This window comes from Emys orbicularis, chromosome 5 (assembly GCF_028017835.1).
Source record: "Emys orbicularis isolate rEmyOrb1 chromosome 5, rEmyOrb1.hap1, whole genome shotgun sequence".
NCBI lineage: Eukaryota > Metazoa > Chordata > Testudines > Emydidae > Emys > Emys orbicularis.
In genome coordinates, this window is record NC_088687.1 from 18262913 (window position 1) to 18380027 (window position 117115).

The following is a 117115-nucleotide window of genomic DNA, read 5'->3' on the forward strand; positions in this document are numbered from 1 at the left end:
ACCCTAGCAGGCCAGGCTGGTTTGTTTACCTTCCGCATCTGCAGGTTTGGCGGATCGCGGCTCCCACTGGCCGCGGTTCGCCGCTCCAGGCCAATGGGGGCTGCGGGAAGTGGCCGCCAGCACATCCCTCGGCCCGCGCCGCTTCCCGCAGCCCCCATTGGCCCAGAGCGGCGATCCATGGCCAATGGGAGCCGCGATCGGCCGAACCTGCAGACGCGGCAGATAAACAAACCGGCCCGGCCTGCCAAGGTGCTTACCCTGGTGAGCCGTGTGCCAAAGGTTGCCAATCCCTGTTATAGACTTATAGAGAGAGACCTTCTAAAAACATTGAAATGTATTACTGGCACACGAAACCTTAAATTAGAGTGAATGAATGAAGACTCAGCACACCACTTCTGAAAGGTTGCCGACCCCTGCCCTATGCCGTACAGAGTTCAGCTCTGACTGGTTGTTAGTAGAAAATGACATTTGACATCATAACTAAAGAGATCAGATCGAAAGGGAGGATCCCACGGGGAAGCCAGATTTTGAGAAATAAAATAATTTTTCAGTTTGTGAAAAGATCAAGAGAGTAAACAATGTCAGGATTCCTCTAACAACATCCATTAGACTTGTATTGACGAAAACCAGCACTACTTATACAGAACAGGTTTTCAAAGAGCTCAGTACGTCAAGGGCTGGATTTATTTTTAACACACAAAACCACACAGCCTGGCCACAAGCATCTCACTGGGAACAACTGGATGCTGAGCTTTTGAAAATCTGGCCCTTGGTCCAATAAAATATTAGTGGCAGCACAACACTCAGTTCCTGTTTGTGGAGGGACCAGAGGCTGCTTGGGAAGCATATGATTTGCTCCCGGCTGCTGAATTTCTAGTGCTTACCTTTAATACTAAACACCTAGTTTGGGGGAATGAGTGGCTCAGGGGACTGGTAATGGGTAAATATATATCTGAATTGGTAAAACAGGTGTGAGAGGTTCTAGGAGTGGCCTGAATTTCGGAGGAGCTGAGCACCAGTAGTTCCCACTTATATCAATGGAAATGGAGGTCAGTCATCGCCTGTGAAAATCAGGCCAAAGAATAACGGGAGGCTCAGGAGCTGACAAAAAGGGAAGCACAGATACAATATGAACGTGCAGCCAACATATGTTCTTTGAGAGCTACACAGTTTGGACCATTTTTTCTGTTGTTGGGTTTAGTGTGCGATGCCGGGTGGGCTTGGGGCCCATGTTATACCGGAGGTCAGACTACATGATCTGGTAGTTCTGCTTGGCCTTAAGCTATCTGACTCCTTGACTCCAATTCTATATGCACTTAAAATATTGTTATTCCTGCCTTGTCTTACAGCTTGATCCTACAAACACTTAGTACTAAATGTACCACTTATTGCCAGAAGTAGCCCCCTTGTCTTCAAGAGAATTGTTCACACTATTAAGTACTACACCCAGTATCACATTTTTGCAGGATCGAACCCTTAGACTACAAACTTTTCAAGGCACGTCTAGGAGCCTGTCTAATTAATAAATAACAACAAACAGCAGAGCCTTTATCGCCAGGTTGCTACAGCAGAAGTGCCCAAAGGTTGTTGCCCTCAGATGTCTGGTCTATGAAATCTCAATGGTCTTAGTCTAGTTCCAGCAAACAGGTATCCGCACCATAACAGACACCAGCACCGTATACTCCTGAGGGGATTCTCACCAAAAAATTAAAAATTCTGTGCACAATATTTTAAAATTGTGCAAATTTTATTTGTCAAATAAATGTGGAGGCTCCAGCATGGCATTGAGGAGCACAGGCCACTGACTGCACGGAGGTGGGAGATCACTGTGCAGCTTCTCCTCTCCCACCCCGCCCCTACCCCGGGACATGGATTCAGCAGTGAGGCTGCACCCAACCCTGACACAGCGCAAGGACCGGGCCTGCCCCACAAACACCCCAGGACCCTGCCCCTCCATGCCAGATGCACCAGGTGTGGGCAGGCAGGCTCAGCCAGGCAGGATCCAAGTGTGGAAGAACTTAGTGTGGGGGGGATCCAGGTGTGGGCTGAGAGGGTTCTGTGTTAGGCAATCTGGGTGCGGGCGACTCAATAGGGGATCTGGGTGTGTGCGTGGGGATCTTGATGCACAGGGGCTTGTTGGGAGGGTTCTGGGTGCAACGGTAATGGGACTCTGCAGGGGGGGTCCAGATGAAGGTGGTTGGGGCTCAGTGGGGGGTTCCAGATGCTGGAGGAGTGGGGCTCAGTGGGGTGGGGATCCAAGTGCAGCTGGTTGGGGCTCAGTAGGGTGGGGATCCAGGTGGCTCACTGGGGTGGTCTAGGTGCCAGGGGAGTGGGGCTCATCTGAGGGGCTCTGGGTGCGGGGGGGTGGTGAGGCTCGGCGTGAGGGTCTGGGTATGAGGTCTGGATGCACGAGGGTTGGGTGGATGGGGGAGCAGCTCCCTGTACAGTGATCCCTCCCCCTGCAGCTGAGAAGCGATGGTGCAGGAAGTGTGTTGGGGGGGGGAGGGGGAATTTTCAGAGCTTCCTACAACCAGGGGAGAAATCTGGGGGTGGGTCTGATACAGCCCCGGATGCCGTGCATGGAAAGAAGAAGTCCCGTCCTCCCCAGCCCAACTGGGACTCGCAGCTGAGCTCGGCCCAGGGTAGGAGCCACCAGCTGGGTCTTCCCCAGTCCCACCCCCTGCTCCACAGTGATTTACCTCTGCGCTGGCTGCCTTGGGCACCCAAAACTTCCAAAGGGAAGCCACATGACCGCTCTTGTGGCTTCCCTTTGCTTTCCCATCAGAAAGTCATTTTTCTACGGGGAAGCAAAGAAATCGGCGGGCGGGGAGGGATAAATTCTGCACATGCGCAGTGGCGTAGAATTCCCCCAGGAGTGACCGTACCTGGCATCCCATCAGAAAAGTTAAAGGTTGACTATGGATGGAGACAGCCCCCTATCCTAACCATAGAGACACTCCCTCTGACTCAGGCTTTGAGGCACATCTGCAGGGCAGTGTGTAGAAGCCTGTACTGCTTCTGTCTGTGTTGCTCCCATTCTGTGGCTAGACAGAGGACTGTGCTCTCTGGAGCTGTCCACCAGCACCATAGACTGTCTGTCTCTCTCTCTCGCACACACAGGGTTATTTTGCATCTGAAAGATGAAACAGTGGAGGTGGGAAGGAAAAAAGTTTCCTTCACCCACGTCACCGTGACACCCAGAAAGATACTTTGACTGATATGGAGAGGGGGAAAGTGTTTAAAATGTATTACATTCAGACTGCTTATTTCCATCTCTTCTTTTGATGAGATGCCCGCATGCCACCATCTTCTAGCGGGTTTCTGTCAGCACCTCCAACGTACTCAGTCAATCACTGCCTCAGTCATTATAAAACATTTGTATAATTTACATGGCAATTTACATTTTTGTGCCTCCTCTCCTCTGGAGATATTTTCCCCTATTTTCCCTCGGCCACTCCAAACTAACAAAGACAGACAAAGGGTGAGAGGGGAGACTGGCACAGATAAAAGATGTGAACTACCCAAGGTCACACAGCAGAGCAGTGGGAAAACGAGAAACAGAACTCAGGTCTTGTGACTCCTAATCTAGTGCCCTCTCCACAAGACCGTACCAGAAATTCAGCTTCTCTTTTTAATCTTCCCAGTTTAATAACCCTCCTCCTCTTCCTCCTCCATCTCCATCAGCTGGAACCTCTGGTCAAGAAGGGGCTCGGGCAAACAGGGTGAAGCGAAGTAAATGCCAAAGCAGCTGTTAGATTATTAGCTACAGCTGGGCTCAAGTAAAAATCCCAGGTGTGACCATCCCAAACTTCAGCGGGGTTCAAAGTCAGGATTCAGATCTGAATTTCATAGCTCTGTGCATTTCTAATTCACTAATCACTTTATTAGCTAGGTGCCAGATGCAAAATTCAGAGCTCATATCCTTCCAAAGAAAGGACTGCATCCTCCAACTCTTCCTAGCTTTGTGCCACTTTCCTAAGGTCATCATCCCTGGTGCTTGCCTTCGAGGGCAGCCTCCATTACTGAGGGAACAAGCACACAGTGAGAAGAGTCTTTCATCACGCCCTGCAGGTGACAAGGCATAAGCTCACCCTGGGACCTGCAGTGGTGGGGAACGGCACCGCTTGAGGCCTGCCATTAATAACATCCTGTCCCTGGACCTCAAGGGTGAAATCAGGGGGAGTTCTGTCAAGAGCTGACAAGGTATTGCATCCTCCCTGGCTTTTACCATCCACTGTGGGGCAAAGCTCCATGCTGCTTGTGCTGGCATAGGGAAGTTCTGAAATCACTGAAAGCATGTCTAAGGCTCCCACCTAAAGCCCACTGAGAAAAACAAAGACTTTCACTGAGTTCATTGGGCTTTGGGTCAGGCGCTGTGTGCCATTGGGACAGCTTCTCAACTAAGGTGGCAGGTTTGCCGTCCTCTGCACTGAGTCCCTCCTCAGCTTCAGACATTTTTTGTCAGGCAAAGAGGATGAAAGGTCATTGTCCTGATCTTACTTTACAGTGTGTGTTGTTATTTGTCATAAATGTAACCAACCCTTTAAAAAAATCCAGCTACAATATTTGGCTCTTTTCAGTTCAGGATTTTTCTTTTCAACAGTGTAGATCCAGTATGTAACACTTAACTGCTTTCAAAACACTACTTTTATCTCCCCACACCTCCTTTTCAGGGCAAGTTGAAAAATTTCTATCAAAACTGTTTTTCAATGGAAAATTGGGTTTTCGCAGAACAAAAATTTCCCCAAATAAGTGTCTGCTTTCCAGGGAATTTTTTGATTTTTCGTCAAAAACATGCCCAAAACATTGTCGCCAAAACCTAAGATATTTTTATTTGGAAACGCTGCCGCAGTGCCTCAGAGGAGTTGTAGTTCAATTCCCTATTCCCCTCTAGGGGCCAGGCTTCATCGCCTTTCATACACCATGGCCAGGGGCTCCCATGATACACTCCTCCTCTCTCCCTCTCCAAGAGGGGAGACCATGGTGTATGATGGAAGATGTAGTTCCACATAAGAATGGCCACTGTAGCTCAGACCAATGGTCCATCTTACCCAGTATCTTGTCTTCCAACAGCACTCAGGGCCAAAGGAAGCTTCAGAAGGAATGACCAGAACAGGGCAATTTTTCAGTGATCCATCCCCTATCATCCAGTCCCAAATTCTGGCAATCAGAGGCATGGGGTTGCATCCTTCACCATCCTGGCTACTAGTTATTGATGGATCTACCCTCCATGAACTTATATAATTCTTTTTGGATCCAGAATCCCGGCCTACAGAGGAGAATGGGAGCACAAAGCACCCAAACTACAACTCTCTTGAAGGACCATGGCAACATTTCCAGAGAAAAATATTTTGGTAATCAGCCAAAAATAATTGAAATTTTCCATGGAAAAACTTAGAAAAAAATTGTTTTTGGTTTGTTTTCGGTGATATTTGCCGCCAGGGAAAAAAACCCTTTTCTGAGCAGCTCTACTTCCTTTTCTCTGTATCGTGACCTTGACTAGTGATACTGGACCAGAAGCATGGACTTTGATTCGTGAGAAAGATTACCCTAGTGTGCACACATTTTTTTACCTGTATCCTAAATCAAATATTTATGTTACATTTAGTACATAGTTGGGTGTGTGTGCTCACTGCTTTGTTACCTTGTTTTCCTATCAGCTACCATATGGCACATAGATGCGGTTGGATTCGATGCAGAGGAGCAACTACCATGTCACAACACAGTACAGGATTCAAGCATAATCATTTCCTGATTTTTTTCTCCTAAACAGCACTATAACATCATATGGATGCAGACACCCTTTGTGCAGATGCTATAATGACATTCTCCTGTGTTCACCAGCTCATCCATTTCTAGCTTCAGTCCTTCTTTGTCCATTAGTTGGAAGCACATCCTGTCGGCTCCATTCTCCACTGCCTCTGCCCCTGTATAAAGGTGAGCAGCAAACCGCACTACTCGACTGCCCCCGTTCTACACTTTGGAGGTAATTTGCTCCATCTCCAAAGCAGATGTGATTGAAGTTATACTGGCTGGCTCTGTGTGCAGAAGCAGAAACACCACATAGTCAGGAGTGGGGAAATGTCATTTTGCAGGCTAGTGCAAATTTAGGGGCACTGTGGCATGAGAAGCAGTGCTTTTTTAGAGGGACAATTTTCCTCTGCAGATTTATTCAGCATTTTCCTCAGGAATGGCTTGTGCTTCCTTCCACGTGCAGCCAACTGAGATCTTCTTCACCCCTGTGCTACTCTCCAAATTCCTAGAGCAGCACTGATGAGACCAGTTCAAGGATTACCACAATCCAACTGCTGCAGACTAGGGAATGAATCCGGGGGAATGGGAATACGGTTGCAAGGCCCACCCCTCTTGGGAGCTTCTTTGAGTAATGGAGGAGCCATCTGTACCCATAACCATCTAGTGCAGAACTACTAGCAAATTAGGATGGCATAATTTACTTACCCCAGGATTACATGCAGGAGTGCATCTGCAGAGCTCACTGGACATATGCAACCCAAAAATCAAGCCCTACATTTCCTCACCCTCAGTATATCAATATGCCATATATATTCTGAATGGCATGTTTATATGAGGGAGTGCAAATACCGTGAGAATTAACCATTTACACACTTCTGGGAATAAAGATGAGAGAAAAGGAGTCAAAAGACCAGTGTTCCTAACTCCGCTCAGGCTTCCTGGGTGACCGTACGCCAGTCACTTAACTCCTCTTTGTCATTAAATAATCATTAGTTGTAAGCATTTCTGTGGTGCTCATCACAATAGTATTAGCCTTATTAATGGGGATTAGATGTATTTATCAGGCTCACAGGGGTACTGTAAGGCTAAATTTATTAATGTCTATATAGTGCTTTCCGATCTTCAGATGGAAGGTGTGACAACTATATGCAGCCTCAGCAGCCTTGTATGAGAGCACACGTGAGATCAATGGCGAAGTGTCAAGAACAGCTGTGAGAATGGAACACCCTCTCTCTCCTTTCATTAACAGAGGCCTGCTGTAAACCTTCCCATTCAGCTACTTCCAGAGAGCTTAGAGCATTTGTTCCCTTAAAACATATTAAAGAGATGATAGTTTCCACTACAGATTGGCCCACAGTGAGCCACCGGATCTGGAATCTCCCAGGAGCTTGGTCAAAATTTCCTCATTGACTCAGTAATATTGTTTCCTCTTCTAAACTCACCCATCCTTTGTGTTACAAAAAACAATGGGCCTGTCCTCCCCTCACTCATGCTAAATCAGGAGTTACTCATGTGTAACACAAGAGGAGAATCAGGCCTCACCTTCGGAGACTTGCCCAGATACGCTGATCAGAATTAACCCATGTAATGCAGAGAAAATAACTAGTATGGAAGTGATCTGGATCTGTTCGGTGGAATCTCCCATTCTCCCAACATACAGAAGAAGCCACAGAAAAAGGGGGAAAGTCCCTAAAAGCCTTGGACTACTGTAAGATAAAACCAATACTCACTGCACTTCATCTTTATGTCTTCTTTCATACTTTTTTATAGTATATAGTAGAAGTTGCTAAATAGCCAGTGTCAAATTCATAGCTTTTAACCCCCTGTAAAATGACACTTAGTCCCGTGGCTCTAAATGTGTCTCCATTAAGGTAGATTTAAGCAAGCCCTCTCAGTTCCCATAAACATAGAGAGGACTTGAAAAGGACTCAGCACCTCACAGTACTAGCCCATTAGAAAGGCCATGTAGCCACAGTGAAGACCCAGTGGACAGCTCCCTTCCGGGAGGAGACATTCCCTTCCCTCCAAGAATGGTCCATCACCAACTCAGGAAATCTGAGACAGGAGCAACACCCCCTCTCCACCATTGTTGTGGCAAGGGCAGGAGTCTCCCATGCTTCTGCTCCTTTCACAGCACCTCTCCTGCTACAGGCCAGACCATCTGATTATTTCAGAGCAGTACCGGCCAAGGAGTGGGTCTGTCTCTATTTCTCCAATCATAGTTGCATTGAGGAGGTGTTACAGCCTTATCACTGGTGTAATGCTGTCCCCAGAATAGGGAGCAGTGCTGCCCAGGAGACGACCCTCATTTACAAGCATTCCTGCTTCCCAAGCAACTCCACGCCTGCAGACAGCACAGCTTACACACTGGATCAGCCTGTCAGTGGAATGGGTCTGCGAGGACTCTCCAATCATTTCCAGGGTGATCTGCTCCTTAATAGAGAGGGAGTCTCATCATGGACAACTCCCCTCACATCCGCAGTTGTATCAGCCCTGTGGCAGCCACAGCAATGGGAAGGTGATAGTAGGGGCCTCAGTGCCTTCTATCTGTGTTTAATACTGTAAATAAGTGGGAGGGGGGTAATTATATTGCAATCTTCTGCTCTTCATTTCATTCTGTTCTTCTCTCTCCATCTTCCACTTGTTCTCTCCCTTCTACTCTCTCGCTGCACATTCTTTCCTGCTACTAGGTTGTCCTCTTCTAATTAGCATTTGTAGCATCCAAGGTGCTAGGCATTGTACATATGGAGTAAGAGACAGTCTCACTGCCGTGCCCCCCCCCAAATTTCCAGTCTAAATAGAAGCAATATTATCACCCCCATTTTATAGAACTGAGGCACAGAGATTAAGTGATTTGCCCAAGCTTCACTCAGAAAGGCTATGGCAGAGCGAGGAATTGAACCCACATCGAGTCCCAATCCAAGCCTTAGCCATAAACCCGTCCTTCCTTCTCACCTGCTAGCCATGCTTTTCAGTCACCTCATCTTCTTCTCCCCCTGCTCCCCTGGACTTACTATCTAACTGCATCAGTTTCTTTTCCTCCAGTCTTTTCTCTTCTGCTAGGAGTTGGCAGCTTTAGTTCCATTAGTAGCTCTGGTCCCTAGCGGTGGCTCCTGGTTCAAATCTGATTACAGGAGTTGGGCCTTAAGGAGTCACTGTTCACTTACATCTTGGCCAAACTTTAACTGCTACAAAAGTCAAGCTGCTTATGAAACCTAATGCCGAAAGGGATTATGTCATAACATATGTTTCTTCCAAGGGGGGAAAACAAGTCAACTGAAAACAGTTGTGTTTCCACAAGTACACATTCCCATGCAGTGTCCGAAACAAAAACATTGCAGCACTAGAGGACCTTAAAGTGAAACTGATGTCATTGATTTTCACTGTCCCAACTGAGCAACACTAAAAATAAACACAGAATATAAACAACGAGCTTTCAAAAATTCTTTCGCTTCTAATAATCTAGAGGTTAACAAGAACATAACTAATATTTGTTCACAAAATATAAGGCCTCATTATCTAATCTGTTACACCAGTATAAAAATAAGTTGCTACCGTCCCTTTAAATAAATTGTTATAGGCATTCTCATAAATATGTATTTTAAGCTTCTTATATACATTTTCTCCAAAAACAAGCAGTTATTAAAAATTTCCTATATACCTATATTGTTGTAACAATATGATGGCACAAATGCTAGTTAGATAATGCTTTCAAATCTCTTGCAATAGAACCTTTTGTTAATCAAAATCAAAACCAAACAGAAGGAACCATATGCATGGAAAAGCTTAACATTGATAACTTGAGGATTCTGAATGCATGATGAGATGTAAACTCTGGGCTATGAGCAAGAGCTAAAAGTTATGTCATACCTTTGGATGATAAGGTCATCCACATCAGCGACCTCTACTGAGGTAAATTTATCAGTCTGGCTCTTTTCTATGGTTTCAAGGCCAGATCCCACCCTGCCCTGAGAAACCAAAAGGAGTGGGTTCAAGGGATAATGGGATTGCTCGATGTGGTTCACCTCATGGAATTCTCTGAAAGCCATCCCCTCAAAAGTATGGGGGTAGAGAAAAACAAATGATAGTTTGCAAGGGGAAAGGGTGAGTGTCAAGCATCCAAACCCCACATCCCTGTGGGAAAAGGACATTCCCCCCCAAATCTGGAAGGAAGTGATAAAATCATCAATGTATCTAGATACTTATTCACATCCAGATCTTGGGGGAAAAGCGGGAGGCAGTTCACTGAATACACTACCTCCAAGCACAGCTACTTCTGAGCTCCTAGCCCTGCCCCAACAAATCCTTCCCCTTCCCACTCCTTTCAAATAAAGCCTAGCAGAGAGGCTTCCACAGGGGAGCGAGTGTGAGGGCCTGGAAACTGCACTTCCACCTTTTTATAGAGAAGGACAATTCATTATATGGAGATAAACATCTAGATCCCTGGAGAAAAAACTCTGGGTCCACTTTTTATACTGAATGCCATACATCTTCTTTGTCAGGTAGCTCCAACAGCATGATAGAACAGGATTAATCAAATTAGCATCTGTCTTAATGTAGAGAGTGCCAAGAAATGCAATGTCAACTCACCTTGATGTGTACAAATATTGCAGCATATATGGTGCTGTATGTAGGATCACCTCTTGCTCTCAGCCTCCTTGATAGAGGACCATATATCAGTTGCAACACCTAAGCACATCACAGCAAATTAATGCAGGATGAGATATGGTAAGATAATGGCATAAGCAGGTGGTTTCCTAGACCCTGATCCTGGAATCTGTTCCCCACAGGCAGGTTTCAGCACCCATACAAAACCTCAGTAAGATTTTGCATGAGTCTCACATGGAACAACTTGCAGGATTGGGGCTTTAATGACTCATCTCTCTCTCTCTTCTCCACTAATTTAACTAAAATTGGACACTGAAGCCTCCAAACTGTATGTTCTGCTACTAACACATGCAGACTTGTGTGCCAAATCACCCTGCCACCTCTCCTCTTGCATCTTGTCCTTGTTTTCATTGTAAGCTTTTGGACTGTGTGTGTGTTTGCACAGCACAATGAAACTAAGAGTCTTCAGATGTTACTGTGATAAAAATCAACCAAATGTCCATGGGAAATCTACATCCCCAATGTTTCCCCTGGAAATCTACATCCCCATGGTTTCCCCTCCCAGTTTAATGAAGATCCCTAGGCTTAACCAGCCGGTGGGCAAGTAAGACTCTTTGATGAGTCGATATTGCCACACCAGAGTGCCTATTTCCCATTTAACCTTTTAAAGAGATGGGGATGCAAGGGATGAGGGTGGACTATTACAACTGATCCCCCAAAACCTATCACTGTAACAGTGTGGGAACAGAACAAGACACATCCTCCAGGCATTGGCCAATGTCCTGGTCAGTAACAATTTTACACAACCCACATTTTTAAATGTAAAACCCAGGGGCTAAAGGATGGGAGGAGAAAGCCCCTGGTTGAAATCCTAGTCGCTTGTAGCGTTGCAATGTCTGCCTTGGCAGCTGCTCTGCCAGAAGCAGGGGGGGGAGGAGATGTCCCTGTTCCCACCCTAGACACCCATCTCCTTCTCCCCACAGCCAGGAGACCCACCCCGCCACAGGCAGCCCCCAAACCCGCGGCGGCGAGGGGGAAGAGGGATCAGAGGAGGGAACATGGCTGATGGCGGGCCAGGCGCTGCGGCAGCGGGCAGGAGGGCGCGCTGGGGCTGCACATGAGGAGCACAGGGGCGGGGGGGGGGACACACCGAGATCCCGGCGGGGGCTGGCAGAGGGGAAGCGGCTGGGCCGCCTCTGTGCAGCGCTCACGAGACAATAGCAGCAGGAAGGGCAGGGCGGGGAAGGGGAGCAGCATCTTTTAAGCCCCCAAAGAGGCCGCCCGCGCGTGGCACCAGCCCGGCCGCCGGGCTCCCCTCCCGGGCACAGCCGCGCCGCAGAGCCCGGGGAGCAGCCACTCACCTACCTGCTGCCAGCTCCGGGCGCGGGCGCCAGCACCTGCAGGAGGCGGCTGTGGCAGCGGCGGGCGAGGCTGGGCAGCAGGGGGCGGGTTTCTGTCAGGAAGGGGCGGGGTTTGCCTCTGCCTCGGCGGCCCCCAGACAAAGGGAGCGGGCTCCCCCCCCCCCCCCCCAGTCGAGCCGGAGCCCGCCCCGAGCCGGGCTGGGGGAGCCTTCACCTCGGCCGGCCCCCGCCTGCTGCCGTCCCGGGGTGCCTTTGCAAGCAGCAGCGGGTTTTGCCTGCGCGGTTCTTTCTCGAGAGCAGTTAGGGGCACGGGGCTGTTAACGACACTCATTGACTTCCCGTATTTCCAGGAGGCTTGTTTGCCTGGGGCAGAGATGGCAGAAAGAGCAGGTCAACACCCAGCTAATTCCACTGTACGGCCAGGAAGGACGCCAGGGCATCCACCCAGCTCCCTCTCTGTCCTGCCCGCAGCCCACTCCTGAGCCCTCGGACTTAGGGCTGCAGTGGCTTGTGCCAGCCCTTTATGGGCTGTCAGGTTGGTGCAGAACAGCCGCAGCGCAGCATGGGCTGGCCCCTTCCTTCCAGAAACAGGCCTGAAATGTTGGAATTGATCAAATGAGAAATTTAAAAGTTAGTATCTTACATACAGCCAGACAAAGAGAAAGGACAGGAGGTTGAGAGAAGGGCCTTGTTTTCTTCAGCTAATTAAAAAAAAAAAAAAGCAGTCGGTACTTTTGTATGCCTAGGGAATTGCCCACACTATCTTGAGATAAAATTTCCCTCACCGCTGTTGTGTAATTTATGGTTCTGTTTTCTGTGTGTGCGGTGCTTTTAAAATGCTACAAGTCCCTGGTGTTCAACTGCCCTTTTACATTCAGGTCAGCTGTTCCAGAGGAGGAAGAATGTTCTTCGCTCTCATGGAGGAGACTTGGTTATTGCTCTTTGTATTCCTTTAACCTAAAGATAATCGTTTAGACTGGAAATACACTAGGTCTAGAGAAAGATAGCACATGCACTACATAGTTACTGCTATAATTGGTTGCCCCCTTCCCCCTGAGAGTAGGCTGGATTTCACTTGTGTAGAGCATTTTGGAATGGAAAGGTCCTACACTACAAATTAAGGTGTAATCCTAGCACCGGTAGGCATACCTGTGCTAGCTTTAATCTGGCTAGCACAGGTAACAGTAGCAGTGAAGACATGGCAACACAGGCATCAGTGTGAGCTAGCCAACTCGGTACAGCTCTGTGAGGAACCCTGGGGTATTTGCTCAGGCGTCTAGTCGGCGCCAGGGTCCAGGACATCACACCTTCACTGCTACCGTTGCCCACACGCGCTAGATTAAAGTTAGCATGTGTAGCCATACCTGCATAACAATTTCACCTTAATTTGTGATGTAGACATACCCCTGGAAGAGGAAAGCCCTTTGGGCAGTGTTGATTATTCTTTGTGTGGGTTCCACCACATTTGTTCACCAGATATTGTGATCCTGTGGCAGGCCAGCATGGCAACTACTTAAACTTGGGGAAAACCTGCACAGTTTAATCCCAACCTAAAATATATTCACCCGGGTTCAAACAGAAACACAGACAGCTTGCAGCCAATAGGATGTTTCCGGCAGCTCCTTTTAAGCAGCCCCACCTTGAGCTTCTAGCAGAAGGAACCAGTCCTCTCACTAATGGACTTGAAGCTTTACGTACCCAGCTGCCAGTTGTGGCAGCAGGAGGTTCCTGAGATGCAGGGCTGTCCTTAGGCATATGCAGCATACATGACGGTCTGCATAGGGCACCTGAAAATTTGGGGCACCACTGGGACAGGAGGTAAGAGCGGGTTGGTTACCGCACACCCAGCGTGTGCTGCAGTCTCCTTCGGCAGGGGCCATATTCACAGAGCCGAACGTGCCAGCACAGCGCATTCTGCATGAGGGAGAGTGTACGGGGGTCTCTGCGGGGAACTATGGCTCTCCGCTGCCATGAGGCCGGCTGGGCGGCTCAGTATCCTCTGCTGCCTCGTCCCTCCCCCTCTGGGCTGTGAGCCCGGACTGCTGCAGCATCTGCTGCATATGAAGCTTGGTGTGTGTCAGCAATGGGGGGCTTGGGGTGTTTTCCTGGGGGTCCATGGGCAGGGGTGGTGGCTGTGCCCCCTTGACACACTGGGGTCAGCGGTGCCAGCTGGGGACCACCTTCGTGGAGCCCCCGCTTTCTCCTCCCCCGTCCCTCAATATCCCCCCTCAGATAAGTTGGGGGTATACAAGACAAATCAGACTCCTGAAAGGGGTACAGTAGTCTGGAAAGGTTGAGAGCCCCTGCTGTAAATAGATCAATGGCATTATCCAGTTTAATAAGCTGGGTTTTCAAGGAGCAGAATAGATATTCTCTGGAAGAAGGATAAAGGAGTTTGAGGCGCAAGTGGTGTTCTCGTCCATCCTCCCTGTGCAAGGAAAAGGCCTGGGTAGAGACCGTCGAATCGTGGAAGTCAACGAATGGCTACGCAGGTGGTGTCGGAGAGAAGGCTTTGCATTCTTCGACCATGGGATGGTGTTCCAAGAAGGAGGAGTGCGAGGCAGAGACAGGCTCCACCTAACGAAGAGAGGGAAGAGCATCTTCGCCAGCAGGCTGGCTAACCTAGTGAGGAGGGCTTTAAACTAGGTTCACCGGGGGAAGGAGACCAAAGCCCTGAGGTAAGTGGGGAAATGGGATCCTGGGAGGAAGCACAAGCAGGAGAGCGCAAGAGGGGAGGACTCCTGTCTCATACTAAGAAAGAGGGACGATCGATGAGTTATCTTAAGTGCCTATACACAAATGCAAGAAGCCTGGGAAACAAGCAGGGAGAACTGGAAGTCCTGGCACAGTCAGGGAACTATGATGCGATTGGAATAACAGAGACTTGGTGGGGTAACTCACATGACTGGAGTACTGTCATGGACGGATATAAACTGTTCAGGAAGGACAGGCAGGGCAGAAAAGGTGGGGGAGTTGCATTGTATGTAAGAGAGGAGTATGACTGCTCAGAGCTCCGGTATGAAACTGCAGAAAAACCTGAGAGTCTCTGGATAAAGTTGAGAAGTGTGAGCAACAAGGGTGATGTCGTGGTCGGAGTCTGCTATAGACCACCAGACCAGGGGGATGAGGTGGACGAGGCTTTCTTCTGGCAACTAGCAGAAGTTGCTAGATCGCAGGCCCTGGTTCTCATGGGAGACTTTAATCACCCTGATATCTGCTGGGAGAGCAATACAGCGGTGCACAGACAATCCAGGAAGTTTTTGGAAAGTGTAGGGGACAATTTCCTGGTACAAGTGCTGGAGGAACCAACTAGGGGCAGAGCTTTTCTTGACCTGCTGCTCACAAACAGGGAAGAATTAGTAGGGGAAGCAAAAGTGGATGGGAACCTGGGAGGCAGTGACCATGAGATGGTCGAGTTCAGGATCCTGACACAAGGAAGAAAGGAGAGCAGCAGAATACGGACCCTGGACTTCAGAAAAGCAGACTTTGACTCCCTCAGGGAACAGATGGGCAGGATCCCCTGGGAGAATAACATGAAGGGCAAAGGGGTCCAGGAGAGCTGGCTGTATTTTAAAGAATCCTTATTGCGGTTGCAGGAACAAACCATCCCGATGTGTAGAAAGAATAGTAAATATGGCAGGTGACCAGCTTGGCTAAACAGTGAAATCCTTGCTGATCTTAAACGCAAAAAAGAAGCTTACAAGAAGTGGAAGATTGGACAAATGACCAGGGAGGAGTATAAAAATATTGCTCAGGCATGCAGGAGTGAAATCAGGAAGGCCAAATCACACTTGGAGTTGCAGCTAGCAAGAGATGTTAAGAGTAACAAGAAGGGTTTCTTCAGGTATGTTAGCAACAAGAAGAAAGTCAAGGAAAGTGTGGGCCCCTTACTGAATGAGGGAGGCAACCTAGTGACCGAGGATGTGGAAAAAGCTAATGTACTCAATGCTTTTTTTGCCTCTGTCTTCACGAACAAGGTCAGCTCCCAGACTGCTGCACTGGGCAGCACAGTATGGGGAGAAGGTGACCAGCCCTCTGTGGAGAAAGAAGTGGTTCGGGACTATTTAGAAAAACTGGACGTGCACAAGTCCATGGGGCCAGATGCACTGCATCCGAGGGTGCTAAAGGAGTTGGCGGATGAGATTGCAGAGCTATTAGCCATTATTTTTGAAAACTCATGGCGATCGGGGGAGGTCCCGGATGACTGGAAAAAGGCTAATGTAGTGCCCATCTTTAAAAAAGGGAAGAAGGAGGATCCGGGGAACTACAGGCCAGTCAGCCTCACCTCAGTCCCTGGAAAAATCATGGAGCAGGTCCTCAAGGAATCAATTATGAAACACTTAGAGGAGAGGAAAGTGATCAGGAACAGTCAGCATGGATTCACCAAGGGGAAGTCGTGCCTGACTAACTTAATTGCCTTCTATGATGAGATAACTGCCTCTGTGGATGAGGGGAAAGCAGTGGATCTGTCATTCCTTGACTTTAGCAAAGCTTTTGATACGGTCTCCCATAGTATTCTTGCCGCCAAGTTAAAGAAGTATGGGCTGGATGAATGGACTGTAAGGTGGATAGAAAGCTGGCTAGATCGTCGGGCTCAACGGGTAGTGATCAATGGCTCCATGTCTAGTTGGCAGCCGGTTTCAAGCGGAGTGCCCCAAGGGTCGGTCCTCGGGCCGGTTTTGTTTAATATCTTTATTAATGATCTGGAGGATGGTGTGGACTGCACTCTCAGCAAGTTTGCAGATGACACTAAACTGGGAGGCGTGGTAGATACACTAGAGGGTAGGGATCGGATACAGAGGGACCTAGACAAATTAGAGGATTGGGCCAAAAAAAACCTGATGAGGTTCAACAAGGACAAGTGCAGAGTCCTGCACTTAGGACGGAAAAATCCCATGCACTGCTACAGACTAGGGACCGAATGGCTAGGTAGCAGTTCTGCACAAAAGGACCTAGGGGTCACAGTGGACGAGAAGCTGGATATGAGTCAACAGTGTGCTCTTGTTGCCAAGAAGGCTAACGGCATTTTGGGCTGTATAAATAGGGGCATTGCCAGCAGATCGAGGAACGTGATCGTTCCCCTTTATTCGACATTGGTGAGGCCTCATCTGGAGTACTGTGTCCAGTTTTGGGCCCCACATTACAAGAAGGATGTGGAAATATTGGAAAGAATCCAGCGGAGGGCAACAAAAATGATTAGGGGTCTGGAGCACATGACTTATGAGGAGAGGCTGAGGGAACTGGGATTGTTTAGTCTCCAGAAGAGAAGAATGAGGGGGGATTTGATAGCTGCTTTCAACTACCTGAGGGGGGGTTCCAAAGAGGATGGAGCTCGGCTGTTCTCAGTGGTGGCAGATGACAGAACAAGGAGCAATGGTCTCAAGTTGCAGTGGGGGAGGTCTAGGTTGGATATTAGGAAACACTATTTCACTAGGAGGGTGGTGAAGCACTGGAATGCGTTACCTAGGGAGGTGGTGGAGTCTCCTTCCTTGGAGGTTTTTAAGGCCCGGCTTGACAAAGCCCTGGCTGGGAGCATTTAGTTGGGAATTGGTCCTGCTTTGAGCAGGGGGTTGGACTAGATGACCTCCTGAGGTCCCTTCCAGCCCTGATATTCTATGATTCTATGATATTGGTGAAGAAGGAAAAAAAGTCTGTGAAAAAGGATGCTGATGTTGAAGTTTTGGAGACTTTGTGGGATTTCATGGATGGTTCATGCACAGCTCTAGAGAAGAAGGAAAAAACCCCAACCCTACTTCTAGGAAGTCTTTCTTCACCATTGGACAGTCATTGTAATGGCTAGCCAAACCTGGCATTACAAGAAGAATGTCATCTGCAAAAATTATTGTTAGGCAAGCAGATTAATCAGTTCATATGCAGTCAAGATTGCAAGTGATCAAAAGTTATCCGCTGATTACTCAGTTGTCTATGTAAAATGAACTGGTGATGGAAGTTCAGCGTCATAATTGACCTTGTTTATCAGAAAGGATGAGTGACAAAACCTGGAGAGGGCCCTTCTGTAACAAGGACACATTAGGTTGGAAAAAGAAATTAGCTTGTCTCTGCCCATGCTGCACTAATTTTAGTGGATAGGACTTCTGTAACATTTCTGTCCTACCTTAATCTAGATGAGATGATTCTGTGCTGGCTTCATTATGGTCACTTTGTGCTTTACCTAGGAATAAAACTAGGATCCTATTTTCCCGCTGCTTGGAAACCCAACTTATTAAACTGGATAATGCCATTGATCTATTTACAGTACAAGGTTGATAAAGAGTTGTAACTAACATTAAGACTGACGCCCACTACACATTTAAAACTAAAAAGTGACTTTGTAAAAATGATATGGGTTTCCAGTTCTCTTGTGTCTCAGTCAGGATGGAGTGCCTTGTGAGGGGTGTCTACACTAGCTCAAGGTCACAGACTCACGGCTATCCTATGTTAGCTATTTTAAATAATATTTCTGATAACCTGACAATAATTTAAACAGTTCTTTCTTTAAAAAAAACATCCTTATAAGTTATGTTGAATCGAAAACAACTTTCTGGGTCACAAAAAAGAAAATGAAAAGATGAAATAGAATTAGCTATACAAGCACAGAAGGGTTCTGTACTTAAGTTTGTATGTCATGAATACAACAAAGTTGCTCAAGATCATGAAGTAACTGCCAAAGAAAAAAATTTATGCAGATGAAGTTCAAGAAACTCAACAAAACATGGATCATTTGAAACAGATGCAGACACAAAACAAGAAATTACAACAGTTGAAACTGTACTAGCAGGGGATATAGATGACATTGGCACATGGCCACAATCTTTAAACAACAAATTACATGACATTATACTTGAGAAAGGCCCTGGGGGCATAGAAGGTCTCAAATATCCTAAAGACATTAGAGGTAGGAAATTCACAGACAATTACTACAAAAGACTTTCTAATGGTGAAATTGTCAACAGACGGTGGCTTGTGTACTCTAAATGCAAGGATGCTGTATTTTGTTTCCCATGCAAGATTTTCAACAGTTGCAATTTTAACATAGCAACCATGGGTATTAATGATTGGCAAAATCTTAGTCACACATTACTGCAATGTGAAAAGGCACAACACCACATTGAAAGTATGCACAAATGGCGTGAGCTGATTGTAAGGTTAAAAAAAATCAGACAACTCTTGATTCCCAAAAATCAAAGGTTGCTGGAGTCAGAGAAGCACCATTGGCGTCGTGTTCTTGAACGTCTATTATCTATTGTTGAATATCTATTGACAAACAATCTTGCTTTTAGAGGAAGCATTGACAAATTATACCAGGCCAAAAATGGCAAATTTTTTGGGCCTTGTACAACTGCTGGGAAATTTTGACACAGTGATGAATGAACATCTCCGAAGAATAACTGAAAATGAAATACTTGACCACTATTTGGGACCAAGAATTCAAAATGAACTGATCATGCTAATGAGTGGTAAAGTGAGAGATAAAATTGTTTCATTGGTTTCTTTGGCAAAATATTTTGCCGTAATTCTAGATTGCACTCCGGACATAAGTCATTAAGAACAAATGTTAGTAGTGAGATTTGTCGACATTAGTGATTCAGCACAGATTCCAGTTAAGGAATCATTTATCACATTTTTAGAAGTAGAGGACACTACAGATTTTGGACTTCTTCAAGCTCTCCATGATGAACTAAAATGAATGGTATTGTCCGTAATGAACATTAGAGGACAAGACTACGATAATGGCGCCAATATGAGAGGACGTATTTCTGGTGTGAAAGCTAGATTGCTGGTGGAAAATCCATGAGCTTTTTTTGTTCCGTGTGCATGCCACAGCCTTAATTTGATTTTGATATGGCCAAGTCTTCTGTAGAAGCTATTTCTTTTTTTGGTTTGCTGCAACGCATTTACCTGCTCTTTTCAGCTTCCACTCAACTATAGCAAATATTCAAAGCATATGTCAGTGGTATTACCGTTAAGCCCCTATCCGAGACACACTGGGAAAGCAGAATAGAAAGTGTAAAAACATTGAGATATCAATCTGAGGAAGTTTCTGAAGCCAGAGATCTAAAAGCTAAAAGTGAAGCCTCTGAAATATCCAGCTTCCAGTTTCTAACATCTGTCATAATCTGGCATGACATTCTTGTTAAAATCTCAAATGTAAGCAAAATAATGCAGAGTCCAACGATGCAGCTTGACTCAACACTTACCTTACTAAACAACACACAAGACTTTAGTGAAATACAGAGAAACTGGATTCAAAGAAGCACAGGTTACAGCAAGAGAGTTTGCAGAGGCACTCTGCAACCAAAATTTCCATATCCAAACGTGACAAGAGTTTTGAGGAAAAAATGGCAAGCGGAATATGAAGGAGCAGATAGAAGATCCTGAAAAGAAATTTGAGGTTGAATTTTTTAACATTGTGGTGGATAAAGCAATATCTGCCGTTGATGAGAGGTTTAATACCTTACGAGCACATCATGAACAGTTTGGATTTTTGTATGACATAACTAAATTCAACAAAATAGGAAAACAAGATCAGCTAATGACAAAGTGCAAAACACTAGAGAGCCTCTTGAAGCACGGTGATAGTTTTGATTTAAATGGACTTGAAATGTATGAAGAATTGAGTACATTGTCATCAATGTTGCCACATACAAATTCAGCGGTGGACATTTTTTCAGTTTATTCATACCAGCAAACTTGTTGACATATATCCTAATGTGTACATTGCCACTCATATTCTACTGACAATTCCTGTAACAGTAGCATCAGGAGAATGGAGTTTCTCAAAACTGAAGCTCATTAAAAACTATCTCCACTCTACAAGGAGTCAGGAACGCTTGCCTGGTCTTGCTATTCTTGCAATCGAACAAGACATCACTTCGTATTTGTCATACGATGACATTATTACTGATTTTGCAGCCAAAAAAGCCAGAAAGATTGCTTTTAATTAAAAACAAATCCTTGTTTCAATACCTCTTCAAAGTAATTTCCAATAAATGTTGACAAATTTAAAAAATTATATTGTTTACATCATTCTGTCAATAAATCAGAATTTTTTCTATAGCGCTACTTCTTTACTGCAAATATAGTCCATCAGCATTATAGTGTGCTTAATTTGTTTAAACTGTTTTTAATAAAGTGCATGTGGCAAGTTTTCCAATACTGTAAGCTTACGTTTGTGTTGCTAAGAGCAAGTCGGGCATAGGGGCACCAGTTTAATAATGCTGCGTAGAGCCCCATAAATCCTAAGGACGGCCTTGCTGAGATGCCTACGTTTCGGTAGTTGTGGGACCAGCTGCCTGAGCTAGCGTTTTCTGTCAAGCTAGGACGTATTTGGGGACCCTAACATCACTGGCAGACGTGGCTTGATTTTTTGGAAAGAGGTACTATACAGATCAAGCTCAGTTACAAGAAAATCAGTTCATTAGTGTAGAAGGTACTCTAAAGCAGTGGTTCTCAAACTCGGGCCGCTGCTTGTTCAGGGAAAGCCCCTGGCGGGCTGGGCCGGTTTGTTTACCTGCTGCGTCCACAGGTTCAGCCGATCGCGGCTTCCACTGGCCGCGGTTTGCCGCTCCAGGTCAATGGGGGCTGCAGGAAGCGGCGCGGGCCGAGGGATGTGCTGGCTGCCCTTCCTGCAGCCCCCATTGGCCTGGAGCGGCGAACCGTGGCCATTGGGAGCCACGATCGGCCAAACCTGCGGACGCGGCAGGTAAACAAACCGGCCCGGCCCACCAGCGGCTTTCCCTGAACAAGCGGCAGCCCTAGTTTGAGAACCACTGCTCTAAAGTCAGCAAATGTAAGACCAGTGTCATCCCAGAAAAAAGGAAGTACATGAGGAATTCAGCGAAATGGTGACGAGTGGAAAAATGATTCACTTTTTCCACACAAAGGAATTGAAGTAGGTGGCTAATTATTAGAATTATACAAATAATGGATATTTTGGTTTGCTGGAAGTGCCAAAAAACCCTACATTGTTTCAGGTCCAACTGAAAACAATTTTTTAAAAATTTCCAGCAAATCAGAATCCAGAAAAATTGGTTTTGGGTCAAACAAAAGGTTTTGTTTCAACAAAACAAACATTTCATTTCGATTTCAATAATTTTACAATGTTTTTGATTTTTTTTTTAAATAAAATAGAGGAAATTTTGAAGTGAAAATAATTTTGAATTTAAAAATCAAAGCTTTTTGTTTCAGAAGTGTCCAAATAATCAAAACATTTCTTCTCTGAACTTTTTATTTTTAAGTCTTCTTTTAAACTCACACAGTTTGGCAAAACCAACACAAATTTGTGAAATGTTATTGCAACTTGTTATATGGAAGGGCCAATGAGTTCCATGTAGGTACAACTCATAGTAGGATTAGGACCTCAGGCTGTATAAGAAATTTCATATTGTATGATTATAACTCATGTAAATTCATTAAATATATCATTTCAAATTAACCATATTTTAAAAGCTTCAACATGGGAGTAGAGTTCAGCCTTAATTCTGCATATCCTGACTCATGAGTGCTTGATTTCCTAACCTTAAAAGCTAAAGAAACAGAAAATAGGGTTTTTTTGTGCTTCTTTGTGGTATATGTAAGAGGCCTAAAAGTCTGCCTCCCCTCCCCCAAAAAACAAACCCAAAGACACTTTATTCTGCTTGTTTTTTAACATTAGAAATTTAGATCTTGTCCACACGTTTTTTTTCCTGGAAGACTATACAGATAGCTAGAAAATTAGTAGTAGGTTTATGATAAAATAGATACCATGGATGTGAAACCTGATTAATTGCAGGCAAATGATTTTTACTGAGGCTGTTCAAAATTGTGTTTGTTTTAATTAACATTTATTTAATTCAAATGTCTAAGAACAGTTGGGAGAAAAGCGCTCTTGTTTAAAATTTAACACATCAGCCCATTCAGTTAAGTACTGAGTGAGCACCCATTCCATATAGCTGGGTCCTCTGCTGAAGTCCTCCAACTAGGCAGAGAGGGAACGAGGACTGAGGGCCTGATTATCCATTACCTTGCACACGGTGCACTTATTTTACAGCAGTGCAAAGTAGGTATAAAATGAAGCCATTCAGATTTGGTAGTGTTTTATGTTCACTTTGCACTGATGTGAATGGCTGTACATCAGGGGTTCTCAAACTGGGGGTCAGGACCGCTCAGGGCGTCGCAAGGTTATTACATGAGGGGTTGCAAGCTGTCAGCCTCCACCCCAAACCCCGTTTTGCCTCCAGCATTTATAATGGTGTTAAATATATTTAAAAGTGTTTTTAATTTATAAGGGGGGGGGTCTCACTCAGAGGCTTGCTATGTGAAAGGGGTCACAAAAGTACAAACGTTTGAGAACCACTGCTGTACATGGTGCAGGCCAGCAAAGGATCAGTCCCTTGATATTTCTAAGGAAAGGACAAGCAAAATAAAACAAGAAAGCTTGTAGGCCTTCCGCATACACGATAAAGCAGAGAGGGCACATGGCTATTTTATTTTACATCCTCTCCAGATCATCTCTGCCATTGTGTCAATTTTACTTTCATTCCTGTGGAATATATTTATTAAAAGATAGCTTTAACCACCTGACTTTTATGTCGGGCTCCCTCCTCTCCAAAAACACAGCCAAGTCTGGAAAAAAATTGGCCAGCCAGCAACTCTAAAATAATAAAATCCCGGTGTGTGTTACATCCTCATATGGCTGCCAGTAAAGCCTATCGTTTAGGGTCCAGTGCAACTCCTGCTGAAGTTTGTGGAAATCAACTTCAATGGATGTTGGATCAGGCCTTTAGATTGTATGCTATACAGGGCAGGCCTCCTATGTACTGTGTGTGAAGAGCCTCGCTCTATCGTGCGTGTGAAGGAGAGAGAAAATTGCATTTGATTTCTTCCCTCCCCTCTTATTTATTGGCTTTTCTATGGCACTTAGGACCATAGAGTCTGAGGTGCTCAGTCATTAATTAATTTATCCTCATAACTCCCCTGTGAAAAAGGTGAGATTATTCCATTTTACAGATGGGCAAACTAAACTGCAGGGATATTAAGGCCTACTACAGGAGTGGGTGGGCAAGGATCTGTGACCTGCAATCTGCAGGAGGTCAGACTAGATGATCATGATGGTCCCTTCTGACCTTAAAGCCTGTGAGTCTATAAGATCTTGAAAGGTATTGGTGTGTAACTCCAACTGAATTCAGTGGGAGTTAGGCACCTAAATGCCTTTGGGGATCTGGGTCTAAGGAACTCATCCAAGGTCACAAACGAAGTTTGTGGCAGAGCTGGGAACTGAGTCCAACTCTCCTGAGTCTTAATGCAGGGCTTTCATCACAAGACCATCCTTATTCTTTTACAGTTCTTTTCTAAGGGCAGGTCTTCACTACGGGGGGGGGGTCGATTTAAGATACGCAAATTCAGCTACGCGAATAGCGTAGCTGAATTCGACGAATCGCAGCCGACTTACCCCGCTGTAAGGACGGCGTCAAAATCGACCTCCGCGGCTTCCCGTCGACGGCGCTTACTCCCACCTCCGCTGGTGGAGTAAGAGCGTCGATTCGGGGATCGATTGTCGCGTCCCGACGAGACGCGATAATTCGATCCCCGAGAGGTCAATTTCTACCCGCCGATTCAGGCGGGTAGTGTAGACCTAGCCTAAGCTTTTAAGATTTTGTTGTGCTGTAATGTCTTTTCTGTAAGCCTCCTCCTGTTTTCACACAGGCTTTTTTCCTTCATATCTAAATCTTTCCCCAGAGATGCTCTCTCTGCAAATGAGGAGAAAAGGTCTCACATGAGAATAGTTGCCAACCGTCTCTCAGAGAGTTCAGTTGAATTTGGATGACCGCTCAACTTCTATATTAGTTTCCTGATGTGTGTCCTATTTGCCATCATCTCTTCCATAACACGTTTGCTATTATCAGAAACAGACTGTTGATCAAATACATTAAGACTGTTTACAGTTCGACACTTTTTTTTTAACCTGTCACATAAATCTTAAACCTTGATTTCTGTGGGACAATTATATCTCAGAAATGAGCAAAACACATGACATTTTATAAGGTCATTTGGCATATGCTTTTCTAATCCTTTACTGATATAGTTTTCCAGAAGGTGGGGCATTGTTAAAGCAAAACAAACCCAACCCAACTACTCTAAAATAGTCTTAGCTAGGAATTTTACTTGGGCGAAGTCTCATGCAAATTTTTCCAATCTTCCTATAGCTAGAAGTATTAATCTCAGTGGTCTTTTTATGATTCCTTCTTTTGAGATCAGGTTCTATGGGAACAGTTGTCAAGGAAACCCACACCACGTGACTTTTCTAGTAACTAGTTCATTCTGTTAGTCCCCAATATAGACAGCACCACTCTTCTGTTTTTATCTTTGTCGCTTATTACAGTTTTTTCCCTTTGTCTAATATAGCAAGAGTATAGAGGCTACTTGGCAAAAAGAAATATCCCTGTTTTGACGGTGCTTTAAAAAGCACATCTACCTGTTATTTTTCTGTGACTGCATTTTAACAGATGCATCATCTAACCATTATTTTCATAATCATTGTTTCTCTGTTATAAAGCATTCCTTTGTAAAATTGTGTTTCACTGTAATAATGAAATCCAAGACAAGACCGTGAGAAATTAAACAGGATTGCAAATACGTAGCACTAAGATAGGACACCATTTTCAATAGTGGCCATTTGCTTTCACTGGTAGGTAGCTCAGAACTGGGGTGCCCTGTCCAGTTAGAGACATGTTCGGCCTAATTGTCAGAGCTGTAACCCCTGCAACCCAACTCCCATTGGCTCCACTTGGCATTTGGGCTCTCCACACTTCTGAAAGTAAGTCCTAAGGCTAAGACCCTGAGATCCTCAAAGGTATTTTGGTGCCTAAATCCCATTAAACTCCATGGAAGTTAGATGCCTAAATACCTTTGAGAATCTGGAGCTAAGTGTCTCAAAAAACCAAAACCAGTGATTTCTTGAAATCATTGACATTTTCAGTGCATTCAGCTCCTAAAGGATGATCCTGCATCACTGAATTCATTGGGTGCAGATTTGAGCTCCTACTGAGGGTGCTGGGAGTTCAGGGCATTAAGCCCATTGGGGACCCAGACCTGCAGGATGCTGGACAGAGATTGGCGCAATTCCTAAATGTATTTACTCATGTGAATAATAACAATCCTGTCTATAGGGGGAGGTCCTAATTTGTAAAAACAGCGGGCCAAGGCACCTTGTTTTAGAATATTATTACAGCAGAACCCGGAGGACTCCACTGACATAGGTGCTCCACTATGCTCGGTGCTGTACAGACACAAACATAAGAGGCAGACCACCCCAAAGAATTTACTGTCTCAACAGACAAAAGGCTGGAGGGGATACAATTACAGGTGAAGTGCCTTGTCCAAGCTCACACAGATGAGCAGAAGTAGAGCAGGATAACATAAGAACGGCCATACTGGGTCAGACTAGTGGTCCATCTAGCAGTCTCCTGTTATGAGAGAATGTACCCGTGTTCACACGCTATGGTACAAAGTACACTTTGTAAGGTATCATTTGAAAACTCAATTTACTGGTCGTTATTGTCCTGGTAAAATGTGTATGGCAACACTGTATGTTCAGTTATAAAATTCCACTGTATGGTGTTATTAACACATGTTCCAAACCACACAGCCCTGCCCAAACGGAGGTTTGCAAACAGGTCTGTCCTAAACAAAGGAATGTGTGCTCTGCTTAATTTGCATTTAATCAGTAAACAGAGTCATCAAGCAGGGAGGGAAACAACAGAAGTTCAAACAGGTGAGAAAAAAGAGCAGGGGACATCCTTCCACATAGATTCTGTCTCCTGATGCCCAGTTAGAAATATTTTTCAAGAGGGGGACTAAAACTATACAAGGAGGGACAAACACCCCAAGTGAACCCTATGTATAGTTGGGATTATGTTTTCCAATGTGCATTACTTTGCATTTATCAACATTGAAATTCATCTGCCATTTTGTTGCCCAATCACCCAGTTTTGCCAGATCCCTTTGTAACTCTTCGCAGTCTGCCTGGGACTTAACTATCTTGAGTAGTTTTGTATCATCTGCAAATTCTGCCACCTCACTTTTCACCCCTTTTTCCAGATCATTCATTTATTAGAACCAAGATTTGGATTCCCAGTCCTGCGCTTTATCCACTAAACCACACTGCCTTTCCTATTGGTATTTGCCAAATAGCCAACAGTTAGCCTTGATGCTCAGAGACTACTGAACAAGTACTTGATCCTACAACATGGACCCTATACCCAAATGGAATCCCATTGACTTTAATCCTTTTGCAGCGCTGGAGCCTATGGCCACAGAATAAGTTATGAAGAGCAGAAGAATTTGAGGAAGATAGAGAGACTGCTAAAACCAGGCATGGGTAGCATATGTTAAGAAGGGATCTCTGGCCATTAGAAAGGTAGGTAGCAGCATGGAGCTAGTGTAGTGGGAGAAATTAAATGCCCAATCCCGCAAACTTTTCTGTATGGGGTTATTTATGAGAATAAAGGTTTGCAGGATCACACCCGGAGAAAGGCTGGTAGATGTGAACTGGGCTAGGGAGATCTGGTGATGAGTATCTCCTGGACGGGGTGAGGGATAATGCAAGGGGCTTCTGAGACTGGTAACACTGCACAATCCTGTGCTATTAACACTGGAGAGCACACCTGGCTTCTGACATGCTGTACTATGGGGGCTATTTTAGCTATTTCATATTTGTAGCAAGCTTTAATGCATTTGAATCCACAAATACTGGTGGTTTGCTAGTTTGTGTATGAAACAGATCTAACACACAGTTCCCATGCTATTTCGATAAGGATAATGTTCTTGCTGTTATCTGTCCATATTGCTTTATGTCCCTGCCATAAGGCACACAATATTCGGTTACCTTTGTCTGGTGAGATCCAAGAATATACTGTATTTGCAACATCTCTGTACACAGTTATGCTCTGGAGCACCCTTTTTCATTAGACTTTTTTAAATATAAATCTTACAATTTAAAATGCTAGAAGAAATGAGCACATGTGACCCCATTAGCCTGATACTGGGAAGTACTGAAATTAAAACGGAAATGAATCAGAAAGACTGGAGAACCAGCAGTTTACAGGAATTACTAAAACATGTCCTAACTCCTTCCAGGATTCCTCTTGAGACCTGCGAAACATTATTACGTACATACACATACTCCCCTCTAAACTATCCATTCCCTAGCTTTAAACTTTGAATTCCCAGCCCTGGAATGGCTATAGAAGACCATTCCCTCTCTTCTATATATTTGTTTGCCATATCTTTTCTTAACTATATAATGAAGTGCTGATCTCAGCTTTGAGAATTTGGAGAAATGCTATACCACTTCTTATTTCTGGGAATTTCACAAATAGTTCATTGTTTGCAGAAGGCAAAGCTAGTCATAGTTCCAACAAAAATCATATCATAAGTGAAAGTGTCAAACGTAGCTGTTTAGACTTCTCTCTCTCTGCCCCAGCAGCTGGGAAGCTTCTGCAGTACTGTTTGCCTCACATGGCTTCCCCCGCACACACACTTCTGCACCATTCAAGGAGATATTAACAGCTCTAATTTAGCCCCGAGTTTAGGCTTCAGGAAAACAAAATAGTTGCATAACCAGTAAAAATGCTGCTATGGACTTTTAAAGCCTTCAGTGAAAGCTTTGTAAACTAACATACTTTCAGATCACACTTTATAACATTGCAGGACTGAGAACCTGAAAATAAACCCCACTAAAATATGAAAACGACTTGATTGATTTTCCTCTCACCAGCTATTTAAACAAACATACTATCGAATTGAAACTTCACACACTGACTGACGTGATTCGTCTTATTAGAGTCAGCCAGGCTGTCAACTGGTGTAAAGGCTGACAGGATCAAGCTCTTTGATTACAAAATAGGAGTTAAAAGGGACGCTGTTCTCTTCAATGACTCCGAGAAGTGCTAGAAGTCAGAGCCTACATCTTTCATGCTGAAACCACACCCCGGTTTTTTAAAGGTTTTTCTAATTCATCTACTGTTGCATCTGTCACATTTCCCTTCTATTGATGATATTTGATCTGTTATCCCATGACTAGTGTCTTCCCTTTCCAACTCTTACTTCTCTCTCTCTAATTTTCTTTGTAGCCAGGGGATTGAGTATCAGGGTGGATGAGTTCAGCAGCTAGGGAGTGGATAACACTATGAAAATGGCTTTCAGGGCAGGCCATTAAGATAACATTTTTAACACTGCACGGAAGAGCCAGCTAAGAGCCTCTAAAATCAGCAAGGCAAAGCTGGAATAGCAGCCACAGAGGCCGGAACCCGATTTCCCATTCGTAGGTGCTGGAACCACAGGTGCTACTGCAACCCCTGGCTTGAAGTGATTTCCATTATGTACAGGGTTTACAGTTTAGCTGAATGTCTCTCAGCACCCTCACTATAAAAATTGTTCCAGCTCCCCTGTTCCCATGATTTGAGGCAGGTCCGCTCAGAGGATTCAGGGGGCCTGGGGCAAAGCAATTTCGGGGGCCCCTTCCATAAAAAAAAAGTTGCAATACCATAGAATACTATATTCTCGTGGGGGCCCCTGTGGGGCCCGGGGCAAATTGCCCCACTTGCCCCCCCGCAGCCCTGATTTGAGGAGGCTGAGACATTTCGAAATGCTGAGGCCACAATTTGCAGTGCCATATGCACCGCACATGCTGTTTTTCTTGATAAAACCATGGAAACCCATGCTTTAGGGGTTTTTAAACAAACGAACCAACCAACCAACTCGTACCGGAGGATCAGAGCCCAAAACAAGGAAGAATGCACCCCCTTTGAGTTGCTCATTATTACTGTTTTATTAGCTGCAGTGTAGTTGTAGCCAGGTCAGTCCCTGGCTAGTAGCAAGACAAGGTGCGTGAGGCAATATATCTTAGTGGATCAAACGTCTGTTGGTGAGAAAGACAAGCGTTCAAGCCACACAGCAAGTGCTCTTCTTCAGGTCTGGGGAAAGTACAGCTAAGTGCACAGTGGAACAGATTGTTTAGCATCAGTAGCTGGCACATTTCAATACTTTCCCAGACCTGAAACAGAAATTGCCTCACTCACCTTGCCTCTCTCTTTTATTAATTTGGTTGGTTTCAGTTTCTCTCAGCATCGCATACAGTGGGTGAAATCCTGGGCCCAGTGAAGTCAATGGGAGATCTTTCTTTTGATCAGGAGGTCTGTGGACCTGGTACAGCCCTTAGTGTGTTTGTATTTTTATTAATCAGTATTTGTATCCATACATCTACTCAGAAGTTTTCTCACTAGATTTTATAAGACTTTTAGGTGCAGTTCTGTACCCTCACTCCTATGGTATAATCTGTCCTTCTTGTGTACTTTAGTACCAGGATTTTCAGTATACTATAAACTATAAGAAAGTTTAGTGTCAAGTACAGATTAAGAGTGATTCCATTAAGAATATGCCCCCAGAGAATGCTGCACAAGTGGGTCAGGCCACTGCAAATTAGTTTAGTGCCAGAGTACTCCCTGTGACCATGAGAGTAATGCTACTAGTCTTGCAAAAAAACCTCCATCTTCCATTGTCCAATAGCCCCGAACTTCCAAGCCTTCAAAATATCATGTTGGCAAACTTTGGGTATTTGTGACTCTCACCTATGTCCCATTTATTCCTTTGTGACAGATTTACAGCTTGGTGTTTATTTAATGATAATCTAGCCAAGCCAATATCCTGTAGCATTTCTCAGGCAGCTATATTGTGTTGAAGGATCTGTTCACACTATGCCAAACAACAATACTTACCCAGCTGAAATAGCAGGGGAATTTTCATAGGGAGAATGGAATTTGGCCTGAATAGCATTCCTACATCCGCAAGTTGTTTAATGAGATTTGTGTTCACCACAGTGGCCAGGATCTCATCTTTCAAAACACAACACCACAATGTCGCTCCAGCAGCACAATGCCCTATGACATGTTGGAGCATTGTCTTAGTACAAACCGAAGGAAGAGCACCACTTACTGCATCACCGTACTACTTCTTGCAATACCCTACGTTACCCCTAGAGGTCTTGTCTCTACCGTGAGGCCTGATCTGGTCACAACACTCTCTTGCTTTGGAGCATCCACCCACTTACGGCTCAAATTTCTTAGCTGTGGGTTCAGATTTGTGTGCTTGTGTGACTGGCGTTCCTGAGAACCACTAAGAAACCCTGAGACAATGTCCTCAGTCCTTTCATGACATTAAAAATAAGGCTTTGCTAATACGCTCTTAAAGCTATGACTTTTTTTGGCAGTTCTCCTGTCAAATAAATTCTCTTCCACTCCGGAATGAAAACTCAAGTCCATCTGACACCACTTAGACTTGAATTCATCCAGGCAACAAAGTAAGAAAGATATTAGTTTAATCGGCTGGCAGAAGGCTCAGCTCAGTCAGTAGTCCTTCTCTCTGACATTCATCAGAGCTATTTAAACTAGTCGTCTACAAAGGGGCGGGGACTGTGTTACTGGAATACATATTAAACAATGCAAACTAGGACCCGTAGGGATTATTCATCGATTAGACAATTTCCAAGAGAAATTTGCGCTGTTTCAAGGCTGCATCATAGAAGAAATCAAAAACTAGTTTAAGTGATGGTCAAGTAGTCAGTCATATAAGGTCAACTACCTTCCTTCAGGAGACCTCCCAGAGATTCATCATTTGTGAAGTACAAATGTTTATTAATATTACTAGGTCCTGGTGATATTAGTGCTAGAAGCAGGTATCTAGGTACCCATAGGTTTATTAGTGGTTGAATTTTAGACATTTATATTTGAATATTGGCCTGATATTATTAGAGAGGCATGTTCTAGTGGGGTGAATGTAGGACTGGCAGCCAGGAACTCTCTACTTCTAATAGCAGGTCTAACACAGACTCCCTCTTGACCTTGGACAGGTCACTTAGACCCAGATCCTCAAAGATATTTAGGCACATCACTTCCAATGAAATCAGTGGAGTACCTTGAAGATCTGGGCCTTAGGGCCTTTAAAATAAACCATGTTGAAGGGACTGGTTCCAGGATGATTGTCCCCCAGCACACTTAATGCACCGTTCCATGCTGCAGTATAGATAAGACCTGTGTTTCCCTGCAGCCTTGAACCTTGCTACAGAGCTGTATGTGTGTGGAGATATAGGTCCCAATTAAACTGCCAGACAGAGCCGTACTTTAACTCTGTTAGGTTACAAAGGAGGTGGAAGAATATCAGGTGGAAGAATTGAGGACAGGAATTTTCAGAATTGCTGGAAAAACAGAGGACAAAAGAAGCTCTACAAGCTGCAGTTGTTCCCAGAGGTCCAGCCAGAGAACTAGAAACAAAACAAGCAGTTTTATCTGCAGGATAGCTGGTCAGTGACTGATCTGTTAACTACCTCCACCACAGAAACAGGCTGCCCTGTAGGTTGGATACTACTTATTAAGAAAGCTTTGCCTCATGCTCATGTGTGTCCGTATGACATGGTCAGGGGCGGCTCCAGGCACCAGCGCAGCAAGCGCGTGCCTGGGGCGGCAAGCCGCGGGGGGGGGAGGCGGTGGCCTGCCGGTCGCTGTGAGGGCAGCAGGCAGGTGGTTTTCGGCGGCACGCCTGCAGGAGGTCTGCCGGTCCCGCGGCTTCGGCGGCAATTCGGCGGCGGGGACGCCGAAGGCGCGGCACCGGCAGACCTCCCGTAGGCATGCCTCTGAATCGGCGTGACCAGCGGACCGCCCGCAGGCGCACCGCCGAAAGCTACCTGATTGTCATGCTTGGGGCGGCAAAAAACATAGAGCCGCTCCTGGACATGGTAGCATTTACTTAGAAATGGTAAGAAAAAAAGCTGCCTTCTAAACTGTTCCTTGTAAGAGATTTAACTCCCCTTTTAAAACTGGGTGCTGAATCTTATTTATTAAGCATTATCTAATCTGGATCCATAAAGTGTGGTCTTGTAGGTCTTTCACAAATGACAGGGTCTATACCACCAACCGAGGAAGATAGTGACTGCACTGAAGCACCTAGACTATGACCAAACTGGCAGTTTTCCAGAGCACTAAAAAAATAAAAATAAAAAAAATTGTAAGTTCAGAGCAAGCTGCAACCAGCAATTCACCTCACAGGTACTTCCCAGAACTAGCCACACCTTGCTGGTGCTAGTCAGTCTTTGTTGTTTTTGAACATCAGAGCTGTGCCCTTGAACCGTGACTGTTTTAAATTAAGAGAAGACATTTTTAATCAGGTACTTTCCAAGCTCAACTATAGTTTTACAGTATATTGAAACTTTTCCTTCCTTTTCTCCAGGATGTTTAAAGTCATTAGTCCACACCAGCTTCTCTCAGTCCTGCTAGAGAAGGATAAGGAAAGACATGAGTGAAAAAGTCTTTGAGTTATATATTCTACATGTTCTTGGTCAAAAAAACAACCCACAAACTTTTGATCATAATAAAGTATGAAGTTTTCTTCATAAAGCTGAAAGAGTGTGAGGGAGTGGGAGTCCTGAGGGAACCCTGGAAACAAAAATATCACTCTGTACAATTTCCTTCCTATAATAAAAAGGAAGTCTCAGAATTCTTTGCTTGAAGCGCAGCTATGCCTTTGTTCAGTACATCCTCTCTGCTCTAACACCGGGAATTTTTTTTTAATATTATCTTAGTGACAGCAGTAGTATGTGACTCAAGCCACATTAGAAAGGAGCCCTATGATTGCCTCTACAAATGTATCTATATTGCCCGCACAGGAATTATACAAATAAGGACCTATCTTGCAGTGATAATAATCAAGCTCTCAAATGCAGGTTTTGAGGTCTGTTCCGGGTTCAGGCACATGCATGAGGTGCTGATTGCCTTCAAACGAAGCGCTTACTGTCATATCCAAATCCAGAGGACTCAGGATATACCCTGGATCTAAACTTTGGCTGTGGGTCCAGATGTGAACTTGAATGTGGGTCCATCTCGGTATTATACAAAAGACTGTGTTCTAGTCTCTTTGCACTAATTGGAGGGAGGGATAGCTCAGTGGTTTGAGCATTGGCCTGCTAAACCCAGGGTTGTGAGTTCAATCCTTGGGGGGGGGCACTTAGGGATCTGGGGCAAAATCAGTACTTGGTCCTGCTAGTGAAGGCAAGGGGCTGGACTTGATGACCTTTCAAGGTCCCTTCCAGTTCTAGGAGATAGGATATCTCCATTAGCTGATACTGTGGTTGAAGACAACCTAAGCCTTGTCCACACTATAGTATCTGCTACTACTAGCACCCAAGGGGTGGCACCAGAGGTCAACTTTGCTAGAGCACATAAACCCAGATTGGTGGAGTTCTCATCCCCTCCAAAGCTTAACTATGGAGAAAACTGGTCCTTCGTTTTCCCCATGACTGACTTTTTAGATATTGCACATCTCATCTGAACTGTTCTCTCTCACTCATTAAAATTCTCCCATACACACAAGTTCTTTTAGATCAGATATTAGTTAAGGGAAAGGACATGGATATTCCAATACAATACCTACAGATTGAACTGAAGCAAAACTTGTTAGTATTACTTTGAAAAAGCAGTGTCACAAATTGCAGATTACTTGGTTTAAAAAGCAATCAATACTGCAGAAGCCAGAGGTGATGGATTCAGTTTGCATTGTTCTTGCTAGCTGCACAGGGAGATTCTGGATGTAGGTATCACCACTCATATTTAAGACAGCAATGACAGGACTGTTGAAATGAATAGGAACTGGAGGTAATCTGCAGTGTACTTTTACCTACCAAATAACTGATTGCTCTTCAGGGCAGTTTCCACAAAGTAATTCATCTCTCAGAGGGGTTGCCGTGTTAGTCTGAATATTGCGTCTGATGAAGTGGGCATTCACCCACGAAAGCTTAAAGCTTATGCTCCAATACTTGTTAGTCTTAAAGGTGCCACAGAACCCTCTGTTGCTAATTCATCACTGTGATCCATTACTTTAAAATATCTCCGAACAACATTAATCACAATGGGACTGATCCTGCATCCTTTGCACCTATAGGTGCCACCGGAGTCAGGGGGAGCTTTGGGTGCAGAGGGAGTGCAGGCTAAAACCCCATATCTAATTGCAAAGAAGAGTAAATCACTAAAAAGCATTTGGGAGCCTTGGCTATATGTAACAGACAGGAAGCCTTCACCTTGAAAACCCTAATTATGGAAAGTAGCACTGAAAGGGGTGGCTTTCCTGTTACAAAGCATGGGAAGTCAACTCATCCAAGTTGTAATTCAAGTGCTGCAATTTAGTTTTTGGTGTGTCTGTCACTTAATAGCCATTAAACTAATTGTTCAATTAACCCAACAGTTTTAAATTCCAGAGTTTGCTTTAAAGAGTTTCTAATTCCTGCTATTTTTGAATTGCAAGTCTATTCCATTTATTTATTATTTGTATTCCAGTGTTGCCCAGAGATCTCAGTGAAGAATGTACATATGGTCGGAAGCCAGCTCTGCCCCAAGGAGTTTACAATTCAGGGTCCTGACCCTGCAAATGCTAGTAATCCCATTGAAGTTAAGACCATGCATAATCCCTTGCACAGTCAGGGTCTAAAGTGACTGATAGTGGGTGGGAGAAAGGAAGTATTATTCCCATTTTATACATTGGAAACTGAAGTAAGAAGCTAAGTAACTTGCCCACAGGGATTGTCACCAAGCCAGGAAGTGAACCAAAATATCCTGAGTTCCAGTCCAGTGCCTTAGCCACAGGGTCAACCTTCCTCTCATTCAGTTCTATTTTATACTGTCAACAGAGGCATCTACTGGAAAGCATCATCGCTAAGGTGATTGTCCCAATAAAAGGCAGCTCCCCTATTCGCTGAATGAGCTGCTGAAACACTGCTGGGAAGGTTTGTGGGGTTTCTTAATGAGTACATTGATACAGCGGGCACAGCAGCACTCATGCTGGCTACGTGTTTCCATTCCACCCCTTTGGTTTCTTTCAGTCAACTTCTTGAAGACTTTCAAAATTGGGTCTGAAATTTTCCAGGTTTGGTCCTGTGACGATGCACTGTATATGATTTTATGAAAGTATGCTGATGAGTGTGAATATAATGTAACTAAAAGATGCTTCATGCAAAAGGTCTCTTGTAAGTTATCATTACAAAGCTTATAATCTACTGAGTGTGGTCATCCTATTTGTATAAATGTATCACTTGTATCTGAAACTAGAAATATGAAATATAACTCTGAGGTCCTAGAGTTATGCTAAGTGTGGGCCATCAATGGTGATTTGGAATCTTAATGGCTCCCATTAACCAGGACAATTGACTGTAGATGGCTATGTTTTACTTGTAAGTCTTCCTGTATACGTGTGTGCTGGCAAGTGGATAATGAAGTCGTACAGTGACATGTGATCATGTCACCTGAACTGGAATCCATCTTTAACCTGGTGTCTTTCCATTGAGAAGGAGGGGTGGGAACCCAGAGGGACAAAGGATTCCCACCTTATGCAAAAGATATGTAAGTGGGTGGAACAGAACAAAAGGGGCAGCCATCATGAGAAATCCCCTAGCTACCACCTGAGCTGGAACAAGGGCTGTACCAGGGGAAAGGACTGTGCCCAGACTAGGAAAGTGTCCAGTCTGTGAAAGAAGCTTATTGAAACATCGCTGAGGGTGAGATTTTATCTGTATTCAGTTTTATTACTGTACTAAGCTTAGACTTGCATGTTTTATTTTATTTTGCTTGGTAATTCACTTTGTTCTATCTGTCATTACTTGGAACCACTTAAATCCTAATTTCTGTATTTAATAAAATCACTTTTTACTTATTAACCCAGAGTATGTATTAATACCCGGGGGGGGGGGGCAAACAGCTGTGCATCTCTCTCTATCAGTGTTATAGAGGGTGAACAATTTATGCGTTTACCCTGTATAAGCTTTATCCAGAGTAAAACGGATTTATTTGGGGTTTGGATCCCATTGGGAGTTGGGCATCTGAGTGTTAAAGACAGGAACACTTCTCAAGTTGCTTTCAGTTAAGTCTGCAGCTTTGGGGCACGTAGTTCAGACCCTGGGTCTGTGTTGGAGCAGACTAGCATGTCTTGCTCAGTAAGACAGGGTGCTGGAGTCCCAAGCTGGCAGGGAAAGCAAGGGCAGAAGTAGTCTTGGCACATCAGTTGGCAGCCCCAAGGGGGTTTCTGTGATCCACCCCGCCACAGGTCCCACCCAGAGATACGTTATAGATCAGCTCAAAAATAGGTTCACAGTTTGAGATGGGGGGGAAGTCACATATGCTTTTCCATTGAGAGATTCTTGCAACCTTTCTTGAAGTACTCTGTAGCCCAAACAGCTAAAATTAGATAGCTCAAGTGTAATAGAGAAACAAGTCGGTGAGGAGAAGTGCTTTTGAACACCTTGGGGAAGAGTTGGGTTTAATTCAACTGAAGGTATGTCTACACGGCAAAAAGTGTGATCTTAACTCCACTTAGCTAATCCACATTAGTTAACTTGGGTTAGTACAGCAGTGAAGACACAGCAATTAATCTCAACTCAGGGTAGCAGCTGGAGTAAAGGCCGATAGGGATCTTGGGGTTGAACTTGAGCTGCTAACCCAAGTTACCACGTTTTCACTGCCATTAGAACTCAAGTTAGCTAACCAAAGTGAAAAACACACACTTTTATTTATTTATTCAGCGCAGTGGAGGCATATGCAGAGTTATGAGCTTTTGGGAAAATAGGTCACATTTGATATGTGACCAATGCAACCTTTTAGCCTTGTCTGGAGTGCAGACAGGAGAGTCTTTAATGCTGCAGCTAAATTAGCCAGGTGTGAACAGACTCCTTCCAACAACCACCACTCTCAGCCAGTTCCCATCTCTTGAAGAAAGGCACCAAGCCTTCATTGGGGGTTCACAGGTAGAAGCTTCAGTCTCACCTTGTCATCTGCAAGTGCTTCACCCACATCCATCTTCCTCCTTTGTTCCAATTAAAGGGGCATCTACTGGGGTCTGCAGCCCATTGTAACAAAAGCCAAAAGGACAAGGGGCCACTTACATCAGGTTGCCATGAATAGAAGAGTCAGTAAACAAGCTCACCAATGCTACGTGCCACCTACTCCACTCCATCAGTTCATATACCGTACCTTGAAACCCCTCACATACAACTCCCCAGCAGAGCCCAGCCAACTCCCCAGCCCACCCCAGTGCTTTGGGAGCAAAGCCCATTTGTAAGTACAGGAGCTATACATGAGCCCAGCTGGTCCATCTCCTACCACTCCTTGGGCTTGCATTAACCCCTTCCTTACCCTCAGGGAGCATGGGGTCATACAGCCCCTCCTGGGCACACTGCAATGTTTAGTCCAGATGCAGAGTGAATAAACCAGGGCTCTGCCTCATTCAGTGCATATTTATTTTGTAGGACAGTTAGCAAAGGGCTCACTGCTGTGGCAGGAGCAGGGATAGAGCGTTCCAATGGTGTTTATCCAAATCTGTCAATAGCATAGAATTGCTGATTCCTTTAAAACAAAAACCTACCAAGCCCACCTCCATAAAACTACACTACGAGAATGCGAGGGCGGATAGCAAGCAACTCCAGAGCAAGGAAATGACAAGGCCTTCAACATGTCTACATACATGCATCATACTAAGCATTGGCTTAAGCCTTGACACGATCAAGACCAAAGCAAGGCCTATCACACTAGGGTGGTCCCCTGAGAATCCTTTCCAGCCTCAGTCACTCACCACAACAACTCCAGATCACTGTCACCACCATCACCTTTTATTGGATTCTTCCAGCAGGCCACAGCCTGTAGCATTAGTAATATATATTTACCCACTTGCTGCTAGGAAAGGGAATCATACTAGCAGTATCTAAGCCTGTCTATGCCAGGCTTCCTTCCTGTCTGTTTACATAATCCCAGCTGCTACAAGGGGGGGGGGTGTTCTTCCCCCTCAATTAGCCCTTCAGCTGTAGCTCTACTCAGTTAATTGACACCCCCTGTCAACTATCTGTCTTTGAATTAGGTCCTAATTACTATAGCCTGGTGGGTATTAGAGAGGACAGGGTGCTGATTTAGCACCTCTGTAGCAAGGACCCAATCCTGCCAGGAGCTCATGCAGAGCTAATTGCAGGCTGAGACAGGGCCTATATTTGCATTAGACCTGAACAAAAATTGGATGTTTTTGGTTTGGGGGCCGAACCAAAATGTCTGAAAAATAAAAAATTGGTTCTGCTCAAACCAAAAGTGGGGTAGGTTTTTTCCAGTTTTTCTCAGCAAAACAAAACCATTTGGTTTTGGATCAAACAAAATATTTTGTTTGACCCCCAAACAATTTTTTTTTTCAGTTTTTTTGTTTAGTTTTGGGACATTTTTAGATTTTTTTTCCCTTTTAAAAAATAGCTACATTTCAAAATGAAACACTATTTCTGAACTAAAAGTTGAAACAAAACATTTCAAAATGGCTGGGATGAATCATTTCAACCTTTTCAAAAAACAAATTCTTCCATTTTTTTCAGCCTAAACTATTGACCGAATTTCATCTGAATTCATGAGTCATGTCAGTGCCTGTCAAAATGAATATTTTGACAAATTTACTGTTCCCTGAAAAAACTTCCTCAGCTCTACTTTGCATGTGCAACAGTGCACATTGGCCCATTGTTTGTGTGCATTATGATTTGGGCCCTGATCCTGCACTGAGTGCTAGATGGGTAGACCCCCTGTGCCCATGCACAGCCCCATGACTTCAATGGGACACTGCGTACATCCAGAGTCTGTCCTTGCAGAACTCATTGCAGGATCAGGGCCAAAGCAATACAATATGACATCATTTGTTTCCCTTACAAACTTAAGTGCAACTCTCTAGCATCTTGAAACATGGGCTCCATATGCCAGACAAATACAGCCATGAAAGTCAAGCACACAGTAGACTGTGCTAATACAACGTGTAACACAGACGAAGCAGAACAACATAGGCCTTAGCTACACAAGGACAGTTTTTAAAAGTGTTCCTACTCTTGTTTGCAGGTGAACCAGAATTAGCAATGGTGGGCAACTGCTCCAGTATTTCCCTAGTATAGCCAAGGCCCCAGGGTGATGGAGAAAATGTGCAGATAACTAATCGGCAAATTAACATGGATTTTGACTATCTGCATACTTAACTGGTTCATCTCCTGCGTGGCCGCTAAAGAAGGCTTTGCGGCTGGTTGATAAGAGAACGTGTAGTACACAGGTCCCAATGCTGCAGTGAGCTCCAGCTGGGGGACCTTATTACAAGACCAGGCCAAAGTTACGGAATAAAACAGAGATTAGAAAAGTTATCAGAGAACAACTCTGTCTAGAAACCTAGTGTGGAACACTGCGACAATAGAATAGGGTAACCCCAACAGGATGCAAAAATATGTCAACCTGTTGCTCCTGTATTTAGGGTGGTAGAAAAATCCTGTCTCATAGTGCATTATCTAATAGGCCTAAACTTGCAACAGTGATTGATTTGGGATGCTCAACCCGAGACACCTGAAGGGGCCCTAAACACTGAGCAGCTGCCCTCTGAAAATCAGCCCCCTTTCAAATGTCTGAGGTTGGACAACCTGAAGTTGAAGTACCAAAATCATTAGCCAGTTTTGCAAATGCAGGCCGCAGTGTGTAATCATGTAATGAAATGATTTGTTACTGTATGCAGAGCCCTATTTTGGTGTTGAGTTATTACAGACAGTATGAATTATTTCAATTAAACCTGCCTCACCAGCTAACCAGCCCCTCTGCCCGAACAGCCCAGAAGAGCTTAGCCCTTCCAGATTAATTGCATCCTGCAATGCAGCCAATTATATGGTCAAAATAACTGCAATGGCTGTTTTCCACTGTTAGACTTAAGTGGCGAATGCAGTTGGGCCTATGAAGCTCCATTCGCCGTGGTATACTTCTGGTCAGCGCAAAGTGGGTGTATCTGACCACCCCAGTATGAGGCGATGGCCACTTGGGCCCATGGGTCTTCTCTTTAAAGTATTTTATTTCCCTATGCTTGCCTGTCACATGCTTCAGCACCCTTTCCTCTCCCAGTGTGTCGCTCTGTTAATAAATTGTAATATGTATGACATATGTCATAGCAGAGGTGTGTGTACAATCTGTCTGTCAAGCATAAGGTATTAGAAGCGTCATCCTGTCTACCTGCAGATCTGAGAAAACAGAGCAAGCTGCTTACTGAGAGAGCTGGGAGTTGAACTGCAGACCCAGAGAGTGCTCTCCTGCTGGGGTAAGTTGGCATAGCTCCACTGAAGTGGCTAAGGATCTGGCCTGCAGTTTGTGAGCTTGTGAAGAAGTCTGGCTGCCCAAACAGCATCTGGCATAGAGAGGAGACTGTCAGAAAGGATATTGTAACAGGGCAGGCTGTTAACGTGACCTCAGGTCAGACTGTGCTCTTAGCCACTTGGCTGTATAACAGGCATAACTCACGTGAAATCCAGGGAGTTCCTCTGGGTTGCTGATGGTGTAATTGAGAGCAGAATCTGGCCCTGTGGCTCTGAACTACATGTGGGGCCAGATTCTCAGCTTGTGCCAATCAGCATCACTCCAATGAACTCCACCGAAGGAGGAGGAAGGGACTAGGTCTTTCGGAAATCAGGCACTCAGCACGAACATAGTGTGAATACCAGGGGGTAGTGGGCTGAATGAAGTCTGTGGGAGGTCTCGGGAAAATAAGAGTTTAGGGATATGATTTGGGTGACTATATTTTAAAACAGAAAGCCCCATTGCAATTCCCTCCTAGGTTCTGCCCACCAGCGTATTTTTCACCCTGTTGGTGTCACTAGGCATAGCTACCAGGTAACTCGGGGGAGTGGAAGGCCATAAGTGCCGATGAAACTCCTTTGCTCTGGGTCTAAGTGAGCCACAGTGACTCCATCTTGTGAACTTTCACCTACTTCTATGCTAACTGCTTACATGCTGAAGCAGGCTGAAGCAGAAATGTAATGGTCAGCTTTTTTCTAGCAGACAGCTGCTGTTTTGCTCGCACTAACAGAAACTTAGTGATAAGACGGGGGAAGACTGCTGCACAGGCCTTGCAAGGCCAAAAGATAAGCAGGCGAAGGGAAAACTTTTCTAACATGCACAATGTGTACCTGCTTTAACTGCTATTGGGTAGGGAGGGGTATAAGGGAGAAACCAAACAAAAGGCTTACTGAACACAGCTTGGAATATAAAAGAGAAAACTTGCTTGTATGTGCTGTGCTTGATTTGAGACGTGCCTGTCTCCCTGCACCACTTTGAGATCTCAAATAAACTTGGTTTACTTCTCCACACCTGGTGTGTCTATTAGTGCGGCGCACACCGGGCAACGAACCCTGCTGCTGCCTCCTCAGGCGCTTTGGGCTGGCAACAACCCTGTTCTCCCATACTCCTTTTTTGCTCTTCATCTCACCTCAAGTCAAGTCCTACCTTCCTCCTTGCTTCTCCGCTCCATTCTTCTGCCTCAGAAGCTCAGCCCTAGCGGGCTGCATCACTGTTTCCACAATGGCTCAGTAAGTCTAGTATGATGAATATTACAGGCCCCAGTTGAGGAATAAGGAATCTGCCACCAGGGGAGGGGATTTCCGTCTGGTATGATACGTGTCGATAAAGCTTGCTTCTACTCCGAATGAGATCAAAGGGAGCTGTGGCAGTAGCACCTGTGAAAATCAGGCTGTTTTTATTCAGGTGCCCAAATATCAGAGCCAACTGAAATTTTTTCACAGAAATATTTCTGTGACCCAAAAATGGGTCTTCTGATCAAACTGAATTTTTGTCTTAGAAATGCCTTAGTGTGGTGGAAATTTTCTGGGCTTCTGATGAAAAATTGGAAACTGAAAATGTTAACAGAAAAAAATATATATATTTTACCAAAAGCAGTTTGCAAAAATAGCATTTTCTATTTCTGGTTTAAGATTTTTGTTAAAAAAAAAAAAAGTTCCTGGGAAATTTTGCATGCAGATTTAGGTGCTTATCTTTAGCCACCTAAATACAAAGTAAAGAAGAAAGTAAAGCATAAAGAAGTACAATGTACATTGTTTTGATGTCGTAGCCTTAATAATTTTTTTTTTCTTTTACAAACTCGTGTTTCTTTGCTTACTCTCTAATTCACAAAAAGCATCTGTCATTTGCAACGGGTTCCCTAGTCTTAGGTCCCAGTACTGCTGAAATGTGAGCTAGTGGGGATCTCTTACACTGAATTCAATGGTATTTTGCACTGTGTAACTCCATGCAGTCATAAAGATTCACACCAATACATCTATTTGCAGGATTGGGTCCATAATAGGAAGTAGTGAAGTTTTGCTCTATAGATGTGCCTGGTGAGAAATGAACTCAATACAGTCCAGGGGTAGTACTGGTATAATTTTGAGATCTTTTATTCCAAAGTTTAACTGAAAGCTAGAAACCCAGGTTTAGCTCTCCATTGCATTCATGTTATTTCCCCAACTGGTAAACGGCAATAACAGTACTTTTTATAAAGGGACGAATCATTTATGAGAGGCATATATATCTCTCCCTTGCCACACTCCCTCACATACACATCACCTCCAAACCCATTGGCCAGCTACATTTTGGACATGTGGGTTCCTGCTCATCTTAGCCACTCTTTGGCCTGGTCTACACTACGTGTTTAGGTCGACTTTAGCAGCGTTAAGTCGAATTAAGCCTGGACACGTTCACACGACGAAGCCCTTTCTTTCGACTTAAAGGGCCCTTTAAACCGGTTTCTTTACTCCACCTCCGACGAGGGGATTAGCGATAAAATCGGCCTTAGGGGGTCGGAATTGGGGTAGTGTGGACGGAATTCGACATTATTGGCCTCCGGGAGCTATCCCACAGTGCTTCATTGTGACCGCTCTGGACAGCACTCTCAACTCAGATGCACTGGCCAGGTAGACAGGAAAAGTCCCGCGAACGTTTGAATTTCATTTCCTGTTTGCTCAGCGTGGAGAGCACAGGTGACCACGCAGAGCTCATCAGCACAGGTAACCGTGATGGAGTCCCAGGATCGCAAAAGAGCTCCAGCATGGACAGAACGGGAGGTACGGGATCTGCTCACCATATGGGGAGACGAATCACTGCTAGCTGAACTCCGAAGCAGTAAACGAAATGGCAAAATATTAGAAAAGGTCTCCAAGGCCATGAAGGACAGAGGCCATAACAGGGACGCACAGCAGTGCCGCGTGAAAATTAAGGAGCTAAGGCAAGCCTACCACAAAGCCAGAGAAGCAAACGGAAGGTCCGGGGCAGAGCCGCAAACATGCCGCTTCTACGCGGAGCTGCATGCCATTCTAGGGGGTGCAGCCACCACTACCCCAACCGTGTGCTATGAGTCCCTCACTGGAGAAAGACACAGGGAAGCGGGTTCGGGGTACGAGGAAGATGAGGATGGAGATAATGTAGATAGCTCACAGCCGCAAGGAAGCGGAGAAACCGGTTTCCCCAACAGCCAGGATATGTTTATCACCCTGGACCTGGAACCAGTAACCCCAGAACTCACCCAAGGCGTGCTCCCAGACCCTGAGGGCACACAGGGGACCTCTGGTGAGTGTACCTTTGTAAATATTACACATGGTTTAAAAGCAAGCGTGTTTAATGATTAATGATTAATTTGCCCTTGCAATCGCGGCCAGTACAGCTACTGGAAAAGTCTGTTAACGTGTATGGGGATGGAGCGGAAGTCCTCCAGGGACATCTCCAGAAAACTCTCCTGGATGTACTCCCAAAGCCTTTGCAAAAGGTTTGTGGGGAGGGCTGCCGTATCCCGTCCGCCATGGTAGGACACTTTACCACGCCAGGCCAATAGCACGTAGTCTGGAATCATTGCATAACAAAGCATGGCAGCGTATGGTCCCGGTGTTTGCTGGCATGCAGACAACATCCATTCCTTATTGCTCTTTGTTATCCTCAGGAGAGTGATATCATTCACGGTCACCTGGTTGAAATGGGGCAATTTTATTAAGGGGACATTCAGAGGTGCCCGTTCCTGCTCTGCTGAACAGAAATATTCCCCGCTGTTAGCCACGCGGTGGGGGGGGGGAGGGGTGAAGTGATCATCCCAGAGAATTGGGTGTGTGTGGGGGAGGGGAGTTAGATGGGTTTGTGCTGCATGTTAACCCTGAAACTGCAGCCCCTCCTTTTACATTGCAAATCCATTTTAAATGGCCAACCCAACGGGTGCTTGGTATGGGAAATGAGAGCACTACTGTTTGAAACCATTCCCACATGTTAAGAAGGTTAAAAAAGCCAAAAGACTGTGTCTTACCATGGCTGCCTGCAAGCTGAAATCTGTGGCCTGGCACTGCGTGAGTGATCTCTCACACCAAACCGGCAGGCCCTCAATATAAGAGGAAAAATGCGACCTTGTAACGAAAGCACATGTGCTGTGTAATGTGAACAGCAAAATTTAACGTGAAAGAGTGTACCCATTGTTCTCTAAAATGTGTCTTTTTTAACCACCTCTCCCTTCTCCTCCACCAGCTGCAAATGTTTCTCCTTCACAGAGGCTAGTGAAGATTAGAAAGAGAAAACGTAGGACGTGGGATGACATGTTCACAGAGCTCCAGATGTCCTCCCACGCTGACAGAGCACAGCAGAATGCGTGGAGGCAGTCAATGACTGATTACAGAAAAGCACAATATGAACGAGAGGAGAGGTGGCGTGCTGAATCGCGGGATGAACAGAGCAAGTTGCGGGCTGAAGATGATAGGTGGCGTCAGCTTGCAGACAGAAGGCAAGAGTTGATGCTCCGGCTGCTGGAGCTTCAAACTGATATGCTCCAGCGTATTGTTGAGCTGCAGGAAAGGCAGCAGGAGCAGAGACCGCCGCTACAGCCCCTGTGTAACCAACAGCCCTCCTCCCCAAGTTCCATAGCCTCCTCACCCAGACGCCCAAGAACACGGTGGGGGGGCCTCCGGCCACCCAGTCACTCCACCCCAGATGATTGCCCTAGCATCAGAAGGCTGGCCTTCAATAAGAGTTAAAGTTTTAAACTGCAGTGTGTCCTTTTCCTTCCCTCCTCCCCCACCCATCCCGGGCTACCTTTGCAATTATCCCCCTAGTTGTGTGATGAATTAATAAAGAATGCATGAATGTGAAGTAACAATGACTTTATTGCCTCTGCAAGCGGTGCTCGAAGGGGGGAGGAGAGGGTGGGGTGGTTGGCTTACAGGGAAGTAGAGTGAACCGGGTGGGGGGGGGTGGAGGGTTCATCAAGGAGAAACAAACAGAAGTTTCACACCGTAGCCTGGCCAGTCACAAAACTCGTTTTCAAAGCTTCTCTGATGCGCACCGCGCCCTGCTGTGCTCCTCTAACCGCCCTTGTGTCTGGCTGCGCGTAATCAGCGGCCAGGCGATTTGCCTCAACCTCCCACCCCACCATAAATGTCTCCCCCTTACTCTCACAGATATTGTGGAGCGCACAGCAAGCAGCAATAACAATGGGGATATTCTTTTCGCTAAGGTCTGAGCGAGTCAGTAAGCTGCGCCAGCGCGCTTTTAAACGTCCAAATGCTCATTCCACCACCATTCGGCACTTGCTCAGCCTGCAGTTGAACAGGTCCTGACTCCTGTCCAGGCTGCCTGTGTACGGCTTCATGAGCCATGGCATTAAGGGGTAGGCTGGGTCCCCAAGGATCATGATAGGCATTTCAACATCCCCAACGGTTATTTTCTGGTCCGGGAAGAAAGTCCCTTCCTCCAGCTTTCGAAACAGAGCAGAGTGCCTGAAGACGCGAGCATCATGTACCTTTCCCGGCCATCCCACGTTGATGTTGGTGAAACGTCCCTTGTGATCCACCAGGGCTTGCCGCAGCATTGAAAAGTACCCCTTGCGGTTTATGTACTCGGTGGCTTGGTGCTCCGATGCCAAGATAGGGATATGGGTTCCGTCTATGGCCCCACCACAGTTTGGGAATCCCATTGCAGCAAAGCCATCCACTATGGCCTGCATGTTTCCTAGAGTCACTACCCTTGATATCACCAGGTCTTTCATTGCCCTGGCAACTTGGATCACAGCAGCCCCCACAGTAGATTTGCCCACTCCAAATTGATTCCCGACTGACCGGTAGCTGTCTGGTGTTGCAAGCTTCCACAGGGCTATTGCCACTCGCTTCTCAACTGTGAGGGCTGCTCTCATCCTGGTATTCTGGCGCTTCAGGGCAGGGGAAAGCAAGTCACAAAGTTCCATGAAAGTGCCCTTACGCATGCGAAAGTTTCGCAGCCACTGGGAATCGTCCCACACCTGCAGCACGATGCGGTCCCACCAGTCTGTGCTTGTTTCCCGGGCCCAGAATCGGCGTTCCACGGCATGAACCTGCCCCAGTAACACCATGATTTCCACATTGCTGGGGCCTGTGCCTTGTGAGAGGTCTATGTCCATGTCAATTTCCTCATCACTCTCGTCGCCGCGCTGCAATCGCCTCCTCGGCTGGTCCTGGTTTAGCTTTGGCATGTTCTGGCTCTGCATATACTCCAGGACAATGCGCGTGGTGTTCATAGTGCTCATAATTGCCGCGGTGATCTGAGCGGGCTCCATGATCCCAGTGCTAGCTATGGCGTCTGGTCTGAAAAAAGGCGCGAAACTAGTATCTGACGGACCAGGGGAAGGAGGGAGGGAGGGGTGAGTGACGACATGGAGTACAGGTACAGGGAATTAAAATCAACAAAGGTGGCTGTGCATCAGGGAGAAACACAAACAACTGTCACACAGAATGGCCCCCCCCAAAGATTGAACTCAAAAGCCTGGGTTTAGCAGGCCGTTGATTTGACGGAGGGAGGGGGAAGCAAATGAATACAGAACAAATCTATTTTTTACATCTTAAGACGACGGTGCAGCATGACTGATAGCCCTCGGCATCTTCTGGGTGCTTGGCAGCAAATACTGGGCGCTTGGCAGTTAGTGTACTAAGACTGATAGCCACTGCAGTATGACGACGATGGATACCAGTCATAATATACTATCTACTGCCAAAAGGCAAGGGGCTGCTGCTGTGTAGCAATGCACCCCCACGTCTGCCAGCACCCAGATCGCCCTCGGCCTCTTCTGGGTGCTTAGCAGAAAATACTGGGCGCTTGGCAGAAAATAGCATACTACGACTGATAGCCATCATTGTCAAGACAGTTCGATAGGACTGAGCATGTCTGCCCAGGTGCCCATGATTGACAGCCACTGCAGTACGATGACGACGGTTACCAGTCGTAATAAACCATCTACTGCCAAAAGGCAAAAGGCAAGGGCTGGTGCAATGCAGCCCTACGGCTGCCAGCCCCACGGCTGCCAGCACCCAGATCGCCGATGAAGGCTACCAGTCATGCTGCACCGTCTACCGCCAAAAGGCAGTTAGCTGCTGCTGCTGTGTAGCAATGCAGTCCCACGTCTGCCGGCACCCAGATGACATATGGTGACGGTGAGCTGAGCTGAGCGGGCTCCATGCTTGCCGTGGTATGTTGTCTGCACAGGTAACCCAGGTAAAAAGGCGCGAATCTATTGTCTGCCGTTGCTCTGACGGAGGGGGAGGGGCCTGACGACATGTACCCAGAACCCCCCGCGACACTGTTTTGCATCATTCGGGCATTGGGATCTCAACCCAGAATTCCAATGGGCGGCGGAGACTGCGGGAACTGTGGAATAGCTACCCATAGCGCAATGCTCCAGAAGTCGACGCTAGCCTCGGTACTGTGGACGCGGTTCGCCGAATAGAGCACTTAGAGCATTTTATGTGGGGACACACACAATCGGCTGTATACAACCGATTTCTATAAAACCGGCTTCTATTAATTCGACCTAATTTCGTAGTGTAGACATACCCTTTGTTGGGCCTAACTCAAGGCAGCAAGAAAGCAGGTGATGATCTTGTAGTTAAGACCCTGGACTAGGACTCAGGAGATTTGGGTTTTGTTCCTGGCTCTGATACTAATGTCCTGTGCGAACTTGAACAAGTCACTTCCCATAGCTGTGCCTCAGTTTCCCCACCTGTCAAATAGGGATCATGTGAGGATGAATTCATTAATATTTTGAGGTGGTAGATATTATGGTAATGGGTGGAGCCATGTTCAGACCTAGATGAGACTTCACAAAGGATTGGAGTAACCATTGGCCACAGAGCAGGACTGTAATATTTTTGATCATTCATTCATAAAACCACCATTTAATGAAAGATCTTCAAATAAGAACCAGGCCACAGGCTAATTCATAGCTGTTTATTGTAAATCACTCATGAGTTTACATGTCATTAATGGCAAATTAACACTGTTAAACGCCTGCTGGATGAAGTACAGAATAAGGACAATTCTTTTATATTGGCATCATTTAAAAAACAAAACTAAAGAAAACCCGAACAAACCCAAAAGAACTGAGTTTGGTTTTAAAATTGTACATCTTTCCTGAAAATAACTAGGCCTGATTCTCATTTATATTAAGGCCATCTTTCCCCTCCTCCCTTTGCAGTGTAAATGGGACTGAAAGTGGGCATATGCACACTGCCAGAACAGGGCAAAGGGAATCTCAGGCCTGGGCTACACTAGAAAATTAGACTGGTTTAACTATGTGAAAAATCCACACACCCCCAAGAGCATAGTTAAGCTGACCAAAGCTCTCGTGTAGACAACACTAGGTTGATAGAAGAATTCTTCCACTGAGCTAGCTACTGCCTCTCGGGGAGGTGGAGTACAGTACCTAACCCCTCCCATCAGCATAGGCAGTGTCTACACTGAAGCGGTGCAGCTGTAGCATTTTAAGTGTAGACAAACCCTTAGTGTAAATGAGAATCAGGCCCTCTGTCTTCAAAAGTGCTCCAGTGCAGACAACGTAAAGCCTTTCTCCTGCACTGGCTACCATCTAACACAAAGGGCTGTAGGTCCCAAGACATGCTGCTTTTAAAAGGCAACTGTTAAATCCAGAAGCTACATAACTTTTTTAATATATATATATTGCTCTGAAACCAATAGAGGCTACATGCAGTTGTAACATTAGGAAAAACTGTGATCTAGATAAAGGCCAGGTTTTAAAGACCTGATAGTGAAAGCTGGGGAAAAAATGAAGACACCTATTGTGCAGTAGTAGCTAAAATATGCATGCAGCAGTGGCTGTGACCTGTTAGAATATAAATTAGGTCTCCAAACATTTAAATCGAAGCTTTTTTTGGTTTAAGACATAGTTGAGCAGTATATCTTTACAAGTTACAACGTTTATGTGACAATGAATGAATCAGCTAAGCATGGCATCAGTTTATATTTTGGCTTGTATAATGTGTAGCTTTTAACACAAAAGCCTGCTTAGCAATAAATTAATTTTATATAAACAAAGACAGTGGAGCAAGGGTCTTGCAAACAGAAATAAGAAAACAGATTTTCAGACAAACATCTTTTTAAAAACGGATTTTTCCCCAGTATAGGGGATTTTTTAAACATTCTTTTCTGTTTGTTTTTGTAACAGCATATCAGGCCCTATCCCCAACCCCCAAAAAATTATGTCTCAAAGCATGTTTGGTTGTCTAGTAAAAACAAAAACAAACATTCACCTGAACCGCACTTTGAAAGGATAGTTAATTCCTCCATCTTGCTAGGGTTAACATGAACAAGCATATTACAGTGTACACTGGACTTAAACTAGAATGACTAAAATCAAAGATCTAGGATGTTTAACACTAATATTAAATAATATCCAATATTTTTTACACTTAATAGTCTGGGATTTGGACATAAGACAGCTAATAGGAAAAAAATTGGGACTAAATTCACCCCTGACATAAAGCCACTAAAGTCAGAGTTATCCCAGGGATTAATTTAGCCCATTTTATCTGAAACAAACAAACAAACAAACTACTTTTCTCAAAGAAAAAATACACGCACACACACACACACACACACACACACACACACACACACACACACACACACACACACACACGACAGCATAGATTTACACAGAAATGTTACATTTTCAAGCACTGCCATCACCAGTCCTCTCTTTGCGGGCTAAGATCATCTCTTTGGGAGCCTGTTTTCGGTCAGTAACCAGCCCCAACCAAAACATGAAGTCAATGAACCATGTGGTTGGGTTGAATTTCAAGCCAAGCTCGCTGGCTGAATAATCAAATGGAAAGGTGTGATGGTAATTGTGGAAGCCTTCACCTGGAAAAACAAACAGAGATTTTTAAGTGCAGTGGCCAACATATGTCTTATGATTAGATAGATAGAAGATATTCTACCCTGGTGTAACCCTGTACCTGTAACATGTTCTACCCTGGTGTAACCCCACCAGGTGCATCATTGATTTAAAATGCAGAGAGAGAAAAAGTTGCAGGATCATGGCCTCATCTATCTAACTATGGCTTCCCTATATGCAAAAGTTGCATCAGTTTCACAAATACTGGCTTTTACATTGATTTAGTTAAACTGGGCAAACTGCAGTGTGGATACTCGTCTCAATTTACAACTGGTTTACACTGATGTAGTTTAGTTCAGTTTACATGAAGCTACAGCTATATCTATGCGAGATTTCTGTAGCAAACTTGGTCCTCACATCAATAAAGTACATTGTGGTTTTGCTTCCCCCATTGAGAGGGGGCAGCAAAGACATTTGACAAACAATCCCCTATTGCTAAACCACATGACGGAAAACAAGAAGGGAATGGGGTGCCTACTTCACACAAGGTCTGAGGAGAGAGGAAGGGGCAATTAACCCTAAGACAGGCTGCACAGGGAGGCGGGGGGAGAAGAGTCAGGGCTGAAACTTTTAGTTGATGATGAAGCCCATCTGAGCAAGAGGCAGGCTAAACTGCTCTAAATCCAGGAATTAGAAAATAAGAAGGGGGCTGCAGTAACTTTCTGGGCTTAGAGAGGGAAAGGAACAAATGGGAGGGGAGATTAGAAGCCCTGGGATCTTAGCCCTGAGGGAAGGGAGTACCTAGATGAGGGTGGAGAAGGAGCCGGATAGAGGTGAAGTAGGATGCAGCTCAGGGAAACAGCAGCAAGGTCTGGGACAGTGCAAACCTTGCCCGCTGGTTGTAGAGTCCCTGGGTTGGAACCCGGAGTAGGGGGTGGGCCTGGGTTCCCCTACCAGCCACTGGGGAAGTGGCAAAGACTTGGCAGTGGAGCAGAAGACTGCTTAAGACAGTTTGTCCAGTAGGACTTTGAGACCCCGGAAGGGGAGGACTACAGTGACCTGGCCAGAGGACCCAGCCATGAAGAGAGAGCACCCTGAGGGATGGAGGGGCAGTAACCTGACTCCAGAGAGAGAGAGCGAGACCATGGGGTGAGAAACTGAAGGAAGGGGCGTCAGACTGGTCATGAGCTAATCCCCAGTTGTGGCCACAGGGAGGTGCCCCCGCAAACCCCGTGGCAGGAGTGATCCAACGCGATTTTACAAGGATGCCCCCAGATGAGAATGACTGAAGAAGTTCCCTTTCGGCCCTATCACACCGGAGAATTGGCCTATTCCAAGGCTGTCACAAATGAACCAGAAGGACCCACTGTTGAAAACAGCTTGACTGCTAGTGTAGGCAAAACAAATCTCTTTTCAGCTCAACTGAGACTTGAGGCTCAATCATACCTCTGTAACAGGGCGGTGCAAGGTTTTTGTCTCACACACGCTATAAGCTAAACTGGTTTCAATACTGGTTCCAGTCTCCCATTCCTTACACCCTTTGGCAGCATCCAGCCCAGCTATTAGACGGGACATGCTGCCGTCAGCCAGAGCCCCACACATGTATCTGAAACAGAGCATTGGGGGTTGGACTAGATGACCTCCTGAGGTCTCTTCCAACCCTAATCTTCTATGATTCTATGAGCCCAAAAGAGTAAGTTTAGCATTCCGAGGGCAATAGCTCAAGTTCCCCATCAAATATCTCGCTGCTGAATGGATGTTTCAGTTAAGGTAACAGAGAGGAGTGTAGCGCTTCTTCCCTAGCAGGGCTTGAGTCATACGCTGGTAGAACTCTTAAGACAGTTATAAGAGAGAGTGTTAAAAACTGTGCAGCAGCAGGGAACTGAGAGTGGAGGAGTAAGGCTGAGGTGAGAGCAGCAGAGATAAGCTCCCTGACTTCCTTTCTATTACAGAAAAAATTGTACATCCCCTGTGGCAGCTAATAACCCTTCCTATCCATTTCATTGCAGCACTTGTTCAAGAGGAATATGGACAGGCCCTGACATTTGCACTCATGGGTGTCTGACATTCATGCGGTATTTACGTGTGGCAACGGCGCGACTGACTGTCAAAATAGCCACTACGTCTATTCAAATAATAAGAGAAGAGGATAATCGTATGGCGTGAGGCTTCAATTAATGCTGGGTTAGCCCTGGGAAGTGGGAAATATCCATTTTTATTTTAGAGTAGCAGGTCAGAGCTTTAGTTTTGGGACACAGATGTGTGCTGTCCAGTAGGCAAAATTATTGTGATTAAAAGGGAAGGAGGAGGAGGAGATAGATGATCACAAGCTCAGCAGCACTGATAGTGGGAAGAGCAGAAGCCAGGTTCAATTATGTATGATGAATACAGAAGCTAAGATGGTCCGAAGTAGGTACCTCATAGGAACCTAAATCCATACTTGGAATCTAAAGGTGGAATTTTTAATGACTTCCCAACCTGTGGCAACCTCTACATCATCACCTATTACTGTTCTCATTGGGAGGAACTGTCCAAGGAAACGGAAAAAAGAAACCTGATTTCAGACACTTAACGCCTATACACTGTACAGGACCCCTACCTAGGCGGGGACCAGAAGCAGGCAACACAAACTAAAGTTGAGGATGATCAACGCAAGATTTGCCGCTAACAAACAACAATATACAACCTCATTAGTGACAAAGCACACAATATAGCCTGCATCCCCAAGGCCTGGCTGGATGATATTGCAGCAAGCCCCGTGCTAGCGCACCTTGTTCCCCCAGGATACTCGGTACATCACAGACCTAGACAGGACAAGAAGGCAGATGGCCCTGCCTTCATCTTCTCAGCAAACATCCAATGCAAGAGATGTGCCTCACGTAAGACAATTTCATTTGAATTGATGCGTCTGGCAGTCGAAACCAGACCCAAAACTAACATAGGTTTTATGCTCATTTACAAACCACCACAGATTAAATGATCCATAAAGGAGCTCACCGACCCCTTGTCAGTGATGGGGGTGAAATGCCGCTGACTTGTCATCCTGGGAGATTTCAACACACATATTCAACAAGGCCACTGATGCCAAAGCCCCCAAACTCATCTTCTCACTTGCCACCCTAGGACGTAAACAGGTCACCTCTGATCCAACCCACGTGACTGGTCACACCTTGGACCTGTTTTTTGGCCTACATGTCAAAATGGAGGACATCACAACCCAGCCACTATCTTAGACAGATGATCACCTCACAAAGGCAGTGGTCAGAGACCTTCCAGCACCCAGGCAACAAGAAGGTCCAGTGATCCTGATTCAACCACGAAGACTCATGGACTCCAACCAGTTCCAAAGCCTGCCAAAGGACAATAGCACTCCATCCACAGGACGAGGGGTTGAGAATCTAGTTACCATTCTACAGTCAGCCACTGACACACTGGCTCCCACACGGCCCCTTCCTCCACACTGCTCACACATCTCCGTGGCTACTGGCGCCTTACGCTGGGTGAACAGAGAGGGATGGAAATTTGAGTACTGATAGAAGCAAACAAAGGCTGATTCAGAGAGGATGAAACATAACAAATTCCTCAAAGTCTAGGCCGAGGCTATATTACAGGCCAAGAGAACCTTCCTATCAGCCTCCACTGTGGCTGCCAAATCCCTCCCCAAGCAGTTATCCAGGATGGTAGACAGCTTCATTAATCCTGAATGACGACGACCTGCTGTGGAGCTGAGCGCCAAGTGCTGTGAAGATCTATCGTCCTACTTCACTGAAAACATCACGCACCGTTAGGAAGCCTTCTCAAACGGCTGGGATCCACTCCACCTCCACCCGCCAACCAAACAGCCCACCTGCATTCCCAGCGTTCATTCGTCAAGAAGTTCTCGACACCTTAAAGGAGTCTTAACCCAAGAGCTGTGAATCCGACCCATGCCCTTCCTGACTTGTGAAAGAGTCTTGAACAACTGGTGCCACTCCTGACTGAAATGATCAGTGCCTCATTCACAGAAGGAAACTTCCCTTCCTCCTTCAAACACACACTAGCCTAACCAATGCTGACGTAACCCACCCTGGATGCTTCGGGCCTAGCCAACTACCATCCACTGTCAGACCTCTCATTCCAAGCTCATAGACAAGCTAGCAAAAGGTGAACTACAAGCTCATGTAACTGAAGCCAACATCCTAGACCGTCTCATTCTGGATTCAGGCCAGGACAAAACCAAAACTGCCCTACTGGCACTTTTGGATGATCTTCTCCTGCCAGCGGAGAGAGGAGAGAGATCCATTCTCATCCTCCTGGATTTCTTGGCAGGATTCCACAATGTTGACTGAGATTCTGTTGTCTCACCTGAGAGAGATGGCAGGGATCCAGGGTAACGTGCTAAAATGTCTTAAGCTCTTTCTGGAGGGATGCATCCAACAAGTAGTGCAGGGAAACTGCACCTCTACTACCAGACTACTCACATGTGGAATTCCACAAGGATCAGTTCTCTCTCCAATCCTTTTCAACATCTACATGCAACCATATTCACACATATGACCACAGCACTACCACCAAGAGGGCCTAGTGCTTGGATAAGATCACCTCACGGGTGAAGAACAGCTAGCTGAAGCTGACCCCGAGCAAGACAGAGGTGGTGCTAATGGGCAGAGGAAAGTATCTTGAAGAGCTTTCAGCTATGGTGCAGTCTTCATTGGTTGAAGATACACACCCACTCCCTCCAAGACTAATAATTGTTTCATAACTGAGTGCCATGGGAGTGCCTGGCCAGTTGGTGAAATGGATTTAGTTTAGTGTCCCTTGTGAGAGGAGAGAGAGAGAGGGCTCAGGTGTAACAAACACACAAGGAATCTTTACGTAGACAATCAGGGCCTGCTGTCTGGCTCAGAGACTGTGCTGCACAGGATTACTGCAGACAGACTGCCTAACTCCTCGCCAGGATTAAGCACTCAAGGACTGGATTGCTGACTATCCTTTGCGCATGGTTCTAGTGGCTGCTCTGTTTGCAGTGAAAGGAAATCCCACTGCTAGCTAGAGCTCAGCAAGGCGCAAAGTAACCCAGGTTAAAGCTTCAGAGAGACATTTTGCCTGGTACTCACCAATTGCTCCTAAAGTGACAAATGCATTCTGCCGGGGGCTGATGTACTTGTCGTAGGGTCGATTGCCGTACATGTGAGCCGCGCTGTTGACCAGCCAGGTGACGTTGAGAGAGACGGTGTAACGAAGGATGGAAGCAAGGAAGTAGGAATTCCACAGACTCTCCCCCCAGATGTACCAGGGCACCAGGGTGGGGATCACAAAGCACATTAGCACTACCGAACTCTTATAGTACCTACAGGGAGAGAAAGGGACAGGAATAACAACATTACTGTGACAGGAGGGGGAGCTGCATGGTTACTGAACTGGACTAGGATTCATGATACTTGAGTTCAATTTCTGTCTCTGCTACAGACTCCCTGTGTGGCTCCCTGTGTAGCAGGTCATTTCATCTCTGTGTCTGGATTCCTCATCTGTAAAATGGGAATAATTGTACTTCATTTGGCCTAGCAGTCTATTTAGATAGTAAGCTTTTGGGGCAGGGGCTGTCTCTTGCTATGTATGTGTACAGTGGCTAGCATGATGGGACCCTGAGCTCACTCAAGGTCTCTCGGTGTTACTGTAATATAAATAATAATAATAATATTATATGAAAAATATATTTTAAATGAAAATCTGGCATGCAGTTCCTGTAACCCCTCCTTTTCTCTAAGCCTTGTACAGAGCTATTTGACAGATTTATTTTCTTTAATAGAGAAGAACATCTGTATATTTCACTGGCTATTGGGCAGTTTACTCACTTGGTGCTGAACCATGACGTTTTAACTCATTTCTGATAGCCATATGTGCTAGTGTTGCCTAGTGGACAGAGCACGGGAGTAGCATTAAGGAGGTCTTGGGTTAGTCCCAGCTTTGCCACTGGCTTTCTGCATGACCTTGGGCAAGTCACTTCACCACTCCATGCCTCAGTTTCCCCATGTGTAAAGTGGAGGTAAGATGATCTATGGATGAGAAGCCTTATGTAAAAGAAAGGTATTATCATTATTATGCCAAAGAAAGTTCACTGGAACAGAACTGCAGCAGATGAGGAGCCCTGCAGATTATCAACTCACTCCAGCAGGGGAAAAACAGTCTAAAATCTGGCTGGTTTTCCAAACTGAAACAAATAGCATCAGAGCAGATATTAGCTGCATTCAGCCATTTGGACCTTAATTTGTTTTTGCACAAAAAAACGGTGCTGACTTAAAGTAAAGTAAATGCAATCTGCCCTCAATTTTACCTTCAAGTGCAGATTTCTGCTTTATTAACACAGAGGACATTTTCAAACCATTATTCAGAATACTCAGAAACAGTTGCCAGCAACAATCATGCATTAGGAAGGTAACAAACAATTTTGCATTCTTAAAAGCTTGTTTCCTCCCTCCCTTTCTCCCTGCCTTTGTGGTTATGTTTCCAACAGCCCACTCCAAAAAAAAGTGTGAAGATTAATTACTTATGAGCGGTAAGGTCAATACACCGCTTGTTAAATGTCAGGAGCTTTTCTGTTCCTCCACAAGAATGTTAGTAGTGGAGCGTTCGGTAGTTTTGTTTCAGTTCTCTCCTTGCCTATTTGTCAGCTGCTGTCAAATGGCTACATGGAAGATGTGTCAGCTTTTAATGGTAAATTGCGCAGGCTGACTAAAAGAGGAATAATTAAAATTCTTTGCTGAAGGGAAAAAAATTACCATAAAATTGCAGCTGTTTTCTGTCAGAGTGAAAATTGCATTCAACATTAATCTGTCTACGGGGAAAAGACAGGTAATGTCGGCTAAGCCGGGGGAAGGCTGAACGCAGCAGGGGAAGCTCCAGATATGCATAACTCGCTTGTTTTGTGTTTCAAGGGGAAAAGGACTGTGATTCAAGGTTCTGTGACAGTCAGAGTATTTAAAGCCATAAATTACAATTGATCAAAATACTGGAGATCAAACTGTACAGCGCAACCCCCCCGTCGGAACACCCTGGAACTTTGCGAAAGTTCCGCTTTGGCTGCAGACTTTGCAACTGGGGCCCGTCTCTATGAAATGCACCAAAGACCATTTGCCCTATGTCCCAGAATGGCAATTAAGGTATATCAGCTGTGCTGGACTGCCCAACTACATTTGTGTCAAATGCACTATTATCCTACAGCTAGTGAAGATTCTTCTTGAGCGCCATCTGTAGGAAACACTGGTTTTGGAGCAGGGATATTGGCGTTCTCTCCCCACTCCTGCATAAAGCACCAAACAACTGCAGCAGCAGAGTGAAAACAGCCGTGAATAAAAGTCTTAAGAGGCTACAGGTCTGTTACAATACATATGAAAGTTCTGTCTAGGCACATTGAGCCCTGATTAATTTCCCTAGCAAATCACAACTTGCACTGGCAGTGGTCCCATGCCCTTAGGTCTGCTAATCACTTGAGATTAGCAATAGGATAGACCGAGAACTTTGATGCTAAGCAAATAGCACAGATTCAATGAGAGGAGAATTATTATGCAGGTTCATGTTTGTCGATATTTTGGTATTGAAGCACGTTGAGCATGTTGGCCATTGGCACGGTTTTTATTTTCACTTCCACTACTCAGATCACAAAGGCACAAACTCCTCCATAAAGGAAGAAGAAAATTAGAAGATCTGCTCTAGCTCAAGCAGAAGTGAAGGGCAAGAATTATTGGGAGAGGTTCTATGGCCTACATTAGAAGTCAGACCAGACCATAATGGTTCCTTCTGGCTTCAAAATCTGACTGAAAATTCTGTCATTTAAGTGGGTAACACAGGTGTAACTGCAAGAAGATTTTAGCCTTTTATTTTTGTTTTTTAAAATCTTCTGGCAGCGAGGCTGATTTGATTGGGCACCAAGTCCCTATCACAGAACAAACCGCACTGGGCCTGAATTTGTCTACCTGGCTATAAAAGTAGGGCCTTAGCCAGCACCCACTGAAGTCAGTGGGAGGCCTTCCATTGACTTCAATAGGCAATGTATCATCATCAAAATCTTTTACTTGATTTGTGGTAGCACCTAGGGTCCCCAGCACAGACCACGGCTCCACTGTGCAAGGCCTTGTACAAACACAGACCAAAAAGACAATCCATGCCCCGAGAAACTTACAATCCAAGTCATGTCTGCGGTCCCCCCACTTCTTTATTTTTAAAGTATTTGTATTCTCACATAATGCAAAAATAGAGGAGGGATTTTCCTCAAACTTTCCAGTGAAAAATCACCCCTTTGCTGAGACTGCATAGAAGATTTCAGTCCCCCCCGGGACATTTTGGAGACAGTTATAGGCAAATGTAAAGAAGAGATTATAAAACAGAGGCAGATACAGACCAGGTGTATGAAGGTGCAACTCCAATGAAGGCCAGGGGTTCGCACCCGTTTACTTTCAATCAAGCCCCCAAATCTATAAGCAGCTGTAACTCTGACTGATCTATTTCTTCCTCAGAATTTCATGAGGGAAAGTAGTTTTCAAAGCCCTGCAATGTGCCAACTTGCTCCAACAGTTCAGCCAAGTTTGTATGATCAAATGTGGGGGCTGGGGAAGGGGAACAAGACACACACATACACAAAGGCATGGAGGAAATAAAGCTGAATAGTGCAAGAGGCAAAAAGAAAGGGAGAGCAGGATGATAAGTGAAGCAGAATGCTAAACTAAGCCAGGAGGGAGGCTAAAAGGGCGGGGGGGGGGGGGTGAGAGAAAGGAATAGGGTTCCCAACTTTCTGATTGCCGAAAACCAAGCATCCTTGCCCTGCCCCTTCCCCCAAGGCCCTGCCCCTGCCCTGCCCCTTCTCCGAGGCCCCACCCCTGCCCAGCCCCTTCTCCCTCCGTCGCTTGCTCCCCCCCACTCTTGCTCAGGCGCTCATTTTCACCAGGCTGGGGCAGGCGGTTGGGGTGCAGAAGTGGGTGAGGGCTCCAGCTGGGAGTGCGGGCTCTGGGATGTGGCCGGGGATGAGGGGTTTGGGGTGCAGGACGGGGCTCCGGGGTTCAGAGTGTGGGAGGAGGTGCGGGCTATGGGAGGGAGTTTGTGTGTGGGAAGGGGTTCTGAGCTGGGTCAGGGGGTTGGGGCGCGGGAGGGGGTGAGGGATGCAGGCTCCGGGCAGCGCTTATTGCAGGCGGCTCCCGGAAGCAGCCACTATGTCCAGCTCCTAGGCGGAGGTGTGGCCATGGGGTCTCCATGTGCTACCCCCGTACTCAGGTGCTGCCCTCGCAGCTCCCATTGGCCATGGTTCCTGGCCAATGGGAGCTGCAGAGCCGGCACCTGGGGCAGGGGCAGCGTGCAGAGCTCCCGTGGCTGCCCCCCAGTTGGAGGGACACGTTGCCGTTTCCAGGAGCCATGCGGAACCGGGTAGGGATGGGAACCTGCCTGTCCTGCTGCGCGACCGACCGGACATTTAACGGCCTGGTCGGCGGTGCTGACTGGAGCCACCAGGATCCCTTTTCAACCGGGGGTGTTCCAGTCAAAAACCAGACACCTGGCAACCCTAGAAAGAAGGGTGAATGGCAGAAAGAGTATAATGTGACAAAGGAGCCGGCAAGCCATGTGGAATGATTCAACAGAGAGAGGAGCAGCAAAGAGGCACAAGAGGTGGGGAGACGAAGAGAGACAGATAGAAGATAATGCGCAATAAGTTGGAGAACAGGCCAAGAATAGCTGAATAGTCTGAAGACAAAACAAAATCAGGGGCTGGCAAGAGAATGTAAAGGTGCCACAGGCAAGCCTGCATAGCAGTGTAATGCGCTGTGTCGCACAAGGGCTCGGCACTGGAGAATGAGAGGCAATTTATCCTCAGACTGACAGGCAAAGGGAGCCCTGGCTCAGCGTCCCTCGGTGCTTAAAATTGTGGGGGGAGGGTTGCAAGGGGTCACACACAGACCTGGCAAAAACCAGAATTTTAAAAAACAAGATGGGTCATTGAGGGGAACTCTTTACAGTCTTACCAAAGTTGCTGCCCCCAGATTATGACAGACACACACACACACACACACACAGACTTTTTTCAGGCCACTTTAAGCACTAGTATCCCTCTGAACTGGGCCTCATCAGACAGGGCACCTCTTATTTTTAACCCAAATTTACCCCCCGTCCATGCTGATCTCACAATATCTTGCTTTCATTACTGTAAAACAGTAGCACCAGAAATGCAGCTGTCACTGAGGCAACATTATTGTTAGACCTGGTCCAAAATTAAAATAAAGAAAAACATTTCAAAGTTGTTTTTATTTTGCCAGGATCAAAATGGATCCATTTTTATTTTTGTGGGGTTTTTTGTTTGTTTATCAAGATGGTTATCAAAATGTTGATAGAAGCTTTTTATTGATCAACAATTTAGGTTTCAGCAAATGGAATGTGCCACTACACATTTCAACAAAAAATGCAATTCAAATTTCAGTTTAAAACAACCCACAAACGTTTTAGCAAAAAGTTAAATGGTGTCAGTAATGGTGACATTTTTTTTGCAAAAAAATGTGGTTTAAAAAGTCAGCCATTTTACAAGGAAAAAAAGTTCTTACTTGAAATCTTTCAGCCAGCTCTAATGATTACTTGTGCAAGATAAGTGACCCTCCCTTTTCTGCAAACGCCGAGCATGTGTGTGTGTGTGTGTGTGTGTGTGGGTGTGGGTGTACGTCCTTCATTCTGAGCTTTTGTCCCATGTTGTGCAGTTAAGGGCCAGAGATTGTTGTACCTTTACTCACAGAGAATTGTACCTTACACCAGGCGTTCTCAATCTTTTTCTTTCTGAGGCCCCCCAACAGGCTATAAAATCTCCACTGCCCACCTGTGCCACAACTGTTTTTTTGCATATAAAAGCCAGGGCCAGCGTTAAAGGGTAGCAAGCAGGGGAATTGCTCGGGACACCACGCCACTGGGGGCACCGTGAAGCTAAGTTGCTCAGGCTTCGGCTTCAGCCCCGGGTGGTGGGGCCCGGGACCCTGGGCTGCAGTCCTGTGCAGCGGGGCTTTGGCTTCCTGCACTGGGCCCAAGTGAGTCTAACACCAGCCATGCTTGGTGGACACCCTGAAACCTGCTTCAGCTCCCCAGGGGGCCCTGGACCTCTGGTTGAGAACCACGGAGTAGTTTGATTGCAGTTAATGGAGTAGATTATTCATGGACTAAGGCACTACTCAGTGGGCCAAGTTCTGCTCTCTGTTACACCAGTGTAAACGTAGAATAGCACCATTGAAATTAACGGTTTTACTCCAGATTTACGTTAATGTAACTGACAATGGAATTGGACCCAGAGTGAGTAAGGATGTCACCTAATCTGGTCCTAAGAAATCCACTAGAGGTGTACAATTCAATATTATTATGACTGTCATAACTATAAAGGGAAGGGTAACAGCTCTCCTGTGTACAGTACTATAAAATCCCTCCTGGCCAGAGACTCCAAAATCCTTTTACCTGTAATGGGTTAAGAAGCTCGGGTAACCTGGCTGACACCTGACCCAAAGGACCAATAAGGGGACAAGATACTTTCAAATCTTGGGGGGGGGGAAGGCTTTTGTTTGTGCTCTTTGTTTTGGTTGTTGTTCGCTCTTGGGACTGAGAGGGACCAGACATCAATCCAGGTTCTCCCCATCTTTCTAAACAAGTCTCTCATATTTCAAACTTGTAAGTAAACAGCCAGGCAAGGCGTCTTAGTTTTCCTTTGTTTTCTCAACTTGTAAATGTACCTTTTACTAGAGTGTTTATCTCTGTTTGCTGTACTTTGAACCTGAGGCTAGAGGGGAATCCCCTGAGCTCTTTAAGTTTGATTACCCTGTAAAGCTATTTTCCATCCTGATTTTACAGAGATGATTTTTACCATTTTCTTTAATTAAAAGCCTTCTTTTTAAGAACCTGATTGATTTTTCCTTGTTTTTAGATCCAAGGGGGTTGGATCTGTATTCACCAGGAGTTGGTGAAAGGAAGGAGGGGGGATGGTTAATTTCTCCTTGTTTTAAGATCCCAGGGGGGTTGGAACTGTATTCACCAGGAGTTGGTGGAAGGAAGGAGGGGGGATGGTTAATTTCTCCTTGTTTTAAGATCCCAGGGGGTTTGGATCTGTATTCACCAGGGAATTGGTGGAAGGAAGGAGGGGGGATGGTTAATTTCTCCTTGTCTTAAGATCCAAGGGGTTTGGATCTGTATTCACCAGGGAATTGGTGAAAGGTTTCTCAAGGCTGCCCAGGGAAGGGAATTAGCTTTGGGAATGGTGGCAGCGGACCAGTTCTAAGCTGGTAGTTAAGCTTAGAAGTCTTCATGCAGGCCCCCACATTTGTACCCTAAAGTTCAAAGTGGGGAATTAGCCTTGACAATGACCAATCAGACTTCTTTGTTTTTCCAGGAAGTAAGTAATAAGCTTCTGTTCTTACAACAATGTGGTGTTGACATAAACAGGTGCATGTTCCTGAGAAAGAGAAAATGTAAACTCTAAATTCACTAGACTAAATAGTCCAAAGCTCAACTGTCAAATCCAGAGCAATATCACTTGCTAAGACAATCTTCCCTGCACAGAACTGTACCTTATGCCACAGTTATATAAGCACTACAGAAATGCCTGTCTGAGACGGGACATGATTCACTCATGCAAAGGTGAGAAGACAATGATGGAAGCTCAAACACACTGCAAAGGAGACTTTGCAAAGTCCTGGGGAATTCTCCACTGCTCTCCAAAAAGCAACTAAAACAACTAGACCAACGCATTGCATCAGTTTCATCCCTGGTCCAGGCCCACTGACCAGCGATTCGTTCAGCCTTTCCTGGGCGTTTTTGCAATGCGAAGACAGGCATGACTGCCCTCTCTTCCCAGTAGTGTCAAAAAATAACACTCTGGTTACCAAACAGAATTGATCCAATCTGCCTTTTAGAACTCAATGCTGGGAATAGTGCCTACATCCTAGGCAGTAACTACTCATCATAGAAAATACTATAATTTCAATATAGGCGGAAACATCCAGATCAGTATCCGCTACCATAGTGATGATAATGGACTGGGGAAGGCTGCAGTCTGGTTTGTACGAACCCAGCGGGCCAAGCTGATGACATCTCATTTTATAAAGGAATTAAGGTACTGGGAGAGACAGCAGGTCAGCTCGACAGGGTCCCGTGGGCCGGGTTGGTGATCATTGGATAATTCCGACAGAGGGATATGTTTTATTCCCCACTGAGGCGGTTAATGATGATCATGTTTATTGCATTCATTAATAGAATCCAATTAAAGCTCCAGATGCAGACTTTTCTTTTTTTTCCCCTGGTGTTTTTGGAAGAGGGGAAGGTAAGAAAGGGGCAGTTTGCTCCGGCAAGGGGGTCTGGGAGTAAGAGCTTGCAGGACTGATCTCCTGGTACTCAACAGGTTACCACTGCGTGGGGTGGGGTCTACTATTTCCAGACAAGTTTAGGGAAGGGCATGTTGGGGAGGAAAGAAAAGGGAAGTATAAAATAATGCATCAGAAATAGACTAAGCGGAAACACCCCCACCCACCCAAACCTCTGCTCAGATCCCCACATGGGAGCAGTTCCAGAGCTTTCACTTACTTTCTTTGAAACCGCACAACAGGGTCATCCAGCAGGTCAGTGAAATCCAGCTTCCTGCCTTTTTCTATGACATCGCGATGCTTGCGGACAAAGAGCCAGCCGATGTGGGAGAAGAAGAAGCCACGACATGCATTGTGGGGGTCAGCATCCGTCTCCGAGTACTTGTGATGCACCCGGTGGTCTCGACACCACTCAAAAATGTCATTCTGTGGAGACACCCAGGGAGGGGTGAGAGATACAGACTTGGCATAATGACTTTGGTAACACCTTATCTCACCCCCTCCACCCTCCAACCACACCCTAATATATTTGAACCGCAGAATGATTCTCTGAATTGGCTAAGAAAAATAAATCACGTCAGATTAAATCAGGGATTGAAACCACTAGGGGAAATGTGTGTTTATATACACAGAGGGTTGGCACTCGTATAGCCAGACCCTGCTGTTTCCTAGAATCATAAAAGATTAGGGTTGAAAGAGACCTCAGGAGATCATCTAGTCCAACCCCCTACTCAAAGCAGGACCAACCCCAACTAAATCATCCCAGCCAGGGCTTTGTCAAGCTGGGCCTTAAAAACCTCCAAGGATGGAGATTCCACCACCTCCCTAGGTAACCCATTCCAGTGCTTCACCACCCTCCTAGTGAAATAGTTTTTCCTAATATCTAACCTAGACCTCCCCCACTGCAACTTGAGACCATTGCTTCTTGTTCTGTCATCTGCCACCACTGAGAACAGCCTAGCTAAATCCTCTTCGGAATCCCCCTTCAGGTAGTTGAAGGCTGCTATCAAATTCCCCCTCATTCTTCTCTTCTGCAGACTAAACAAGCCCAGTTCCCTCAGCCTCTCCTCATAAGTCATGTGCTTGAGCCCCCTAATAATTTTTGTTGCCCTCTGCTGGGCTCTCTCCAATTTGTCCACATCCTTTCTGTAGTGGGGGGCCCAAAACTGGACGCAGTACTCCAGATGTGGCCTCACCAGTGCCGAATAGAGGGGAATAATCACTTCCCTCAATCTGCTGGCAATGCTCCTACTAATACAGCCCAATATGCCATTAGCCTTCTTGGCAACTAGCACACTGCTGACTCATATCCAGCTTCTCGTCCACTGTAATCCCCAGGTCCATTTCTGCATGACTGCCGCTTAGCCAGTTGGTCCCCAGCCTGTAGCAGTGCATGGGATTCTTCCGTCCTAAGTGCAGGACTCTGCACTTGTCCTTGTTGAACCTCATCAGATTTCTTTTGGCCCAATCCTCCAATTTGTCTAGGTCACTCTGGACCCTATGCCTACTCTCCAGCATATCTACCTCTCCCCCCACGCTTAGTGTCATCCACGAACTTGCTGAGGGTACAGTCCATCCCATCATCCAGATCATTAATGAAGATATTGAACAAAACCAGGACCAACCCCTGGGGCACTCCGCTTGATACCGGCTGCCAACTAGACATCGAGCCGTTGATCACTACCTGTTGAGCCCGACGATCTAGCCAGCTTTCTATCTACCTTATAGTCCATTCATCCAATCCATACTTTTGCAACTTGCTGGCAATAATACTGTGGGAGACCATATCAAAAGCGTTGCTAAAGTCAAGATATATCATCATGTCCACCGCTTTCCCCATATCCACAGAACCAGTTATCTCATCATAGAAGGCAATCAAGTTGGTCCGGCATGACTTGCCCTTGGTGAATCCATGTTGACTGTTCCTGATCACCTTCCTCTCCTCCAAGTGCTTCAAAATGGATTCCTTGAGGACCTGATCCATGATTTTTCCAGGGACTGAGGTGAGGCTGACCGGTCTGTAGTTCCCCAGATTTTCCTTCTTCCCTTTTTTAAAGATGGGCACTACATTAGCCTTTTTCCAGTCATCCGGGACCTCCCCTGATCACCACAAGTTTTCAAAGATAACGGCCAATGGCTCTGCAATCACATCCGCCAACTCCCTCATCACCCTCAGATGCATTAGACCCAGACCCAGGGACTTGTGCATGTCCAGCTTTTCTAAATAGTGGTGAAAGAGCAGGTTAAGGACTGAGCTGCTCACCTCCTCCCCATGCTGTGCTGCCCATGCAGCAGTCTGGGCGCTGACCTTGTTTGTGAAGACCAAGGCAAAAAAAGCATTGAGAACTTCAGCTTTTTCAACATCACCTGTCACTAGGTTGCCTCCCCCATTCAGTAAGGGGCCCACACTTTCCCTGACCTTCTTCTTGTTGCTAACATACTTGTAGAAACCCTTCTTGTTACCCTTCACATCCCTTGCTAGCTGCAACTCCAATTGTGCTTTTGCCTTCCTGATTACATCCCTGCATGCTCGAGCAATACTTTTATACTTCTCCCTAGTCGTCTGTCCAAGTTTCCACTTCTTATAAGCTTCCTTTTTGTGTTTAAGCTCACCGAAGATTTCTCTGTTAAGCCAAGCTGGTCGCCTGCCATATTTGCTATTCTTTCTGCACATCGGGATGGTTTGTTCCTGCCTAAATAAAAAAAAAAGCCTTGGTAAAGGCTTTTAAAAATACAGCCAGCTCTCCTGGACTCCTTTCCCCCTCATATTAGCCTCCCAGGGGATCCTGCCCATCAGTTCCCTGAGGGAGTCAGTCTGCTTTTCTGAAGTCCAGGCTCCATATTCTGCTGCTCTCCTTTCTTCCTTTTGTCAGGATCCTGAACTCAACCATCTCATGGTCACTGCTGCCCAGGTTGCCACCCACTTCTACTTCCCCTACCAATTCTTTCCAGTTTGTAAGCAGCAGGTCAAGAGAAGCACAGCCCCTAGTTGGTTCCTCCAGCACTTGCACCAGGACGTTGTCCCCAACACTCTCAAAAAACTTCCTGGATTGTCTGTGCACTGCTGTATTGCTCTCCCAGCAGATGTCAGGGTGATTGAAGTCCCCCATGAGAACCAGGACCTGTGATCTGGAAATTTCTGTTAGTTGTCTGAAGAAAGCCTCGTCTACCTGCTCCACCTGGTCTGGGGGTCTATAGCAGTTGCCCATCACTACTTCACCCTTGTTGTTCTTGCCTCTAAACTTAACCCAAAGACTCTCAACAGGCTTTACTCCAGTTTCATACTGGAGCTCTGAGCAATCATACTGCTCCCTTATATACAGAGCAACTCCTCCACCTTTTCTCCCCCGCCTGTCCTTCCTGAACAGTTTATACCCATCCATGACAGCGCTCCACTCATATGAGCTACCCCACCATGTCTCTGTTATTCCAATCACATCATAGTTCCTTGACTGAGCCAGGACTTCCAATTCTTCCTGCTTGTTTCCCAGGCCTCTTGCGTTCGTGTACAGGCACCTAACATAACTAGCCGATTGCCCTGGTTTCTTAGTATGAATCAGGAGGCCTCCCCTGTTGCACCCTCCTCCTTGTGTTTCCTCCCGGTATCCCACTTCCCCACTTACCTCTGGGCTTAGGTCACCATCCCCCAGCGAACCTAGTTTAAAGCCTTCCTCACTAGGTTAGCAAGTTTCCTTACCCAGAGGAACCAGCTCTGCAGTGGAAAGGAGGTGACCCTGCAGAAAGGATTTTACGACTGCATTCCTGGACCACTGTGGAGCTCAAGGGGTCCATTTCTCTTTCACCCTTGATATAAAATTGGCCCAAACCACAAAATTCAGAGATGGATTCAGCCTCTCCTAAAGTTGCTGGACTCCAGAGAGTTTTCATAGAGCCCATTATAGAGATGGGGCTTGTTGTGAAGTGTAGATCTGGATTCAAGCTTCCCCAATAGTTGGTTTATTCCAATTTGGGGGGTTGATTCAGGCCCATCTCCAATCCTAGTAAAAAGGACACCAAGGAATTTGTTCAGTGTCAGAAAATAACCACCCATAGTGGCTGGTGCATCAAATGTATCCAGATAAAGGCAACAGACACTGGTGGTGCTGAAAGCCAGACAGTGTCCATCTTACTGAGTTGAATGAGACACTCAACAAATCTGCTCTAATCTTGTCCTTCTTAGTGATTTCCAATAAGCCATACTGGAAAGTCACAACTGCTGTAGGCCCACAATAATACATCTCTTTCATCATGGACATTTTTCTTTCCCAGGATGCAGATTCACTGCCCTAGGAAGAAACGAGTGTTTGCAAGACCCAGAGCTGAAAGAAATCCGATTCACCTCCACCGTGGTTACTGCAGACCAGTGGCCTAACTGGAGCTCATATCCATGAGAGAGCTCAGAGGATATTTTTTGAAGTTGGTTTTTCCTGCAGGTCTCTAAGTCAGCAGCATCTGGCCTGGAAACTCTCACTCTAAAAAACCATACTGCTGTTCTACTGCTGGAGGAGATGCAGTTGGGAGGATGGCTTATTGCTGAGTTCTGGTTTAGTTTGCTTCGCAATGGAGACAATGTCACTGTACTGTCCACAAACCAAACGATGGTACCTATTCATTACCATCGCACACATTATCCACTGCCTACAGCTCATCATCATCATCATCATCATCAACTTCTCTAGGGACGAACGCAGCACAGAAAATGGGTCAGATCTTTTGAGGTGCCAACTACCTTCTTCTCCCATTGAACTTACCAGTTCAGCACCCTACAAGAGTTGGCCCAATATGTGACAACGGGCCAAAAAGACCTGGGAGAAGGAATAAACAGCAGTAGCCTATCCCTAGGCCAAAACAAAGCTTCAACAGAATTTTAAACTTCTTAGCTACCCGTAGCTTCAGCACCAACAAAAAACTGTCCACAGATATGCTGGAAAATTAAGGCTCAGAAAAGCCAAAGATGATTTTCACTCACTGGACTTTTGTCACTAGTTTTATTTTTATCTTGAGGTCTTTGTGAGAGTGACTTGGGAAGTCAGCTGTAATGATGGTTGTTGGAGGGAGAAGGTAGGAAGTGGACCTGATTTAGGTATTAGAGTGCCTTTGTTATAGGACCTGGTTCCTTCATGTGCAAATGGGCTGGGACAAAAACCTTAGACCCAAAACTCCCCTGAACATTGGATCTCAGGTCAGGATACAAATTACAGCTCAGGTTCATGTCTGCTCAAGCGGTCATGAGATATGAAGGTCAGTTAAAAGTCTGATGGCAAAGAATGGCTGTTAACAAGGTTACCTGTCCCATGGTCAAGCATAAATTCTAGAGCCACCGTTTTCAAGAGTGGGTATTTAAAGTGAGGCACTTGAAGGGACTGAAATACCATAAGTGGTCTGATTTTCATTGGTCCTGAGCATCCATTGTCTGAACATCTCTGAAAATCAGGCCACTTATTAGGTGCCTAACTATAAATTTGGGCTCCTAACTTTGGGCCCCCACGTTTGAAGAGATTAGTCTGTGCTCTCATCTATAGCAGTGTGTTAAGCAAAAACCTTTCAGCAGAGCAGCCTCTTCTTTCTTCCCACTCTTGGCACGACATGGAAGGCAATACAGCATACGCCATCCAAAGCAGCAAGTGTTTCAGGAAGGGCAATAGGATCATCACTGTCAGCTGCAGCAGCTTTCTTTTCAGCAGAAGAAGAGAGCAGACAGACAGCTGGGGGTTTCTGTGAAACATCCAGAATGAGGCAATAACAAAGAGAGTGTACTTTTCACCATTATTGATGAAGAATGCAGTAAGTCCAAGAAGACAACTACGTAGGTCCACATTTTGTGAACTGAGAAGCTTTTGTGGCCAGAGTTGGTAGACATCCACTGCCCTGTAGATCAGCTGCCAACTTCTGAGAGACTGTATGGTGTGAATAAGTAGTACTGCTGAGGGAGACTGGGCCACAGAACCAAAGAACCTGCCTCAAATCTGTAAATGAAGAAAATTTCATCATCCTAAACTTGTATCTGGAGACTTCCAGGACTGCACATAAATAACTCCTTTCGACCTTCGTTCCAGCAGAGAATTAAAGAACAAAGAGACACTGGAAAAACTCAGCTAGACTATTGTCCCCAGACTATAGTAAAGTGAGACTAAGTGACATTTGTATGGGAATGTTAATGTAACAGTAACCACTGGAGTCCTGATTCCTGTCATGTGACAAGGGTATTAGTTTTTTATAACATTAACCCATATCAGGTGACTGGGACCAGGAAATACAGACAAGTCTCGTTCCAGCATTCCTGTCTGTCACACCTTTATTACATAATATCAGAAGAAAACTAAAGCTTTGGTGAAAATGAAGCATATGAAGTCACCTGAACCTCAGTCTGGCTGAGAACTAGTGGAGATAGTTGCAGTGCTTCCAAACCTGTCAGGAAGCAAATAGCATTGCAGAGAAACCGCAGAGGCTGAAATCCTCCATAATGCTAAAAGGGGCAGGTCCAGAGGCACTGGAATTTTACATTACACTCCAGTGGGAGCAGGACGAGGCCTGAGGAGTGCTAGACAAAGTCATTTACAAACGACAAGAATGTCACTTGGGAAAGGCACATATTCTTTACCAAATGAAACTATCGATCACGATGTTAGAGGCCTACATAATAAAGCTAGTTGTGGGTTAGCCAACAACCAGCTCAAAGCAATGTTAGTGCAAGAAATTAACTTGGCTTTTCATAGACCAGTGGATATTTGCAGGGCTAGTGAAAAATGTGCTTCCCCAAATGAAAGTGTTAGTGAGCTGCGAAGGAGCTGAAGTGCATCTAATTAAAAAATGCATAATGACAGAATAGAAGGGCAAATAAAACAGCAGAGACCAGAACTGTTTGTAACAAATACAGAGGCAATCACAACGTGATATGTAAACGTGTCAGACACGAGGAGTGTGGCGTCATACATGTAATAGCAGGAAACATTAGCACACATTTGAAGTAAATACAAGAGTAAAATACATACACGAACATACAGCTAGAAGACAAAGCCCTGAGGAAGATGCAGACCAGATGTCTTTGTTGGGTCTCTTAAAAAGCTTGCAAAGCAAGGTTTTCTAACAGGTTGGTTTGTGACATAGGAAATAAATGAACTAAATTGAAATTCCAGACAGATAGATGCAGCTGAGTGCAAGGTAATCAGAGCAAAAGATTAGTGACTGCCTGATGTTAAGTTCAAAACCAGCTTGTTTCATACAGTAGGCACAAAATAAACCCATGCGGAGTCACAATGGCACAGCTCAGTAAGAATGGATATCACTCAGGAGGATTTGACATAGTGAAAGAAAGGAGCTGAGGAACAGGCGTGTGAAGTAAATAGGACTCAGCTATTGCCCCATTTCTGAAGCAAAAAAGCGATTCAACCTTACAAGAGCTTGAGAAAGTAACTCTAGCGGGATGGGCAAGGTCAAGAGAAACAGCTCAGGTACCTCCAAGCATAAAAGTCTACTGGGACTATAGAGATAAAATTGCTGCATCTGATAGGATTTGTGCAAGAGACATCATGCCACAATAGCACACAGCGTGAAGTAGAATCCACAGGGCCCGTGGAGATGTGTTTATACTGAGATATTAGACATGGTGGGATGCTGTAGCTCCTCCGATGCTACCTGCTGTCCCTGAAGCCAACATAGGGCAATGGCCAGCAGTCATGGCAACCACGATAATAGTCCTGTCACTGGCTTGCTGGCTCTTTAAGGAGAGTAGGGCTCAGCATGGCCTGTGACTGATCAGCTATCCCTCCACCCCAGACATTTGATCCTGATTGGATAGGGATCAAAAGGCCCTGTCCAGTTATCAGTCCCAGCTGGAAAGTGGTCATGCAATGCCTACAAAGGGTTGAGAGAGCTCAGCTGGATGGCAGGGAGTTGTAGAAGGGTGGCTGGTTCCTCTGGGTAGGCCCTGGAGAAGGGACTCCCAAGCATGCCTGGGGAAAGACTAAGGAGGGCTGCATGAGGGAGGCTGGCTCCTGTGACGGGCTCTGGAAGAAGGGAAATTCCCCGAGTGGGGAGAAGCCCTGAGTCACTGCTCTGTAGGAGAATGGGGAAGAGCTGAGAGCTGAGCCAGGAGGAGAAGTAGACCCTTCTGTTTATGTTGCACATGGGGCTAGTGTCTACGTTTGTTACCAGCGCCTCACCAGTGGTGCTGAGGGAGACCACTGCCGGGGGTGTGTGTGGCTGAGGCAGGGTGAGTAGTGCAGTGGCAAGTAGGGTGACCGGATGTCCCGATTTTATAGGGACAGTCCTGATTTTTGGGTCTTTTTCTTATATAGGCTTCTATTACCCCCCACCCCCGTCCCGATTTTTCACACTTGCTTGTCTGGTCACCCTAGTGGCAAGCCACATGTGGGTGCTGTGGAGGCTGACCCTGCCACAGGCCCCTACAGCTGAAGTGAATTAGAACAGCCCTCAAGGTAGTATAACTTACACTGGGTGACCTGGATGGTGCCATTGTGACTAAATAGGGGTGCAAAGGCAGCGCAAAGCCACTTTTAGGCACCCCACTTATCTGGATTTGCACTGTCCGCTCCTCAGCCATCACTGATGACTGAGGCCAACGTATCCAAGTGGGAAATCTGCCGGAACACAGGAAGCAGAATTCAAAAGAACCACAACAATCCTGATCACTCGGATCCGAGGTGGACGCAGGTCTACAGCAATTAAGTGGGGAAGATTTCCTCTGAATAGTGGCCAGCTGTTGCATTGATTTTTTGTTGATTGTTCATTGATTCAACTTAAAAGTGGAGCTGTTGTTCAACACACCAAGCAGCAATGTCATGACACTTCGCAGGGCTGCTATGCATCAGTGGAGTAGCAGAAAACAGCCAGTGCTCATACAGGGAGCGAGGGCAGTATGATCAAATCAAACATATCCTAAACTGCTTTAAACAACAGCTCTGCTGTGCTCTTTGAATTGGGAGGAGAGATTAAGATTAGCACGATCTAGTTTAGAGAACAGGATGAATAAGAGAGGTATACAAAATAATGAATGGTCTAGATAGAGGTCCGTAGGGTGCTGTGATTCACCCTCTCTCATAATGCAAGAAGTAGAAGGTGGCCAATCCAAATGAAAGGAAACAGGCTGAAAACTGATAAAAGGAAATGGCTTTCATTCATAAAGTATAACTTAACCTGTGAGACTCAATGCCACAAGATGTTATTGAAGCTGACAGATTATTTATATTAGTAATAAGATTTACAGTTACACTAAAGAAATAAATGTAAGTGATGCTGTGTTGCCTAGTGGATAATGCACTGTACTAGGATTCAGGAGACCTGAGTTCTAGTCCCAGCTCTGCTACTTGCCTGCTGTGTGACCTGGAGCAGATCACTTCATATCCCTGGGCCTCAGTTTCTCCATCTGTGATATGGGGCTAATTATACCTGCTTTGTAAATCTGCTGTAGAAAACCACAACATGTTGTTGTTTTATTAACTAAGATAAAAATAAGCTTAAATGATATCATAAGCCAATCTCTAGTGGCCTGGTTTTAGGAAGAAACTTTATTATATGGGCATGGTAGCATGTAATTGTCCTCAGAAGCATTGGTACTGAGCACTTTCAGAGTGAGGATACTGGACTACATGGACCATCGCTCTGATCAGGTTTCCCTTGCACTGGATGGGTGTGTACAAATAAAGAGGTGATCACTGCAGCCCTGCTTTCGCACAGTACAGAAATAGATGGACATTTGGGTTTACTTGGAATTTTTAATAGCTGGCCTCTCTTCACATAAGAGACCCTTGACTGGCCTGAAGAGAACACTGCACAAAGACCGAAGGTCACACCTGACAACCTCATCCCTACCTGAAAAGCCATGGAGTTGGCCGCGGCCAGGAACATCCTCAAAGGCAGCTTGGCTTTGTAGGACCTGTGACTCCACAAACGATGTGCACCAGCTGTCACCCCCAGAGCCGTCATTAGGAAACACAAATATGCTGCAAGACAGAAGTATATATAAATAGTGCATGTCAAGTGTCTGTTTTTATTCTTTTCCTTGGTTAAAAAAAATTCCTTCTGCTGTCTAGTCAACCCTACAGGGAGATAGTGTCACCTAGTGGAGAGGGCACGGGACTGGGAGTCAGGACAACCTGCTGTGTGACCTGGGGCAAGTCATGTCACCTGTGTCTCTTCTCCCACCCTTTGTCCACAGAGACTGTAAGCTCTTCTGGTCAGGGAGCGTCCACACTGCCTAGCACAACAGGCTGACAACATTGGTTGGGACCTCCAGATGCTACTGTAATTTAAAGAAAAGTGGATTAATCTGATGCATTCTATACTGCACTAGAGAAACCATTAAGTTCCCTTCATTATGTTCTGTCAGAAGGGAGGCGGCCACTTTTTTGACGGGCACCACCCTCCACACGCTGTCCAGGTCTTTTGTTGAGTCTAATTTGTCAGCTAATTGAACAAGTGCCATTGACACCTCTGTAGATAAAGGTTCTATCAGAGTTCCCATTATACAACCCACTGTACTCAAAGCTTTATAACTTGGCAATCAAAATTCACTCTCTGCTGAAGCTGGACATTCAAGGACTCTTAGCTTGCAGGCAGTTTTTTCTCCCCCTTCAAAACTCTTCTGTGTGCATTTTCCACTTCTGGCCCAGACAGCAACAAAATGGTCAATTTTAAAGTTTGATTATTTTTTTTAAAGCATCTGAAACAAAAATTAACTTTTTCCTTTTTTTCCCTGGGGTAGGGGATTTTTTATTTGCCTCTGAGCCCTGTAAAACTCTCTCTTTTCTTATAATTTCCATTATGGAAGAGGCATATGGCATTTCCCCTCACACCTTTGGCTATTTCGATTATAAACTCTTTGGGCAGAGACTATCCACCTAGCACAATGGGGCCCTGATCTTTATTTTGGTCTCTAGAGGATACTGCCATACAAACAACAATAAAAGTAGGAATAAGGCAAGTGCTGAATAAAAATACATCCCTGCCCCTGCCAGTCCTGGAAGCAACAGACCAGCTTGCACACTTAACCATTAACATACTGCCTTAAATCACCACAGTACTCTTCCTTTCTCCCTGAGGGATCAGGCGTAAAGTTAGGCACATAAGTACAGTAGTCAGTGTTTACACACATACTTACCTGCTCAGCACCTAGCAGGCTTGAGCCATAAGCAGCTCAGGCACTATGAGTTATAGAAGAGCCCCAGCTCAGCATCTTTTCTTCCTTTTTATTTTTTGTTAATTTAAGTGTTGCATGTTGATTTCTCTGCCATTGTGAAGAGAAAGCTGCTGCGGTGTACAGTGTATACGCTAATGGACCACAGCAGCAGATTGGTTTTCCAGGTGACAAGAAAGATACAACAAATTTTCATCTGAAATGCCTAATTTCAAAGAGTTAATTTAATTTCCAAAAGCACAGTTGTACTCAGTTGAAGTCACTTTTGAATAAATGTGTGCAGTGACTATTTCAGACTTCCGAACCAGGAAAGGGCCCTTTCTGGGGTCAGTTTGATTCATTCACTCATTCGTCTCCTGATGCCATACGCTTTGATGATCTTGTTGTTATCCCCAGTATTTCTGAATTCATTTGTAACAAACACTGCATAGACTGGGTTGTTTTGTTTTACAACAAAAGAGAAAAGGCTGTGAGAATAATAATACAGCTGCACTGCTCATCTGCCGGGAGGAAGCTGGGGAAAAGGCTATTATATACAATCCATACAAATTGGACCAGTGTTCAAAAGCAAAATCCACTTAAACCTTCAAAATTCAAAACTACCCTACTATCTGGGGTGCCTATCAAATTAGAAAAATTCATTCTGTTATTTATCATATGTCAACCTGACAGAGCTTAGTATCCAAAAAAAGGAGAGCCTGGCACAAGTGTCTCTAAAAGGTGGCCTTCCAAATTGCCCCAAAATGCAAATTATGGGAACAAATGTGTAACGAACAGGACATATGGCATATCCAGTTTACATCATAAATAATAATATGTTGCGCAGGATCGTGTGGTCCTTGTATCATTGTGAAAAGATATTGGTCAAGGGTTTTTGGACATGGGTGTTTGGTTCAGCCCTTTCTACAAGAGAGACTAGTAATGGCATTTGGATCTAGATCCAAATTCTGAAATAAGAGCCATGGCCCTCCACATATCAAGATCAGTTGACTTGGTGTTTTTGTTTGGGCCCAACCTCTAGTATGTCATTAATGGGGGCAGAGGTATTGCTGAAAGCAGCAGCTGCTGAGACCTCCATCTAACACAAAGAAGGGTTCCAACAATTGCAGAGGATCAGATCATTTCTGTATCCAAGGGCAACATCTTAATGCTGCTCAGTTGTACAAAATTAGAATGAAAGATAACTGGGTTCAGAGGGAATAAATTCATTACAGTAAGGGAACATTGATTTTCCTTGTCAATTCACTATTTATTTCACATTCTGTCCTGGGTACTGGGGCGGGGAGAGGGAGGAGGAGACAGAGAGAGAGAGAGAAACAGAGAGACTAGGCCAGATTTTCAACTGGTGTGTATTGAAGTAGTTCCATTTAAATCAAACGGTTTGCACCAGCTGGAAATCTGGCCCTTAGACTTTATTTGACACAGGGGTAAACAGCAGCAGGGGCCCTGAAGAATGTATGTGATGCTGAAACGCCACCAAGAACATGAATTTTAAAGCTGAAAGAATGAGAACATAGTGCTTGTTTGTTGTTTTAATGTGGGAACGTGCTTGGGCACTGTCCATCTCTTTATACAGTGGCTTCCATTCGGATGGTCACCAAAATACTTTAAAAGCTATCAGCCTCATTCCTTTCCCAATTTACACCCAAGTGACTTCAGTAAGAGCCAATGGGTATAAATGAGAGAAAGATTTAGCCCTAACATTTTTCAGGAATTACTTTACCCACCACTGGAGTGCAATCATCTCTGGGGCAGAACGTGACATCTCTGTAGCAGTGACTAGCAGGTTGCACATCAGGGAAGGACAGGAAGTGGCCAATGTAGTATCCAACTGAAACTCTAGGGGGCATTCTTAGGTAGTTTCACAGGCAGGGATTTAGCCAGGACCCCAGACTCCTTTAAGATGTGCCATGGGATCTTTAGTAGTCACAAATGGGCAGGACTTCACTTTGACAACTCAGATGACAGATAGATTAAAGAAAAAAAAAAGTGCATTAAGGGCATGATCCGGACAGGTGCTCAGAGCCCATATCTCCCAGGGACATCTATGGTGGTTGAAGGCCGACAGCACCTCTCAAAGTTGCTCAGCACCTTCCAGGAACAGGCTGTGGCAGAGTCCAGTCCTGGGCCAGCTGAACCAATTGGAGATTTCCTATTGGCTTGACTGGGACCGGGATTTGTCCCTACACAAAGCAGCCCAGGGAAAAGCAGCCTTTTTCTTCTTTCTCCCTTTTCAAGCTCCACAAGGAGCTCTCCAATGTGTAACCCCCAACCTCCCATCCCCAGCGACTAGAACAGCTGACGAGAACTGAAGGGTGAGATGGAGGAACTATCTGTACTGGGGATACAGGTAGCGATATAGGTGTAGTAGCTATGATGGAGCAAATCCAGTCTTACACCTATACAGTGCATCTACCCTGTGGGATTTGCAGTGGGGCAGCTACACCAGCATAAATATTCCATACATAAGCCTGAGAGCTGAAATAGCCCAGCAAAAAGTCCCCAACAGCTCTGGGACCAGAGCAAAGCAAATCTTTTCAATCAAATGTATTTCACGGTGAGATTAGACGTGACACTTGTGGGAAATCAGGTCCTTGCAAATTTTACTTCACCACAGCCATCTCCTGATTTATAAATAGCTAATAAGTCATCGCAGATCTACAGTGAGAAGACTCTAATCCCCAGCTTTCCTCTGCAGAATAAATTACAAACTCAATTTCAATTAGTTCACCAACTATTTGATTTTAAATGAACTACCTAAAATAATCAGAGTTGCCATAGTAATTACATGAGGAGATAGCGGCCATTTATATTCCTGGCTCGTTTTCAGAGCGCGACTGTCCTGACATATAAAAGAATTACATTTAGAGCAAACCCCTCCTACTAGCAATTCCCCTATATTCCAGAAGCTCCCTTCTGGATTTGTAATTGACAAGATCACATAAGCAGCAGCTAACAGTAAGGTCATATGCTTGAGTAAGCAGGGCCGGCGCAACCCATAGGCGGCCTAGGCAGTCGCCTAGGGCACTACAATTTGGGGGGGCGGCAACCGCGGCGGTATTTCGGCGGTGGGACCTTCCGCTGCCTCTGTGGGGGGCGGCATTTCGGGGCGGGACCTTCCGCCACCTAGGCGGCAGAAAAGCTGGCGGCGCTCCTGTGAGTAGGAAAAGAGCTGGCCACTCCCAAAAACACCTGGAATCAAATGATCACCAAAACATTAATGCTGCAATCATTTTATTTTAATGGATCTGTTAGTGCCTGGCACATGGTTTAGCTCAGAATGCTGGCAATGAGCTACCTAAAATAATCATAGTTGCAAGGTGGCCTTTCATGTTTATTTAACTGAGTTAACTTCCGAAATGTCCTGTGCTGATTTACAAAGCAAAGCAAAATATTTTTATATATAGCCCACAAGAATGTGCAAAGTGGAGAAAGTGAGCGAGCACAGCCGGATTTACTGATACTAGGTTAAACTGGCATTTTGAGTTTAATCTAATATGAGAAAATCCAGTGGTGTGCTCTCTCGCTCTCTCTGCGCTTCACACATTATCACAGGTCATCCCCAGCATTGGAGATTCTGGAATCAGAGCACGGATGACAATTTTATAGACGGTGCATAAAACACGAGAGCCCAGCTGGGCTGGCTCTTCCACAGCTGGACTGGCACTGCAGTGCTTGGAGCAGTAAAACAGAATAGGTGATTGCGGTGGAGGGGGCAGCTTGTCACCAAATGAAGATGATGGGGAACAGGCAATAGCAAGTGGCCATAAACACGCTTTGGGCCATCCTCTCTCCTGCCTCTGGGAAAAAACCCCCCCATGTACAGAAGGGAGGATTTATTTTAAAAAGATGCACAACTTCCAGGCAGAGCCCTTTCCAACACACTGTGCTAATTGGGAGGGAGGGCTAGGAGTGGCACTGAATAAGCTGGGAGCATTGCCTGTGAAACAAGCAGAGGTCAATGATCCCGGAGGTTTGCAGAGGACAAGCCAATGAATCTTGGGCCACCACTACTCCAGGCCCTGCTGCCAGGGCCAGCCTGCACTAGGCAGCCTCCCTACTTACCATGCTTGTGTAACACTGACAGACGCTGGTCGTCAGCGGGATCAAACCTGGGACCTCCCGAGCTTAAGGCATGAGCCTCTACCGCATGAGCTAAAAGCCAGCTGGCTATTAGCTAAGGGTGTAGAGCAGATTCATTCATTCATATTCTCTCTCTCTCTCTTTCCCCTCCCCCCGCGCCCCCCAGATGGGACAGAACACCACACCTAGGTGGTGTGTGGGTTACACATGCACATCCCTCTCATGGTAAATGTGGAGAAAGCTGGGCTGGGGGGAGTGGAGTAACATCCCTGAAATCAGCAGTCACTTATGATGCGTATTGCACTGTAAATTATGCTGCCATATGAGAGGAACATAGGCACTGGGAGCTAGATTCTTCCGCACAGCTCAGCATCCCCAGTCGGGCCCGGCCAGAGGTTCGAAAAGCACTCCGCTCCCTTTAGACACCTAAATAAGTGGCTTGGCACGTTGGATGCTGAGCACTTGGAAATCTGGGCCTGTGTGGCTCTTCCATCATTCTTCATCCCGTCTGGCAGGCAGAGGGCAGGGACAGAGGTGGCTATGTAGAGGATGGAGAGGAGCTGGTGCTGTGAAGCTGCCTTTCCCCTCCAAAGGACCCCACCACCAACCCCATTTGTGTGGCACTTCTGTGCTTCCTCTCTACACTGAGCCCTTCACCCCAAACCACTTCATTCATCTACCTCCAACAAGACATTTCCTCTATCCACCAGCCTTCCAAGACCCCTCTCCTTCTCTCACATGCACTCTGCAGCACACTGCCCTTCTCGCCAGCTGGAGAAGGAAAGGAAGCAAAGAATATAAAGCCTTTCCTAAGATGAAGATACGGTCAACATGAGTTCGTGAAGCACTCCAAGGCATCAACAACACCACTTACTCCATGGGTGTGGGAGGTGATGAAACCTTCCCTTTCTGCAATCAACACCAGCTGCAGTCTCAAAGCCTCATATGAAAATCAGTGTTTTAAATTTGCCTTACATCCAGCCTGCTTTCTACTAGTGCTATGCAGATGACATCCTCATCCTGATCAACAAAAATGAGGACTGCGGAATTAACATACAGATTTGCAGAGATCGCCATTACTGCAGAGAATGGGGATGGGGGTGGGGAATAAAGAAACAAAGATCCAAGGCTCCCCTTCTGGAACACCTACGTTTCTCTGCAACTACTTGAGACGGGCAGTGCTTCAGATGAATGAACGTCAGTGAGCGCTCCATATCCCACCGTGTCCTCCTGGCTCTCCTCTCATGCACAGTCCATGTGGAATATCTGCTGTGGTAAGAGTTTGTTTTAAAGAGGTGACAGGCAGATTTGTTATAATTACCACTATCCGAGGACAACATCCAAGTCATGGCACCAAACAGATCCAGCCCTGGGGGATGAACCTGCCTCGGCATTTTGTTCCCTGTGTTTCACTGAGCTTCGGTCGGGCTTCATCTCTGTGTTTGAGCTCACTTTGGTGTTGCCAGGGTCATTTCTCACTTCAGAAGTGTTGGGCTGAGGTACAGGGGAGACTACTGAGCTACTTGGATCAAGGTAACTACTGCTCTGCTGGAGACTTCATCCCACTCGTGATTTCATCTCTCTCTTTGGGGGGGTGCAGAGTTACAGCAGGCCTGAATTATACCATCACAAGGGGGAATTTGTAACTAAGGGTACGTCTACACTTACCGGAGGGTCCGGCGGCAGGCAATCAATGTTCTGGGATCGACCCCGGAAGTGCTCGCCGTCGACGCCGGTACTCCAGCTCGGCGAGAGGAGTACGCGGCATCGACGGGGGAGCCTGCCTGCCGCGTCTGGACCCGCGGTAAGTTCGGACTAAGGTACTTCGAATTCAGCTACGTTATTAACGTAGCTGAATTTGCGTACCTTAGTCCGAAGTGGGGGCTTAGTGGGGACCAGGCCTAACAGCCACATTTTCTAGAGCAGCCACTGGTTTTGCATGCCCGGTGTGAAAACAACTGGTGTCAAGTTTTCAGAAGAAATGAAGACACGCAACTCCCACCAACTTCCTCAGCATCTCTGATTATCAGCTAAGGTGTTTAAATATGAATAGCTAGTACTCCAGTAAAAGAAACAATGAATTCACACTGCTGTGACTCTTTTCACTAATTTGGCTCCTGAACCACTGAGGTCTGAGTATCACTGATCTAAAGCAAGCTTAGGTGTTTATCTCCTAATGAAAGTCAATGGAGTGAGGTGCCTGAGTACTTTTGAAAAATCCCACCAGGGGCCCATCTGCATCTTTAGGCACCTAAATACCTTTGTGAATCTGACCTTTAGTCTCTCTGTGCCTCAGTGCCCCATTTGTAAATGGGGATAACAGCACTGCCCTGCCTCTCAGGGGTGTTGTGAGGTTAATGCATTAGAGATAGTGAGGTCCTCAGGTACGATAGTGGTGGGTGCTATGCAGACTTACTCAAGGAGTTGGAGTTTGCCTGAAAAAGTAAAGTTAAAGAAGCGCCTTTAGATTTGAGCCACGCTCAGGAGAACGAATGGAGATTACATGGCTGGTTTTTCAAGGCGGGAAGAACAGGCAATGCCCCATGTTGTATGCAGCTGGACAAGGAGTCTAAAAGGGCTCCCAGGATCTTCTCACTAGTCACAGGACTGATGCTGAGGGGAAGCTGACAATGGAGCATGATGAAGAGCAAAATTCAAGGTGTGAGAGCGCCGGGAAGCCAAGGCCTTGATGTTTCAGACCTGGCACAGCAGCCAAAGCAGGAGCTTTGAAGCCATCTGACAATAGGTTGTCTTGTCTCTTGCCAAGATTCAAGTCTACACACAAAGGATTTAAAAGGATGTGGGTGGAGGGGAGAAGAGACACAGGGAAAAGAGGTCTGAAAAGAAATCAGAGGAGAAAGTAGGAAACATTCATATGCCTTGATCAGTGAGCAAAGGGCCTTGTTTGTTCTGCGCAGGAGGCAATGGCACGTGTAGGCAGGCTGAAGAACAGCTTTGCCGGGGGGGGAAGAGATACCTGTGAGTGAGGATGAGGCTGATGAAACAGTCTCCTTTTAGTGCAGTGAAATGAAACACTGAGCCAGGCAGTTAACAGTGTAATGTTATTAAGGCCAGGGGAAGAGGAGAAAGATTCCCAACGCCATTTCCCGAGAGCTGGCGTTAGCTCAGAGGAGCGCTCTCTTTGATCATGGATTCAAAGCTGCAGGCTGCATCTGGTTCACTCAGTCTTTAGCATGGCATCAGGCCTCAGGCTCTGGCACGGAGGGAAAGTGTGTTACCGTGGCTGTGAACGCAGCCTAACATTCACCCCAGCCTGAAAACCGTGTCCAACTGCAGCAGATTTCTCTTCTGCCTCCACATGGAAACCCAGCAAGCCATCCAAAAGGAAGCCTCTTCCTAACCTCAGGCTCAGTTAGTAGTTGGCTTGTGCACTGAAGCATAAGAGTTTATATTTGTTCTATGGAACTATAAATGTATTCATTATTAGTCATATAAACATCCAAGCCTAAAAAAAAAAAAAAAAAAAAAACACACCCCGTGAGCTCTTTGGACCCAATGACATGCGAGTTCCACAGGTTTATAACTCAGCTTGGGTGGGGGGAGGGATTGTTCTACTCTACTGTGTCACAGGATAGCTATTTTTGATAGAAGGCCTTCATAATAAAGATTAGATTACCTTCCTGGGTGGAAGGGTTAAAACGTCACTTGCAGTAGGGGCTCAGTTTCCCATTCACGCTGCATATGGGGGAAAAGAGCCCTTACTTAGGGGCTGTTTCTGTGTGAACACCCGAGTGCTTTGTGCCATGTTTGGTGGTTCTCCAGAGCAGTAGTTTGCTTGGGTCTGTGTAATGCTGATAGACCCCGGTGGGCGGGATCGAACCTGGAGCCTCGGGAGCGTAGCGCATGAGCCTGTACTGCATGAGCTAAAAGCCAACTAACTGGCTGTTTAATGAGTCTGTCTGTGTCTGTGTGTGTGTGTGTGTCTCTCTCTCTCTCTCTCTCCTCGGTGCCACTAGATGGGACAGACACCAGGAGGTATGTGGGTTACATCTGCAGGCCTGTGCAGGCTCTGGGATTATACAGGCCTGATCTAGGCCAATGGGATTAAGATGGCTCGTTTGACCTTGGATATTCATACTATGTGTTGGGTTAAACACCATTGGTGGTGTAACCCTCGCCCTTCATTTAAGATAGTTGTAAGACACCACTAAACTCCTCTATGGAACCAGGTAGCTAAAACAATGGGGGCCTCCAACCAAAACACAGGCACCATCCAAAACAAAGGCACATGTGAGGCTGCTCAGGAATGTGAGCTGTATGGGTGAAGGGGCTTTGCTGGGTATTGTTTTGAATCGAGGTGTACACCTGCATCAGAGAGGAGACCAAGACCACAGATGCTGAGAGAAAAGCAGCTGGAAGCAAAGGACACAACCTGGGCAAGCCCTGGCAGCATGGCCCTGAGGAAAATCCTAGAGGAAGAGCTTTTGAGGCAGAGAGCTGACTGAAAGAGCTTGGAGCTCTGAGCAAAGATACGATTTCCTCTTTGATTCCTGCTGCTTTGTTCAGGAAACCAGGATTTAGTATGTCCTAAATAAACAGGATTGTGCCAAAGAAATACCCAATTCCATCACCAATTTCTTTTTCTGCCTGCCTGGAACAACTCACAAGACCCCAAATTTCTGCCTAACTGCTTGGGTCAAAAGCAGGATTAATATATTTAAAGTGGAGGGGGCAGGTGACAATTCCAGGCTGCTCTTGCTTTACCCCAATGCCCTTTTGCTGCTAGCAGAACACTGTCTTTAGGGGGGGCTCTTCTTCAATTATTTTAACAAAGTTATGGCCTCCGGACCACCCTTTACGTAATCTGGTACCTGTTCACATTAGCCCTGCCCTCTGCAAAGCTTCATAACAGTAGCACAGCTCTGGCTCTCCATATCCCTGCTGTAGGTCACCAGCCACAGAGCTTATCTGCCATAGCATGCACATGAGGCTCTACAGCACCTGCTCTTCATTCCTGTCAGGCAGTCGCATGGTGTTCGTGCTGCTCCATTTATGTGTGCAAGAAAAGGCTGCAGACCCACTGACTTAGTGCAGGGCCTAGTTAGCAGTCCAGCCCTCAGCAGCAGGGCAGTAGAGCAGTATTGCTATTGTAGGCAGTGCCGTAAGGCCATGGCTCACTCTTACTAGACTCTTCCTTTTCCTCCCTCTCCACATTTTTCATCTTTCATTTTCCTGACCCCTCATTGATCCCTGAGTGATGGAACTACCACATCGCTCCTTGCCAAGGAGGCTTGGGAGAGGGGTTGTGATACACCCCCAAAGGACCCATTATGGGGTTGGCTACCAGGGGATCTCTCAGCAGTTGCTGTGGTTGCAGGCAGCACGAGCCTTCCGTGCTCATAGAATTAGAAGGGACCTCGAGAGGTCATCGAGTCCAGTCCCCTGCACTCGTGGCAGGACTAATGATCTAGACCATCCCCGAGAGGTGTTTGCTTCTTGTCCTGTCCTCAGAGGTTAAGAACAACAATTTTTCTCCCTCCTCCTTGTAACAACTGTTTATGTACTTGAAAACTGTTATCGTGTCCCCTCTCAGTCTTCTCTTCTCCAGACTAAACAAACCCAATTTTTTCAATCTTCCCTCATCGGTCATGTTTTCTAGACCTTTAATCATTTTTGTTGCTCTTCTCTGGACTTTCTCCAATTTGTCCACATCTTTCCTGAAATGTGGCACCCAGAACTGGACACAATACTCCAGTTGAGGCCTAATCAGCGTGGAAGAATTACTTCTCGTGTCTTGCTTACAATACTCCTGCTAATACATCCCAAAATGATGTTCACTTTTTTTTGCAACAGTGTTACACTGTTGACTCATATTTAGCTTGTGATCCACTATGACCCCCAGATCCCTTTCCGCAGTACTCCTTTCTAGACAGTCTCTTCCCATTCTGTATGTGTGCAACTGATTGTTCCTTCCTAAGTGGAGTACTTTGCATTTGTCCTTATTGAATTTCATCCTATTTACTTCAGACCATTTCTCCAGTTTGTCCAGATCATTTTGAATTTTAATCCAAACCTCCAAAGCACTTGCAACCCCTCCCAGAGTGGTATCGTCCGCAAACTTTAAAAGTGTACTCTCTATGCCATTATCTAAATTATTGATGAAGATATTGAACAGAACCGGACCCAGAACTGATCCCTGTGGGACCCCACTCTTTTGCCCTTCCAGCATGATTGTGAACCACTGATAACTACTCTCTGGGAATCATTTTCCAACCAGTTATGCACCCACCTTATAGTAGCTCCATCTAGGTTGCATTTCCCTAGTTTGTTTATGAGAAGGTCATGCGAGACAGTATCAAAAGCCTTACTAAAGACAAGTTATACCACATCTACTGCTTCCTCCCTATCCACAAGGCTTGTTACCCTGTCAAAGAAAGCTATCAGGTTGGTTTGACACAATTTGTTCTTGACAAATCCATGCTGACTGTTACTTATCACCTCATTATCTTCTAGCTGTTTTCAAATTGATTTCTTAATTATTTGCTCCATTATCTTTCATCATCATCTATCAGTCAGTCAGTCTTCGTCGCGATCATGGCACGTACCAGTTGTCTCCACTTATTGTTGAATACGTACAGGCCACTTTGAGCCCAGCTTAGCCAGGGGAACAGTAGCCGGTTTGTTGTGCTTTCATTGGGGTGAAGCAGTTCAGGGGCCATCTGCCTGTGATTGGCTGAAATACGCTACCATGCCTTTGAAATGCAATTAGAAGGAGCACTTTTATGCCGAGAGGCGAGACTGCAGGCTCTGTGCAAAAAAGCTCTTTGCTCTGGAGTGTTTAAACACTGATCTAGTGCTGCCTTTGTTTGGTTTTCTTTCAGTCTAGATTTTCAGAGGGGAAAAACAACTGTGAATATAAGCTACTAGGACTGCAGTTTCAATTGGAATCCTCGGGCCCTCTATTTATTTTATTTCCTCTCTTTTTTTGAGGAATCGCGACAGCTCTTTCCACTTAGACAGGGATGTCGGGCTAGGTCCACACATAGTTTTAGGTACCTAACTGCCAGTTTAGATACCTACATACAAAATTTAGATCCTCAAAACCCCTGCCAAGTTGCCACCTAACACTAAATTCTCTAGGATCCTAAATTTCCACCAGTAAAGTCCCCTAGGTGCCTACATTTCTGCTAGTGGGCGTGTGCTGTGCCCTCAGCCGCTCTGCACCTCACACCTAAACCCTGGTGCATTCTCAAACTAGGCACCCCCACCTAATTCACCCGCAGGGCCCGATCCGGTAGGCGTGCTCCAAGCATGCCTAACCCACACAAAAGACAACCCCTTGCACCCCGGTGGTTACAGCACCTGAGATGCGGGAAACTCAAGCGGCACTCTGCCTAAGCAGGTACCCAAACCCAGGTCTCCCACCTGAGTGCCCTAACCACTGGGCTGGGCTATAGGGCGAGTCTCTCTCCAGTTCTCCCATTGAAGCTGTTCCACTTTATATAAGCTACTTAAACATTCATTGGAGCAGGGACTGGAACCTGGGTTTCCCCCAGGAGTGCAAGTGCGTGAACCACTGGGCTACAGAGTAAATCTCACCTCGCTCTCTAGCCCAAGGTCGGTGACTAAGCCCTGTGAGGGGTAGGGCCTAAGCATTTCCTACGGGCTAGTTTAGGCAGATCCCTGCTCAGCATGCTGGCATCTGAGTTAGGCTCCTAACTCACCCAATGCATTGTACAGGAACCTGAGTGCCTCAAGTTGGAGCTGTGGATTCCACTGGCACCTAAGCCGATCAGGCACTGCAATGCTGAGCCTACGTTCTCTTTGTGGATTTAGCCCTTTGTCTTTCTACAGCACGGTTTTAAAGCTACTATAGTATACAGACTTGATGCTAATGGAAGAAATTGGTGCTAGATTACTGCAGCGGGGCTTTGGGCTACAGTCCTGCCATTTCATCCTTGCGGACGGCGCCTTATACCCACATGGAGTCAGTGCACAAGTACGGTGACAAATTGCAGGATTTTGAACCAATTGCAGGATCACATAGGGTTGACATAGATGGCTTCCGAACCAAAAGTCCAGTTATCATGGGATGGGAGGAAGCGCCAGATCATGAACCTGCGCCAGCCCCTGCTCAGCCGGGGCAGCCTCCTACCTGCAGGCAAGCTCCTAGAGAGGATCCAGGGAGCAACAGTGGAGGGTGGGAAGAGGTGCAAGCAACAGGGGTGGAGCCTTGGGGAAGAGGCGGGGCAGGGGGAGGGGCCTTGGGGGGGTCCCATTACCAGCAATTAGAAAGGCGGCAACACTAGGATCACAGCCTTACTTTGTAGAGTGTATTGTATACAAAATGCCTTTATATGGTAGCAGAGGGAGAGGCTTCCTTAAGAGGCGTACCAAGAGAGGAGATCTGAAGACTGGGGAGCTGCTGAGATGGAGAGATGTAAGCCAGCTGTTACACATGGCAGAAGCTGAGAGAACATTCTTGCACCAACAGTAGTGACACTGTAAAGGGCAAAGAGGAGACCAGTGGTACACAAGGAAAGGGAAGTGGGAGAGGATGAGAGAGAGTTTAATTTCCAGGATCTTTCCTAATATGCAAACCAGAAGCCAGTGACTTGCCAGGCTCTGAGTTATGTTGTGCAGGTGTGCAGATGCTATTTATGGGAATATTCCACAATCAATAGACAAAGTGTTTTTGTTTTAACATCTTTGTTAATGATCTAGAACAAAATTAAATGACATATGAATTATAAACTACAGAAGATGCTAAATTTGGAGGTGTTTTGAACAGCAGGGAGGACAGAGAAATGCAAAGGGACTTGGGCAGGATAGGAACATAGATAATGAAGAGTAAAATGAGATTCATTCTGAAAACAAAAAGCAAGGTAATGCATCAGGGGAAAACAACCCCAGACAGGAAAAGAAACCTGGGAAGCAGCAGCCTGGAAGAAGGCTGAGGGATGATCCTTGGCAGCAACTAAAATATTCTGAGCTTGCAATGGGATATGGCAACAAAAAACATCCATGCAATTTTGAGCTGCAGACATAGGGCTACCATGTCACACACCTAGAGAAGCAGCATAAACCATATCAGGTGAGTCCTTTAAAAATGGAGTGGATTGGAGGTGAATAGCCTAAAACCTTAGGGCCATATATTTCAGGGGGCTGAGCGCCCATGATCAAGGCCCGATTTTCAAGTGAACTCAGTACATTGGGCATGGGGCTCTTAGAATCATAGATTCATAGAACTGGAAGGGACCTCGAGAGGTCATCTAGTCCAGTTCCCTGCACTCAAGGCAGGACTAAGTAGTCTGGCGTTGTGTCCACTGGGTTGGGTGCCAAGCATTTGGGAAAACCAATGAAATCCAGGTTCCACTGAAGTCCAGAGCAAAATTCCTACTGACTCCAGTGGGCCCAAGATTTTACCCCGGCCCTTAAGTAGTTGCCTGAATGGAAGCGGAGCTCTTTTGAAACAAATCTGGCCTCTTTTGTGGGTACTGATCTCCTAAACTTCTGACCCTAGGCTCTTCTGAAAATCTGTCCCCACCTTGTCCAGTTAATAGGCATTTACTATTGGCTAAACCTAAACATTAAATAATGAATGTAATGAACATTACACATCAGTTGGGATCATTACCTAGTTCTAAAATAAACTGGATAAAAATGTTAGTGCTTTCACAATTCTACCCTACGCCAAAATGGACGAGTATCAACTCTGCTGGCTCCTGAAACAGATGAAATACCTGAACGTCCTTCTTAACAGAGGATTACAAAACACTGTAACAGATAACATCTATCCACGCACTGCCAAGAATCAAACATAACCTAGTTACATGGAGGAAACTGCAATTCTCTCTCCGAGGGGCAAAACACAAGTTATAAAAATAGGAGTTGTGAGACAACTCAATTATGCATTCACAATGTTGCCACTGATAATCTGTAAAACATGCTTTAAAATAATGAGTAATGTCATGTGATCATTCCTGTGGGATGGTAAGAAGCCAAGGCTGCATTAACTATACATCAATCGCCTGCAAGCTTCCTCTCCTGCTGAAAGATACGAGCTTGCAGATGCTACAATAGGAAGATATGGCATATCAGTACAGGAAAACAGCATCAGAACCGGCTCACCCACTCCCATGACTCTCTTTGATAATGTTTTAACAGCTGGATAACCACCCTACTGTTGCAGTACTACAAAGGGAGTAGATAATATTTTCAAAGCACCTAAGCCACAAGAGGCACCAGTCCCATTTTCAGCACTGACTTTGGCATTCAGCATTTCAACTCCTTAGTCCCAAGGAGTTGAACAGTGTGCTTGGAATTCAAAAGGGATTGCAGCACAGTCCCATTTTCAAAAGTGACTTAGGCACTTCTGAAAGTATTACCTGATAAGTTTATATTAGGAAATGGAACAATTATCTTTTAGGCCCTGATTCAGTGAAGCACTTAAGCATATGCTTAGCTTTAAGCACATAAGATAAAGTCAAATTACTTTAAACCCTAGCTAGCCAGAGATTACATTATATTATTTATTATGGAAAAATGAAATAAACACACTTTAATCAAATGGGAAGAAAGACAAGTCTACCAAAAACAAATAAAGGCTTATTAGAGAACTAGTGACCCTCCCTTCCTAACGCTGCACACAATTAGCATCCAAAGCAGCAAAAAGTAGCAGAAAACAAATCAGTGCAGAGGCTAAGGATTAATTACTGAAGGCATTCACAGTAGCAAGGCAGACATTAGCTTTTCTGAACATGATAGTTATTTATAGGAGTAACTGAGCTGCGTAATTTTAAAATGCCAAGCACACAGTTCAGCTCTTAAGAAAAAATGACGTTTCTTGACGCAAATCCAATTAAGTGAATCTTTTAAGCACCGAAATGGACTCTACAGTATAAAGAGTAGGGAGGTGGGAGAATTTACTATGAGCTTTCCTTTCGAGGTCACTGGTTTATGGAGAGCGAGCTACCTGAGTCCAAAGGAAAGTGTACTCAGGAGGCCGAGAATACTTTTAACACTGGAATGCACAGCACTGACATACATTTCATGCACGGGCACATGACAAATCTTTTGGAACATGCAGTATCATGAAATTGGACAGGAGTACAGCATAGATAGATAAATGTCTATCAGGGATGGTCTAGACAGTATTTGGTCCTGCCATGCGGGCAGGGGACTGGACTCGATGACCTCTCGAGGTCCCTTCCAGTCCTAGAATCTATGAATCTATGTCTAATGCACAGAGAGAAACTGACAGACATAAACCATCGCTATACGGCATTAAGCTTGTGGCTAAAGCTAGGAGATGCAAAGGTAAGGCTCCCACTCTCATCCCTTTGAGCCCTGTTACAGCACAGGCAGTACATTGTGGGAAGGGCCTCAGATCAAAACAGACCTCAAGCAGGCTCGGAGCTTTTGCACTAAAACCTCTGGCTTTGATCAGCAGGTAGGAATTTCTTTTTTTGATCAAAACTGCTTAGAATAAAATAAAAAAATAAAGAGAGAATAATTCCTCACAAATGAGCTTGCCTTGGGAGCCATTGACAGTCTCTTGTTTCAATCATTACAATAGGCTTTAAAAACAAACCAAGGACCAGGTCATACGCATGGGGTCATACACAGTAGGGACAGAGGAGCTGTTATGCCATCATAGAAGTCCAGTGGCTGCTGCACTCACCACTCTGGTTTGAAATAGCCCAAACCTACTGACCTGGAGGGTATGCTGCAAACCACGGGCTTATGGGACCCGGGCCACAATGAACGTTGGTCGAGGTGGGTTTTCTTAAGGCTTAATTGTGATGGGGGAGGGGTGGATTGGTGAGCTGGATTTGCGTCTGTTTAAAATACAATCCATGTAAACACACTCCCATTCCCCCTTACCCTAAGGGGAGAGGCAGTGAATAATTTCGCCTGCCACCCTTTGTCTGTCTTATCTATTTAGCCTGTCATTTCTCTGGGGGCGGAAACTGTCTTTTACTATGGTGCCAATGGGGCCAGTCACCACCATGTTCATTGACTTCTCCCCATCCCCAAGCCTTCACCTGCTTTTGTGCCTCTTTACATCCCCATCTTCAACAAGCTCCATGCAGGCAGAGGCCCGCGGGCAGCTTTGCCATTCACTCCAGTGGGAGCCGGATCCGGCCCATTATTTACGTGCATTTCCCACACATACCAGAGGGAGGGGCATACTCCTTACAAATGAATGTCAATTGTAAGGTGCCTGTTGCAGAGGCCCTTCTCAAGGGCAGACGTGAAGATAAACATCAGTTCATTAGCTTGCTGCTGCAGACTGCAACACAGAATGCAGTTCTGTTACTGGGAATGAGAAATGTACAGTGCCACCTACCACTGTCATCTGACCCAGTATATTACACCGCTCCATCCCTACGAGTCTCTCTCACGCACCCCCGCGCACACCCCTCTACGCCATGGAAAGCTTTTTAGCTTTGAGGACCCGATTCTCCTTTACACTAGTGCCCCTTGCACTGCTCTTGCAGCATCAAGGGGTAGTTAAAGTGGCTGTCAATGAAATCCTGATGCCCAGCTTCCCACTGAAGCACCGTTCACGTTCTCCCCTCCCCGTCCAGCTCATGACGGACAGTGAGTTCAAAACACGGCAATGCATTCAGAGGACAGTGCTGTCTGTGGTCGGGTCATAGGCACAGAAGTGAGGGCACCTGGGTTTACTCTCATCTTTGCCACTGAATCTGTGTGACCTTGGTCAAGTTACTGAACTTCACGGTCTCTGTTTCCCCATCTGTAAAATGGAGGTAGTAATGTTATATACAAACCTACCTCGCATTGGAGTTGCAAGGGTTAATTAATTAATGCTTCTGAAGTGCTTTGAGATCCTCCAGTTAAAAATAAAGACTCCAAGGAGTATTTAATGCACAGTTTGAATGCTTAGGTGGCTGTTCCTCAAACAGGATACAAATACCTGCTTGTGTGGCGTCTTGTGCACCATTCAACACTAGGGGGCGCTACAGCACAGGTGCACAGTGTTAGTTTTAATTCCTGCTGGACAACTTAAGACGAATGAAAGTGATGACTAGCAACACCTAATGTTTATACGGCATCATTCATCCCAAATAATAATAATACTACCTAGTTCTTACAGAGCACCTTTCCTCCATAGATCTCAAAGCACTTTATACAAGAGGTCGGTATCATTATTTCCACTTCACAGACGGGGAAACTGAGGTGCAAAGTGATTTGCCCAAGGTCACCCAGCATGACAGTGGCAAAGCTGTGACTAGAACCCAGGTCTCCTGAGTCCCAGCCTAGTGCTCTATCCATCAGGCAACACTGCCTAAAAGGATCTCAACACGCTGTAAAGCCTGGGTGAGATTTTGTGCTGTACCGCTTTCAAGGCCCAGTACAAAACTGGCAGCCTGAGCACATACCTGCCAAGTTTTGTGCCACTCCATGGGACTTTTCAGACCAATTATTTGTAAATATGAAAAATATCCCACGAAATAATCTGGATATTTGCACATAATTTGTATGTGGCCATAAACTTAAAGGTCAGTGCTCTCTGCCCCGAACAGTTGCGGGGTCAGGGCACAGAGCTGCCGCAAACCTGGCAGCTGTAGCAAGTGGCTAGGGAGTGGGAGGGCACTGTCAGGGGAGCTGGATTTGTGAGGGGTGTCTGGGCAAAGGATGAGTGTAGTTGGGGGGGTTGCTGGATGGAGCAGGTGCGTGGAGGTGGCTGGGAGGAGCTAGGTTTGTGGGGGCGTACAGGATGTGTGGAGGGGAGGTGATTAAGCAAGCTCAGTGGCTGAGGGAAGCAACGAATAGCTCGTGTGGGGAGGACAGGGGTGAGGCTGGGCAGTACCTAGGATTGGTAGTAGGTAGCTTGGTGGAGAAAAGTGGCGTCTGTGGGAGGCTCCCAGGAGGAAGATGGGGCAGGTGGGTGAAGTGTCTCTGGGCTGGGCGCAGGCTGGCAGGTTTCTGGAGCCAGTAACAGCCATGTTCCTATTGCCTCCCCCACTAGCTGCTGCTCACTTACTCCTGCCAGCTGCATTTTCCCTGCTCAGAGCCGGCAGGGGGAGCAGGTGCTACCGTGACCTCTGGCAGCAGAGCCCCACAACTCTGGTAGCCCATTCCTGTGGCCCAGCTCAATGCGTGACATTGAGTCCGGGTGCTGGGAATGCAGGAGTGGTGGCCTGGACATGTGACCCTGGCATGCCTGCAGGGATGGGGTGGACTAAGGCAGCTTTGGGCCCTCTCAACTCTGGGCTGCTTTAGAGACCAAAATGGCCTCTAGACATCTTGGGGATTGCTCTAAGTTATAGCAACCCCATCCTGAGTGGCCTATGGGCAGGAGCACCACCCAGAATCCCCACTGTGCTAGTCGCCATGGGCCTGTTCCCTCCTGTTCTCAGCATGGCCCCCAGCTTACAGTAGCCCAATGCAATGCCTAAGCTTGGGAAATCTCCTCGTCCCCCTGCCTGCTGGTTGGCTTTTACAGCTCCCACATGTCACCGCAGCAGCATATAGCCACTGGAGCACCAACACAGCTCTGCAAAGTCCCACTCATGAGCAACATGCACAATTCCTCCCTCGCTTGGTAAGTCTGTTTATGAAAAAAATATTCAATTTTTTTCCCCTAGGCAGCCATCCTGATAAAAGGCAGACAAGTCATTTTTCTAGCGAGGCCAGTACATTTTTGGAACAGTTTCACAGGGCTGCAACACCTGGGTTTTACTGGAAGTCTCACCTCCAAATGATGACAGGCCCAACCGTGCTTAGCTTATGAGAGCTGATGCGTTCACAGCCCCAGGCGATACAGCTGCAGGCATAGATTTCATAAAGGTATTTACATTTTTGCCAACACTGTAGGACTCGAACCATTAATTTGAACTGCTAATGCCTCTAGTAGTTCAAGGATCAGGAGGTGAGATCCCATGGGTAACAGACAGAGCAGCTATTTTGCTTCTTCTGAATGAAAAAGTTCTTGAGACATATATGACCATGAAAGATTATCTTCCAGCTCTGAATGATGATTTGGAAAAAAAAAAAAAAAAAAAGTCACATCCAAGGGTTACACTTCACCTGTAATGATAAAAGCGACATCATCTGTAACCTTTTACACAAGAGGCCAACTGACCGCAACGTTAGTGCTGTTCTAGGCAGAAATCGTTCCTATGCTTTACTTTGTTTTGATGGACAGCTGCAAGGGCAATTCAGGCATGATTTTAATAAGAAATCATAATTTTCTTTCAGTTCTAGAAGCTGTAGATAGAACCATATAGATGTCTTGAATAAACCCCAGTACAATGAATCATTTCAAGAGATTTGTGCCTTAACCACAAGACCATCTTTCCCCACCATTTATGAGAAGCCTAAGTAGTTACATGTGTAAATGGTAGGGGTAGGGATGCAATGATTTGAATTTGTAAACACCAGTTGGGGGTTGTGTGTACATCATTGTAGATTCACCTGTTGACATATTACCTCTACTCATAGAGCCAGGGCAAAATTGCTTGCCCATGAGTTTTGAAAATGTAATCTATAAAGTTCTTGCTTTTGAGTCAGGCTAGAAGAGTTGTATTAAACATGACTTTTCTAAGGACAAAACAACATCTCAAAGGTGATTGAGACAACCATATCTTCATTTTGAGCCTTCTTTTTCTAAATCAAAGGGCAGTGTAACCTGTATCCCCCTCAAAAATAAGCTTCTAGACAGGGAGGGGAGGAGAGGGTTGAGTTTATGGCTCATGAAATGTACAGGACTATTTGACCCAGGTGGAGGCAAGAAGGGGCTTTTCAGAAGTGCTCAGTATTGGCCTAGCTCTGCTCCCGCTGAAGACAATGGAGTATTTTACCATGGACTTTACTGACAGCAGAGTTAGGCGAACTGTGAACGCTTTTGAAGCTCTCCCTTGACTTTAGCGGGAGCAGAGGTAAGCCAGCATTTTTGAAAATCCACCCAAAAATGTACTGACTGAGATCAAACACCAAGTTAATAGCAGAGCCAAGACTAGAACCTAGCTCTCCTCTACCCAAGTCTGATACCCTACCTGCCACACCAAGCTACCTCCCTCCAGGCTTGTTCTGGCTGGAGAACCCTGGAGATCGAAACCCTCTACCTGAAGAACAGGTGCACGATGGGTAATATAGTGCAAGCTTCTTCACACTGTCCTACCAATAAGCCTCACCCACTGACGTGGAAGTAGCAGTTCTAGGGAGTATTGGGTAGTTCGGTCTCCAGGCCCCATTTAGTGTTTGGTTTGCTGTTGAGATTGCTGGACAAAAAAAATCAAGTGGGTGCTAGTTAACATGGGGATTCTTCTGATGTACACATCTTGCCGCTAGCAAACGGATTGAGATGACTGACCTATTTCACACAGGCCACTGCACAGCCACCAAAGAACAGCAAACATTGACATCAAAGTGACTTTGGACTGAGTTCAGACTAGCAACCGAGAGGCAGAAGGCATCATTCTATCCTAGTAGCACCCACTCACTCCCACCTACTTCCCAGGTCTCAAAGGAAAAAGCATATTTGTTTGCAGGCCAAATGCATGAAATCTCAGAACGAAATCGACTGAATCTAAAAGGCTATCTAAACACTCTTTGAACAGCTCTAAATTAAGCTCTGAGAGACAGAAGTCACAGCACATCAAAGCGAAATGGGAAGCAGAGTTTCAGACAACAACAGAAGAGGATTCTACAGCAATTCCTCACCACCACCTCCTTACCATCCTGGGAAGAATTCCAAAGAGAAGCAATCACACACTTCTTCTACCCCAGCAATCACCAGCTAAATGAAATCAAACAGTCCCGGTCTCTGCGCACACACGCTTTCTGGGACGGTCCACAGATCAAAGCCTTTTGGTTGCACATACATAAATGCTTATGGCAGCTCCCCAGGGCAGGAATAGTAAGATGTCTTAAGTTGAAGATGAGTCATGATTCTAAATTCATCAAGCCAAATAGGGAAATATGGGGACAGAATATTTTCGGTATCCATTGGTTCAGGTTCCTTCTCCACTTTGAAATAAAATTTCAGGATCCGGGAAGGTGACTCCTGCACTTACTTCTGCATTCCCTGCTGAAAGGACCCTATGGGGAATGGACACTGGTGCTGAGTTCTAGGGCCAAGCCATGTTTTCCACTCAAGAGTCTCGGAGATTTTCATGGGAGTTGGGTGCCTAACTCCTTTAGGTCCCTTTGAAAAACCCAGCCTTAATAAATGCCTACATTTCACAACCCTCATGGAATAAAAACTCACGCCACTGTCCCTAGGGAGGGATAATATTACTTCCCATTTTCTGGACAGGTCAACTTTGACACAGAGGGCCAGATTCTGATCTCAGTTACTCTAGTGTAAATCCAAACTAATTCCAATGAAGTCAGTGGAGATGCTCCATATTTCCACCAGCATACCTGGCATCAGAAACTGGCCCAGATGCCGTTAGCAACATACCAAAGGAAGCTAGGGACAGAGGCAGAAACAGAATCTTCCTGATGTAAAAAAAAAAAAAAAAAAAAAAAAAGGCTAAACCACACTGACAACTAGAATTTGCTCCAAAATGTTGAACAAATGTAAGGATTTTTGAGGTTACAAAAAGCAAGGCATGAACATTTTCTAATTTCTCTGAAGTTTCCAACGTTCCCTTCTCTCAGTTCAATAAAATAACACCCCATCACAACACTGAAAACACACAGGACACAGATTTTACTGACTCCTCAAGCCTCACTTGTCCTTAATCCATGCTAAAACACCACAGTGACAAGTGCTTTATAAATGCCCATAGATAGGTGAATTAGGTCCTGATACTGGCTCATGCCACCAGCAGTTTTCAAGGGTAGAAGGAAAGACGGTCTTGTGGTTAAGGCATTAGACTGGGACTGTGGAGACCCGCATTTAATCCCAAACTCTACTAAGGCCTCTGTTTGTGACCTTGGGCAAGTAACTTAATATACCTGGTGATTTCAGGCATAATTCTGTGTTGCCTTGCTCCATGTGAGGTATTAGTGAATGTCCTGCTTGCTTTGCGCGGGTGCAAATGACTACATAAGGCGGAGGGCCTTGGAGAACCAGTTTCATATATGTAAAAGATATTACTTCTTACGTCTGTCTTGTCTTTTTAGACTGTAAGCCTTCCTGGGCAGGGTTTGTCTCTTACTAGGTCTATGTGCAGTGCGTAGCACTGGGCACTACCGTAATCTAAGAGGGAAAAGTAGAGGTTGGTCTCCAGCCATTATTAGCTTGCCCAGTGCCCCTCGCTCCAGCCTATTTATTTAAAATGTGTGTCTTCATACACAACATAACAAATGAAATTTGTAACAAACAAACAAAAAACCCCACCAGAACCAATCCTGGAAAATATACACACACACACTCTTGAGATTGCTAAGTAATGGCCATGTAGCCATCTACCGTATCAATTACAGAACCCAAACCCTTTACAACGAGGAAGCGAATCGTTAAAGGCATTATCAAGCTGACACTAGCCACATGATAAACAGAAACACAATGGACTAGATCCTGTGCTGCATCTTCTGACAGGTGCAGCGCAGAAGGCTAACAGGGGCGGGGGCAGAGGGGTCACTTTACACCACCTTTGGGCCACATGGATTACACGTGCACCAAGGATGAACATAGGCCCCCGCTCCCTAATGGCTGCTTTGATTTACAGAAGGCTCCCTATGGCCAGTGGTGGCAGGTTTGTAGAAATTTTGGTGGTGCCCAGAACCCGCCCCCCTCCCCCTCCCACCTAAATCTCTGGGAGGGAGTTTGGGTGGGGGGAGGTCTGGGGTGCAGGCCCTGGGCTGGGGATTAGGGTGCAGGAGGGGTGCAGGCTCTGGGAGAGAGGTTGGGTGGGGGAGGGGGTCTAGGGTGCAGGCTCTGGGATGGAGTTTGGGTGCAGGCTCTGGGCTGGGGCAACGGGTGGGGGTGCAGGAGGGGGTGAGGGGTGCAGGCTCTGGGAGGGAGTTTGGGGGTGGGAGGGGGTGCAGGGGTAAGGGCTGTGGGGCTGAGGATGAGGGGTTTGGGAGGGGGCTCAGGGCTAGGGCAGAGGGTTGGGGTGAGGGCTGTGGGGTGGGGCTGGAGATGAGGGGTTCATGATGCAGGAGGGGGCTCAGGGCTGGGGCAGAGGATTAGGGTGCAGGGGGATGAGGGGTTTGGGGTGTTGGAGAGGCTCAGGGCTAGGGTGGAAGGGCAGGGGAAGGGCAGCCTGCCCTGCCATTTATGGACGAGGGCCACTAGGACCCTGCGGCAGCAGTTGATGCTGGGAGCCAGCAGAGTAGAGTCAGCATGAGCTGCAGGCTCTGGGGCCCCAGGGAGGTGAGCGGGGGCGGCAGGCGGGGCCGGAGGAGAGACCCGGCCCCAAACATTGATGGAGCAGGGCCCCCGGGCCCTGAACATTGCTGGAGCCCGGGCACCACGGGCCAATACAACTCGATGCCCCTGCCTATGGCTGGCCATGGGCTGCTCTGCAACCAAGAACGCCGGTAGTGCTGAATGCTACAGTTGCTCCTCCTCCCCTGCCCCCGCAGCACACGCCCTTCCACATCTGACTCCATCCCTGGCATACACCCTGGAGTGGACCATGCCAGGGCATGTACGAGCCAAGGTGCGGTGCAGGATCTGCCCACTCATGCTGATCTGTTGTCACTTAGCAACTTAACTGGTTTTTTGTTTTGTTTGTTTTTAATTCGGGGGTTTTAGGTTTTGAACTATTTTTAGATCGAACAATATAGCACCCAGGTCCTTCCCTCTGTAGGAGGGCCCCACACCTAAAACCCGTAAGCCTACCTGTGTATTTTATGTACATAGTGTATTTACCTCCCTCGGAAACAGAGCCAACAGTTCAAAAAGGCAGCACTAAATTGCTTATTTGTAAAATTTCCCATCATCGAGGAGAAGTTCTGACACAAATGGGGTCTCCCACTTCTCCATCCTTTCATCCTAACTGACAAACTCAGCGCGATCTCGCTCATACAAAATGGAAGCTGCAGCCTTTCACCCAGAGCTGAATGCGTATCAAGCAGGGCCGATGGTAAATTACACTGAGCCATCACATGTAAGACGATCAGAGAACAGAAGAACTCTTTTGTCTTAAACATAAAAGCCAGCCCACAGAAGCCGAGGAAGCTGAAACAGTGAGTGCTGGAGTTAAGTTTGCAGTATGGTTTCAGATATAAAGCCATTGTCCCTTGCTCATAACTTTCTGAAGCACTCCTCTTTGAGCCGAAATTGTCAAAGCTGGGATCCCGACGCACTGCAGTGCGTTATGAGTGGGTGCACAGCTCACTGCAGGATCAGGACCTCAGACTCCCTCCGCCAATGGGTAAATTTTAATTTTTATTTTTTTGGCAGAAAATTTGAGCCTATGATGTTCAGCCATCTCTGTACACAGAATGCATGAATGGGCACAGTTTTATATGTGTAGTAAAAGGCACCAGTCAGCCTAGGACTGACTTAAACCTATCAATAGTTTAGCAAGGGTCTGATCCAAAGCCAAGTGCAGACAATGGGAGTCTTCAGTGGGCTTTGGATCAGGCCCCAAAACACTCATGTACCTGCTTGACTTTAACTACATGCTTTAGTTCCATTCACTTGAAAGGAGCAGGCTGATGATAAGAAATATATCCTACAGTGATTGCTACTAATTTAAACTTGTATTTAATTTTTTTTTAATATCATATTTTTCCATACTAAGAGCCAAATGAGCACTTGGAAGAAGTTACCACAAATCTAGTCGAGCTGGCTGAATTTTTTTTTTTTTCCTTCTCAAAAATACAAGTTTTTCTACAGAACACAGGGAAAGTTTCCCACAGATTTTTCTCGAACAATAGCAGTTAGTTTCTGTAGTAGGAAGAGAGCCTGAGACATAAGCTCTTGCATCAGAGGCCTGGTCTGAGGCAGAACCTGCTCACACAATCTGGCAAGAATAGGGTTGATATTGCAGAAATACACATTCCTAAGAAGTGCTAGTCACAGAGCATGCACGCAAACACATCCCAATATCAAGAATGGTACAAAAACATTCCCCAACGATAACAGGAACACAATGACCCCTCCTAAAAGATAAGGTCAGAATGACAGTACGTAATAGAGATTGAACCAAGGTGATAACTAGCCACATCAGGGGGCAGTAACTATGTCAGAGGCAGTACTAACTTGTTTGTATCAGGGTATAAAGATGTATCTCAGAGGGAGTATTTTTGTCCAGCCAAGGGGGGAATGGAAAGTCCCGCCATTCACTGAGCTGGTCCATTGTCACGGGCATACATGTCTTAGTATCCTCATAGAGTCTGCCAGGTGCTATTACCGTGCTTCGTTGATAATAAACCTGACCTTCGTACCTTAACGGATCTTGTGGTCATTGGGCGGTTCGCTCAAGGTTTGCTGTGCCGGCTGTCTGTGCAGAGCTGAGGCAGCACACAGGGAGAACACACAAATGCAGCCGAACATCTAACCACAGTTTCCATGAATAATTTCAAAGGAAAAGAAAACTTTATGGCATTTGAAAATTTTCACTGAATTTTTCAATGTTTTGTTTACATTTGAATCAAAACTAAAAGTGATGGGGTTTGGTTTTCTTTCTTGTTTTTTCTCCCACTGCTTTCTTGCCTCTTCCCTCCTCCTTTCCTCACTGGATATAACTGGAGGGCAGGGGGGGCCAGGGAAAGAGAATGCCAGGAGAATGAAAAACCCAAATCTTTAATTTCAATTTGAACACACAAACCAAACTTTTTCATTTCAAACTGAATCAAAATGTTCGTTTCTGTGAAATACCAGAAATTTTCAAAGAATTCGAACTGTTTTCATGAATTTCAAGAAGCCATGTCAGTGATTTTTGGCAGCAAAAAAAATGTTATAATCTCCATTTCACAGATGGGCAAGAGAGAGACGAAGTGATTTATCTTCTGCCACATAGTAGCTCTGTAGCAGAAGCAGGATTTGAACCCAAGTTTCCTGACTAGTGCTTTAAAGACAAAACCACCCTCCCCCTTGTTAAATGTACCCCCGCCTCCTACTTCAGTGAAATATTATAGCTGGGGCAATGTCTACACTTGGCGCTAGGGATGTGATTCCCAGGTCGCATACATCTACTTCCTGTCGCTCTCATGGAGCTAGCATGCTAAAAATAGCAGTGTAACCACGGTAAGAGAGACAGCAGCTAGCCGCCCTGAGTACAAACCCACCTTGACTCTGGTAGGTACATAGGGCAGTTAGCTCATGCTGCTGCCCACGTTACTGCGACTACACGACTATTTTTAGTGCACTGGGTGGATGAGAGCTAGAGGGAGTACGTCTATGCTAGGTGGAAATCACCTAGCTCTAAAGTGTAGACATAGCTTAAGAGTCCTCCTTCAAAATGAGTAACTTTTTAGCCTGAGTCATTATCAGGCTTCCATAGAGTTCATTGAATTCTCAGTCATAATTCTCAGATATGCTTTTTCTCATTCTATGGCAGCCTCAGTTACAAAACTTACACATGGAAGAGGTGACGCATGTGTCTGCTAGAAAAGCAGGATTTCCCCTCTGCCTAGGAAAAGGCCCATAATTGCCTGTGCAAGGAAAGGGAATGCAAGATTTTTCCAGTCCAAGGATATGTTTTGTACAAAGTGTGCCTTGTGAGGTATCATTCTAAAAGGATTGATCTGCTAGACAGTAATATCTCGTTGGATGGTATGTGCTATGACGTATGTGAAGTTATGAAGTTAGGCTATGTATGCGTTACTGAAACACGTGAGGTTGAAAAAAAAAAAAACACCCACAAGCAGCCTTTCAGGTACAACAATAAAAAGGCCAAACAATGTTAGTGGCTTATTGAGGAAATTCACCCAAGCACAAGGATTACCCCAGGAACTGTGTACAACAGAAAGCTCTCAGAGATCGCACTACACAATGGGAACTCTTTGGCCCAGGTCACAGCAAAAGAGATTTCCAGCAAGTGGGAAGAAGATATAAAAGGGGGGAAATGACATAATGATGGTACTTCACTCTCCCTACAACCACACACCTGGAAACACCTGAGGAATAAAGTCTGAACGGGGGAAAAGTGATGGTCCAGGCTAAAGGGATTTCTAGTCTGTGTATGAAACCTGGGAAACCCAAGCTGCAAAACTAAGGCAGCTTGTGCCTTAAGAATCTGCCAACCTGTTTATCATTCAAGGTGAGAATTTGCTAATTCACATCCTACCTATCTAGTAGGTTAAACTCAGTTTGCATTTTTGTTTATTTACTAGTTAATCTGCTTTGATCTGTTTGCTATCACTTATAATCACTTATACTGGCCAGATTTGACCAGGGCAGGACAGTACTGCTCTGGGGTCCTAGGCTGGGAGGCTGGTGGTTAGAGAGCCTGATTGTGACTGGAGCTGGGTGTGCCCCTACCTGTGTGAATGCTGGTGAAAATGCAGACTGGAGGGCTTTGCAGCTTGTCACAGCAGCACAATGTGAGAGGGAGCCCAGGCTGGTGGGTCAGGGTACCCCAGTTCCAGGTGGCACCCCAAGGGGAACCTGTCACAATTACCTCATCCACCTTGTCTTTCTAATATCCTGGGATCGACATGGCTACAACTACAGTGTGTGGAAGGGCAGAGAGGCAGGTCTGTAAGTGCCATGTAACCAGGATAGTTTTAGGGGCCGGGGTGGGGGCTCACAAGCTAAATCTGGAAGTGAAAACCCCTGACTAGGCAGTTGGCCAGTCATCCATTCAAGGGAAGTTCCTTTGATTACTGACTCCATCTAATTCGATTCTGGTCCATTTGCAAGCAACATCTGCAAGGTCGGTTGTCTGAGGACAGATGGAAAGTGCTCTTTGTTCTAGGATTCCTTTTGTTATTAAGGGTGAGGTTCACTGGGAAAACAAAAATAGTATATCCATTTCCTGATGCCAGCATCTGATAGATATGCTTCTCTTTCATATCCGCCCTGGCGCTGTAAAGCGCTCTATGATATCTGCTCTGATGCTGTGCTTTGGCTCTCAGGCAGCTACATTAACTGTGTGTGTGCTGGCCAACATGCATCGGGTAGGTGGGACAGAACGCAGGCCAGGTGCTGCCTCGTGTAGCAGAGCCATGTTGACGTGCCAACTTTCCAGTGGAGCAGGGCATTATACAGTTAGTCTGGATGGTAAAAAATAAAATCTACTGATTGCAATAAATTGCTCATCTTTAATTATAACATCAATGTTAATTACAAGTGCAATTGTAATTGCAGGGAAGGAAGCTCCAGCGCCAGTGATGGGGACACATGCTGAATCCTATTGATTGAAGCAGACCTTTTGCATCCCAGTGCTTTGGATGTAGTTGAGGGCAGGCAGCTATTTCCTCCCCCTCCCCCCACCCCAGAGCATCTGCAAAGTCTAGATCAGCAGCACAGCTCCAAGCAGCAGGCAGCCTGAATCCACACTGCCTCCACCTGGTGGAGGAGTCAAATATTGCTCCATTTATCCTAATGCTGATAGAGCCGGGTACAAACACACCCTCTTCTCTGGCTGAGAGTCCCTTTCCAGTCTCACTGCTGGAGGTTCGAGGTACAGGGGATAAGCTTTGGTCAACTCGCCCTGCCCCTCGTAGCTGGTCAAAGCCAGTGGGGAGAACTTGGGTCCATTATTGGTGGGGATTGTTCATGCCTCTTTCCATGAGGGCGACCTGCCTACCATCCTAAAGCAAAAGTGATGGTTAAACCCTTGCATAAGGAACCACCTCTCTACAGTCCTGCCTGTTTCCAGCCTCTCTCAATCTTTGCCTCTTTCAGGAAGGTTATTGGGAGTTGGGGGAGAACCACCACCACTGCACCTACTCTACTGAGCGATGCCTCTTGCTCTGGTGTTAGCACCTGCCGTGGTATGGAGATGGACAGAGGTCCAAGGCGGATATTATTAGATTTCTCAGAAGCCTTTGGGGCTGTTGACATTACTGACCCTCTCTTTGAGAGCACCTGCTTAATATCACCAAGAAAGAGATGTGCTCTGGGGGTGTAAACACAGCCCTAAGAGCCAGGATCGCCCCACCTGGGACACTGCTTCCCTCTCTGGTCTGAGACAATTCACGTAACCGTTTTGCCTCAGTTTCCCCATCAGTAAGATGGGTTATAATAATATCTACTTTCCCACTTTACAGTGGCGTTGAAGCTTAAATAGCAAGTATATGAAAAGCTTATAAAAGTGCCCAAAGATTGATACTCGTAGCTGGCTGAGGGCACATTTAATGTGCCTCAGGTTTCAATGGGTAGCAGCTAAGTTAAAACTGAGGGGACTCAAATGACACCCAGCCATCCCCAGATTCCATTTTGGAGCAGCGACAACATTTTAAAAACGACCAATCTCCTTTTTAACCTTGAAGGAGGCGCTTTGTCTGTAAGGGTCTATCACAGAACCACATGCCACAGAGCTACCACCAGCTGAGCATGTCTAGTCACATCACTACGAGGCATCAGTGCTGGGGAGGACTCGAAATGCTGCTCGCCGGGCATGAAGCACCGCCCATTGAGTGGCTGAATTAGATAGATGGGCAACAGCGGCGGGGGCACCTAAATTTGTGGGAAGCAAGATTTAAAGGAGGAAAAAAGCAAAACGTCACCATCTCTTCTCTTGCTGTTATAACAATGAGCTCTCTTCCCGCCCTTCCTTTTCTTGCATCATTTAATTACCTTCCCTTGTTTCCCTGCAGGAGCACAGCATCTGGGGTCAGGGGATTTGTGGAGAGGAAAGGAGGGGGCAGAACACTGACCTGCCAGGCTTGCAGACTTATTCTCCGCTGGCCCCCCCCCCATTTGCGCTGCTGCTGCCCATCTTTTAGTGTCAATAAAGCCTGAAGTGTTGAGTCACAAAGGTGAGGTTCAATCCCACATCACCACATCTGTGCTGCTCTTTTTCTCAGGTCTCCTCTGCTGGATCTTTGGCACGGAGAGAGAGAGAGCGTGCACACTCTGCGGGAGGCCTAGAATGTTACTGTCCCGCTGCGGCTGCTGTCGTCCCTACTTTCTAATGAGGGGGCATGTCTTTGAGAGATTGGTGTTTGGGCTCCAGGGGAAGGCGCTGAGATTCTCAGAACTGCAGCCAGCTCAGTGGGCACATGGCGGGCACTGACCATGCCCACCTTCTCCGAACTGCTATAGAAAAATGGCAGCAATAATGAGCCTCATACTGTGGACTGATGTCCCTGCTGCAGGAGGATGTTTGCTGTCGGATCTGTGGGACTGCAGGATTATTAGCAAACCTGTTCCTCCTGCTCATTACCCAGAGGATATGATCTTTAAAGGCGGCTTCCAAAGGAAAACAAATCACTGTGTGCCCTTTGGTGCTGCTTTATGACGGAGGAAGGCCTGAAAGGCTTGGCTGGGTTCTTTTGAAGTTATTTCTGCTCATTTTTACATTAGAAGCTCAGAGCTTGCCTGCCCGGTTTTTATTGCAGGAATCTGCAGATCACTAAAGAGCCAGGCAGACTGTGACCTCAGAGGGACCTTGCGAGTGAAAACTGATGAGGGGCATGATCCAAACCCCACAGAAGTCAATGGAGAGATTCCTATCGACTTCAGTGGGCTTCGAATCAGGTACTAGCTGAAAGAGGGAGTGATTTTATTCATACTGTTGAAAACCCAGTTCCGACATCTGCCCGAGCTGCACTTGGCACAGGACCAGAGGTCACGGGCAAAGATGGCTTTATGGTCTTAGCTCTGTTTTGTTTAATGTGTGTGGGGGTCCCAGCTAGATTGGGAGGTGGGCATTCCCGTATGGGAAAGGTTGAGGATCACTGGTCTAGACGGCCTATAGCAATAGATATTCCATCCCTAACTTTAGCGTTCTGATTTTCCCAAGCTCTATCCGTAGGGATAAAACCAATATGGAGACCTTTGAAATTACATACATGGGGTTTGATCTTGCTCCTGGTAACAAAAGGAGCTTTGCTATTGATTACAGGGGGAGCAGGAGCAGGCCTTATATCCGTGCGTATTTGTTAAGCAAAGAGCTGTCACACAGCCTTTTGAATTAGACAAAGGTTGAGAAAAACCTAAATAGTCCTAGTTGTGGGCAAAATTCAGTCCTGGCATAACAGACACTATGGAGTTGTGCCCACTTATCACAGGGGTGAATTTGGCCCCGTAGTTTTCAGGCTTCAGTTGGCTTCTCTGCTGAGCTCTAGTAGAGAGAAGGCCTTTGCAGTCTTTAGCTTGTTTAGCCCTGGGTCAGTCTAGTCCAGGGGTCGGCAACATTCGGCACGCGGCTCGCCAGGGTAAGCACCCTGGCGGGCCAGGCCAGTTTTATTTACCTGCTGACGCGGCAGGTTCGGCCGATCGCGGCCCCCACTGGCCACGGTTCGCCGTCCTGGGCCAATGGGGGCGGCGAGAAGCAGCGCGGGCGAGCGATGTGCTGGCTGCGGTTTCTTGCCACCCCCATTGGCCCCATAGTCTGTGAATAATGAGATTGGCCTTGTTATATGCTTGTAAGTGCACATCCTCACTTCAGGGCACCCCTCATGCCTTGATGCAGTATTGCAGGGGACTTCACCTCTCATACACACCTTGGTGGCCACTTCTTTTGCCCTGCGATAGCCAGCCCAGACCACATCTTCTCCCACCTCCTGTCCTGGGTCTTCCATGGCTCAGCTCTCTGGCCAGGTCACATAACAGTTCCCTCCCCTTGCAGTGTAACTAAAGGTCCCACATAAAGTTAACAAACGATGTCCACACTTACAGTTCTTCTGCCCTTCTCAGGCGTGACTGAAATCCTCTGCTTCCTGGCCCCTGCAGAGATTTTCTTAAACCACTTCTTCCCCAGCAGGATTCCCCCACTGCTTCCTAGCAACTCCAGTAGTTTAGCTCTGAGGAGCTCACTGCTCATTATGAGCCCTATCTCACCGCCCCCCAGGAGCCTACCCTGCTCCCTGTGGGTGACACAGCCTGACTCCCCTTGTTTCTCTCTCCAGAGTTCTCTTCCTTCTACTGCCTTTGCAGCCCTGTTTCAGCAGTGCTCTTGCTGCTCCACCGCCACAGCTGGGCTCAGTCTTTCTAATTAAGAACCATTACATCTAGCTGGGCTCACTAATTGACCCTTCTGTTGCCAGCTCATCCTTGAGGCTGAGGATACCTGCTAAATCATGGACAAGACTGAGCCTAGCTTGGCTCAGGGGGCCAGTCTGCCAGCCCAGGACAATGCTACATGATCATGGCTGCTCTTACTCAACAGTGATTATTGCAGTGGTTTCAGTGACCCTTCTGGGACCTGACTGACAGGAGAAGACCTGCACTGAGACTAAGGGCTGGTCTACACTGAACAGTTACATCGGCATCGCTACGTCTATCAGGGGAGCGAAAAATCCACACCCCCCTCAGAGACACAGTTAAGCCGACATAACCCCTGGTGTGGAAGGCACGAAGTCATCAAAACAATTCTTCCATCGACCTAGGTGCCCCGCCTTGGGATTAACTACAGTGATGGGAGAACCCCTGTGGTTGCTATAGTGAGTGTCTACACAGGGGTCGGCAACCTTCAGCACGCGGCCCATCAGAGTAATCCGCTGGCAGGCCGCGAGACATTTAATTTACATTGACCGTCCGCAGGCATGGCCCCTTGCAGCTCCCAGTGGCCGCGGTTCACCATTCCCGGCCAATGGAAGCTGGTAAAACACCAGACATTGTGAGTGTCCCCATAAAAATGTGAGTGTTGGCAACACTAGATTTTGGAGTGAGAGAGAGACACTCAGCTCTCTCTCTTTCTTGGAGATTTTATATTTGTTCTTATTTTGTTGTTTTCCTTAAATTAAAATAAAAGGCACCTAGATGGAACTGTATGGAAAACATAAAAGACAAGTGATTGCATACAACAAGGAGCTCAGAGAGAGAAGGACCAACAAAAAGGCCTGTGGGTTAAGAGAATGACAATAGGGACCCTAGCCAGTAATAGAAATATGGGAAGGGATCCCGTTTAATGACGAGTTGCTTCCATACTCCTGTTCAGAGACACACTGGTATTTTCCTGCCAATGGTAGTGCAAAGAAGTGGTTGGGGAGGGAGGTTTTCTGACCCTGGTGGGAAGTGTGGCATTTGCTGCACACAAAAGACAGAATCACAGCAGCATCCACCACACTGTGGCTGGCTTTAAGGGGTGGGGGTGGTTTACATGCACAGCTTTGAGCAGTGCTGAGACAGAACTACTCACAGCACACCACCCTATTTCACACCAGGGGCGTCCCTCCTGTTTTCAGGAGCTGGCGCTGGGAATGGTCGGGTCCCCAGGCTGCTCCCTGTTTTCTGCTCCTGCTGGGAGAGTGAAGCTCCCTTCCCACCCTAATCTGCTTTATTGCTGCTTTTATTTTCCCATTCTTAGCTCCGCTGATCCACTTCACTGGGAGAGCTGGGCACGAATCCTCAAACTGAGTGCCCCCCCCAACCCCCCACCCCCATTACCTAGGGAAGTTCTCAGGAGATGGCACCGGGGAGGCTGGAGCTGTCTCCATCTGCATAGCCATTATTAGGTAGGCAAAACAGACCCATGAAGGTGCTGTTCAGAGGCCATGTGAAAGGTCAAACTCATACGATAGCTGAGGATAAACTCAGTTTACAAGTTCTTCGGGTTGGAGCCCCCCTGTTCCTGTATGCTTTACACATTGACTATCACCGGCAGGATCCCATCTGGGGCCTCTGGGCGCTCTCATAGCACACACGTCAATAACAACCATGCTGCTTCTGTGGCGCGTCTCTTAGCTTGCATGCCAAGCTATCCTGTAGCGATCAGAAAGCAGAGAGAGCTGTTAGGGCACTGAGTGACAGCCGACATCTAGTGCCAAGACACAGGGAGGATGAGCGCCTTCCTACCTGCCATCTGTGGAGACAGAGACCCAGCTCGGCTGGCTGTGTGGGGAATGCAAGAGGACAAGAGGATGCAGTCCCTGCACTTTGGCCCCAGCCCTTCCCGCACTAGACAGAGGCAGGAGGGGGTTGGTGGGGGCACTGGCTTGCATGCTGCACCCCTTGAAAGGGTAGTGCTGCAGCTCCCCCTTGGTCAGTGCATTCCCTGGTTCAGTCACCCAGAATGCCTCTGGGTAGCCCTCCTGCATCCCCCCTCCTGCCCCTGTGAGCTGTGGTTTACAAGCCACAATAAAGCTCTCTAGGTGTTGGTCAAAGCAGGGGAAGGGGAAGTATGGATGATCCTGAGTAAACAACTGACTCTGGCTTGTCCTTGGCCTAATTTTTCCATTGTCTATTATGTGCAGCTGGATGCATTTCAGTAAGTTACCAATGGAAACGAATCCTGCTGAGTGTTCATTTTGGCTGTAACTGCTGTTTTCTAGGTAGCATGGTGGCCCTCTTTCATCTCTGCTTAGCGTGAAGCGGTGACTCACTGATTAACAAGTTAATTGGGAGCAGTGGGAAGTGGATCAGTAGAGGGGGCCGGGAGGGAAATCCCGCCTGTGTGGGGAGGGAAGTGGCAGCCTCAGACCACTCAGGGAGAGACTGGCTGCATTTGGATGTTGCAGGGGAAGGGAAAACGTAGAAAACAAATAAACAAACGGTATGGAGAACTCTCTGCTCGTGAAACAGCATTAGGAACGTGTCCCACATTAGTGCTGGCCACTGGGGAGGCACAGCTCTACATACCTCTTACCGCAGTCACTCCCTGGGGTGTTACATGGACTTTGGACATCATTTACAACAGTGGTTCTCAAACGGGGGCCGCCGCTTGTGTAGGGAAAGCCCCTGGCAGGCCGGGCCGGTTTGTTTACCTGCCCCGTCCGCAGGTCCGGCCGATCGCGGCTCCCACTGGCCACGGGTCACCGCTCCAGGCCAATGGGGGCTGCAGGAAGCGGCGCGGGCCGAGGGATGTGCTGGCTGCCGCTTCCAGCAATTCCCATTGCCCTGGAGCAGCAAACTGCGGCCAGTGGGAGCCATGATCGGCCAGACCTGCGGACGGAGCAGGTAAACAAACCGGCCCGGCCTGCCAGGGGCTTTCCCTACACAAGCGGCAGTCCCAGTTTGAGAACCACTGATTTACAAAGTGCCTTGGGATGACTTTCGGGGGGGGGGGGGGGGGACACAGGGACCTCCCTGAGGTACACAGATTCCACTTGCCTGACTTACACAGACACCACTGCGGACTTCTCTGTCCCGGGATTTATACCACCCCCACCACCAGAGTATCCAACCACCTCTCACTTAACCTGTTTGTCGTCGCCACACCTGTGTGAGGCAGAACTGCTGTATTAGCCCCATGTTACAGATGGGGAACTGAGGCACAGAGAAACTCCTGGTCACATTTTCAAAGGAGCTCAGCGTCCAACATAAAAAAAATCTGGCCACTTCTTTTGGTGCCTAACTGGGAGCTGAGCTCTTTCAAAATTCCAGCCTGAAGTGACTTGCCTCGGGTCACGTGTGAAGTCTGGCAGAGGAAGGAATTGAGCCCAGCTGTCCTGATAACCAGGAGAACCAGATCCTCCTCCTGCTCAACCGCTCAGGGCTTCACTGTGGGTTGTAGGCTCCTTCTCTTTCAGGGGAAAGACAGGCCCTTAGAAAGAGTCCACATAGGTGGCGACTGTCATCTTTTAGTGAAGCAAAAAGGTTTCAAGTAGAGTTGGGCCTGAATTGCAAAGCTCACATCCAAATCCAGCTCCAAACTCTCCCAAAACTTGGGGAAGTGGCAATTTGGTTCTGGCTCCTCTCTAGTTGCAATCATCTGCAGCACAGCAGGGACAGTTTGGCCTGGAAAACTTAGTGTGTGAGGTAGCTGGAGGGCCCTGTTCTGCCATCGTTGCTCCATAACCCAGGGTCTCTCTCTTTAAGGAGTATGTTTGCTGCTGACGTATTCTAGGAGAGCTCATTGTTCCACATGCGCCATGCACCTGCAGTTCTCTTGTAGCACCATGAATGCTAGACATACTTTGTCTAAGCAAACATGGCTACCTCAGGCCCAAAGAGAATGCTCTTATCTCTTCTTCGCTTTTATAAAAGCCCAGACCTGTGAAGCCCCTGAAGTATTCACTCAGTTAATCAGTGCAAATTTGTGTTCCTATTACTGTCACTATTGTCTTCCTCCCCTGCTCCCCACCGCGTTCCAGATCCACTTGTCATGCCTTGCGTCTCTTTAGATTGTAAGCTCTTTGGGTCAGAGTCTGTCTTCCTTTTACAAAACAAAACAAAACAAAACAAAACAAACCCACAGTTGCACAGCACCAAGCACAAAGGGGGCTCAATCCTGAGTGGGATCTCTGGGTCCTACTATGATACAAATATTAACCTGTTCGTGATTCATTATTCATAATAATACAGAAGAGATTCCTCTGAAGATGAGGGGAAAATGCTGGATGGACAGTTCTTTTCTCACATGCATCTGTCAGCGCTTGGCTCCAGTATTCTGCTCTCCCTACATCATTCTTTGTTAACATAAATGGGGATTCGGTTTCCATAAGGAGAGCAGAATTTCTTAAGGGAGATCTTAGTGCAGGTGTGACAGCAACATTTAGTCCTAGGGTTGCAAACTATGTTCGGAATTCAGATGGACGTGGAGATACGTCTAAGTTGGATGGAGTCGCTGGCTGGAAAAAAAGAGAGGTGGAGGAGTGGAAGAGGACTTCCAACCACTTCTAAAACCCTTCCACATGCACCTTCCTACTACTACCCAGCTAAAACCCTCTACCCACAACCTTTCCTGTGCATAGCACATGCCCCAGGTCTTCATTTTAACAGTCTAGTCCCCATAATGCACTAGCCCTTCATACCTGCCTCTACATGAGAGCAGAAAACCCACACACCCTCTAAACTGGTACAGCAGAATGGGGAGGATGCGAAGGTCATACGCTAGTTCATTGAGATGTTAATTATCTCACACCTGTACCAAGCATTGCTACCCTTCACCAGATGTCTAGCTAAGGTACTTGTATGGCCCCCATTCCCCTAGTATCTGAGCATGGGGATAATTGTTTATCCCCACAACATCCCTGTGAGGCAGGGCAGTGCTATTAGCCCCATTGTACAGATGGGGAACAGAGGCTCTGTGACTTGGCCGAGTTCACACGGGAAATCTGTGGCAGAGCAGGGACTTTAACCCAGGGTAGACCAGACTTGACATCCCTGATATTTCTAAGCTTTGGGGGAAGAGGAGGAAAACAAAGCTTAAGAAGAAGGGCTTCCCAGCCCTTCTTTACACACCACAGAGCAACAAATGAAGGATGCAACCAAAAGCCATTGCAGGTCACCTTTAGCACTTTTGACAGCAAGGCAGAATACTTAGCTAGTCCGCTCTTTGGGACGGGGACCGTCTTTTGGTTCTGCGCTAGCACAATGGGTCCTGAATCCAGGACTGGGGCTCCGAGGTGGTCTCACAATACAAATTAATAATAATAATTTCTCCCTTAGCTCAAAACTCCCCTACAGATGCGTAGCCCTTATGCCAAAGGAGACCTTCATTCAGCTGTCAGCAGTAGTCAGGATTTTATCTCCTTGACCAGCCCATAGGTGGCCAGGCAGGCACTCACTCCATCCAGCAGAGGGGCAGCGGTAAACCCACATGTAAGGCAGATCCTCAAACACTCAATCTAGTCTTTTCTTTTAGCATCGTCTCAGTGGAGGAGATGGGAGGGACAAGATAAAGGAAGCTGTACGTTAGGTTCTCTTTCCTAGTGCAAATCTCTGTTTTCTCCTTCTCATCAGGGCCAGCTACAGAACAGACAAGAGAAGCCATCCCGTCTCAGAGAGCATAGCTGTGCTTCCTCTTTTATTTTCTCATTGCTTGGCTCTTACAACTCTTGTTTGGTTTTCAAATCTCCTCTCCTTACGCTGTGTGCAGCACTCCCAGAAAGATGCAGCCGGGGGTGGTTTTCTAAACCCTCCCACAATATGTACCTACATAGCAGCAAAAGGGAGGGAGGGAGAAAAAACAAACCTGTTTTCCACATGGATTTTAATAGAGATCAGCCATTTCGCTCATCATATGTTTCGCTTAAAAAAAGGGCAGAAAAAAGAAAAAGTTATCAAAGAAAGTAATGGATGTCATTGAAAAAAAGTGGCCCCGTTCTGTTTCTACAGCAACTGAAATACCAGGAATTCTGCTAGCAGTGCTGTCTAAAGAACGATCACATTGTTACAGAACAAAAGACTGGGAGATTTATGAACAATTAGAGCAGATTCTTTTCCCTTTTGAACTTTCAAGGGCTCTGCAAAGCCTGACTCTGAAACACGTTTGATTCCAAGAAGCTGATGGAACCACAGCTGAAATATCCCAGGCTGTCTTCATTATTTCCACTTGGGGAGAATGGGGAGCGCTTACTCCCGTGTCTAAGCAGTAGGCAGGTAACGCACGCTCTGGCTGTTTCATGATCTACTTCTGCAGCAGGCAAGATCTATATCCAACAGCGCTAGTGTTGGCTTTTGATTTAGATTTAGATTTGATATACCCTCCAGTCTCAAAACACAACCACCTCTGGAAAGAGCAGGGCAGGGCCAGCCATGAAAATGCCCATTTAGAGACTTTGGAAATGTTGCAGAGGGAAGAATAATCAGACAAAACCCTCTGGGAATTATTAAAAGGAAGCGGGAGGGGGGGAGATTGCAATCAATGGTAATCAAGGCCACAGACAGCTGACTCAGCACAGAAACCACAAACGGGTGTCCAAGGTAACAGACATAATGAGGCTTCTATGATTTGTGAGGGATACAGAATCTGTCTTTGAAAGACACAAGCATGGAGAACACCTTCATCTAGAAAACTTTATATGCCTCAGCGATGCTGTCCTAGCAGCGCTCAGTCTCAGGCTACGTCTTCACTACAGGGGGGGGTCGATTTAAGATACGCAAATTCAGCTATGCGAATAGCGTAGCTGAATTCGACGTATCGCAGCCGACTTACCCCGCTGTAGGGACGGTGGCAAAATCGACCTCTGCGGCTTCCCGTCAACGGCGCTTACTCCCACCTTAGCTGGTGGAGTAAGAGCGTCGATTCGGGGATCGATTGTCCCGTCCTAAATCGATCCCCGAGAGGTCGATTTCTACCCGCCGATTCAGGGGACTTCAGATAGTGTGGGTGTGGGTGTGGCTTGCTCATCTTGCTGCCTGCAGGATGTGACCTTCGCTGGGATCCAAGTGGTTAGAGACAGACAAGGGCTATCAGAGCATCCAATACTCACCCCTCCCCCACCTGCATATGAGGGGAGTGCAAGCACCTCCTCCCCAGAAGGAGGTGCCAGACATTGAACACATTTAAAAATTTTATGAAAGCTAATGTTTAAAATCAAATTTGCCCAGGTTAAGAGGGAAGGGGTCAGGCTTGAGTTATGAGAGATTACAAGCATTGGTTACAAGGTTCACAAGCTACATACCTAGTACATAACCAGCATAGACCCAGACTGGGGTGCGGGATTTTTAAAGAGTCAGTGAATAAGTGATCTCAGGTATGCCACCCATTGACTTGAGCTTTCATCCCCTTTTATTGTCCTGCCGGCCTGAATGCTCTCACCCGGCTGAGATCTCTCTACAACTGCTCTTAAAAGCAAACCTGGAATTCAGGAAGGAGACAGAGCAACTTCTGATGAACATGGTCTAGATCTAGAGCCTTTATCACCCCCTCCACCTCCCTCCTGCCTGTACCATCCCGTGCCACTCCTGCTCACACACTTGTGGCTTTCAAGTAGCACAATCATTTCTTTTAAGGCAGAAGAGTAAAAGGCTAGAGCTAGCAAGTGGGAGCCAGGAGACCTGTGTTCCACTCCCTACTCTACCACTCACTCACAGTGTGACAACCTCCCCGTGCCTCAGTTTCCCCTTCTGTAGCTCTGGGCTAACAGCATGCTTAGAGAGGCTCTGATGAGCGGTCGGATGGAAGTGCAAAGAGCCCTTATAATTGTCATTAAGGAACACAGTGAGTACCAGTATAGTAGTGAATATATGTGGGGGAGGGGGGTTGGAGAGGGGGAAGGGAGGAGGTTGGGAACCTGAGGGCCCTGGAATTAAGCACCATTCCCTGCATACCATGTGTTATGCAAACCAGTGTGTCAACACACAGCTCCCCCAAACCAAACAGGGAGTGGAAGGGCTCTTGAATAACTCTCCACATTCCCAGCATGCACTAACTCTATACATCTTTACTTATGGGCCCGGTCCTGGGTGGCGTCAAACCCCTTCAACTCCCATCAGATTCAGTGGCACTTGTGGGAAGCATCAGAAGCAAGTCTTGTGTGTGTTGCAGGGGGCTGGACACTTGGCCGCAGCACAAGGCATTTTGGGATTGTGCTTTGGCCCCTAATGGGCTTTCTAAAAAAAACCAGACGTCCCCCCCACAGAGGGGTTGACCTGCACCCACTCACTTAGCAGGGGCTGCGTCCTTTGTCTCAGCTAAACCCGGGGGAAAGGGGCCAACAGAAGTTGCTATGCTGACGTACCCATGGGCTGCAGCCCTAAGTCATGGCTGCCCCCCAAAGCCCCTGGTGCATGCCACACTGCCCCAGCCGGAGCTGGGGAGAAGGAGCGGGGAGCCCTGTTCAGCGTATCTCCAGCAGGTTTGCTTTATGCCAGGGGCACACATGACAGACACACCGGGGGATTCTTCGATAGTGACTCTAGGGATATGTAAGCAGGCAAATAGCATCTACGCGTACAGGCATTAAAAGGGGGAAGAGGTTGGGGAAGTGGAGCCTGTAAGGAGAAAAGGTAACGACAGCCTGGACTGTATCTGAAGCAAGGAATTAGAGTGGGAAGCATTTTAGGCTGCTGGTGTCTGATCCTGCTAGGTACTGAGCGCCCTCAACTCCCATTGACTTCAGGGCAAGTGGGGAGGTGCTCAGCCCCTCACTAGATCAGGCCCTTAGGTGAGATTTCATCTCCCCCTCTCCCTCCCCTCCCCCGTTGTTTCATTGAGAATGCTGTGAGCTATTGGTTCAGTAATGAGTCAAAATTACCAGGATCTGGGAGACAGGGGCAGGGACCAGACAAGACCATCTCCTATGGGAATGTGCTTGAAAACAGCCAATTGATGTCCTCATCGATTGAGAGAGATGAAGTTTCTAATCTGACTGTTTCCGTTTTCCCACCCCCCTCCAGCACGGGAACAATTCTGATCCTGTCGCTCGTGGGGAAAGTACTGGGTGGTTTACCATCCTTTTGCCCTAGGGTGCAAATCACTCAGCAGAGGAGCTGAATGGAATGATTCCAGCTGAAAGAGGACTTTGAAATATTAGGCTCCATTGTGCGACCTCCCCCCCCCCCCCCCTTCCAGTTTTAAAGCACAGTCGTGAACACAGGACTAATCCAGCCTTCAGAAACAAGCCCGCCCGCACCCCCCACAGAAAGGAGATGTCTCCTACCAGGGGATAACAAAGGGGGACTCACCCCAGATCAAAGTAAGCAGCTGGGCCTTGGGGATGAGGCAGAGGGAGTAGACAGCGCCGATGTGAAGCAGTGTCATTAGGACGACATTCCTCCAGACAATCTGCTGGCGATATCTGGCGCTCCCCTCGCTGCTCTCGGCTTTTGATCCTAACGGGCTTTCTTCTCTCCCATCACAGAAGGGGCTCCTTGTCTCTCCATCCACTGCACAGCTGGCTCCCGGGCCCGACATAGCTAAGAAAGCGAGGTCTGCGTGTGCGTATGCGCCCGAGCTTGTGCGGTACCCCACGGACCAGGGTCTGAGAGCAGCTACCAGCCAGCCAGCGAAGGGGAGTAGTTGCTTGCTTGGAGGGTTGATGATTTATTATAACGGATGACGAGTGTTCTTCTTTTTAGGTTTGGGGATTTCCCCCCCCTTCTTTCCCGTCCAGACCTGTTTTAAATGAACCCTACGAATGCAAGTCCTGGCGCACGGCATCTGTTGCTAGCATCTCATCCATGATGCTCCTGCTGTGCCAGGGCTGAACTCCGCACAGCAACAGAGGGAAGAAAAAAAAGGGGGGGA

At 46.4% G+C, this 117115-nt stretch overlaps 1 protein-coding gene across 1 annotated transcript; it reads right to left on the reverse strand.

The window, feature by feature from the left end:
* Positions 1-50561: 50561 nt before the first annotated feature.
* Positions 50562-116782, reverse strand: SCD5 (stearoyl-CoA desaturase 5). The gene is made up of 5 exons (XM_065405251.1): positions 116554-116782; positions 73901-74031; positions 64290-64495; positions 55823-56055; positions 50562-50752 (listed from the first exon to the last, which is right to left on the reverse strand). Exons 1-5 carry the CDS (start codon positions 116780-116782, stop codon positions 50562-50564), a joined length of 990 nt encoding a protein of 329 aa, XP_065261323.1.
* Positions 116783-117115: the final 333 nt, after the last annotated feature.

Coding starts and splice junctions, on each gene's coding strand:
- SCD5 (XM_065405251.1), bottom strand. CDS start 116,782: ATGTCGGGCCCGGGAGCCAGCTGTGCAGTGGATGGAGAGACAAGGAGC. Junction 74,032..116,553: donor GCTGCTTACTTTGATCTGGG/GTGAGTCCCCCT, acceptor TCTGTCTTGCAG/CATATTTGTGTTTCCTAATG. Junction 64,496..73,900: donor CCAACTCCATGGCTTTTCAG/GTAGGGATGAGG, acceptor GTGTCTCCACAG/AATGACATTTTTGAGTGGTG.